We start from the raw sequence: 144179 nt of genomic DNA on the forward strand, positions 1-144179 counted from the left end.
ATTCATGTTTCGCACTCCTGTTGAGGGGAGGAGGGCATGGTGCTAGCTGGGAAAAGGGATCACAGAATCATAGAATAGTTTGGGTTGAAAGAGTCCTTCCAAGGTCATCTGGTCCAACTCCCCTGCCATGAGCAGGGACATCTTCACCCAGATCAGGTTGCTCAGAGCCCCATCCAGCCTGGCCTGGGATGTCTCCAGGGATGAGGCATCCACCACCTCTCTGGGCAACCTGGGCCAGGGTCTCGCCACCCTCAGTGTAAAAAATTTTTTCCTCATGTCTGGCCTGAATCTTCCCTCTTTTAGTTTAAAACCATCACCCCTTGTCCTATTGCAACCAGCCCTACTTAAAAGTCTGTCCCTATCTTTCTTATCAGCCCCTTTTAAGAAAAGAAGCTGGACAGGTGACCCCACCTCACATATGGAAAGAGGAACAGGGCGAGAGTTACAGTGTGGCCAACAAATGCATTTGTTGGCACTGTCCCTCTCTAGTTGTAAGAACCTGTAGAAATTATTAATCCTTTAGACATTGCTGCGCTGCCCCAGGAGCTGCTACATTGCAGTGCGTGTCTCCTGCAAGGTTTGGGAAGAAACATGGTGGGATTGTCTGTGGTGGATTCAGTTTGCAGGCTGCCAGTTCAACAAGGGTGGTTTACATTCTGTGTTGTGAACTGCCTGGGGCAGGGAATGTCTTAATGAGTTTCATTTACACAATGGGGATTGCTTCTTTGTGGTTTTAAGGAAACATTCACAGTGTTTAGACACTGAATAGCAGGATGGAGATTAGGAGGCAAATTAAAACATGAGTGATAAAAGGGACGAGCCACAGCCAAAAGGCAGGTGAGGATGAAGAGAGAGAGAGAGTATGTTAACCACGGGAGCACATTGGGAACAGGTTTTTTAGCAGTGCCTGTTAGGATAGGACAGGGGTTAATGGTTTTAAACTAAAGGAGGGGAGATTCAGGCCAGACATGAGGGAGAAATTTTTTACAGTGAGGGTGGTAAACCTGCCATGAGCAGGGACTTCTTCACCCAGATCAGGTTGCCCAGAGAGGTGGTGGATGCCTCATCCCTGGAGACATCCCAGGCCAGGCTGGACGGGGCTCTGAGCAACCTGATCTGGGTGAAGATGTCCCTGCTTATGGCAGGTGTTGAACTGGGTGAGCTTTGAAGCACTCTTCCAATCCAAACTATTCTATGATTCTGTGATCCCTTTTCCCAGCTAGCGCCATGCCCTCCTCCCCTCCACAGGACTGCTAAACACGAATTATCAAGGACAAAGAGTAACAGATGACCCGAGGGAGAGATACCTGAGGGTAGAGTTATCATAAAATATGGCAGGGTAACAATGACCAAATTTCCTTCTTCTCCTTTTCTGGTGCTTGGTTGAAGGAAACATTCATCACATATTCCTGTGCTTAAATGAACATTGGTTTGGGATTTGAGTGGGAGGAATGACTAAGAACTAAGAATTATTTGCTTGATTCATTTTCTAAGCATTCTTTATAAGTGTTAGAAAAGGTATTATTATCCATTACTGCTGAAAGATCATTATTTTAATTATTCTTTGGTGGGAACAGAAAACGAAGGAATTGGTTACTCAGTGTGGCCCTTTAGTAGTGTGTTAAGAAAAAAGCAGGATCCCATGGAGCTTTTCCCAAGAGATGAAGTTTATTAGGTTATAAAACCTCCTCCCACAGAGGCCTTTGAATCCCTGTCACTCAATTGATAGGTTACTGAGACCAAGAGGCTGTAAGGCTTTCCCCAATTAGTTGCTGTTTAGACTAGAGCGAAACTTTAAAACAATTGATTTGAAGATTCCCAGTGACTGTAAGCATCTCAGACCCTTGCAAAATTGTCAAAGAAACTGGGTTTGTTTCTGTTCTGAGTGTTTGGATTCAACATCTAGCTATTGGCCATTACTGGATCAATCTTTTACTCTTAAGGTTGAAGAAACCTTTTAAAATTTTTATTCTCTCTTTAGCTCCTAAGTCTGTGATTTTCTCTTTGACTACTAAGTCTGTGATTAAGAAATCACTTAGCCTTTTGTTTGTAAAATTAAAGTGGTAATTGTTCTGTGTCTTTCTTCAGAATGAAATTTCCCAATTCTTCATTAATTCTTGTGGCTTTTACCTGAATTCTTTCCCATTTCTTAGTATCTACAGGCTCTGAAATAGGCTCTGAATATCTGCAGCAGTTGCACCAGTGACAGATTGGGATGATGGATAATTTCTTTGCTTATTTGACTTCATATTACTTCTCTAGTACATTCATTACCTTACTGAAGATGTCAGTCTGGTAGTTCATATTAAATGAATTAGATTCTATAACTTGTTAGGCTTTTTCCAGTTTGCTTCTGACCTCCTTTCTCTTGTCTGAGAAGCAAGATCTTCACTGTTTAATCTTACAATCAGGACTTTGCATACATCTGTGTTGAAATTCCTATAGTTGGCTTGTGTGCAGTTTACTGGGTTGCTCTCTGGATTGCTTTGCTTTATTGTCCTCTTCATTCCATTCCACTTCCCAAAATTTCTCAGCCTTACTAAGTAATAATTGAACTTTTTTTTCCCATGTCAGCAGTGAAAATATTAACTAGCAGCTAGAAAGGCAGGATCACTCACAGAGTGAGCAGTTGCAGTTTACTGTTTCACTTGGAGAGATATCAGCTAGCTGGTCTCCAATTAATCTACACTGTACTATGTTGATTTTAAACCAGTTGAATTTATTACTCAATAACTCAATTCTGGTGCTTTTCAGAAGCCCATTACATCAAACCTATTACTTTTATCAACCTCATTTGTAGGCTCATCAAATGTGAGACTGGATTAATTTAACAGGGTTCCTTTTCCATTACTCATTTTTGATGAAGATTATTTATTTGTTGAGTCCCATCACAGCTGTTCTGTGTTTTTGCCTGGCACTGATGTGCAGCAGACAAGCCCATGACAATAGGCCCATGTAGATAGGCCCATGTACACCTTTGTAATCTATGTGGTGTATGGAGACCATCAACTTTTTTACCACCTTCTAAAATCTTCCAGGCGTTACACAAAACATTGTGTTGCAGTGAGCTGGTGGCATACATACAAGCAGCTGCTGGATTTCACTAAGGGCTTTTAATTTTTAATATTATTCTAAATGTGATCTTTTTTTCTTTTTAATGATTGTATTATACTCCCTTCTGAGTAGCAGTCTGTGAACAGAATCTCTTGGGTTTTGTGCTTCTTCAGCAAATGGGTAGGAAGAATCTTTGGGAAGATCACCTCACCTGGCCTGAACTGAACTATTCTATTTTCTGTTCTATTTCTACACTCATCAGAAAAACACTTGAACATCTTCCAGTAGTGCATTAGGCAAAATGATTGTACCTCTTTCAACTATTGTTTTCACAGCCTCCCCTCTGGGGAGGAGTGTTTGCAGTGCAGCACATTATTTTGAAAAGATTTTAAGGTGGTTTGATTTCTGTGAAATACATATCCTCTTAAGTATTTTATTTCTTGCAGGAGATGCTAAAGAATTTCACTACATACTTGTAGTGAAAGAGGATGGGATTTGAAGTAGTCTGCAGTTCCTAAAGGAATTCATTTCACCATTTTGATGAGACTTTTTTTCTCTTTCCATTGAGCCAGAGGATCATGGTTTCTTACCATTTTCTTCTTCTGGACCTTTACTGTGTCTTAGAGATGTCCTGGGCTCAGATGACAAAGATCAGAGCACAGGAGTCATTTCAGAATTCTTTGGGAAGGTGGGCTAGATGGTAGAAGACAGGATTGATGTGCAGTGATGTTCTCACCTGTCTGAGTCTCTTGTGTCACAATATCTCCATGTCCATATCTGTCCCATAGTTGTATTCATCTAGCCAGCCCATCCTGAAGTGTGTTATTCAAATACAGCAGCGTACGGGAACTTATCATCGGGATTAATTGTCAGCTGCGTGACTGCATGTTGGAAAGAAATGTTCCTTCTCTGAGGCACTGGGGATTTCGGATTGAAGTGTTACCGTGGCACAGGTCAGGAAGAAGGGATATTTGATTCAGGAATCTTAGCTCAGAGTCCAGAACATGTTGGCAAGACTTACTTCTGGGTATACAGATGGGCCAGTGGTTAATGGCTAAAAACCAAAGCGAGCTGTGTTATAAATAGCCGATATTTCTCACAGAGCATGACTATGCTTCTTTGCAATGACTAGTTTTGATGTATGCTGAAGTTACTGAGATGGGTTTGCCATCTGATAACAAGTTGGGGCAGAATTTATAAGCTTCAGGGAGGTCCAGTAAGTTTTATTTGTCCTGTTTTTTTCTGGCAACTTGCTTGTGTGTTACAACTCTTGCTCAAATTCATCAGCCTCCCAAGTGTAGAAATGCAACACTGAGATTTTATACAGTCAATTAACCCTTAACAAGACATGACTACGAGCATTTAAGCAAAACCCTTAAGAGCAGCAGTTGCCAAAGTTTCCTATGTGTGAAGCCCCTTTTGGTGCCATGGTATAGTTTTCCTGTGCAATTCCAGGACCATGAGCATTTCCAGTTCTGGGCCTGGAACGTCTTGAATGCTTTGGAAACCCCTGTTCCTGCCTTGAGGGCTCCTGACAGAGCAAATGTTCTTCTTGCTTAGTCTCCTGAGTCACAACGTCTGCACTTCCATGGTACTCTGTGTTTCTTTTTCCTCTGTAATCACTGTTAGAAATGAGGAATCATTAGCAGTGCTATGCAAGCAGGATGGAGGCTTTCATGGCTCCTCTGTGTATTATTACATTTTTAATTTTCAAGAACAAGATCCTTGGTTTCCTGTTTTCTTCTCTAATGTGTGAGACATGTGTGTGGATAAGTAGCTACTGAATGGATTTGGATCTGGGAACAGATCTTTGGCCTCAAGAACATGGAGGTTTCCACAGAAGGTCTCCCAGTGAGTTATGTGCCTTAATTTAAATGACTGTTCATTGAAAATTTATGTCACTTTCACCAACTTAGTGCAGCAAAGGTGATGTTGGACTCAGTGGTGCAAGCCGACTGTGAAGCCATTCTGCTATTTACAAATGTGTCCCGCAAACACAGTGGCATTTTACTGCTTTTAAAAAATTGCCTGCTTTTGGCTGTGCTGTGGAAAAATGATGCCTACTGGAGTGTTTCTGCCTCTGACTATCTTCTGTGATGTGACCCGACGTGAACTCATTTATGTAATGCTTCCTAGCAGCAGTGCTGCTGCTAGAGACGTGGCTGCTCCTGTGACCAGAGGTAGCTCCACCTCCCAATTTAAAGGGCTTTCCAGCTATTCAGTTCAACAAATGCCATGCCTGGAAGGAGGGGGTTTCTTCACAATCATCACAATCATCCAGCCTGGCCTGGGGTGTCTCCCAGGGATGGGGCATCTACCACCTCTCTGGGCAAATACTCCCCCTTTTCTCATGTTACAATTCCTTCCCTCATGCAGGTAAGGGGTACTCATTGAGTATTGCAGTGAAGGGACTACTGGTTGATATGTGTGATTTTTTACTGCTGTGTCAAATGCAGAACAACCATGTGGTTTGGGAAGATTTGCATGTCTTAGCTCAGGGGTGGATTTCCAGTTGACTTCACAAGAACATTGCTATGGCAGTCTAAGGCTCTGCAGCCAACACTTTATGGCTGTGGCATCAGCAGCTTTTAAGGAGTCAGTCCCAATGTAATATAGTGAACAATATTGTTTAGTTTCAGGGCAAGAATCTTCATCATCGTCTCTGATATTTGTAGAAATCATGATTTCTTGACCGTAGCACAAATCTTATGAATGCAAGGGTAGACACTTCCAGGTGTGCTTCCAGGCCTGAATCAGAGCTAGAAATCCTTACCATACTTCATTCAAGAGCAATGGAAAGAGGACCTGGATACATCTTTATTTCTTTGAGCTCCCTCCATATTTCAAGAGCAGAGGCTTTGTAGCATGAAAGTATAATTTAAGGTTGTTCCTATGCTGATTGCAAGCACTCAATTCTTTGCATTTTAAGAATTAAGTGCTCTAGGGGTGGAAGTGGTGTGTCTCAGCTGAAGATTATCTTGAGATAGTCTGCTAATCATCACTTGTCTATAGGCAGACATCTGGCAGGAATCATGTGGCAAGAACCATATCTGGAAGTCTTATCTATCCCCCTGAGATGAGTTAGACTGCTCCAGTGGAGTGTGTTACTTGGGACAGTAATTCCAACTCATTTCCACGACACAGATTCATGGATCCATTCACAGCAGACCTCAGACTGCACCTCTGGACAGCAGGTATTCTGCTTTCTTTTTCTCAGATGCTAGAGCTTCCTCTTCTCCACTCTTTCAGTTTCTACATGGGTAAAATTACACATCTCATCTTAGAATTTATGTTATCATGTACTTGTCTTCTGTTCTTGCTCATGATGGTTTAGAAAGCCTGGAGGAAAATACTGTAATTTAATGTCCATTCATGTGTGTTTTCAGTACTTCCCTTTAAACACAGCTAGATATAGAAACCTTGGCAAGAACAGAAATAACAGAAATACCATCCCCACTATTCCATGGAGTACCAAGCAGTCATTACAGGGATAAATGATCCTTATTTTCTATAGGAAAAGACTGTCCCTTTGACTCCTTAATGCATCTGTCTCCCTGTTAGCTGTTGCAACCTGGAATTGGAAGTGTTTGGGTAGGTGGTGCTGGAGAGACCTCAGCTATAGTCCCAGAAAAGGGAGCTCTGAGGACATGAGGAAAAGGTTCTTCACCCAGAGGGTGCTGGACACTGGAACATGCTCCCCAGGGAGGTGTCACAGCCCCAAGCCTGACAGTGTTCAAGAAGAGACTGGACAACGTCCTCAGACACACGGTGTGAACTGTGGGGTTGTCCTGTGCAGGGACAGGAGTTGGACTCCATGATCCTTGTGGGTCCTTCCAACTCAGGACATTCTATGATTCTACCAAGTGCTGTCCTGCAACATGAAGCAGCATTGACTGGTAGGGTACCAGCTTGGAGATCTCCCCATGTTGTGGCAAAACTGGTTAAAACCTACGTGATGAAGCACACAAATTTGTATTACAGTTGAAAGCATCCTCAAAGGCATCCATGGCATGTCTGTCCTTTCTCTCCTAGGTTTTTTGTATGGCTCTGTCTTTCAGTGCTCAAAGGAAATTTTGCCGTATTGGCAAACTGCCGTGTTAATAACCTTCAGTTTTGAACTTGCAGTGTACAAGCATGGATTTGGTTTGCTTTGGATGACCAGGGCTGTCTTCTGCAGCATAAAAAACATGAGTAGAAAGCAGAGAATGGAACTGATTCATCAGTAATAGCACCTTAAATGCATTTATTTACTTCTGAAGTGCTCTGGGAAATGCTTTCCTTGAAAACCGCAAACTGTGATACATGTAGATTGATAGCTGGGTGGTTTTGCTGAATATAGAAACCAACAGCTCTGTGTATAGACTAACTGAAGGTGTAGAGACCTTACTGGCACCTCTGTGACGTAGGATCATTTAAGTGGGATAAGGATATACCAGAAAACATCCTGGAATCTCAAAGCAGAATTTGACAAAGCTTGAAAGGCTGAAAACATCAGTGTTTTGCCTGGATTCTCCTTTTCTGCTTCTAGAACCTACTTCCTCCAAAAGAGGTTAAAAGAAGAAAGCTACTTTTAAGTTCCTCTTTGTAAATGAAATCATAATTGATGGAGAAATAAAGAAACTGATGTAATGTAAACCTCTTGGAGTAACTGGAGAAGGTGTTACAGAGGCTTCCCAGCAGTTATACATCGAGAAACATTCTTAATCTCCTAGATAATGTGGAAGAGGAATGACATTTATTAGCTACAAGTCCTCACAAGCTGAGGATGCAGTTTATAAAACTGTATTTGGCTCCTCCTCCTTTTCCTCCTTTATTGTAGTCCTTCAACATGGATCATTTTACATCCAAACTCACCTTCATCTGTTATCATATGTCAGTGAGTTATTGACATCACAAACTCCTGATTAATAAGGCTGGAAGAACATCCATCAGCAGAACTGAGAGTGTCCGATCATTTCCTCTCAGTCTTTCATTAGCTGTGGCTTTCCTTTTAGGAGTCTTATCTTTGTCTTTCTATTTCTAGACTAAAGCATATGATGTTTAAAAATAATTTCCTACAATTAATCTTTTGTTTCTCTGGGCTTTTAAAAACTTTGGTCAAGATGGAATATGAGCTCTGTATTGTCAGCTGAAATAATTAGAAAACAACTCCAGCTGTCCATGTGCACTCTTAATGAATGAGCAGGGAAGTCAGAATTAATTGATGGCTTAATTCAGCTTCCTTCATCCAAGATGGAGAATACAAAGCTCTACAGCTAATCCTATGATCATATAAAATGGTTATTGGGTAGGTAGGAATTACACTAATGGTGGCTTTTCTAAAAAAAAAAATATATATATATATGTGTGTATATATATGTATATATTCCTTTTTCTTTACATTGCTTGGGTTTTAAATGACATGAGCTGTGGTGAAATGCACCTCTGGTATTTTCAGATTGCTACACCAAGTAAAGTGGGAAAGGTTTTGCTTTAGAGCTTCCATACCTAGTTCTCATTTTAATGAGATGCTCCTAGGTTAAAAATACCTTTTAAAAGTGATTTCCCACGTCTTTTCTACATTAGCGACAGACTGGAGAAGAAAATGTGGAGTACGCCTGAAAGTGATAAGTTGAGGTTAGAGGTCTAGCCAAAGTCAAGTGCTAGGGAGTTTCAGCTGTAGAGAGCTGATGCTTTGAATTATAATCAAGTGATTAATGTTTCTAACATAAGTGGGTTTGGGACTTACAAGGACTTGCAGCAACAGCTTGGATAAGTACGGTGAAACCTTCTTTTACAGATATTTTATTTGCAGCACGTTCATTAGGTCGAACAGAATGGACAACATGTGCTTATGTGGTTAATGATAAATCCATCTGAGGACTAAACTAGTCTGCTGAGTTATGAGAAAGCCATTTGTAGGTCAGATTTTTCTGGAGAGGGATGGGCTTGAGAGAAACAATTCTTATTTGGGAGGGGGAGGTGGGGAAAGGGCAGTGGGGGTGCAGGGAGAGGGGAGAAGCTGAAGCCAACTTTTCTCCTGCTGTAAAATACGTAGGATGTAAATGTTACATATCTTGATTCTTTTTTAAAGGTCACTTGCTTGTGAATTCCATGTAGCTGGCTTCATAAATACCAAAAATAACATGGAAAGTACCAGGTATGTCTGAAAGGTATATTAATATTTTTAATAAAATAGCAGGTAATTTAATGTTAAAGTGTGAAAACTGCAGTGATCTCTATGAAACTGCAAAAGCCAGAAATGGCTTTATCTATATTAGACATTATAGTTTTGCTTCTTGGATTCAGACATTCTAACATGAAGTAAAAGGTATTGAACAAAAAAATCATATGTTCCTTCTGTTTGAATTCACCAGACTTTAATCCTGCTGCTGTGAGGGGATTAAGATAGTCTTTCAAATAGAACTAATCTCCCCTGAATGATAAAACAAGGTGAGAATACAGCTAATAAAAACAGTGTTTTGGCACATTGTTAGTGTTGTGGTTTTAGTTATAGATCTGCTAATAGGATAAAAAAGATTGGTTCCCCTCCTCTAGCCCTACCCAGGGCAGTGCAGGTCATCCATCCACAGATCCAACCGGTTTCCACCACGAACCGTGATGCCATTGTGTTTCAAATGGAACTCTGGCTGGTTCTAATTTTGAAAAAAAACCCCAATCAAGTAAAACAAAGCCCTTATTGATTCACTTTATATAGCACCCAAATGTAAAAGTGTTTAGTTCTCTCCAAAATCTCATTACTTGCTTTTCTGGATAGGGCAGCCAGAACTCATGGACCTAAATAACTGACAGGTGAGTGACTACCAGAAAGGAATTGCAAGTTGCACATCCTCACAAATGAACAGGAAAAGCCTGTATTTTTGAGACACACCTTTTCACTGCTGCTATTTTGCTATTTTTAGGTAAAAATGAAAATGTGATGTTCATTGTCAAGGAAGCCCATTGCAAAATCACTGCTCTCAAAAGTGTTGCCTGAAACTTTTCCAGGTGTTGCTGCAGGTGCTATTTGGAGTGAGCTTAGTTTATCACAAGTTTGAAAGCTGACTGATTATACTAAGTAAGTATTTTTAGGCAGAGAAAATGGCACCTAGCAAAGAGGTATTTAATTATATACATAAATGTACAACAAAACCACATACAGGAAGCTACCGCAGATTAATTCACTTTGAAAACTCATTTATTACTCTCAGGATAATGAACTAATGAAAGACATGGTGGCTTCTCCCCTCTCTTGCCACCTTGCAATCCAGAGTGAATGCCCTGCTGAGAAGATACACTTTAGTGCCACACGGCTCCAGCGGCAACTGCATGAAACCTAATGGCCTAATCAGAGTCTACCTCATTCAGAGGCTACACAAATACTTGTTTCTGACATCAAAAGGCATGATGACACTATTATCATATTTATTTTATAGATATTAAATAATTTGTGTTCTGTTATGCCAGGAAAACATATATCTTGCATTTTGCCCCCACATTACACACTGAAAAATTAGGTGTAGAGATTTGAAGAATTAGTTAGGCTCCCTCCACAGTCTCTGGAGCAGGAGGGGCAGCTTTGGAGGTGATTCTCACTTGTCTTAAACTATGTTTGGATAAGATGAATAATTGTCTACAAGTATTAATCTCTCTCAGCTACAGAGAGACAGCACAGGTATTGAGTGCAGACCTGCCTTTGAAATGGCTAAGTTGAGTAGAGATACACAGCACTCCACTGATTTAAGGAGCTGCACTTGTGCTTTGAACTGCAAGGGCAAAGCTCTAGGGGTAGATCTGGTCTTGCCTTGGACAGCTTATGGACAAAAATCAGTGTACAAAGTGCAAGAAATAAGGATGTTAAAGCTGCATAGAAAATGCTGAGACTCACAGGGCAAACCTGCATTTATCCAAGTCGTTGGGATGCAGGAAAAAATCCTGCTGGGCTTTCAGATAACTTGTCATTCTGAGACTAGCTATATTTTACTTAATTGTTTTAGTTAATTGTTTTAGTTAATTAAATAGCACCAGGGTACTGCCACTGGAAAACTTTTATCTGTGGTGTTAAATTTGATCCTGGTCCCTGTTTGTCCCAGTCTAGAGGCAGCTCTCTGACATGGCTCGAACATTGGCCAGAGCTTGTTCTCAACATGCAATCTGGTAGGGCTGTTCTCTTTCAGAGGTTAAAGGCATTTAGCCTTCAATGTGCCCGTGGCTGGACTGTGTCTGCTGGCCCCAAGGCCAAAGACCAGCCCTGACCCTGTTTAGTTCATGACAAGGTGCACCAACAGTCTCTTGCAGTCTCTTCATCTTCCATTTTTATTATTTTAACTTGTCAGGATCAGAACCATAGGAAAACCGGTATAGTACACTGGGCTTGATATGGCACTATCCTTTGAAATAGTATGGGGCTGTCTAATTCCCTTTCGCTGTTCTCTCTAATCTATAAAGACCGCGCAAATCTGATTTTGGCCTGGATACCCTGATCTGCGTCATGGGTTGTCCCATTCAGCAACTTCAATAGGCCACGCTGGAGCATGTCAGGGTTTGGAGCTGATAGTAGTTTTTTGAGCTGGTTCAACAAACAGATCTGCAAGGCTTCTTCTTGACAGTATACCAGCTCTGATCTGAGACACAGCCTTAGACATCTGTTTTAAGGGCTTAACTACTCTGAGCTTATTTGAACTCAGTACAAGGCTCTGTTTATATTTCTGTGATTAATTGAAAATAACCTCTTGTTAAAGGAGTGTCAACCGATACCTTAAGATTGTGCTCAAGTCATTCACAGGAGCGAAAAAAATACACCAAAGGTTAGGCAGGTCAAAACCCTTGTTTGGATCAAAGCATATGTTGAACACTGTATAAATGCCAAATCTTAAAGTGTTTTGTATTTAAGGTCGAAGTTTGGAGTAAAATGATACTATAACAATAAATCCCTAATTCAGCTTGTTAACATGCTACCATATTCACAAAGATGTTTCTGATGGAGTGACTGGATAATGGTCTAATGTCTTAAAAATTTACAGCATAGGTGAGATCATTATTGTAATACCACATCCACTTCTGGTAGGCACATTTCAAGGAGGACTTTAATGCAGTGGAAGTGGATCTCACCACAATTTGTGGTCTGTCTGTAAAATCTGCCTTACTGTGAGAGACTAAAAAAGCTCAGTAGTGTTATTTATCCAGGACAAGGTTACAAGATAACTTGTCTGTGGTTTTGTAAGGTTGAGCCTACATGGTGAGGGAACAGCAGGCTCCAGTTTCCACTTGGAGCTGGATGGCCTGGGTGCTTTCTGCCAAAATACAGGGGGAACTGCAGCTATTCCTGGGATTGAAATAATCCTGTTGTGCTGAGGGTAAACTGAGGCTGGACTGTGCCTTGGTCAGCTGCAGCCTTCCCTGTCCATGCCTGATCAGTTGCTTGCTGGCACAGATTGATGAGTGGTGACCAGGCTTGAGGGTGGAAAGTGAGGCCAGACAAATACAGATTAAAAAGGCAGCCTTTCTTCTTGACAGCGTGGTAGCCACTGAAATAACTTATCTTGGGTAAATCATCCTTCATGGAAAATCTCTGATTCAGAGTGGGAAGTCTCCTTGAAAGATGTGCCATAATTTGTAGTGGTTCTAGTGCTGGTTTGGGACAATGCTCTGTGGCTTCAGCTATGCGGCAGAACAAGTGATTGAAATGATCAAACACATGATCTCACCTACCCTTAAGATATTCCCATTTCAAGTTTTAATTTTAATAGGAATATTATATTCCTATTAAGCTGATCAGTGAGTAGAGAAGTCACAGTGAGGCCATCTTCGACCTGACCATGCTCAATTTGAAGGAAAAACATCTCCCATCACTTTCATATTTGTGGCTAGAATGACCACGTCAGTATTTTCTTTCCAGGAATCTGAGTTTAGGCCTGGGTTCCAACTCTCCTCATAGCTTACTGAATCTGTTAGGACACCTTTGAGCAGGATGAGGGGTGATTCACCTATTTCCAAGTGGAAAGTTTCCATCTGATGTGCTCCTCCATCTATAGTGAGCCGGCTGTGGCTGCCGTCCATCCCATCCACCCTCCAGTGGTGGTGTGTGTCCCAAATCTGGAAGACAAAATGATTCCTTGGAAAGTCCGACGGGCTCCTACCATAGGCTTTGTGGCACTGCCTATTGCAAAGGTGAGTGGGATTTGCAGAGCCCCTGAAGTCAAGCTGGGTCTAGGCTGCCTGCAAGGCCACATGTATACCAGGTATTAGGTCTAAAGGATGCTCTAAAACCTGTCACCCAGTTCAGTGGACGATGTCCCCCGTTACCAAGCATGTACAGAGGCATTCAGAAGATTTGTCTTGCTGGAAGATATCCATCCAGCTTTGTTCAATTAAAGCAGGATCTTGTACCCAACAAGGCAAAGTTTTGACCACAAGCCCAGTGTGATTTTCTGCTTCTGTGGTTTATGCTATTGTCACGCCTCCCCCATTCTTGGGCTACCGCTTGCCTTGTCCCCGAGGTGTGTAAAGACATTTGCTCCTTTCTGGGTTGGGGACAGGACCCTGGCAGCCCTGGCCTGTCTCCTGCACTGTCCCCACGTGTTGGGGGATGCAGGCAGTGCTGCATTTCGGAGCGGCTGCCTGCAACCCCATGCAGAATTAGCCCGGCTCTCGCAGGCAGCAGCTGACCCGCGGGGTGAAAGGGGGATGTTGCTGCCTGCCTGCTGCCCTCAGGCACAAGCTGGTGCATTTGAAGAGTTTAGAAAAGCCAGAAAGCTGCTGAAAACTGCATTCTGCTCTTGGTGTCTAACATCATCACACTGCCACTGCTCAAAGAAATAAACTCTGATGGTGATGGGAATCACCTCCCCCCAACACCACCTCCTTCTTTCTTTGCTTTAATAAAACTTGTCACAGTGCTGATTTTTATTTATTTTTTTTCCAGTCAGCAGATTTTTAGGCTGGCTAATGAGGGGGAAAAAATTCTCTTCTCGCCTCTTCCCCCCCCTCCCAACCAAATTGCCTCCCTTTTCTTTCATGTCAGGGGCCAAGTTTGGATTGGAGCCTGGTGAAGTTTCTGTGTCATTTCCTGTTGCTGCCCTCCTCGACACTCGCTCCCGCGCTCGCTCTGCTTCTCTCCTCTTCTTTCCTCTCCTCTCCTCCCGCAGACGCACAAGGCGTCCGCCCTCCCGACCCAGCGGCTTTTTGGGGAGGACGTGAGAGGGCAGGGGCATACCTCCCGCTCTCTCCTGTCACTTCGCATTCCTGCTCTCGCCATCCCCACCGGGCTCAGCTCCAACCTCGCTGCCGGCAACGCTGGAGAACCCAACGGTAAAAACAACTTTATTCTCTGTGAGCAGCTCGGCTGCGCTTCCCAGGCTGCCGCGAAAAGCCTCCTTCTCTCTTGCAAACTTCTCTGATGATGGCTGTGGTCCCGTCCGTGCAGGTGGTGGGGAGTGAAGTGGCTGCGGGATGCTAGTGCTGCCTTTTTGGGTGGTGGGTGGGCAAGGGGCTGCGGTGGGGTCCTGTGGCTTACGGGGGGGACGGGGAAGGGAGCTCAAGCATGCTCGCTTCATAGGACAGGACAGCATCTGCCAGGGCTGGCATTGATGCTGTTTTGCAAATGCTGGTGGCTTGATATGACTGATGGTTAAATAAAAAAGCTATTTAAGGGAGGGAGAAACCAGCATGGGGCTGTACAGAAGCTGGGAAGGCAGTGAACGGAGGTGAGGGAAAAGCAGAGAGTGCTCAGCGTTTTCACTTACGTGTTTGTCTTTCAGCTTCAGTCTAGTGTTTACAGGATTTTCCCAAGGCTTGTGTGCTGTCGCGTTCAAGGGGTTTGTGGGTGTGTGCAGTCCCGGTGATTGCTTTTCTGAGTAGAAAGAACTGATTCTTGCGGGAGTCTGTATTACATTCACTTGGAGGAGTGGGCAAAAATCAGCTGGCATTTGCAAAAACCTGCCTGTAATGCCTTTCCTCTGACATTTCCTTATTTGCTCGATAAATGCACATATATTTATTTATTTGGTAGGAAAATGACACAAATGCTTGTGCTTTAAAGTGGAGTGACTGTGACTTCATGTACTATTTCTGTCATTCCTGACTCGTTCGGTCTTGACTGTTTCTTGGACAAACAAGGCGTAACAAGCTGACGGATAAATCCTGAAGCATGTGCCGGAGCCCGTTCCTGGAGCTTTCAGAGTTAAAAGGCTTTCTTGAACTCATTGACATGGGGCAGTAAATTTCAACGTGTCAGTAAGTGAGGGGAAAAAAAACCCCACACTTGCAGAGCGTTATACACCAGCAGATAGAGCCAGCGCTGCACAACCCCAGGGTCTTCACAGGCAGGATTAGTTCCTAACACCTCCAGCTACCCAGCAGCATTTAGAAAGGTCAATTATATGTAAGGTATTTACTGGCTAATTAGAAGAGGAGGGAGGGAGGAAAGCCTTGGAGGTGGCCCTGGGAAAAATGATCCTAAGGCTTTTTGTACAGCGTGTTTACCTGCAAGTCATTGCTTGATGCATGTTGCCCCATCAACTCCCCCTTGTTTTATGTTAGTTTTGCAGTAAAGTCCTCTCTGCTTCCCCATCTCCCATGGGAATGCAGTGGAAGAAGGTACAGGATGGGGAACATAGGAGGGGGGCTTTGGGCACATCCTGAGCACAGGAGTCCTTCACCCCAGCCTCTAGCCAAGGAATGACACCTCCCATGGCTGGGGAAAGTTCAAGCTCCCCAGCCAGCCCCTGGCATCGCTGGTCTTGCTGCCATTAGCAATGGGGGACCCGGGAGACCTTGTTGACAGCTTTGCCTGGAGCTGGTTTCTAGGTAAAAGCTCAAAGTTCATTTCACAGCTCCGATATGAAAGCCCCATTTTTTCAAAAATCAAGTTGAGTAGGAAATGCTTTTTTGGATCTTCTCATCTCCCAGACTCTTTCTGAGTACTGTGCTACTCAGTCCTGATTTTTCAAAAAGTTTTCTTCACTTTCAGCACTCTGCATAGCTAGCTTATACCTGTACTAGTGAGCTGGTCTTTATGGTCTGTGCTATCACACCAATCATAGAATCATAGAATGTCCTGAGTTGGAAGGGATCCACAAGGATTATGGAGTCAACTCCTGTCCCTGCACAGGACAACCCCACAGTTCACTCCATGTGTCTGAGGACATTGTCCAGTCTCTTCTTGAACACTGTCAGGCTTGGGGCCGTGACACCTCCCTGGGGAGCCTGTTCCAGTGCACCAGCACCCTCTGGGTGAAGAACCTTTTCCTCATGTCAAAATTAAACCTGCCCTGGCACATCTTCCTGCCATTCCCCCAGGAGGGAATGTATCGATGATACACATGGATTGAGCTGAGACAACATCTAGGTGTTACTGGAAGTTAGGATGGGCCAGGAGACTCCAGAAAGGCAGTTTGGATGTAGCCACCTTGTCTCAGAGTGTAAGAGAGTTGAATAATATGTAGGCATGAGTCTGTGCCAGTTGGCTTCAGGGCTGAAGAATAGGATCTGGCACAGTTTAGTTTACTAGCAGAGATGTAGCCAAGAGGCTAATGAGCTCATGTAAGAGAAAGAGGAGAGAAGCTGTAGCAGGACTCACTCTCAGCATCTCTAAGGAGCTGAAGAAACAGTATTTACCTGGAATTGTGCTCTGAATTTCTTCATATGAAAGGAAATAGAGTGACAGACTGACATTTTTGCAGGGGTCCAACAGGCAACTCGGTTCTCAGGTGAACTGAATCATTGCTTGTGCAAGGTGACTGAGGGCAATAACAGGCCTTCAGGTGCTGCTTTTGGATGCTTGAAGGACGGATATGACCTGAAATCCTTTAGAAATCTGTCCTTGCATATAGATATTGAGAGATGATGGTCTGTCTCAAATGCAGTTTGGGGTAGTTTGTTTCTAAACTATCAAAAACTTGACATATGGGTGCTCTAGTGGGAGATGAACATAATTTCATCCTTAATTGTTTCAGAACTAAATCTGAAGCCACTTCATTTTAAGCTGACATCGCTCCACTGTGTTTAGTGATGTTGTTCCTGATTTACAACAGTTGAGGGGAGATAAGACTCAGGACCTTCATATCTGTTTTTTTCTGCAACTTGCAAAAGAGAAAACAAGACGAGACAAACCCATTCAGGGTGAGATTGTCATAAGAACTGAAGGGTCTTGAGTACGACCAAGACCTTTTTAGCTTTTTGCCAAAAAATTCTTGCTTCCCCTAAATATCAGCTTTTTGTTCAGTTAATGTTCAGTTCCTATGTAAAAGCAAATGCTGAAGACCAGGGTCCCCATTCCATCTCTCTTCTTGTGCAAGCATGTTCTCCACACCATACTTTCAGTGCTCATGTAGCCTTGACAGATGAGTCAAGGGATGGAGATTCCAGTTCTGCTGCTTACCTTGAGAAAGCGCTCTGGAGCCCAACACACTTTAGTGTCTGGAAATATTTCCTGTTGCACAACATAAATTGTCTGTTTCAGTTTAATCCTGTTGTCTTAAATTACCTCACCAAAGTACTACCTTGAGAAAAGCCTCTCTTTGCAGTGGGAAAACGAGTATTGTAAGGGGCCACAGGGTGTGAAGAATTTCTGCAAGAAGGTGGAGTGAGCATGTACTTCCCTTCCCCCTTTCTCCGTCTTGCACAAGGGCAAGGCGAACAAGCCTTGCTTTGTAACAGCTCAGAGGGGTGGGTCTGTGCTACTTCTAGCACCTCAGCCAGACCCTTTGCTGCTCATGGTGGCCACTGAGATGTCCAGGAGAGATCTTCCATCACCAGTGGCTTCTCATGGCTCTAGTGGTCCTTTTCTCTGAGTAGCTGTTCCGTGCTTCAGTGCTTGAGCTTGGTGTGGTGCTCCCTGTCCTGCCTGAGGTTGCTCCAAGGATGCTCTACTGCTGCCCAGTGGCCTGTTGCGTGCCATCTGCTTCAGCTTCTGCCAGGGTTCACCAGGGGAATAGGAGCACATTTGGGGTAGCCCTGGCCCACTAATGCTTGTGGGTGCTTCCTAGCTCAGCCCCGTCTGTCTCCCCAGGCTGAATCAGACATGCTCTGTTCATCTGCTTTGCTCTCATGTAGCTCTAGCTCCAGTTCTTGTGATATTTAAGTGCTGATGCACAAATTAAGGTAACATTTGTATGCTCTAGTGAGTCTTCAGCTTGTCTGCACAAATCTCTTGTTTTCCTTCTAAGACAGCGCCACTACCTGAGGACAGTCCTTGCCTCCTAGCTCTGGGGGAGATGTTGATCTCTTCTCTGTTTATGGGACATTGCCATAGCAATGAGGATGTGTAGTGGAGATGGTCAGCCAAAAAGGTGCATGCCTCCTTCCCTCTCCAAACAGTGTCCTGTTTGCTTTTTGGCTATTTTTAAACATATTTGCTGCTGGAGACTGAAGATCGCTATCAGTCTGAGCCTTGCCACCATGCAACTCACAGCTGTTTAAAATGGATTAGTGCTGAGGCTGGAAGGACAGTTTTTGTTCTTCTGACCACTGTCTCAGGGCTGCCTGACATGTTGGTGACTGTGGCAGAGTCACTTGCTTCCCAGTGAGTTGGTGAAGGGCAACGAAAGGCTGGAAGCCAGAAGCTTTTCCCCATTTCTCCTGACCTGTTCTGGAGTTGAACTGATGAGAAGGAGGCGAGAGGCCTCTGTATCCCATCAGCAATCCCCTCAGTCATCGTCTCCCTCCCTGGAAGTGTTATTTTTGGTTAACTCATACACGTCTGGGCCTCCTTTGTCTATCCTGTGGGAGGAAGCTCAAGGCTGGAATTTTGTAATAAAAGCCAGATTTTTCTCTGGAGGCAGAGTGGAGGACACTCCTGTTACTTCTTCAGTTCTTGTTAGTTCTTGATCAGCTTAATAATGGTAACTGTGAAACATTTTCTTTCCCCACTGAGAAGAAACTTGGCTTCTGAGGAAGGTTGGTTGGGGTGTTCACCCTGAGATAACTGATTTCTGCAGAGCCACCGGTGGGGATCCCAGCTCAAGCTGCTTGGACTTCATCTTCCTGATGCAAGTTCCCAGTAGTGTACTGGGGACGGGTCTCTCTGAGTGCACCCCAGGATATTTGCAGCATTGCAGAACTGCGCTATTGCTAAAATCGGGTTGTTTTCTTACCCCAAGGAGCACAGAGCAGCCTATTCCCTTCCACACTGGCAGCAGCTGGCTCTCACAGGAGCAAGCACATTTTTGTACCTGCAGTTTGGAGAGTGTTCTCAGAGGTTTTCTGTGGTTATGGATCTAGCCCCCTGATTTCCCCTATGACCACAATATTTCAGCATTCTTGTCCTCCACTGACCATTGGCAACAGAAACCCCACCACTCCTTGCTGTCTCCTCTTTGGCCATCTCACTTTGAAGTGGGAGCTCTTTCTACAGGCACTGGTGCAGTGGAAAGCTGAAAATATCTGAAATGGCCATAATTTAAATATGAAAGTACTCCCTTAACTTAAATGTACACAGAGAGCTTGCTAATAAAATCTGTTTTTGATTCTTGGTCATCGGTCACTGTACCAAGGATGGAGGAAACAACAGCTGAAGCCCATATCTCACCCTCGGTGGTACCTGACACACTACCTGTGAGATCATCTGCTGGAGTTTCCCAATATACTTAATTTAACTAGTTTAATAATATATATCCTGTACTCCTTTTATCTTACTATTCATTGTGATTCCCCTATGACATAGTCTAAAATTATGCAAATTATACTTGGTTTCCTTTTTTTTTTTTTTTTTTCTTCTTTATAAATGCATACATGAACTGTAGAGTCTTTAGAGATTTATTTTTCTTTAATGAAATCAGTCTCCTTTTCCTGGCTAGTGTAGTGCATGAATGTTACATTTAAATATCTGCTTTCAAGTTCAGTCCTTTCCCTCAGACATATTACTTTACACTACATTTGGCTGTGTTAAACTGCAGTGCTGATTTACTACATCAGTGACCACGAAAGACTCAGATTCCTCTGACTCCTGTTTTGATGCTTCTCTCTATTTACTATCTACCATGCTCTGGTTTTTGGAATAGCTGGCAGATTGTAAACTTAAATTTCTTATTTCTTTTCCTCTACTTTATACAATGGATGCAATCAGATTAATATATTTAGTAGACTTGGAACTGATTATGGAGCAAGTACAAAAGATCTCCTGAGAGCAGTGATGGCATCAATGTCAAAGAAGTGTGTAGTACCAGGTGTGCAGAGGAACGAAGAGGTAAATATCTGCCCAAAGCTTCCTCATCCCTATTCCACAAGCAGGAGCTGGAAGCAGGGAGTGACCAGCTGCTGTTGACAGACCTCCTGGTTTCCTTTTTCTTTTCTTGAAGAGGTCTGTAAGTGTTTTCTCTGTTGGAATTCAGGAGTGAGAAGGATGCTGTTCAGCCAGCTCACGAGGCTTGAAGAGCACTGAGCATGAAGGAGGCTTCCTTGTCTCCTCTTAAGTTGTTTGTCCCAAAGACTGTCAGCTTTCTTCTCTGCACAAAATCTGCAGCTGTTGGCATGTATGGAAGCTTTAGGTATAAGATTTAGTCAGCCAGAGTCTAAATAATTTTCAATATTGAGCCTTATTGTTTAAAAAGCAAATTCCAAATTGGGAATTCCCTCCTTTTTGTTTGCGTACTTGAAAAAACCCCTGGTTAGACAAGCCTGCCAGGCATGCTGACTCTTCCTGACCAACTGCTTTAAAACAGGGGATGTACATAGTGACAGCAACAGTGGCTGCAGAAACCGTCCCTAGAGACGAAATAGTTCACCACAGGCACCATGGGAGTAGTGAAGTCCACCTTCATAGTGAAAGGTCTGGAGCACAAGTCTTCTGAGGAGCAGCTGAGGGACCTGGGGCTGTTCAGCCTGGAGAAAAGAGGCTGAGGGGAGACCTTATCACTGTCTACAACTACCTGGAAGGAGGTTGTAGCATGGAGGGTGTTGGTCTGTTCTCCCAAGTAGCAAGTGATAGGACAAGACGAAATGGCCCCAAGTTGCACCAGGGGAGGTTTAGATTGGATATTAGGAAAAATTTCTTCATGGAAAGGGTTGTCGGCATTGGAACAGGCTGCCCAGGGAAGTGGTGGAGTCACCATCCCTGGAGATGTTTAAAAGATGTGTAGATGATGTTCTTGGAGACATGGCTTAGTTAGCTATAACAGTTGGACTTGATGATCTAGAGGGTCTTTTCCAGCCAAAATGATTCTACAATTCCTGTATGGGTCTGCATCACCTCTCCTTCAGGTGGATGCTGAGTCAGGCAGTGTACATCTCATGCACCTCTAGTCAGAACCTCCAGCTGATATTTAGGAGAGGCTTTTCTGCTGTGTCAGCCAGCTTCTGAGAGGACCAAGCCAGGAGGCAGGTTCTTGTTCAAATATATCTACAGGCTTGGTGTTTCCAGCTGGCTGGCCCTCAGCAGTTCCTCACTTGGCACGTGGGAACACCTAATTGCCCTGAACAGACACTGTGTCTCCCTGGACCATACATGTGTGCTTACAGGTTCTGAGTCACTCCTCAGAAATTCAGTGCTGTCCTTTGGGCTGTGCTGAATGCCTGAACACTTAAGATAGGTGCCCTGGGTCACCCTGGTGGGCAGGATGTCCACAGCTTCGTTATTGTGACACCAGGGTGAGGCTTTTATTAACATGGCCTGCAGGCAACTTTCCATAGCTCAGTTTTTGCAGGTGCAAAGGACAGGCTACAATCCAGAGGAGTGTTGTTGGCCTTGATTGATGTTTGCAAAGCAGTATGCAAGGTAGTGCCTGTAGAAATTACGCACATTAGAAAGGGGATCACATGGCTATCACGCCATGCAATCTGACTTTGTTTTCTGACAACACTAAACACTCCTTGATTCTGGCCAGACCTTGCCTGTTCTATAATTTTCTAGAGTTGTCTCTGTAAGACAGGAGCTTGTTTGCAAAAAAAAGAAAAGAGAAAAGTATCCTTCCAGGGCCCTAGTTTGCTCTCTGCACAGCTTTAACTGTGCAGGTCGCTGCCAAGCATCACACAGCAGAGCAGAGCAAGGCAGAGAAGTGCTTGTGAATCACCGTGGAACAACATCAGACGAGCCAAGAGGACCCATGTGATTTTAGGCAGGGCTCAAGAATTCCATTCCTTTAGCTTCAACCCAGGGGGCAAATTTGTTCATTTCCCTGGCATTGCAACAACGTTAAAGACTTTGCACCCATTTGCCCTGAACCGGTTGGGTTTCTGCTCTGAAACGCTTGCTGTTCCTATTGTGTGTCATAATAGCAGTTAAAGGAAAGGTGGAGGTTCACTGGGATCAATTCTCATGTTCACTAAGCTGCTTTTACCCCCTCCTCAGTATATAAAATATCCTTAGACCAAATGTAAATTATGCAGTCAAAGTGGTCTGTGTAGATTACAGAATCAGAGAAATAGGTTCCAAACTCTGAAGTGAGTATATTTTGCAAAAATTTGTTGGGAGATGGATACGGAGCTGTGAGTTGTCCCCTATCTCTCTGAGACAGGAACAACTGCTGATGCCTGATGACCTCACTGGATGATGGAGGAAATTTTAGGATGGTTGAGGCACCTGTGTCTGAGGGTATCGGGTGCTTCAGTGTTCATCTTTCCCAAGCAATTGGTGCATGGGTGTTCCTGAGCCTTATCCTGAGCACCAGTTGGCTTGGACTGAAAGCATATGAGATAGCTGTGTAATAGCATAGATGGTCAAGTTTCAGCACCCATGCTTATGTTCTGAACTGTTGAATTCACCACTATAGAAATAGTGTAAAAGCTTTCTTGACCTTTGATTCTTTCTTCTCATGGTAGAAGTCATGTAGTTTGACTCCGCTCAGAAAAAAAGTAAAAGTGTTCAGCAAACGGCAAGAGACAGCCTGAGCTGGGGAGGAAGGAAGAAAAGTGTTTCCTTGGAAATACAGAAATTCAGGCAAAGATATGAAGAAAACCATGTGCGCGAGAGAAGCAGCCTTGAGAGGTGAACATAAAACTTCATAACTTGTCTTTCCATGCCTCCTCGACAGCCTAAAGTTGTATCACAATAGAAGATACCCTAAATTGTAGCCCTGTTGCAGTGGCTCTCTACGGTCTCTTGTCCCTGCAACCCTCAGGGCCACTATGGATCTAGAGGGGGAGACTAAGTGCAGCTGCAGGATCTAAGAACCCTGTGTTCTCCACCAGTCCAACATTCATGATGATAGGAAGTTCATCTTATTCAACTGCAAAATGGGAGTGCTACCTCAAAGCCACCTGCCAGAGGTTTCATTCCTTCTTGCTTGCAACGTGCTAGAAAAGTGAAACACTCTGTGACTGCTGTGTGCAGTTAATGAGGGAAGGTTGAAAATAATACCCATGACTTTCTGTTGTACATGTTCCTTGAGAAAAGGCACGCTATCCATGGTGAGACATCACAGCATGAATATTCTCAAAGCATATATACAAAAGTTTGAAACTGGAGGTTCTGTTGACCCTGGAAGAAACAGCAGATTACAAACTGGGGCTCAGAAAAAAAAAAATAAATTGCCAGTTTCATCAATATTTGCTCTTGCTTTAGTGCTGAATGGATGCAGCTCGCCTGTGTTGTGGGTTTTGTCCTGTTTATCTTCTGATTTTGCATACACTTTATATCTGGGCAATTATAGTTTCCAGAGATGGCCACAAGGTAGGCAGCTGAAGAGCCACATCATCTCTTCCATCCTCTCTTTCACCGAATTTCCGAGCTTGGGGTCTTGCTTTTGAGCAAAAAAATTGTGATGGGGACAGTAGGGACTAGACTACTACAGGGAAAATGTAAACTTCCATTAGGGTTTGAATTTTGGTGGACAGCAACCAACCTGATATTTCAATCTGCAACATCACTTCGAGCCATAGGGACATCTAGGTTACAAACTCATAGCATAGGACAACTTAACATAGAATCTCTAAGGATTTTAAGGAGATTGGTTCTACCTTCTTCTTTCCATTGAACCATATGACTTAGAGAAGTGTGAAGTAAACCTGCTCAGAAGTCCTCTGGAGGAGACAAGGGCTGCCTGTGGGGTGATTTCCCCCTTGTCCATGGCTGGGTAGTTGATAAAGCTGTTGTGCTGCCTTGGTGCAATATGTATTGACAAGTCTTTCTTATAAAGTTCAAAGGACAAAGAGAAGAAGACAGTGCTAAGGCAGGCTGCAGGGTTTTTTTTGGGGGGGAACATCTGTGATCCCTTGTTCCTTCTTCTAAGTATTTAATCCTTTGTACCACTATGCAGAGTCTGGTAGCGTAGGATGACACCACATTGTTATGTCTGACTCCAGTTCAGCTTTTTTGGCCCTTTCGTTCTGAATGTAGGCTTATTATGGCTGCTGTTTACCAGAAGGCATTGTAAAAAAAATCTGGCATGTGTTTATTTAAATAACATCTGATATATTCTGGAGAATAGGCAGCATGGAGTAGCTATAGTGCTGTTTCCAAAGAGTTTAAATGGCATCCTTGGCAAGAAAATAGAGAGGAAGGAAAGATTTCTTACATGTGCCTGTGTATTTCCCCTAGAATAGGATCAAAGTTAAGAAAAGAAACTGTGGTTTTGTTTCTCCACAGTTGCTGGAGTTCGCAAACTTCCCAGGATCTACATTTCAAGGCTTTCATCAACCAGACTTTGTACATTTACATTCGTTCAAAATAGTTTCCAGGCAGTGGGTGATTAGTGGTTAGAAATGACTTGCAGTTTGGTGATAATTTGATTAAGTGAAATCCTTAGGAAAATGAGCATTCCAGATCTCTCATGTTTCCCTACTTCACCTGTGGACCACAACTCCTTCCCCACCCAGTCTCACAGGGCCATCTTCTTTATCTCAGATGAATGCTAGTCAAGAAATACAAGAGAATGCCTCCAGCCAGAATGACCAGCAGGAAAAGACATTAACTCCAAAAAAGTACTTCTACATTTTTCCAGGAGAACTTAAAATGCAGTAATTATATCCCTCTCCCCAAGAACTCCATGTACTCTGGTTCTTTTGAATTAATTCATGCTAAGGACTGTGCTGGGCTACTAGCAGGGGGCTGAGTAGGTGCACTGCATAGTTATAGTATCTCCAGAGGTGCAAGAAGCACAGGGTTGATGGCATCTTGAGAAGACTCTCACCTCCTTGACATGCCAAGGAGGCCACCCCTCAGTAACATCGTGTGGAGCAGCACTCCTTCATCTGCGGGTCTGAGACAGTCTGAAAACAAATTAGGATGATCCGTACCTGTACACTTCCATGCTGGCCAGTGTGCCAGTGAAGAAAATGAGGAAAATTCAAAAGTCAGAGGTAAACATTCGAAGTTTAACCATTTTAAAAAATTATGTGTAAATTTAAATAATTTTCAGTGTTGTGCAAGCTGGGCGATGTTTTTTTTGTGTGTGTGTTGTTTTTTTTTTTTAATATAAAAAGGTGAAGTGGTGTAAGAGTATAGCTTGATCTGTCAGTCCTTAATAATAGAAGTACCATCTTGCGTCATGCTCCTTCATTCATAAATGGGGAGAGTGGAAGAGAGAGTTAAATAGTTAAGTAGGTACTTTTACACAAATCTTTGCTTTACTGATTTACTTCAGGACATTTTCGTTTGAAATATGGTTTTAAGAAAGGATGATGTCTTTCTGCTGTCCTGTAAGAGCTGCGGGTATACACCTGTCATAGGCACTGACTCATGCATTTCCAGTTGGTGTGAAGGGATTTACAAACGCCCGAACTTACGAAGACTCATGGATTTACAAAGAGTTGCTTGAAGTGGTTTTGCAGATCTCCTTTTGATAATGACACATCCTTTGTGTATCCAAACCATAGGCTTAATACCAATGCAGCGGTGCCTGGGGTGGCAGAAGGAGAGAAACAGTCTCACCTCCTCTGTGTTCTGGACACTTTTCCAGCACTGGTCAAGCCAGCATGGCCCTGCATACAGCAGCCATTGGTGGCCACCATAGAATCATTTTGTTTGGAAAAGACCCTCAAGATCATGGAGTCCAACTGTCAACCTGACTAAACTGTATCCCTAAGTGCCACCACTTCCCTGGGCAGCCTGTTCCAATGGCCAACAATCCTTTCCATGAAGAAATTTTTCCCAATATCCAATCTAAACCTCCCCTGGTGCAACTTGAGGCCATTTCCTCTGCTATCACTTGTTACTTGGGAGGAGAAACCAAACATCCCCTATGCTACAGCCTCCTTTCAGGTAGTTGTAGAGAGAGAGAAGGTCTCCTCTCAGCCTCCTTTTCTCCAGGCTGAACAGCCCCAGTTCCCTCAGCCGCTCCCCATCAGACTTGTGCTCCGTCTCACATCCTTCTGGCCACCATCTCACAAAATAGGCCAACCCACCTGGTGTCATAGGTACCTAAATAAAAGGCAAAAAAGGAACAGTGAGACCATTCAGTTAATCTTCCTCGATAATGGAAACCATAGACTTTCCCTGAATTAACTCCCATGGCAATTACAGCAGGCATCTCACCTTTGTTTTTCAAGTGGTTCCATCCTTGGCAGTGGTAATTCCATGAGTAGATTCTCTCTGGGAGTGCATCCAACTTCATTTACAGGATCCATGTATGAAGAACATGTGAGATCCTTCAGTAAGATTTAAAGTCTAAACCTATTTCAAACTTTATATAGAAAAAGAAAGATCTGGAAGTCCACAGTCAGTAATATAGTATGCATGAGACTCAGTTAATTCACCTTGAAAGAGGCCTTTAAGAGAACTTGCAAATGAATGCTGCGTTAGGTCTAGGACATGGGTGAGTGCACAAAAGCACCACCAAATAAACAGAAAACATTGTCGTAACGTAGCTAGGAGGTCATGGGATCTGCGTAGCTGGAAGCGTTGCTTAGCAGATCAGTTTGTGCTGTGGCCATTTTTTTTTTTCTCACAGATAGGCTAAAAATAAGTTAGATTAAGTATATCCAAGGAAAAAAAAATAGTTTTGCAAAGGCTTGAGCAAGCTGCCAATGTCAGCAAAAGGAGGCAGTAATGTAAGCAAACTTCAGAGGAGGAAAGCTGCAGAGCGTCCTGCTGGAGAGAGCAAAGGGACCGGCTCTGCACACTGGCTGGATGTGGGGTGAGGGGCTGGATGGGCGATTAGGTTGATTTGTGTCTTCTGTGTTTACCAAGGCAGATCCCAATGGAGAGGGAGGTTTTTCTTTCAGCTGATAAATATTCCTGCCTCTAATTTAAAATGTTTTTCCCCCCTTCTGTGGCCCTTTGAGTTAACCTCTGCCATGCCAAGTCATTCAGGTGGATAAGTAGGTGTTGAGGTCCCTACAGAAATTTAGAGGCCCCCGTCACTGCTGTTACTGTCTGTTCTACTTCTCTAGGGTTGGAGAAGCCTGGAGCTGTGATCTACATTTGGCTGTGATCTCACATCCATTTTTCCAGCAGATCCTCAGAAATGGACAATTAAGGCAAGGTGAGGAACTGGATCTTGTATCAGCAGAGCAAGCAGCAATGCCTCTGCTGTCTGTGCTGCAGGATGCTCCCCAGCGACCATGAAGCTGCAGTTAGGATGTACCATGGACCAAAAGCTGATGGTGTATGAGGGCTTTGCAGGGCTCAGACAAGCCATAGCTTCTCAGTGGCTCTGTCGTAACTGATTCTGAGCTTGGTCTCAGGTGGTAGTAGATCATCTATCTTCATTTAGTTGGCTGTAAAAGAAGCTTCCTGTTGATTTCTGCTCTTCCTTTTATTTTGGAGGGTCACTACATCTGGGTCAAGGTTAATGGTGTACTGGGGCTCCATACACTAAGTCTTCAAGGGTGGTGATGCATAGAAAAACCCTCTTATCCATCAATGAGAGGAGGAGACCAAGTCTATAATGGTGCTCCTCTGATTTGGGAGTACTTATTCCACTTTGGGGAGGTGTTAATGGTAAGATGCATGACCAGAGGGAACAAAAGGCAGAGGATATCATCCTCTACCAAGTAGCAGTTATTTGTTGGTCTCTGGAGTAGTTACTTTGGACAGGTTTTTAAATGCACTCAATTCCGACAGAAGTAATATTGGTGAAAGGGGGGCTGGGATCATGTAGGGAATATCGTGGGGATAAACATCTGCTTCTTTTTGGTTAACAACCATATTTGTTACATTAAAACAAATACCACTGTCTGACCCAGAGAGCTTGTGGAAGAGGGCCAGGAAACAAACTGTGTTGCTACTGATGAGATAACAGATCAAAAAAAAAAAAGAAAAAAAAGACTGCAGTGCTATTAAAAAAACCAAACCAAACAAAAAAAAAAAATCAATCAAAAAACTGTTTCTCATTTCTTTTTACATTACCCTGAAAATTAAGACTTGTAGTTATTCAGCTCAGCCTCACTTCGTAGAGTCAGTGGGTTTTACACTTGGCGAAAGAGAATTATAACTTTCCCACGTTGTTTGAGAACTGCATTAGAAATGTGCCTGAATGGCCATGTTCACTCCCCTCCATGCATTAAGGCCAGGGGTTTGATGCGCTTTATTTGAGAAACAGTAACCACGTACAAAAATTGTGTCAAAACTCTTGGATGACTGAGAAGGAGTTGGATTTAGGCGTTCACTTTGGCCCTCTCCTCCATAGACACTGTCTGTCTAGATCTGTGGAAGCGATGCCATTAATGCCAATGCACTGATCCCTTTGTCTGTCTGGCCACATCAGTCTCCCATCTGGATATGATGCAATTTCCTTTACTTCTTTATTGGGAGATTAAAGGAGCTGCCTCTTCTCCCTTCTCCTTGTAGATAATTTATTGTTTCTGGATTTAATAACTTCTAGTATTTGAAGTTTTCTTGCAGATGGATTAGGAGCAAATAAGAACATTGAAACAACAGTATTTTTAAGGCAAGCATCTACAGTATAGGCTACCCATTTCCTTATTCACTCTGTTGTATAGATTGAGATTCACATATATAGCCTAGCTGTCACTTCAAAGGCAGCTTTGGCTAGTAGGTGTTGTTCCATATAGTAAATTTAAAGGGGAAAGTATCTTAAATATCCTTCTGGTAGATGTTGGTAAGTTCAATGGTGACATTAAGAACTGCTTCAGAAAGTTCAGAATTCTCCTCCTGTTGATGTTTGGCCCGTTGGCTGACGTATGAGCTCTTGAAGCAGTGGGACATCACTCCTTATCGCCAAGCTTTACATCTGGAGGTTCTTTCTACCCAGAAGCTTCCTTTGCCTCTCTTGTAAGCTCTTGTTATGGCATCTGCCATAACAAGTCAGTGGCGTCATGTAGGGATTTACTTTAATAAGACGTTGAGCTGGAGATTTGTCTGGAGTTGATAGCACCAGCCCACCTGCTGTAGGAGCCAGATATAATTCCATGAGGCAGAGTGCTGTACTATCTTAGCACATGCCATCCTGTCAGAACTACTGGAGAGAATCCAGTGGCGGGCTACAAAGATGATGAAGGGTCTGGAGCATCTCTCTTATGAGGAAAGACTGAGAGAGCTGGGTCTGTTCAGCCTGGAGAAGAAAAGGCTGAGCAGGGATCTTATCAATGCTTATAAATATCTCAAGATGGGTGTCAAGGGCATGAAACAGACTCTTTTGAGTGGTGCCCAAAGACAGGATGAGGGACAACGGGCATAGACTGAAACACAGGAGGTTCCATCTAAACATGAGGAGAAACTCCTTTAAGGTTGCCAGAGCCCTGGAACAGGCTGCCCAGAGAGGTTGTGGAGTCTCCTTCTCTGGAGACATTCAAACCCACCTGGACACATTCCTGTGCGATCTGCACTGGGTGAACCTGCTTTAGCAGGTGGGTTGGACTGGATGATCTCCAGAGGTCCTTTCCAACCCCAACCATGCTGTGATTCCATCTCCTGGGAGTTGATCCTCCAGCTGTGTGCAGCTGTGATGAGCTGACTGTTCAGAGGTTGGCTCCACTGAAGTAGTTTTTTTACTGCAGCTCTCTGCCCAACAGATAAGCTCTGCTCATGGGACCAAAGGGGACTGATAGCTCTCCAGCCCAAGTGGTGAAGCTGCTGCCCTTACAGGCTCTCTAGGGTCCAGTTTCAGTCCTGACACCTTGGGGGACTTGCCCCATGATGTGGCTGTTCTTTCAGGACATAGCTATTTATTTATTTAGTTAGTTATTTTATTTATTTATTTAATTATTTATTAATAGCTATTTATTTATTTTTATTGTTAAGCACAAGAGTAGCATAAAGACATAGAGATGTCTGTTCAGCTTTGCTACAAGTTGCAGAGAGTACTTCATGGCAATTTTGGGTTGCTTCCATATTTCCAGTTGTCCTGTTTTCTCAGATCTAGAAGACTCCCTTGCATCTGAAACTCTGGTCTTAAGGTTGCCAAGGGCTGCTTCTGCAACAGTTCTGATAGATTGTTTTGTTTTTCTAAGCAAAAGTCCGCATGGGAATGCTCTTTCCAGTTGTACCTCCTTGGTGCTGTCAGCTCTGTTGGCAATACATGTCCAGGTCCCTGGGCTGCCACAGACTGGCAACATACGCGGGGATCTCAGATGAGGTTTTATAAAATGAGACTCAGAGCCATGTCCTGCTTCACCACGAGGTTGTGAAGTGTTTTGTAGACTGTGGGTTGTTTGGGCACTGCAGCATATGGCAACCGCATCCTCAAAACTCACCTTAAACGGGGTCTCATTCTACTTTCAGCAGAGACTCCAAAGAGAAAATTCTTGCGTGTCTGTGAAAAGTCTCTCTTGCCTGGAGCCAAGACACAGAGGGGAAGCAGCTGACACAGCCACTGTTGCTCTCCTTGTCTTGTGTGCTACCACTGAGGGCTGAGCTTTGGCCAAGAGTGTCTTCTGTCTCCTTATAGACACTCTGCTGTGACTCTATCTGGACATGCACTCTGGCTACGAGATGGCAGGTAACAGCTCTGTGACATGGCTGAAGGCTGAAGCCTGCTCGAGGAGGTCTTCTCCTCCTGTATGATGGTGGGAAGCAGGTGCTGAGACTGGCTGACCTGGAGGCCGGAGGAAAAGGAGTCTTTCTCCTTGGCTTCTGGGAAGAAACATCCAGGTTTAGTTATGTTACAGGTGGCTTCAGACTAAGACTTGTCCTGACTGGTTCATTGTAGAAGGTCTAGGAGGACATTCATCTCAGGGTTTGGGGGTTACTAACATGCATGGGCAGTGGATTAGGGCTTGAACCCGTGCTTGTGTCCTCAGCCTAATGTGCTGTGTAGTCTTGTGGCACTCCTGCTTTGCAGCTGAACCAAAGATGGTCAGTCAGAATGCATCTGAGAGCAATGTTTGCAGGTTCAAAGGTCTGTAAAAAAATCTGATGGCTTTGCTTATTCCCTGCAGTGTTGGAGAGGGATCTGGTTATCCGTGGTAGAGGGATAGACTTTCTGTCTCCATCTGCAGGTATTTCCAGTGTTCTGTGGGTCAGTACGTTCCCACTCCATGTTCTGTCTACTATATCTGAATAACTAGTGATTCTCCCTGTGAGAAGATCCAAATCTGTCTGTTTTTCTGACCAACTGGTGAATAACAATAACCAATAAGCAATGAGCAGCTTCTGATGCTGCGGAAACAGGCCTTAGCAGAGGCAACTCAGTGACTGATCATCATCTATTTCAGGAGAAGCTTCGCAGGGAGAGTTCACCACCTCACTACATCTTTGCTTCACTTGGAATAATTTTGGTTGCATATCTTGGTTCAACATGCTATCCAGTCCTTTGAGTTGGTAAGAAGATCCGCAGCTGAAGCCTCCCTATATGGAGCTTGCAAAGCTCTTTTCTTTGAATGCATAGATGCTTCCCCCTGTGGTCGGCCAAAGAGTTTTACGCAGGGTTTAGTACTCACCGTGTGTCCCTGGATGGGATGGGGAAGCACTTGGACCATGTCATACAGAGGGTTTTAGGGCTTCCCTCTGGTAGAAAGGTGGATCCATCCTTAGTGACTGTTCACAGCCCTGCAATGAACACAATATATATCCTTTGTAACGATGCATTTTTGATTCTTCCTCAAATAAAGAGTTGCTTTACTTACCTAGATTTATAAATCCATCAGCCAAACTCTATTAATAAATTACACATTAAAGACATAGTTAATCTCTGCCAAAATATTTTTTTCCCATGTAGTTTAACTGTAATGCTTGGAAGGAGAAATCAAGCAGCAAATAGAGTTCCTGGCACCAGCGTGAGGTACTTTGTTTGTATAGCCATGTCAGGTACATGTTATGATTTTTCACAATTCTCACTGACAAATTATTATTGGCAAAATGTTTCTATAAGTATGAGACAATATCAGTTAACTTCTTCATCCACTGGAGAAGGTCCAGTCCTACTCACCCACCTTTTACCAAAAGCTTAATGGAGAGAGTTGGTGGCACAGTGATGGTTGCAGTAGGGAACAGAAAGAGTTAAATGCCAGGTTTTACTGCAGAGCTTTTCACCATCACAAATGGGGAAAATGGAAACACAGACTGAAAAAATGGGTCTTATGATGCTGGACTATGAGCAGGTTTTCCCAGCACAGCAGCGCTTAGCCCTCAGTCTCCTGAGTTATACAACATTACACAGCTCTCTTAAATGGGCCAGCTATTTCTCTATGCAAGAGTGACTTGGAGAGATTTTCCTGTCTGTTGACTCTGAAATATATATTTCATTTTCTTCAAGAAAGGCCATTTTTATTTGCAATTCAAGTGGAATCAATATTCCAAAGTGGCTTTTCAATAAAATCAAGGTAAACATGGTAATGAGAAGACAAGTGCTGTAAACAGATTTTTCAAATGTCAGACAGCTGATATATATTTTCAAATGTATGACTTGATTTTACAGTGATAAGTATGGGAGACTGCTAGCAGATGAACAAGAACTATGGAAGGAGAGGAATGATGTGAAACTGCCTTTTTTTTCTCCTTAGCTTGTGGCAACATGTAGGCATCTATGGGACTCCCCTGGGCTGAAGAGGGAGGACAGGTATTGTTTTTATGGATGGTCTTGGCTGGAAAAAAGGCAACTTAACAATATACTTAGAGCCTCTAGTGTTACAGCAAGTCAACTTCTGGAGTTCTTGCCTCAACAGCGGGATGCCTAAAGGTTAAAGGAGGAAGAAGACATTAGGGAAGGACTGCAAGAGGTCATTGTATGAATCAATATTTCACTGATGCCCAAGCCCATGGTGCTGGAATCATCATCTCCTCTATTTCTGTGCAAATCCCCCAGCTTTACCTGACCTTTCACAGTCTACACAAATGATTACCTTTCACTCTTCCCAGGAACCCACGGTGTGTTTCTGCTTTGCTAAGTGGTGGCCACGTTCCAAGCAGCAGCGACAGCATTTTTACGCTCTTGTATTGGAAGAGGACTTGCATAGTTTGAATCATCACTTGCAGTCACCCACAGCAGAAATGCTTGTGATTAGAACCTTGTGAGATCATCCCTATAGCTTGCAAAAAAGATTTGGCGTCTTTCTTGGGAGAAAAGCAACTGGAAGACTGAAGAAATTATCTGCCCCCAACTGTGAAAGTCAACACAAAGGTGTGAAGTGTAGAAGTGCCACATTACCCCTAAATGGCTTTGAGATGGTGGATGAATAGCAAACAACTCTATTTATTTTGTATTTTCTTAATTGCAACATCCCTCCCTAAAATGTCACCCTGATTTCCCAAGGATTGTAAGAGTCATAGCTTGTTAGTTTGCAGGTTAGAGAGAGGTAAATGGACCTAACGCACCTACGAATCAAGCTTTCTAAATTAATTACTTTTGTTTTGATGTTGGACATTAAATAAAAGCAGCTTACAAGAAAGCAATTGAAGTAATAATTCGTTTGAGGGGAAAACTCATATATGATTTCAAATTGGTAAAAAAAAGACTAGGGGTGAAGGCTGAGAATTAATATAACCAGCATCTTTCGTCTTTGCAGGGGTGGTGAGTAGGGATGTGACATTTGGTGGATGAAGAGAGCATTGCTTTGGGCCTGGAGTTCTCCATCCCGGTTCATTTTCCAGCCTTGCCACCACCTACACATACATTTTTGAGTGTGAGAAGTTTCCTGTTCGCTGGTGAGCAATTTGTGGGGTTGGTTGCATCTGTGTGATGTCCATGGTGCCCATCAATGGACTGAGCTTTGCTGAGCTGCTGTTTGTCACCTCACTGACTTTATCATGGGTGCTCTGGATTTACAAACAATGGCAATTTTTTTAATTTGGGGAGCTGCTGTTGACATCACCCTAAAATGGGCTTGGGCATTTGATGGGGGAAGCAGATGTGATGCTGCTGCCAGGAATCTAAAGTAAGACACAAACCTCCCAAACTTTCCTGTTGTTTTGTCTTAATCCAGGAAATTAGGCTGGCATTTTTCTTATTCCTGCTTGTTAGAAAGACTTAGAGATTTCATTAGATGCTGGATTTTGATCTTAACTAATAAAAAGCAAAGAAAAATCACGCACACAGCCTGGCAGGGGGATTGAATGTTAGTGCAATACGAAAGGTCCCCTCAGGTGTGGCTGGTGCTGTATGGTTTGTGTAGTGTTCAGCAAGGCCCTGTCAGTGCTGAGGTTTCCTGTTGCTTATAGCATTCCTTTACTATTACTTTTCTTTTTTGTCTTGCTTTGTAGAATTTGATCTCTGCTTTAAATTACATCTCCGGTAACATGTGTGCTCTGATTATTGCAATGTGCTTCGCTGAATAAGGATCTTTCCCTTCCTCAACCTCAATTCGCTTCACCTTGGCTTATAACTTTACTTTCTGGGGAAAGGAATGGTTTGTTTTCCTTTGGGATTGCTGGAGATGATGGTCTTTGATTTCTCTGCCCGTGGCCTGAAATCGTTCTCAAATCCAGACTGTCATATTGAAATGATTTACTTCTTTCATTGTTTGAACCTCCCCGTTATTTCTTGCCAATTCTGTGTGCAAGAACACTCATTCCTGCATTTACCAGGGCTTTCTGCATCTCACTGGACTGGCAGGTTCACATCTGTCTTTCATAAGGAGGATTTTGCAGACAAGAACTCCCTGGAAAGGGATTAAGCATTTTTGTTGTTGTTTTTGTTGGTCCTGAGTTTGTCACTGCTGGGAGGACAATAAATGCTGTGCAGGAGACACACTGGGAGGAATGCACCTCCCTTTGAGGGGATGGATATAATCATCTCTTTGGCCGTCATCACCTACATTACAGTTTACATTAATGAAAAGCCAGCAAGTGCTCATAGTGCAACAACCTGTGCAGTGTAGAGCAGCTTTGAGAACACGGCAGAGGGCTGCTCACTAATGCTGAGGCAGTGTCCAAAATGGATAAAGCAGGACTTTGAGGGTCTGCATATCAGTATTTTCCAATCTTAAGCCTGTTTGTATACTAATTGTATACTAATTCCTATTGATCAGGCACCTCCATTCAATATATATTTGCTAGTGGTTGATAACATGAGAAAAGTTCTGTCTGTGCACTGAACTAGCCTTTCTTATATTTCTGGGTGTCTGCTAAATGTTTTAGATAGACAGATAGAGTATTTAGTATCTACATTTCCCTGCCTGGCACAGCTGAAGTGCCTAAGCCCAGGCCTTCAAGTAGTTACCATCAGTGTTTATGTGGTATCTGCAGGTAAAATTGTATCTGAAGACCTTGAATAGGTTTACTTGGGCAAGTCACTTAACTTCCATGGTGTAGCTTTTGCACTTGTGGAAGGTAAATACTATGCTGGTTTTACAACTTTGATGGTGTTTTTGAGAGTTAATTAGCTGGTGTTTGAGGAACAATAGTTGTATATAGGGGTTATTCATTGAGTTGCCGGTCCCTTTGCTTTGGTGTTAATGGCTGTCTGCTTATGCTGAGATGAGAGTAAAGGTGTATGGAGGTGAGCGTGTGATTAGCAAAGCAAGCCTGGGGTAGAACAGATCTTCCTGGGAAAGAAATTGAGCTGCTTTTGGCCTCTGGCTTTCATTTTTGGCATGTATTCCTGAAAAAGCCTTAGTTCAGGGAACACCCCATGATGACCCCGCACTCATCTTGGGGCTTTCAGGGCTGCTCACTCACTTTCAGAGATGCTCAGAAAAGTAAGGGCAGGAACGATCTGAAATTTCCTCCCCATCCTATCCGTGTGGCCAGGTGGGGAAGTCAGGAACATAATTTCATGCCCCATAAATACTAATAATTCCAGGTACCTGTGAGTCGAGCATGCACGTTAATGTGGTTTGAACTCTCTTCCTTGGCTGGAGTTGGTGTGATCACACTTAGGACCTGTTTGTCTTGGCTGAACTGCCCTTATGAATGAGGTAACTTAGGAAAAGACATTCCTTCACTCATGGAAAACAGCTAAAAATATTTGAACTTCCACAGGCCTAGGGAGGAGAGCGGGAGTAAAGCTCAGAGCATGGACCTCTGGAGATGCAATTCTTATGCTCATTTGCAGAGCTGAGCAGGGGCTGCAGGTCCCTGTCACCCTGTACTCACCTTTGTTGGACTGGGCTTTACCATGGAGTGTGTCTTGTGGCTCAAAATGCTTTGCTTACATTTAGCCACTCGAAGCATACAAGGTACAGCAAATGACCTCTGTTCTTGCTGAAAACCCTGTGTTGCTTCTCAGCGGCTTACATATTGAGTTTACAAGAGAGATGCAAGAGCCTCTGCTCCTCAAATAGCTGTCAGAGCATCTTGGATGATGACCGTTCCTTTGGAACAAAGTGCGCAGCACTCTCATTAACCAGTGATGTGTTGAATATTAATATGCTTTTCTTCTGCCCTTCAAAATGAAAATTAAGTGTCCCTCCTCTTTGACGATGGTTGTAAAGACTTAAAGCTGGGGCTGTTAAACTATTTGGACATGCAGGTGTGGCCTAGTTTGAACTGACCAAGGGCAGATAGTTGCCTTTTGTGCTTGTGTGCCTGTGTTTAAGAGAAGTATTTCAAAATTAAACAAAAAAATGCATCATTTCACAAGCCAAAAGAAGGTAATGAACTGGTACAGTTATGCTTCTCCCCAAAGATCTGGCCCCAAGCCTTTGCAGACAAACAAAAGTTCTTGCTCAGGTAGTGTTTATTATGCAGTGAGAGTTCCTGTTGCTGCTTTTCCCGTGCAGCTGGAACCGCAACCCTGTGTGTTTTCATGTGTGCATGCGTGCACCTTCTTAGAGGCACTTCATAAATCACGTTTGAAAAGTGCATTTTTTTGTTTTGTTTTGGAATTTGGCAATAAACAAGTCAACTAAGAAAAAAGTCAAACTTGGGATTGGTTCAGTCACCAGCTCTGGGGGAAGGAAGGCTCCAGAGATCAACATGTGTGCAGGAGCTGGAATGGGTGTATCAGCTACTTTTTTGGCAAGGCTGAAGGCGCTTGATTATTAAGAATGGTTCTTTATTATTTATGTCACCCATCTGAGGCTGCTGTATCTCTGCAGATGTGCCCTAAAGCAGGGAAGCAAAGCACAGGCAGTGCAGCCAGACTGCTTGTTTTGTTAGAAAGTGCTTCTTTTGGTGTGAGAACAGCTTTTTACAGCCAGCCAGCTCTGTCTGTCCTTGTTTTCCTTCCAGGATTGCAAAGGGTTGGGGAGAATGAGAAGTGAGGAAATGCAACTTTGATTGAAATGCTGGGTGACCATGAAACAGAGCAGAAAGGAAAGCAAGAAAACCATAAAAGCAGTGTAGTGGGGGCCAGCAAATGAATGACACAGTCCTGAAAGCCTGACAGGGCAGTAGGAGCCGTAGCTCCTCTTTTCTCGGGATGCTTTTTGACTCTTGCTATGAAGATTCCTCCAGCTCGTAACCTTCACTAAAAAGGCTGGATTGAGATTTGGTTCTTTTTGAAGTCCAAAGCGACATGAATGTGTTTTTACTCATGTCCACTTGTAGTGCCTGCAATGTAAAAGGCTGTACCAGCCTATGAGATTGATTTATGGGTCTCACTTACTGTCACTCAAAAGCTTTGGTAGCCCATGATGTCCTGAGAGATACTTTTATCCTGCCTGTGTGGAGAACTGAGGCCAGGAAGGTTGCAAAGCATGATCTGCATGAGCACTTAAGTGCTTGTGGGCATCAGCCAGGAACTGGGACCAGACACCAGTTCTCCCAGTCCCAGCTTGAAGGCTGTAGGAGTCAAAGGCCACGCTGCCAGCAATTTTTCTGCCTTCGTGACCAGTGTCCGCTTGAGGCACCTGGTAGATGTTTGCCTTGTGTGGCTGATGACTGGAGCAAAGACATGTTTGTGGTCTTCTTTAGCTAGACAGATGGGTTGGCCGGGCTTTTCTTACTGTTGCTTCTGAGAGAAGAGCATCAGTATGGACCATTAGGGTTGCTGGAAGGGACACAACACTTCCTCACCTGGGCTGCAAAACTCAAATCCACCCACATGGTGGTGAAGCTTCACAGCAAGACTCTGCCTTGTGGCTTTTGGGCTCAATGCTGTCCAGCTGCTGAGCTTCCCCAGGACAGGTACATCCCACCTGGAATACTGCATCCAGCTCTGGAGCCCTCAGCACAGGACAGACATGGACCTGTTGGAGAGGGGTCAGAGGAGCCACAGAAATGATCCGAGGCTGGAACAGCTCTGCTGGGAGGACAGGCCGAGAGAGTTGGGGTTGTTCAGTCTGGAGAAGAGAAGGCTCCAGGGAGACCTTATTGCGGCCTTTCAGTACTTAAAAGGGGGCGATAACAAAGATGGGGACAGACTTTTTAGCAGCGCCTGTTGTGATAGCACAAGCGGTAATGGTTTTAAACTAAAGGAGGGGAGATTCAGGCCAGACATGAGGAAGGAATTATTTACAATGCGGGTAGTGAAACACTGTCCCAGGTTGCCCAGAGAGGTGGTGGATGCCCCATCCCTGGAGACATCCCAGGCCAGGCTGGACAGCGCTCTGAGCAACATGATCTAGTTGAAGATGCTCATGGCAGGGGTTGGACTGGATGTGCTTTGAAGGTCCTTTCAACCCACACTATTCTATGATTTCTAAGAAGGCAGCTCCTCAGTGGGGTGCTCTGGTCCCTATGGGGTGTGGAAATTATGAAGCCCTCCTGAGGCTGAGCTGGGGGTTGGAAGTGCATCTCTTGTTTCTTGAGCTCCACTGACAAGGTTGCATAAGGTGGCCGTTGTGTGCAACTTTTGATGGAGAGTGGCTGTGACTGCTGAGGTTTGCACTGAAGCCGGTGCTGTCAGTGTGGGAAGAGACCGCTGCGGGAGATGGGTCCTTCAGGGGTGCTTAGCTGAGCCAGTGGTGTTCCTGGGCATGCGCAGTGAGTACCAACCTTAGATGTCAAAGTCAGTCTAGGTGTGAGGAAATTTAGTGAGGTGCCTGGGAAAGAAATCAGTATTTTTTTTGTGACTCATTTTGTTAGCATTAAACACTTACCTTCTCCCTGAAGTGAAATCTGTGTGCCTGATTACTGTGCCGGGAATCCTAGCTGAAGTGGTACGTCCAGGTGAGAAATAAAATGAGTGCGAAGAAAAAGCAGGCAGATCCCAAGCTGCTGTTCAAAGGTTTTCCGTCTCCTGCACAGCTGGGACCAACCTTATGGCTTTTTCTCTGACATGTATGATGTGGTAACAGCAGCAAAACCCCTCATGCCAGTGGTCACAACTCTGTTGCTCTCCTCTGTCTCCTGTAGTGACTGCAGAGAAAGGCTACCTGGTCTGTAGCTTTTCTTTTTCTCTTTGCTTTGGCAGGAGGATGCATTTGTTTGGGTTAGGTGTCAAGCAGCATCCACTGCTAGAATGAGAGGACAAGGGGTGCTGGGTTTAAACTGAATGAGGGGAGATTCAGGTTTGACATGACAAATAAATTATTTATGATGGGGGTGGTGAAATACTGTCCCAGGTTGCCCAGAGAGGTGGTGGATGCCCCATCCCTGGAGACATCCCAGGTCAGGCTGGACGGGGCTCTGAGCAACCTGAGCTGGGTGAAGATGTCCCTGCTCATGGCAGGGGTTGGACTGGATGAGCTGTGAACGTCCCTTTCAACCCAAACTATTCTATGATTCTATGATTCGATAAACAGCACTGACTGCCAGAATCAAGTCACTGCTGGTCACTCACCGAATGCTTGGATATTTCAGGCTTGGGCACTCTGCAACACTTAGATGATGATTTACAAATGTCACATTGTGGAAATTCTCATGCAAATCACACTCTGCTTTATAAACTGCACTGGATGGGCTTTGGACAAGGGTGAGACAATGCAGGGTACATCCCTTAGTAAACAAATAGATGAAACAAAAAATCAGGAAAAAGGAAAGGAAATGCAGGTTGAGCAGCTCCAAAGACACAGAGTGAAGATGTGGATTTGGGTGTTGTGGTCATTTCCTCCTGTTACAAAGAAATTATGGCTCGTTGTTCCTAGGCACCTAGAAATACTTTTTTCCTTCAATAATGAAACCTGTCAGACTGCTGACTGGTGGCTTTTATACTGCTTGAAAATAGTAATCAAACACTTAATTGTCTCACAGGGAAGAGATGCTGATGAGAAGTTTTCTGTTTCAAATCAGAATCCTAGCTAATTCATGGAAGAGAGGGGACAGAACCTGTGATAATGCAGAGGTGACTCTTGGGTGCTTTTGCCTTCAGGAGGTGGGTGGTCTGATCCTTCTGAGGTGTGTTTTGGGGCATGGAAAGGCATTTCCTACCATCTTCTACACATGTACAGCCCCAAAACCCCCAGTAATGCTTGGAGAGTGCTTCTGGTCTTTCTCAGTCTTTTTTCTCTGTCATACTGTAGATTTGAAACATCTTCTTTTGCTGGTACTGGTTGGCTGCATGGAGAAATATGAAGGAAATCCATTTGGACTAAATTTCTAGTACACAGTTTCTCATGTGTGTAAGGACTTGAAAACCCAAATTGTTTCCTCTAGTCCTTTGTTTGCTGGATCTTTGGCTTGTGCAGCCAACCTGCGTAGATGATCTAAAGGTTCATATTTTTCATTGGCTCCCTTTGGACAGATAGGAGTTTCCTGGTTCTATGAAGTTTTTCTGCTTCCCTGATCTATATGCTTTTATGCCATCCTTATAAAGTTAAAATGTGTTTTGGTAAGAGCTCCTGGTCAGCTGGAAACAGGGTACCTCAGCGACTTAATATAGACCTTAGCACTGCCACCTTGGAGAACAGAGATGATCAAAGCTGAGTTGTCATATTCAGGTAAGGCGATTTGGTGACCAAGCAAACAAATGGGACTGAATTAGGCTGGATTAAGTCTGGAAGGCTCTGGAGATTTGGGGAAAGCAACTGAGAAACCAAGAATGATTTGTGATACTGTGTCCATGGCTAGCAGGCAATTTAAAGTTCCTAAGACAGGCTGGCATTGTCAAGATCTTCTTGTACACATGGAGACTTAACTGCTTCACTCTTGAGTCATGCAACTGTAAGCTCCTTTCAAGAGCTCATTAGTCCACCCTCCTGTCACTAAGCAGAATGTACACTGACCGTTCCTGACAGGTATTTGGTCAAGGGTGACGCCTGGCAATGCACTTGCATGTTTCCATTCCATTAGAAATGTTTTCCTAGTGACTAACCAAAATTTTCCTGATGCAATTTCTCTAGCCCATTAATTCTCATGTGTCCAAATGCACACAGAAAGTAGATTATTTCTTTCTGCTGTCTAGCAAACTTTATATTTTTGAAGCCTGTTTTCACATCCCCCAGGTTCCTTCTCAATCTTATGGTGACAGTATCAGTATTGCCTAAATTAGTGATTGTTCTTTTTCTTTCATCTGGACTCTCTCCTGGAGGTCCATCTTTCACTCGCAACCAAGAGCCCCAGACCAGTCACAGTTCTCTAGCTGAGATCTTACTACTGTTGAGGAAAAGCAAATGATTTAGATCTTCTCTTCTGAGATCCTTCAGTCACTTGACATCACTGATTGATGTTCACCCTTGTGATCTGCAGGACTGCTATCTGGAAAGCTGATTTTCATCTTGTATTTGCCTAGTAGATTGTTCCTGTCTGACTTTGGTATCTTGGACTTGTCTGTTTCTCCAGCCTCTCAAGAACACATTGAATTCTCTCTCCTTTTAGTGCAGTTCTCCCTAGATTGGTATCATCTGCAAATGCAATAAACATTATCTATATTCCAGCATCTTGGTCATCATCCAGGTACTATCCGTCCAGGAAAAAGAAAATATTTTCATTAGAACTAGATCTAGGACTGACCTCTGCAAAACCGCACTTGATGTATCCTTTCACTGTGAAAAATGAATCATTGATAACTACACACTAAACACTTTTCCAGCTAGTTTGGTTCCTGTCCTAATAGCACACCATGTTTCTGTAGTTTGATTACGAGAAGGTCCTGAGAGACACTGTTCTTTCCAAGACAGTGCTGATGTGGAGCCTCTGAATAGGGCGGGTTCAGATTAACAGCAAATTAATCCTCTGGTGAAGGCAAACCATAAATGAAATGCTAGAATGCACAGTGGTCACTCTGAAGGCTACTACTCATTTTTCTTTCCTCATTTTCAGAGAAGCATCACAGCTCTGTTTCTCAAGACCACACGGCATTGGACTCTAATTCTGCAAGGCAAACAGTGCATCTTTCAGAACATTTCATTTTGACTTTCATGCTAGAAGCACATGAAGTCTTCCCGCTCCCAAGACACCTTTCCCAGGACAGGGGAACACTGTGTAGAATGAGTGTTGGTGTTCCCACTCCTTGCTGAATAGCTGCACAGTAGGAAGCCAGTCTTTCCTGGAAAATAGATTTTATTTGTGGAATTGATAAGTCCTGGTTTATGATGACATTTTTGTAGATTAAAACATAGGAGTCAGATTACTTATCTACAATAATAAGTGAGATCCAGACAGAAAGAATATGTGATAGCACATATAAATAGGTGCTAGTTTTATAGTGTAACTACATTATCTGGGAGGAAGGCAAACATTTATTTTCTTTCTAGGGTGTTTGAGTTGCAGATTCTGAATTTGCTCATCTCTGGTTAAACTCTATTTCTATTAAATATACAGATACATGACTTTTTGTCTGCATCTCTGACTACTCTCACCGGCTGCATCCATACTAGGAGACTGCACAGGTCCAAGGTGAGGGGTGGGCTCAAGCAATGCCCTGCATCCTCCAAACTGTTTAATTGTTGCTCTGCTTATTTTTCCCTGGCTTTGTCACCTGCTAACTAGCCCTTGTCCAGGCATGGTTTGGGAGCCAGAGTGGGCCAGCAACTCTTCCCATCAAGCTGTATGACTGAGGCCACACTGTGTGGGAGGGTGCGAGGGAGAGATTTTGGCCATATGGACACAAGCTGTGCTATGTGTATTGCCCTGAGGGTCAGAGAACAAGCCTTCCTTGGCCTGTCTTATTTATAAGCATAGACGTAGCAACTACAGCACACTTACAATTGTAAGAAAAGGTACAAAATACTTAGATACACATTTTAAATTATTTTGGATGGTCTCCTTCCTTTTGTGCATCCACCAGGGTTGCTTTTAAGCCCAGATGTTAATACTTGCACATAGGTGGCTTTTATTGCTGTTCACGTGTCTGACTATGTTTGGACAAAGGTTTTTCTGTGCTTGAGGCTTAGTGTTTCATGAACCATGGGTTTGTCTTCAAAACAGTCTTTTCAAGAGTGTTATTAATATCTAATTTGTGGTGCGAATGAGGAGAAAGGAAAGGAAAGTTTATTGTTTAGATTTTTTACTCGTTAACTAGTAGCCCTGGGCACAGGGATGCTTGCACATATAATTCATTCCATGACTTGAGCCGAATTATAAGCTCTTTACCACCAAAGCAAGGCAAACCTGGCTGCTTGTTCCTGCTGACTGTTTGATAAGTCAGGTCATTCAATTCACTGAAATGACAAAAAACTAAAATAACAAAAAACGGACTGTTTGGATTTGTAAGTGAAATAACCTCACTTTTGACGGGGCAAGGGGGGAAAGATCAAGTTCAGTAATGTAGGTATGGGGATACATAACAGTGAGGAAAGAACGGGAATCAATGTCAGCAGGAAATAAAAGCAGGGAAGAAGTGAAAGAAACCAAACCCTCCACTTCTTGGTAACAGTAGATTTTGGTTTAGCTGTTCAGTGAAATCTTGCTTTCCTAGGTGATGGAGAGAGGTGAACACCTTCAAAGAATAGGTAAGTCCAAGAATACAGGACATCTATTGTAGAATGGGCTGAATCTCCTGGGGAAGCTGGTTGTCTCTGCTTGTATGCTTAGTCTCTACCAAAGTTTCTCTTCCTTCTGCTATTAGAGCTAATATTTGGTATCTTGGATGTTATAAAAGCAGAAACATTTGTTGATGCCAGAATCCACTGGTCAGCACGTACTCCCACACCAGCCATGTTTGATGTTGTGCCTTGTTTGTGTCAGCACATTTGCAGATGACACCAAGCTGTGTGGTGCAGTTGATACACTTGAGAGAAGAGATTCCATCCAGAGGGACCTTGATAGCCTTTGAGGAGTGGGGCCATGCCAATCTCATTAAGTTCAACAAGGACAAGTGCAAGGTCCTGAACCCGAGCAATCCCCAGTATTAGTACAAACTGGGGAATGAAGGGATTGAGAGCAGCCCTGCAGAGAAGGATTTGGGGGTGCTGGGGGATGAAAGATTGGACATGAGCTGACAATGTGCACTTGCAGCCCGGAAGGTCAGTTGTATCCTGGGCTGCATCACAAGCAGCATGTCCAGCAGGTGGAGGGAGGTGATTCTGCCCCTCTGCTCCACTCTAGTGAGACCCCACCTGCAGTTCTGTGTCCAGCTCTGGAGCCCTCAGCACAGGACACACATGGACCTGTTGGAGAGGGGCCAGAGGAGCCACAGAAATGATCCAAGGCTGGAACAGCTCTGCTGGGAGGACAGGCTGGGAGAGTTGGGGTTGTTCAGCCTGGAGAAGAGAATGGTCCGGGGAGACCTTATTGCAGCCTTTCCATACTTATAGGGAGGTTGTAAGAAACAAGGAGGGAGACTTTTTACCAGGACCTGTAGTGACAAGACATGTGGTAAGTGTTTTAAACCAAAAGAGGGTAGGTTTAGTTTAGATAGAAGGAAGAAATTTTCTGTGATGAGAGTGGTGATGCACTGGAACTGGTTGCCCAGAGAAGTTGTGACTGGCCCTTTCCTGGAAGTGTTTAAGGTCAGGCTGGATGGGCCTTTCAGCAATATGGTCCAGTGAAAGATGTCCCTGCCCATGGCAGGGGGCTTGGACTAGATGATCTTTGAAGATTGCTTCCAACCCAAACCATTCTATGATTCTGTGATTTGGACTCCTGTTTACATGTCTGGAGACCGGTTTTCAGTTTATTTTATATGAAACATCTCTTTGCAATTCCTTTTCACAGATTTAGGACTTGTTGTTCTTAAGCGTCTCTTTTGTGTCAGAAGGGCAGTCTGGGAAAGCAGGCAAATCCAAAAATGTGAAATAAAGAATAACCCACCCTGAGCTACAAAGGATTCCTCAGTGGGAAACATTTCATCAGAAGAGTGGTTTCTGTTTGGAGTTCAGGTGCACTAATGGTAACCTTAGCTACCAGCCTGCTCTTCCCATGCTTTCATTTGTTGTACTAGAGCTCTCAGCATTGTCTGCCAAATGCCTTGAGAGGCCATTTCAGGTCTTCAGACTAGGGCTGATACTGCTTTTCAGCTGACATGGTGTACATAACAGTCCTAAAATGGCCCTATATACCAGGACCTGCTATGTCACACCCGGTGCCTTAATGAGGCACGTAAAATCCCATGGTAATTACATAACAGAACAGAGTAGAAGTGTACAGGGATATTTGCTTTTTGCACGGGATTCTTCTGAAAGCTCACAGGTGGGTCTCTCTGAAGCCCCCACTTTGATCATTGTTTGTAGACGAACCTCTTGAAATGTCCTTAGTAGCTTCAGCAGAAATTGGTCCACTCTCAAAATTTACCACCTCAGCGATGTTTATTAAAGGCTGAATTTTTTCACACTTCTGATTGATCGGGAATTATGGGGTCTACCTGTTACAGGTTTCCAGCATAGAATTGGTTATTATTTTTCTCCATTGATGGTGTTAGGGACCAAGCTCTGAGTCTTTGGCAATTCTCTGAATTGCTCATCGTCATCTTGAATTTAGATTTCATGATAATTAGGATACCTGACCTGGACAGTGAGAGCAGGCAATCTGATCTAACCCTCCATCATGTAAGTTCCTATTGTTCAAGCTATCTGTGTGCTGTGAAAGTCACTGGGAAGCTCCTCAAATTGAAGGGGACAAAAATGAGTTTTCTTTAACAAGCCACTTCTGAGTGGTTTGCAAATCACATTTTGAGCATCAGCAGGACATAGGTGTGTGTGTGTGGACATAGCATTCTAAACAGGAATTAAACAGACTGTATTTTGTAGATGCGTGTTGCTGAAAGTTGCTCCCTGCTTGTTTTTATGGCAAGACTCAAGCCCTATTCCAGCATGGGCTGGTTTGCTGCCTGTATCATTTTTGGTTCTCAGTCCTTTCAGACGCTGTGGGAGAAGGAGAACCTCAAACCAAAATGGGGCACTAGTCACAACCAGATGTTGGGCTGCCTTGTGTGCCAGGAAGTGGAGGGTGATAAATCACAGAGAGGCATGTGTTGGGGTGTCACACCCTGTGCACATGTGATTGCCATTAATGATTTGCTTTGCAAGTGCAAGTGAGTGAATGAAAATAATAAGGCAGTAAACAAAGAGGGGGTCGGCGTCTGTGGGGCTGCACACTGGTTTTCAAAGGCAACAGGGTAAGACACACTGACTTGCATATAGTCTCCATGGGACAAACGCAAGCGCAGAAAGGTTGTAACAAGGCTTCGGGAGTCAGGGACCAGAAGACATGGGCATCAATGTGAAATAAACACATGTAAAATGGCTTTATTTAGGTTAGAAGGTCTTATTAATGAGTCTTAGAGAGGGGATTATATGTAGAAGATTCAATTGCCTGCTTAATGTATGATTTATGGTTAGGTGGATCTGCCTGCCTTTTTTTCTTCTTTACTTTTTTCCCTCCCCCAAGTGTGTGATTGGCAGTGTTAAGAGCGTTAAGATACCCAAAGCCAGACCAGCTAAAATAAACCATGATTCTTTCAAGGGGGCTCCAGGCAGAACTCCATCACAGATGGGCAATGAAATAGGATATTAGGATCATAAGGCATAGAGTAATTCAGGTTGGGAGGGAGCTCTGAAGGGTTCAGTTAACCTGTGTGTTGGTACAAGACCGGTCTGCAATACACTTCCAAGCATTTACAAGATATTTATAGGAAGGCCTTTCTTTCTGCGTGCATGCTGCAAATCTCAGCCTTTAGGTTGGGTCCAATCTAGTTTTAAATTAGGCATTTCTGTTTGAACCATAATTAAAAAGTTTTGAGATAAGTCCCTTTACCATACAGTCATCTTCAGTTAATACTGTGCACATAGACATGGATACAGCACAATGGGTGCCAAGTGCCTCAAATTATCTGTGCTGGTAATGAAGGGTCTGGGATGGGAAGAGAGAGGATTAAAAACTAGGGAAGGGGCATGTCTGCATACTGGGAGAGAGCTGGATCCTGGAGGACTGGCCCAAAGCAAGACAGAGAATTCAAGAAGTGTAGTTTTGGGGCTACCTCAGAGTGGGAGAGCAAGAGGGAGACCGGTTATGGCAAACAGGAGAAGGAAGAGTGTTGGCTGCATGAGTACGTGGGGAAGAGCTGGGAGGGCACCACATAATTTTGGCAGAACAGAAAGGAATCTGATGGTGCTGAGATCACAGAAATTACTACCTTAGTATGCAAATAAATAATAATAGTAATGCAGCAGCTGATAGTATAGGAGTATAGGCCATGTTTGGAAAAACATGAGGTTAAGTGTTCCTAGAAACAGAATGAAGATGCATGCCTTAGCATAATGGAACTCATTACACATACATTTAAATATCTTCTCCAGGGCAGCCAGTGTTTTATAAAGGTCATAAGTTCATTCATAGAGTTTAAAGGCCAGAAGGGAGCAGAGGATCATCCAACATGATCTAATATGTGTTATTACGTCTTATCCAGTTGGTTTTATACTAAGCTCGGTACAATAAACACATCCCACCTGGGGGTTCAGGCCTGATTTGGAAAACCCATAAGAAGGACATGTCACTCATGGCAGTGATAGTAAAGGTTAGTGATCCTGACTGTTAAAGACTTGCACCGCGTCTCTAATCTGGGATGTGTCCAGCTGGTGGTTATTGTTATGACTCCTTCTGCTAGACTGAGGTGTTCACTGGAAGCTGGTGCTTTCTTTCTCTTAATACATCAAATTAAGTCATCTTTCACAGGCTCCATGTTGATACACTAAACACCATGTTCTTTCCATTTTCCAGCATAAAGCCCTTTTTTCAGCTCTTAAATCACACCACTGCCTCATCTCTGCTTCTTCTTTCATCTTTTTTCAAGCTAAACCAAACAGACTGCCTGAATTTTACATGATGTTCCTGTTTCAGTCTCACCCATGCCACGCAGGAGAGGTAACATGCCCGGTCCCTAAGATACTAAAATTCCCTTTTAAGTCTTCAAGTAACATGCCAAAGGGCATTGCACTACGTATTCTGTGTCCACTGTGACCTCTGTGTGTTTTTCCAGTGTTGGTGTTCCCAGTGTACCACAGCTCCTCCATCCCTTAGGTACAATTTGACTTGACTCCTGCCCTGCCGCTGTGCTGGGGGATGGTTTGCTGCCATACGTATGTGGGCACGAACAGACTGAGGTGATAAACCCAAGTAACGAACCGCCCTCAAGCAGATTTCCCAGTTGGAGGATATATCTGAACAATTCAAGATTCATTGCTTTGCCCAGGGTTCTTTCAGGAACAGATTTTTTCATCAAACTGTTTATCTAACTCCATCCTCACATGCAACCTCCTACCTCAACATAAAATCAAATTCTGTATTGTTTACATTTATTTAAAGACGTTCTGTTCCCTGTGGGTTTTTTAGTCCATTAGTATTACCTTTGCATTTTTTACAATATATTTAGGGTCCAATAATTTTCTAATGTTGTCATCCTCTAGACTGGCATAAACCGGCTGATATTCGGTGGCTGTGCTGGAACTGTGCTCGCCTCTGCTGTGTGAGTTATTTTAAATTTGAAATTATGGCAGCACAGGACATGCAAAGTGTTACTAAAGCATAAAATTGCGACAAGCAGGGAATTTGTGTGTGTGCTAATGTCAAAAGGAATGAGTTAAAATGGTGAGTGATTGTTCAGTGGAGCCTGTGGGTGATCAGGAATGCACACAGAAGCTCAGAAGACATTTTTAGAAAATTCCAAATTTGACCACTCAGGCAATTAATAATGGTTCTGTCAGAGGGAAATTTGCATATACAGTAAATTTTATATGCAGAATCCTTTGTTATTTCATTCATTGTTATGTTTTGCCCTGCAAGGCAGGAGGCATCTAAGTGTTTCAAGCAAGTAATGATCATTTTCTCTTAAACTCCTGTAGAAAAAATATGATCTTTGTAGAGTTTTGAAGAAGATCATTAATCATCATCACTTCCCCTACAAGGAAGAATGGTTTTGAGATTAGGGCTTTGGAGGGGGATTTGGAAGATCTGGTTTGTGTTTTTGAGCTCTGTCACAAACATTCATAAACCTTCAGGTTGTTTTTCCAAACAGTTTATTTAGCAGCCCAGTAGAAGCAGAAATGACCACATTTTCGAATGCGATAATTTTGTTAGGTACTAAGCTCTCTGTAAACTCCTTTGCAGCTATGGGAATTATTGAAAAGACTAAACGTGTCTAGTGGTACCAAGTTCTTACCTTTAAAATAGGAATAATATCTTTCTTTGACTGTTTTACTTTCATTTTCCCTTTCTGTGTCTATTATAAGCATTTTGGAGCAGGGAAATTCTTAAATTACAATTGTGTGCTTCCAGGGCGGACCTCAGACTTGTTTTTGCCTTTGGGTACAATTGTAATATGAATCCTACTTTGAAGTCATTTAACCTAAAAAGGAAAGTCTGGGAGGAGAGTAGGTTAGTAGTTTTCAGAGCATAAAAGGCTGTGGCAGGGATGGGAAGGACTGCCTACTCTTAACCACCTTGCTGGAGAGGATAAGAACATAAATTGTAGCAAAGAAAATAAAAAAAAAAAAAGAGTAGTGAAAAGAGGTAAGTGCTGGAAGACTCTGAATGGCAATAATACAGTCTACATCATCTGGGGTCTTTAAAGACAAGCTAGATTGGATCCTGTTACAGGACCAGAGGGTAGATGACCTGCAAAGTCATTTTCAGCCCTATTACTTTGTGACATTAAACTTTGTTTTGCAGTTACCTCAGGTCGATCTGGTTACTTTCCTGAAACCACATAATGTGTTGTTCACAGGGCCAGGATTTGCTGTGCTTCTCCTCTGACTCTTTGCCAGCAGATCTCTCCTTGGGCTTTGCTTCAGCAGTGCCAGAAGCTAACACTGCTCTTTCACTTTGGGATATTTTTTCCTGAAGCACAAAATCTACATTGAAATATGAGTTTTCCAACTGTGAAGGAGGTCGTTTGTTTTCACACAGAACTTGAGGCAGGGCAGGAGAAGGTGTTTGGTTTTTGGTGACGCTACCCACATGTGATCTTTGGCTGTGTACACAGAGCGTGGATTGGAAAACCTTACTTTCCAGCTGGCTTCACTCTCCAGCACAGGACTCGCAGCCAGATTTTTCAGAATGATTTAAGTCCGCTTAGACTCTGGCTTGCTCACTCTTGTGCAAATGGGAAGGTATGGCCATGTGCATTGGGAGCCTTACTCCTTACCAAAACTTCTTGAGTTAGGTGTTAGTGAACGGTGATGAAAGGGCACTGGTCTGAGCAGAGAGACTGCACCTGTGCTGGGAAATAAAACGTGCCAAAGCCTCTCTGGTCTTGGGGGTGAATGATACAGCAGGACTTGTGTCTAGCCAGATGGTTTTCCTTCAAAACAAGGCAGTCACACATATCCCAACTGCCTGAGGGCAATGATCCAGGTTATGGCCAGCCATGACTGGGGAGACCGCTAGCTGGCATGGGCCAAGTTTCTATCGGGGACTATGTGAACATTTGAAGAGTACAAATGATCATTTGCTAGTGCTTGTACCAATGCCCTGCGCCTCCTTAGTTTGGAAGAAGTGTAGCTTGTGGACTCAGAGCAGCGGTGCCAGCAGACCAGGGAGCTCAGTGCTGGGAGAACAACAGAGTTCAGCTCTGTAGGAAGCTCTGGAGTTCAATCCTGGGGGGACAGCACATCACCCAGGTGAAGCCTGTACTGCTGCAGCAATTAGCAACTCACGCTATTAATCTGTAGGTGTTCAAACCTTCTTCTAAACTCATGGCAAAGCTCCTGCAGTGTTCCTGGGGCTTTGACCAGATATCCAGCCACACAGTTTGGAGTACCCAGACGGGTTGGGTGCCAGCTCTAACCCCGTCTACCCTTGTGTTGTGTTTGCTCAGAGAGCTGGTGGTGCTTGTGGTGTGAGCCCAGTGCATCCCCAAGGCCTGGTGGCTGGGCTGAACATACCCATGTACTTAGTGTACTGTGCTGCTTGGGAAACATTTCAGTTGGGTTGATTTTTGAGGAGAAACAGATGGTAATTGTCAGCTGTGGACCAAGGCTGTTTGAAGACTTTATAAGGAAATATTTTCTCCTTGGCCGAGGATTGCTTTCATTCAATCAGACTTGATGATAATGACAGGGGAATATTTGAATCTAATATGCAAATCAAATTTACTTTTGTATAGTCACTGGGTTATATCCTCTGCTATACGCTTCAATTCTGTTGCAGGCAGACACACAGGACTGGCCTCAAAATGGTTTATTGCCTTCAGATTTGGCCTACAAGGGGGGACTGGGTAGTGCAGCTGGCAGCCCTGTAGCCTGGGGTGGATGTGCTCTGGTTATCTGCAGAAATGATGCAGGCTCAGCCGTGTAAGATTCCTGCACACATCACCTGCCTGTCACGAGCTTGTTTTGGAAGGACCGCCTCTGGGTATGAGTGTCAAGCTGTCCCAGGTTAGAGATATCATTCATTATGTCTTTGGCAGGTAAACTGTGACAGCCAACAAGTCTTCCCATTAGTGTTCGTAATTAAGACTTTTCCTACTGGAACAAGGCTAGCACATTCATTTCACATAATTCATCACTCAGGCATCGTCTTCTCCCTTGTCCCTCTTTGACTGACATCCGTGAAGTGCTTGAATCCCAAACTATCTATTGATGTCTGTTATAGCCAGTTGACTGGTTGTGTCCACCCAGGGCAAAAAACAATTCCTGTGTCCAAACATTCCTCCCAAGAGGCCAGGACATGGTCTGGCTCATGCTGTCCTGGCAGTCAGAAACCTCAGCTAACTCCGTTCAAATTCCACAGCGGTTATTTCCACACTATGAATGCAGAAAGGCACAACTGTTTCAAATTTTCTCTATATTTGTACAAAAAAAAAAAGATTGTTAATCAAATAATTATGAGTGCTTTGTTTGATTAAACCCCACATTTATCAGCAGTGTTTTTGCAGCTCTTGGCTGCAATTAGTGTTTAAGCTGGAGCACAAAACAAAGGAGTCAGAAGAAGGCTGGGCTCAGGACTAGTTGCAGAGCCAGCTTTTAATCCCTCTCCTGACAGTCTGTCTTTCATGGTGGCTTGTGCTATCTGTGTGCATGTGCCAGCGCTAGTAGAAGTCAGTGTAAGACCTCCCATTGAGTTCTACATCAAGGTGTCTTGGGGCAAGACTTCCATTAATAATTATTTCTAGGTGGAGTTTGTGCTCTCCAGAGTTTGAGCCGGACCTGGGAGGACAGCTGTGGTAAGCTGGGAAGGGAAATACCTGTTATTTAGGTTGGGTAGGAGGTTTCTATCTCAGGAAAGATGTAGTGCTTGTAAATCTCTGGCTGTTGGTCTCCTTGCTGGAAGGGGGGATATCCAGTTCATCCTTTCTGTGGATGGTAGTCTTGTCTAGGCTGTATCTCTGTCTCCACACACTCAGCTCAGATGTGGACTTATTTCTCTAGGACTGTTTCTTCAGTTGGTTCTCCTGATAGTGCAATCAGGGTCTTCCTTGCTGGAAAAACCCAGATAAATACCAATAGAAGAAGAAGAAAATCAATGCAAAACATGTCTGCAAAAGATGTTCTTTAAACAGTTGGAGATATGGGTCTGAGGGAGCGCCATCAGAAACTGGACTTTTGTTTTTAGTCAGCCAAATTGCATGGGAAAAGGAGTTTTAATATCAGATTATAACACTACCTTTTCTTAAAAATGCAATCATAAGCAACTGTGTACAAGTGTGGCTCTAAAGCCTAGCCTAGATAGGAATGGATGTGGGATGAGATTTTCCACATAGGAAGTTATCTTGTATCTCTGCAGCTGGTTCTAGCACAGCCGTGACTGGAGAAAAGCAGTGATGGGAAGCACTTTTTGGGTAGCTCATTAAATCAAATGGTTGATAGAAGCATGGTTTAAGAATAAGTTCCACTGTAATTTTAGGGAGCGGTTGTAATGGTATTTAATAGAGGAATCTTAGGAACCCAGGAACATGGGGGAGGTTAGCTGTACATCTATCATCTATTTTATTTCTCTGTCATTTGCATCATTTAATTGAAATATGGAAAGATTAAAAGTCAAAGACTTCCCTTTGACATAAAAAGGAGCAACAATTATGTCTTGAATTCGGCCTATGAGACTATTTTATCCCACCATCTCTCCCTTCAACCCTGCTGGTCTCTTTGATGGATGAGGTGCCCAGTATAATATCCTTTTACAATCACGTGAGCCTGCTGGACTCCCTAAAACAACCTTTTTGTTCTTTGTGTTTAAAGGGAAAGGAGGAGCATTAGGGAAAGATATGGTAATATGTTTCCTTCCTGTTTCTGGGCCCTACACTGTGCTAATAAAGTAGTTTGATAAGACACTTTAGCCTGGGCTGGCTGAATTTAGTCTCTTTTCATTCTCAGTGAGGTTAAGCGCTGTTCTCTGTGCAGCTCTGACAAGCCGAGGGGATGTGTGCTGCTCCACGAGGGCAGATGGTGCAGCACAGATGGTCCATCGGAGGCAGGTACTTCTCTATAAATCATTTTTTTTGTGTTACAGGCATGGCTGGAACATGCATGCAAAGGCAGTTCAGGGGAGGCCAGGCGAATTTTTTCAGCCCTCTTCTTTCCCCATGGTGCATTTCAGCATTCAGTGTATTCTAAAAGTCTGTCCATGCATATGACCTACAGCTGATAACATCCCTGAGTTGAATATGTGTCGTGGCCCTGTGTCTGGGTACTGTCCCACAGGGCTATCAGAGCCTCCTTTACTGCAGACAGGCAGCAGATCCAGCTCTTTTCTTGGCCTGACTCATCTCCAGGTCATCGGGTCCCATGTCTATTGTGCTGCTGCAGACCTGTGATTTCATGTCCCAGATGCTTTGAGCCCTGAGGAGCAGTGCTGACCTCCCAAGATAGGACAGCTGCTTGGTCTTCTGCATTTGACCTTTGGACTTAACCGAGTATGTCTGTACTGATGAACAAAATAGTACCAAAGCCCAGGAGCTGCTGACACTAGAACTCAATGGACAATCCTCCTAATTTGAAGAAACAAAAGATATTTGGTGTTGCTTGTTCCTAACGTCGCTTAGAAGTTAACATGGGTGACGTGCTATACCCAGCAGGCATTTTGGATGGAGCCACACTGTTTTGAATGCTAGGAGAGTTTAATGGCATGAAGCTTGTCAGACTGCACCAGGTGAACAGTGTGTTTAATTTCCTTGCATCACAGCAACCACAGTTTACTTCTTCCAGGATGTGTAAGAGTGGAGGCTAATGCTCTTTGTGTCTTCGTAATGTTTCCAAAGATCAGATGATCTTTATTTTATCTATCACAAAATCTTCACAGGTCTAAACAGAGCACTGGAAGGACCACACGCATGTCCCTGCCTGGGTTTCCTCATCCCTTCAGGAACCCTTTGCGTGCAGGTCAGGTTCTGCTGATGAATCTAGAGCCATCCCTCCTACGCTTGGGTGCCTTTCCAAATCACAGCCTCCCTCTTCCTCTATGGCCAGGTGCTTGTTGCTTGCAGATAGCTGTGGATATTGTATATTTAGTCTCCAACCTTTCAGAAAAAGGTGAACAAAACAAAACCTCCTCAGATGACATCAGGCCCCCACTGGGGAAGAAGAATCCTTTCTGCTTTTGAAGATGATCAGCAGAAAGACAAAATCTGGGAGTAGACATCGTGTTCGCGCACAGCAAGCGGCACTGACCACTTCATTGCCTACTTGACCTGCAGGGAAACAGGCAGGCCGGGTCTCAGACTCCAAGGCCAGGAGAACCCAGTCTGATCATTTGCCCCAGCACTGTCCTTTCAGTCCTGTGACAAGCTGCTGAGGACGGGTGCAAGACCCTGCTTTGCCAATTGCTGTGATTCCCCTTGAAAAAGGCTGGGAAGCAGTTTATGGGTGATATTTCAGAGTTAGCACTCTTACATTTCATTAAATGCCTGAGTTTAAATAATGCTGTATCTATTTCATTCCTTTTATCAGCCAATTATATAGAGACTAGACTGATGATAGGTTTTGATTTCCAGCTCTGTGAAACTTGGCTGCAAATCTGTACTTAGATGCCTCCAAAACCTGCATTGCTCTTGGGAATTTGTGCAGGCAGCTCTTTGCACCAGCTGGTGTACAAGCACAAAGTTGGCATTTCTTATACCTACTGCCTTTTTAATTAGAGTGTGCCTCTTTCACAATGTACCTTACTTTGAACTCTATTTGTCTTAGACTTTCCATTACCTGGGACATAACTGGAAGTGAATTATTTGCTCAAGGGTGAAGAAAATTGCTTTCACGCAAGATTTTTTTTTTTAATACAGATTTTCAGATAGGTTTTTTAGTTTTCACAGAGAAAAGTCTGAAGCAACTCAAAGATGGAAAGCTCTGACTAAGCAGAATAGTGAGCCTGTTCTCACCCTGCACTGTAACAATAATTTTAATGGGATGGTAGAGCTGTAAACAAGGTGGGAATGTTACAGATTTCTATATTAGACTTGATGAAGTTCCTGCTGAAATGGGAGAAAGATAAGGACTCTCACCTGAGAGTAAATGAGAGATTAAGCTCCTGCCTTATTCCACTGAAACAGCTAAGGCTTTGATCTTTGTTCAATTATTTATATGTTCTCCCCCTGTGCCTGGGAGTCATGGGCATGAATTGCAGCCCTCTCCTGCCAGGCTGAGGTCAGTTTTAATACTCTAATATCTGATATATCTCCTATCGGCAGTCTGCATCTGGCAGTCAACAAGTTAACAACTATTTTTCTCCTCTAACTGTTATGATCCCATGAAGTCATTAGAGTTAAGGTAATTAAGGTTAGAGTTAAGGTACTTCAGATTTTAAGTAACATGCAAGGCTATTGGAACTGCAATTAATTACATCTTGTCACTATAACCCAAGAAGGTTGTGAGGTAGATTTTATCCTGTGCAGTTATGTTGATAAGGATTAATTTTCCTTTGGAGGACTGATCACTTTTATTTGTGAGCCAAGCAAATTCTGCAGCTTGTGTCTTTCCAGAGATAGACAGTCTTTCCATTGGCATAAACAGGGATCATCCCAGCATGGGACAGAAATACATTGATGGACTGTATTTATGAGTTTCTTTGCTGTTCATAGGGTCTCATAAACCATCCCTCTCTGTACCATCTCCTGGGAATTTGTTTGTTAAAGGTTTGGGTGTTCAAAAGACGTTCACAGCCTCTTTGTGTTGTATTAATCCTTTCATCTGATGATAAGATATCGGAATTGGTGAGCTCAAAATATCTAGTAAGACGGAACAAATACTCTCTATGATACAGAGCATTATATTCCACTTGAAAGAAGTGGCAACTTAAATTGAGTTCATGCCAGATAAAGGGTCTGCACTGGGTTCAAGTTACTAGCAGCAAAGGTATGTGTTAAAGCCTCCTTTTTTTTTTCTTAACAGTCTCAGAAAGCTTAAAAATAGAAGTGCTACAGCATGAAGCAAGTTCCTTGTCTGTAAGTTAGAAATCTGCATTTCCTAGGGAATATGTAATAAGAAACACTTGTAAACCCACGGCAGATTAGGTGCGTCTCCATTTACACTTTTTTACTGATGGAATTAAGCCATTTTGAAAGGTGATGTAGGAGACGGCAGTTGATGGGCCTTGCTACCCAAACAGGCTGAAACTGGACCATGCTTGGCAATGGCCACTAGAAAGAGAATGTTGATGACCTTCTCAGAATGACCGTCCTGGGGCTTGGCTGGGGTGGCAACATGGTGAAGGTTTTCCAGTGAAACAAGTATTATGAATAGCTGGGATGTGTCAGAGACCTGCGAGTCTGTTAGAGAGGTCTCACGGAAGTCCCAGGTAGTCCTGGAATAATTTCTGCGCTAATTGGTGGGGAGGATTTGATTCAGGATCATTTAGCCCAGTTAAAATTACAATAAATGAGATAAGCCTTTTGCTCAGTAGTGTCCTACAGTGAGATATATATATCTATATACATATACAAATATAATTTGCATGGTTGCAGCTAAGTCTTGTAAAGCCTTACTTGCACTAATGCAGGTATTCAACTGAAGTGGTTAACTGAGAGATTAGTCAGCCTATCTGTATAATCGATGGAGGGATGAATTGGTCACCTCTCATCCCAGTGAAGTGCCTTCAATTACGTGGTGGGAATCTAGGTATCATTTGAGATAAGGATATTGATATAAATGAATCTTAATTATATGTGTAAGGTGTGGAAAAGAGAAGACTAGTGTGTGTGTACTTGCTGCACATCTCATGAAGCCTGATAGAAACAAATGTTTAGCTTTAAAAACCTCATGTTCTCTCTCAAAAAAAATCATTATTAAGCACTGGAAAGCTGACGCAAGCATCCAGCACTGTGTATTCCCACAGTTTTTTCCCGTGTTCCCAGACCGTGCTGGTGGAAGTAGCTGCAGGACAAGTTGCATAAGAGCAGTAGAGTAGGTGCTCAGGAAAATCCTCGCTGGGTTAAACAAAACCCTGGCATTGTTTTCCATGGTGTGCATCTGCTTTCATGTGGCGTCAGGAAAGTGACTATCATTTGCTGTTCCACAAAACTGGCAGTTGCTCGCAGTAGCAATTGTAGTAACACTCGAGCTCGCAGTCCTTACTGCTCCCTCAGGATATGTGTGGAAGCAAGACGATGCATGCTACATGTTTTTCTACCAGAAAAAAAAAAAAAACCAACACATAAACCATGCGTAGAACTTTTCACAGTCTACAAGCCAAATAATTTAAGGCTGATGCTGTGTGTTAGAGAGGTTCTGACAGTTAAATATACTTTGAAAAAGCAGGGGAGGTTTAATACTCTCATAATTCAAAAACATCTATAGGGTTTTTTCCTCAAAGTTTCCACTGTGCTCAGGAAGCCTCGGCCCCAAAGGAGGATGCCTCACAGGTTATGACCATGTGAACAGATGGATTTATACTGAAATCAGTTTTGCCACTTTGTTCATAGAACCTTGGATTTGAAGTCAGTGTAGCCTGGCTTCTTGTATAAGCCAAGTCCTGAACAACAGGAACCAATGATCCCTGAATCAAGTTCTGGATCTTGAACTAAATTGTATTTTTGTTCTGTAAATATTTATCTGCATTCATCTGTATACAAATGAATGGCATTTAGCACTGTAGCTACCTTATACAGTTTTGCTCATTCTTAGTCTTTATTCCAATGCTATTCATAACCTTTCCTTGTGCAGGGATTCCTGCTTGAGAATCTCATGGGATCCTGGGAATTGCCACACTAAGTCAAGCTTCTGATAATATTCCTCAACCTCTGTTATCGAGGCACCGCTGTATTTTGGGAAAAAAAATCCAGGCGCCTGTCTAGTTCTTTGCAGTTTGGTTACCAAGAGGAAAAGCTGATGAACTGATAAAGAACTAGTATACACCGTTGGATAAGTAGCACTTAGAAAAAAAGAAAATATTTTTTACAGAGCATAGTTTTACTGCTGTAATTACAAACACTTTTAATTAGACAAGGGGAGCAGATGGAAAGCCTCTCCTGGCTGTGCCTGCCAGCAGACACTGAGACAAAACACATGGGAACATCCAGGGTTATGCTGTTGGTCTTTCTTTGAATTAGTTTCTTTCTGGATCACTTCTCTGATGCCTTACAGGTCACCGGTGGTCTGTGGAGTAGAGGATGGGTGATGTTGCTTCAGAGATGGGTACAGGAAAGATCCCCTAAATGTCCATCTTGGTCAATAGAGGAGAAATTATATTCCTAACTCTTGGAGTACAGTGACTGGATCATGTCAGGTTAGCTGTTGGCTCAGATGTTAAAACATGAAGCTTCTTACTCTTTATTTATGTTTAGGGTGGTGAGACACTGGCCCAGGTTGCCCAGAGAGGTGGTGGATGCCCCCTCCCTGGAGACATCCCAGGCCAGGCTGGACGGGGCTCTGAGCAACCTGATCTGGGTGAAGATGTCCCTGCTCATGGCAGGGGTGGCACTGGATGAGCTTTGAAGGTCCCTTCAACCCAAACTATTCTATGATTCTGTGATTTATTCAAATATTTGGGCAGTGCAGTGCAGCGCAGCTGTGGATGTTCTTACTATCCCTAGTACCTTTTATTCCTGCCTGGGCTCCTGTTTCCCTGCCATCCCTCTCCTGTCCCTATGGAAGTTGGCATTACTTCCTATAAGCTCCAAACTGTTTCAATGTTTATCCCTTTACTCCATCCCCTTCTCCTTATTTTACCTTGGATTTCCTTGCCTTGGCTATAATATAAGTGTCTCATGTGAAACGTAATACTCACCCAGCCACTTGCCTTCAGACACAAAATAGTGAACACCTCCGAGGGCCTCTTTCACTGACAGTGCTTTGTAGCTTTCACTGAGATTTAAGGGAGTGTCTTTTGCCTCAAGTTTTATAGAATCAGTTGCTGTGACTCAGATGATGCCTGGTAACTTGCAGAGCTGCAAACACTTGGCTATGTGTTGGCATCCTGAGCTCAGAGACTCTCCTCCCTTGCTGGCGAATGATTCTTCACATGAGCAACACCCTGGCTCTGGTTCAGCCACACTTGAACACACAATGCCTACTGCTCCGTCAGCATCCTCCTGGGAGCCACATATTGTGTCATATATTTTCCTGAAAAACAGATAAGCTGCACAAAAGACTTTCTGTCAAGCTCTGTAGGCTAAATAAGCCAGCGACAACAGTTCTGTACTGTAAAAGTAATTTAAAATAGTAAAGTCTTGCAGTGTCAAATGCTTGATTGAAATGACTGAACATGAAGAGACAAAATGGGAATTGTGTCAAAATCTGAAATTTAGCATGATTCTGCTTTGATTCAAGGTGGAGTGGAAATACTTAGAGCACTGCATAAAAATACAGTCTGTAATAAAAGTGTCCTCCAAGGAGACCAACAAACTGGTATTCTCTGTAATGCCCAAGAAATCCATACATGAGTGGGCTGGTTTGCAAAGTACCAGTGCAAGTATGTGATAGATACAGTCCAAATCGGGGGAATAGAGAAGACCAGAAGAATGAGTCTGACTTCCATATTAATCTTATTCTCCTTTTTGTGCCATCCTTTGTATCGTGTCTTCCTCTTTGCTGATAAAGGGCCCAAGCCCCAGATTCAGACATCCTTGTGTGCTGCAGAGGAGGAAAACCTAAAAAACCCCAACAAACCAAACCTGAAAAAAAAAAAAGAAAAAAAAGAAAAAAAAAAGAAAGAGGAAACCTAAAATTGACTCTCGGACGCTCCTGCCTTCCTAGTCTGGGAGACTGGGAGCTTCTCCCAGGTTCTGTCAGTCCTTGCTTGGCACTCCAGTAGTTAGCAGGGTTTTTTCTTCTCCCCTCCCTGCCGCCATTTCTGGAATGGAAGCTATATAATTAAAAGGTCAGATTCTGACCACGCTCAGCATGTAAATAAAGGGAAAGCTACTTAATTCAGCAGGGTTGAACTCACTCCATATGTGAGTGCCGAGTCAGATTTCTGTTCCTGCAGTCAACTTGCTGGTAGTAGTTACCCATGCTTCTAGCAGTAGCACCTGAAGGTGACATTACTGGTTTGATCTAGACTCAGCTTAATTCCATAAGATACTCTACTGCTGCTCAGGTGTATAAAGTTACTGTCACAGTCTCTGTGCCTGTTGAAGATTTGATGCAGAGAGGTCCTACAGCTCTGGCTGGCAGAAGATCCCACGAGGGGTGTAGCTGAGCATGCTGGGGTTTAAACAAGCCTCAGCTTGAGTCTCATCCTCCTAAAGATGCATTATCTTGTGAAAATGCAGAACTCCACCGACTTTGGGAGCAGGCAGAAATCTACCAGATGAAAGTAACTCTTCGTATCTGCAGGTATCTCTTACAAGGCTTTCTTCCTTTTGATCCATTTTTCTTTCCAAATAGGACATGTAGGGAGCAGACTGCTGCATGTGATGTTTTCCACTGTGCCCTTTGGAGACAAAAAGCCACATCAAGCAGGAGATTTATGAGTTGCTGGCAAAAGATGCTTCATATTCTGTTATTACATTTAAGATGATGAAAGAACAACAACTAACTTTCATGACTATGAAAGTAGGAGGAGAACTGCCTGTGGATAAATCAAGCACATGCATTAAGAAAGAAATTAAGGTGTTTGAAGCTTCAAATCCTGATTTGAAAAGTTCAAGATAGAAGAAAAATATCTGAGCAAAAGACGTGAAGCAGTTTGTAAGATTTTAACTCAGATACACTCAGGAGAATAAATCCAAAGGTAACAGTATGATTCATTAACTATCCCTAATTAGCCTCCTAAATTTAAGTAGACAGAATCTCGCCTGGAGGCTTTCAAAGGTACCCACCTTTCACTGTTGATGATACAGGGAGCTGAGGAACATAACTTATTTAAGGAGGACTTCTTCATTATTAGCTACCTACAGGGCATGCATGGCTTGAGTGACCAGATTAGGTGAACTGGATCTTTTAACAAGGTTGTTGCTTTTCTGGACAGGCAGCAATAGGAGACAGCAGGGGAAGGTGTTCTGCAGCCCTGTGCAAGAAGGGGAGAGGCTGGGAGGGAGCGCTGCTTGTGTCCATCTCTGCCCTGTGGAGTCTCAGTTGGAGGTGCACCATCTCCTAAATCTCCTTCATCTCCTAAAGCCTCTCACATCACAGGACCATATACCTGTGGGGTATTTCACTAGGAGGAACACTGAGACTGGGCTGATTTGTGTTGCATGGGCTTTGTTTCTGGACTGGAAATGATTTACATTTCTGAAGTCACTTCTCTGCATCTGCGTGAGAAAAGGATGAACATCTCCTTTTCTGTGGAGGCCAAGCAAGATAAAAGGTTGTCTGTGTTATATTTATGTTCTTATTGCACAACCTTGCTGTCATTAGCTGCTGTTAGAAGATGCAATAAAGAGTGAAGCATCTGGGCTGCCTCAGGAGCAGTGTTGCCAGAGTGCTCTGAAAGTTTGTGTGAGTTGTGTCTGTCATCCCAGCTTGTACCGCTTCCCACCAGCCTGAAGATCACCAGCAGAACACATGGATTTCTGCTTCAGGCAGTGTCTGAAGGGAAGAGCAGGGGAGGAGTGCCCGGGCTGTGAGCTCGGGGAGGTGTAGGTGGCTTTGGTTATGACAGGGCTATTTTCCCAGACAGTCTCACTTGATTTCCATGTGGTGCTTGGAAGTGGACATACTGTAATTGGCATGAGTCACTTCCTTGTTATGGGTGGTTAGGAACCACTCTGCACGGAAAACACTCCTGCAGCAGGCTGAGTAACTCCCTCTTGCTCTTGGGTTTTGCATTCGATTTCAGGATTACAGACTATGTTGATGCTGGGTGAAAAAAAATTCCCTTTTTAAAATGAATGAGGGAGATGGAAAGTTGAGGTCTTGACCACTTGTATTCATTAAACCTCTGATTCTTTCTTTTTTTGTGAGAGTGAAGATTTAGCATGGCAGTCTGTTGATCAAACCCCAGCTTTCAAACTTACGTTCTGTTGCACAAAGTCTCACAGAATCACAGAATGTCAGGGATTGGAAGGGACCTCGAAAGATCACCCAGTCCAATCACCCTGCCGGAGCAGGAACACCCAGATGAGGTTACACAGGAAGGTGTCCAGGCAGGTCTTGAATGTCTCCAGAGCAGGAGACTCCACAACCCCCCTGGGCAGCCTGTTCCAGTGTCTGTCACCCTCACTGAGAAGAAGTTTCTTCTCAAATTTAAGTGGAACCTCTTGTGTTCCAGTTTGAACCCATCACCCCTTGTCCTATCATTGGTTGTCACTGAGAAGAGCCTGGCTCCATCCTTGTGACACTCACCCTTTATATATTTATAAACATTAATGAGGTCACCCCTCAGTCTCCTCTTCTCCAAGCTAAAGAGCCCCAGCTCCCTCAGCCTTTCCTCATAAGGGAGATGCTCCACTCCCTTCAGCATCTTTGTTGCCCTGTGCTGGACTCTCTCCAGCAGTTCCCTGTCCTTCTGGAACTGAGGGGCCCAGAACTGGACACAATATTCCAGGTGTGGTCTCACCAGGGCAGAGTAGAGGGGAAGGAGAACCTCTCTTTTTGTCTCCCACTGTCTTCTGGGACACTTGACACTTTTTGTGTAAACTGTACTATACTTTTACTCTAAATATGATACAGGATGCCCAGAGGTATGCTATGGCTGTGTAGACAAGTCACAGAGCTGGTGTTGAGTGCACTCAGTTTTTTACATGGAAATGCCCAGGCCATAGAGTTACTTATGGGGGTGTTTGAGAGCTGTAGGATCTGATGGTCTCCTATCAAATGATTAAACCTCTATCTGACCAAAAATCTCCTGAGTCAGATGAACAGGGGATGCCTGGTGGCAGGGCAGGAACTGAAGGTAGGCTTTGGATGTCTAACAGGGCACACATGGTCATGAGGAGGTGGTGGAGTCACCATCCCTGGAGGTGTTTAAAAGGCATTTAGATGAGGTTCTCAAGGACATGGCACTAAAGTGCCAGAGTTAGGTTATGGTTGGAGTTGATGATTCTGAGGGTGTCTTCCAACCGAAACAATTCTATGATTCTATGAAACCTCTTGTCACATGATATAAATGGTGTTTTAGTCACTTGAAAGGGGCACATCCAACACAGAGCTAGATGGGGGCAAAGACAGCTCCCTGGCAATGCTTGAGACCTTGGGAAAAAGCAAAGGGGGTAGGCTGTGCCTCAGTTTACTTTTCTTACTCAAAGTAACACCTTCCACCCCCACATTTATAGCTGCACAGTATTAGTGTTGTCACCAGGTGTAGAGTCTTATGCATGGGACTTTTCTTTTTTGCTCTGTGATTATACTGTGATATTTTGTGGTCTGATGGAGCCAAATTCCATTATTTTAATAGATACTGCTGACTGCTTAGTAAATTCATAGATTACAACATGTGAAACACTTTAATTCTTCGGTCTGAGGGAGCCATATACTTTATATATGTGCTAAGGAATTGTTTTCTTGTAATAGTTCAGAAACATTAATGATCCCATTTCTGGCTGGATGATCTGCATTTTCAAGTCTCAAATTAAAATCCATCAGAGCTTCTACCTCTAAAAACCTGCAGTAGTTTATATTGGGTGTTTACTCACAGCAGGATTTTTTGTTTTTTTTTTTTTTTTAAAGTATGTTGAGCATCAACAGTTCCTGGCCCCAACCTGCCCAGATAAAAGGCTTGGTTGTAATTTTCAATGGTAAGGGAGTCATGTTTTGTTCAAATTGCACTCTGCTTCAAGCATTCACAGAAGGATTTGCTGAAGGTCCTTCAGATCTGCTTTAATCATACTGAGCTTTCAGAGTAAACCTTACGGGCTGGAAATGCACACGCGACTGTGTAGCAGAGAACTGGAGAATGACAAAGCCCCTGTCTGTATGTTTTTAAGACTGAGCTTTCATTGATCTCCCCTCCAGTTGACTGATCTGTATATACAGTGAAGATGGAGGTCAGGGGATAATTGGGTCCTGGGAGTCTTTAAGCATGTTTAGGACTGAGCAAGCCTCAGGAAACATCAAATGATCAAATTAGCAAAGAGAAGGGATGGTTTGAGTGCGAGGCTGAAATATGGGAAGGCTGAGTTTGTTTTCTTTCTTTGGCACAGACTCCCCCTGTGAGACTGGACAAATCATTTTGATATTTAAACACTTTCAAAACTCTGTCCCTGAGCCAGTTTCCCATCTGTAAAACCAGAGGTGTCTAGCAGTCAAATGTTTTGATTAGGGGAATAATATGTGCACTTAAGCTGAAACACTCAGCAGTATATTGTGAAACAGAATTCCTCAGAAAGAGCAATATTCCTCTGCAAAATAATCTTTTATGGCAATTAGCCAAACCTACAGAAATGGATCACCTAAAACTAGGTAGATTAAAATAATAGAAAACATATAGCAAGTGATCTCGATGAATGAAGAAGCGAGGTATCATCTGGCCTTTTCTATCTCTTAGCACTGTAATTCAGAATTTTGCAGCTTGTAGGCACAGTAACTTTTTCTTTTCGCCAGCCCTCGGTTTTCTGGCCACACAAGAGAGTGCTTGTGTGCAGAGCCCAGCAAAAAGAGCCTCCACCAGGTACAAACAAGGGCTCTGTCAGCAGCACCAGCATGTGCCTTTTCTCACTGTCCTGCTGGTTGCTTGCACTCAGATGTGATGTGTCTGCTCTGCTGGTGAGAGCGACTCCAGCTTTCATCATCCTTTGCCCCTGTTCCTGCAGGGGAGAAGATGGCAGAGAGTTTTTGTTATGGGATTGATGCCACTAATTCACTGCAAATGGGTAATACAGGTCTTGGATTGGGAGCTGGTATAAATTATTGCTAGCATGATGTTGATTCAGACAGATGAGCGGTGGGAGCTGGTAGCCGGGATTGCTTTTAAAATAGACACAGAGAGATTATATAAAGACTTGAAAGCTTGTAAAGGCAGACGAATGAACCTGCTGATCCGAGAGCTCCCTTGCATTTTGTAACCTAGAACAACCTTCTGCAAGTGCCTTCATGGGGTATCACAGCAACAGTGATGCTTCACTCTCCAGATCAAGTCCTGGCTCACATGGAGTCTGTGTGATGATGCCCAAGTTGGACCCTGGGGTAGGTGGCAGAACACGGCTTGCCATCCTGAAAGTTAATCTTCTGCCCTCGCTGCTCAGCTGCCCAGCCCAAGTTACTGGAGAATTTTATCATTTGGATAAATATCCACATCTTAATGCTGACTGCTACCCCTTGAGGTACCAAAGGTCCCCAGAGGTCCCCAGCGCAACTCCTCTCTTCCAGGTGATCCCAGCTCATTTCTCACGTGCATTTTAACGTGCAGGGCTCCTGACTATCAGCCGTGCTAACACTCTGACTGAAGGCCCCTTTTCTTCCCCTCTTGTCCATGTATATCACTTGTTCTGCTGACTGAGCTGCTTTAACTTCTCTGCTTGACTGAATGGAGCAGGCCAAGTGCCAGCCCTTCCCTGCCAGGATTTCTGTGCTTAATGCTGAGATAAGACAAAAATCCCAGGTACTTTTTTCTGGTGGTTTTAATAATAAATAAGTTTACTTGACGCCTTGCTTCAGTTCATGCCGTGCTTTATGTCGGATGCACTCCTCTCCAGAGAATTTAAGGAGGGTATTTCAAAGGAACCAGATGTTTAATTTTCCTTGTGGATTTGGCCGCCACACAGAAACTAACTGGAAATTGTGAGGTGTTTTGCACTTGAGAAAGCCTTTCAGTTTTACTGTCTTTTTAAATCAAGCCATCTAAGCTATGTATTGGTTTAGCATTGTATAAACTAGAAGAAGAACAGACTTGCTGCATGCCATCACTGTTTACTCTTTGCCAAAATAGTCCCTTTCTGGTAAAATGCCCTCAAGATGTTTAGGCAGTTCACAGAGAAAAATGGTCCCTTGAAAAGTCCAAGGTTCATGTGCTGTGGACATCCTGTGTTGCACTAAGTTGCTTCCAGAGTTTTGAAGGGATTTGGTTGCTAAAATGAAGACAAGCAGCACTTGGGATTTTTGAAAGTACCAAAGTGCATGTTAATCACAGACGCTGAGCACGTGCCAGCTTTTGGGAACCTTTCTTCATGGCCAACTGTGTTTTTAGGCACCAAACGCCTGCTTGGTTGTCACCTTTCTTCCTCAGCCATGCCAAAGGGGTAACAGCACAACCCAACCTCATTGAGGTCCTGTGAAAATAAATAGTCCCTATGACTGCTTCCCTGTGAATACTGCTCTATCTCCTCTCCCTTGGGATGCTGTTAACTGATTGCTGACTGATTCAGTGATGTTTTGCTTCACCCTGACTCTTCTCTTGGTCCTGTACATAGTGTTCATAGCAGTGGTGGCACAGAAGCCAAGGCAGAAAAGCCATAGATCAGTTCCCTGGATTTGCTTAGGAAAAGATCGTGTTTCTTTCCCCCATCTCAAATGTTTAAGTGGCTGGTGTTGTCACCTTTTCAAAGAAAGATGCATGTTTACCCAGCCTTTGTTCTGCCTCAAAGGTGGCCATGAATACTGGGAGGTGAAAGGAGATGTTTATGAAGAAGAGCCAGTCTGAAACATGAAAGACTTGCCCAAATCTTCTAAAAATTGCTTATGTGCCACTTTTGCTTCATTTTCTTCATCGGAGACATATCAAGAGGCTACCTGGGATGCACTTTGGATGAAAAGTGTGTATGACTCACATCTTTTAGATGCCTTTCAAGTGTTCAGCCTGAGATGCAACAAATAGGGTCTTTATTTGTTGAGGGTGCTGAGCCCTGTGCCCTCTGAATATCGTACCTCTTCAGGTGCCTCGAATTAGGCACTCAGAATTGTGATTCTCCCTGACTGTGTGCTTTGCAAGATAATGTCTGTTCTACCCACCTCCACCACAGACTTTCTGATATTTCTTTAGCACAGGCATCACCTCTGTTTCTGCCTAGTTCCTAACATAGGTTGTGTTTCTTTTGCTGCCTTCTCATCAGAGGACAGTTGCCAATTCAGGTTTCACTAGAAAGTGCCGTGCCAGCTCTTTGATATTCAGAAGCGGTGGGGTTTTTCTGTCTGTTTCCTGACCCAGCATGACTCTACTAATAATGCAATAACTTCAGTGCTGATACCTTGGCAGTCTAATATAGGAGGTCAGTCAGTAAATATAGTTACAATTTTCTTTGCCTCAGCAAAGACAGTAAGTCAAACACAATGTAAACAAGGTGGTTGGATCACTTCCCTCACCATTAATATTTGTAGTTATGCAGGCAAATTTAATGGGCGTGATTAAATATCATACTCCAGCTTGGCAGCTGGTTAGCTGCAGGGGGCAGGCAGGAATTTCCTTTCTGTTCCAGGACTGCTCACTTTCCAAGTCCTCCTTCATGCTTGTGCCAAGGATCTCAAAGTGCTTTGCATTTTTAATTACGTTCCTTCACATCCCTGCGAAGAGTGGAGATAAGTGATAGCAGGACTGGCAGTGGAGCAGTGGGGAAACTGAGGCACTAGGAGGTGGCGGCCTGTTTGGGACAAGAAAAGCAGTTGCTGTTAGACTTGGACAAAGGGAAGCTGAGCATCCCAGAAATCTTCTCTTGGGGTTTCTGTGTGTCTAATGAACTTGTGCCTAGTTCTCAACAGTCTGTCTTTAACACAGTGAAGTCTTGTTTGTCTCCAGGAACAAAATGCTGCTTTTCTGTATATATTACTATAAAGTCACTGACAGGGAAAATATATCTTTCTCTTCTGGAAATTGTAATTTCTGTATTTTTGCCTTTCATCACTCTGTTCCTCTAATTTCTGAGCGGAATGCCCTGTATCTGTGTTTCTTCTCTTTGTATGGAAAAGCACTTTGCTCTGCAATAGCCTCAGGTGTTGGCTGTGGCTGAGGCAGAGAACTGGTTCAGCTCTGTAAATGACGTGGCTTTGTCCCTACAGGGCAAATTAGTGAATTTACTGTGTGGATTCACCTTTGGTGGGTGTACACAGAAGTAGCTATGCTGACTTTGATTTCTTTACCTGGATGTACAGCTGAAGAGCTGCCCTTGCAACTTCAAGGAGGAGGAAATACTCTTCTTACTAAGGCATGCTTTGGTCCAAAGAAGGGACTATAGATGTCTTGACAAAACTGTCACATATTACCCTGTCTCACCTGCGTATTGCTAATGCTGTGGCTGACAAAACAAGGAGACGAGTAGGGATTAGCTGAGTCTTCACCTCCCTTCTCAGGATGGTGGGAATGGAGAATGGGCCTTTCTCAGCTTAGTTAAAACCTGAAGCCCAACAGGGAGCAGTGTATTTTGAACCTCACAGGGTGGAGAAGGTTCCATAAAGGTGGGGTTGCTTCTTTGATGGATGATTCAAGCTTTATGGTTTCACGTGAACAGCATCCTCCAGAAGCTGGTTCTGTGAATCCAGAGTAGACAGAAACTTCTGACGTGCAGTGCTGAGCCAGCAACTTAATGGCTGGAGAGAGGCAGCGATTCATACGCTGTAGTTCCCATTGATACGGGGCATCCTGCCCAGCCCGCTGTCATGTGGGAACAGAGCTGCCGTACTCTGCGGAACAGGGCTGAGGCTGAAGCCTGGCTTACTAGGAATTTCAGTTTCTAAGATGGTGTCTAAATTCAGCTGTCTGAATCTGACCCTTAGTCTAGTCTCCAAGCTTAACTGTAAATAAACAATATCTTAATCACTTTATAGTTTCCAGTGTTGTCTCGTAGAATGTCTCTGTGCTGGCATTTGGAGAACATTCATCATAGTGCCAAATGAGTGTCTGTTTGGTCTGCACATGGTATAATTAAGTATCAGCTGAGCCTGTAGCATAATGTGATAATTCTTGTTCTGACCAGCTGAAATAACTCACGCTAAAAACTGTGCTCTTCTTACTTCTCTCTTTCAGTTCCCAAGAAGCTTCTGCATGAAACTCAGCCAAGACCAACCAATTACCAAGGATTTCAGAAGCCACATTTCCCACTGCGGCCAAGAGTGTTTGATCCCAATGTTATAGGGGACGGTGTATTCCTTTCTGATGTCTCTCCTTCCAACATAGGACGTTCTCTCCCAGGTAGTTATGACTATTGCAACGTTGGTCCAAACCTAACTATGTTGTGGTAACTGTTCCCATCCATCTTCCCTTACAGACAGTACAAAGCTTACCTGGGTTTCTGTATTGTTCTCAAACCCCATTCATGTCACAGCCAGAAAGAGAGGCTTCAAGGCATGACCATCGATGGACTAAAGTGAACTGTGAAACTCTCACCAGCTTTCTTAAAATAGCAGTCACAGCCATGCATGTCAAAACTTATCACAGAAGTACTCCGCACACCCATCTAATACAGTGGCAAAGAACAAAGCAGGGCAGGGACAGCAGATCTGCCTCACAGGGACAGAGAAGTATTCAACTAAGCTTTGAAATATGATACTATTTTCATAAAATGTAAAGTTGAGAGATATGAATAAAGTAATATCTTAGCTATCTATAGGGATAGGTGAGTAGGAGGAAGGAATGGCATATGAATAAAGGAAGAGCACAGGTGAGCATGTACTGGTTTAGTCAGTGGTTTTGTGTTGTGTTTCCCAACACATGGGAGATGGTGCATGACATTGTTCCTGAAATTCCCAACCCGCACTCCCAGAGATGCAGCTCTCAAGTGGGTATGGACATTGTGGGTATTGTCCTTGTCTACACTTCTGGTGAAGTTAATCCACACCCTGGATAATCAATCCACACAATCCACAGACAAACCAGAGTCATAATAACATACTTATCACTTTCGAGGCCTTACTGAAAAATTATCAAGGAAAAGAATTTTGAGTCAGCCTGAAATAAATTTTGTGATCTTGGTGATTCTTTTAAGCAAGAAAAAGATCCTGAACTCATTTTCATTCATCTAAACATTTCACTTCTACAAGTGACACCTTTTGTTTAGTTCTCACACTGTTTATTCATTCATTTTTAAAATATGCACCACTTTCAAACAAAGATGTCATTTTAAAATTAAGAGCTAAAAGAATGTTTCAAAAATCGCAAGAGGAAATATTTGGACAGTTCTGTAAACTCCCTTCCCATTTTATTTATTTCATTAAAACTATTTGTTAAAGTCAGCCTGGTATCATGAGTAACCTCTTCTATGCCTGAACTGTGTTGTTGGGCGAATCTACTGCTAGCTGAAATAATTTTCCTCAACTTTGTTGTCAAGTCAGAGGGAAACAGCTTCAGTGACTGGGTATAGACAAAGTCTTCCAAGCTAGCAAGGAGGAAAGGAAAATCTTTTAGTATGATCCTGGAATGAATGGCAGAGCAGGGAACCACATAGTGCAGCAACACATGGCCCTTGGAAATTGTGTTTGTTTGTTTTTTCCCTCCTGCGTAACCCCAGTCATTTTCTGTGCTCCCTGTCTGTGCTTGTACAATCCTGCAGATGACAAAACCAGTTCTGTGGTTTTGTGGTGCTCTTTGCCGGGGTATAGTGTATGCAGACAAGTATTCATTTAGAAACTTGTTTGAATGCATCTGTTCTTTGTATAAGTCAGAAGAAAAAAACATTCTTACATCTCACATGAGAGGAATTATGCCTTACTAAATCTCTACTAAAAGACACTATTATTGCACAACATGGTTCACAAGGGCTGTCCAAAACCCAGCAGCGGTATCCATCTGATGTAGCACATGTGCACAGCGAAGTCCTGACTGGGAGTATAATTTAAACCTTAGTTCTAGTGAGATCCAGGGAATGTATGGATAGTGAGGGGCAGGTGGGTTGTCACAAACCCAGAACTGGACATGTGATAGAACATGGCGCAGAGCTCCCAGGTTTGTGTCCTACCAGCTCCGTGAAGCTGCAGTCCAGCCACATTAACTGCACTTCAATGCAGAGTTGTAGAAAACTCTCAAAGACCTAGCAGGAGCCTGGAGCCACCTAACTCAGTGGTCCTCTTTATGATGAGATATATGGTTAAGAAATATATATGGGATTATATCCTGGTGGTGCCCTTCATTGCGATTAATTATAAAGGGATTTAAGATTAACTAGTTTAGAGCCAGACCTCATTATGTAGACATCTCAAGCAGGATTCAGTTACCCCCACATAAATGTGTCATTTGAGATGACCTGGGGTGTTCACCTGGCTTCTAGATGCTGCCCTAGAAGGGCGAAAGTTTTCCCTATGCCCCTTCTCATACCTGCCATCTCTGCGTAGATGTCCTCCTGCCCATGGGGTGTCTTAGATGTCTGTGTATGAGCAAATACATCAAGCTTTAAGTGTCTGCTATGGAGAGAGCTGAATGACTCTCTAGGATCTGTCAACTAATGGCAGGATTCCGTTGCCTCAGTTTAGATGCACAGTGCTACCTGAGATACTCTGAAGTGTCCAGTTTTTAGGTTCAGTTTATAGAAATTAAAAATTGACCCTGCTTCCATGGATTTATTTACAAGAATGGTGGTAGAGAAAAATCCAACCACTTGTATAGGCATAGATTTACCACGCAGGGAGAATAAAGGAAAGATTAGAGGGCACGTTGGTGCCTATATCTAAATGAAAACATTTTCTAAAACTTTGCTGTTGATTTCCTGCTGAATGTGCCCCACTGTCTCCATTGATACAACTGATTTTCTGTGATCTCTGTTCTCCTAAAGCAAGAGGTTCTTGTGACATTTTTCCCTTTTGTATCAGCCACTCAGGCACCCATGTTTAAAAACTTTGCTTCGGGGCCAGTCATTAACACCTTGTCATTAACGTGGCTTTCCCAAGGCCACACAGCTATTGGGTGGCAGAGATAAAACCACATTCCTTGGGGCTGATCCCTTGCAGCAACACCTGGATATCCATCCCATTTGCTTCTCCTCCCAGGTGGATTAGGAGCTGGCATCACTGCATGCAGATTCATGCTCTCAGTCCCTCTCCATCCAGTATTACCTGTTCTCTTGACACCCCTCGATTTCTGTTACTGCTTCCCTGGGCTGAGCCGCTTACTGACGCTCACAGCGGGAAGCTGAACATGGTGTCTCACGCTGCCAGGATTGCAGGGAAAGGAGGTGGATCAGGCGGCAAGTGAACACAGACCATCTCCTGTTGGGGCTGCTGTCAGAGTGGCTTTGCTTGCATTGGCATTATCGGAGAAGGACCTGACAGCTTCCTGTATTTAATACCTACAGATAAATGGAAGCCGAGTGCATGTCTGTGGTTTTATAGTGTGCTGCTTGCTTCTGGCCAGAAACAGATACCCACGGAAAGGAGCCTGAAAACCTGTAATAGCTACAGTTAAACAATCACATGGGTGATGGAGCTGGATCCTGTGCACCGACTTTCTCATGTGTTTAAAACAATTAGTGTTTTGTGACTAGCGGGGGTGTCTGCCTTCGGATCAAGGTGTGGGGAGCACTCAGCAGCGAGCTGATAAGGGCTGAAAGGGTCTCTTTGAGCCTCCTGGAATTAGCTGCCTCCTTAGCTTCAACAAATAAAATCAAATCATTAACCCATGTTCACTCACCTCTCCAAAGGGGAAATGGTGTCTGGGTGAAACACAATACGAGCAGGCTTCTGAAGGAAGTCATAAACTCAGGTTTGCCCTTCCCCTCAAAGGCTGTAGAGAAAGCACGTCTGTTTGCCAGGTGTGGATGGATCACTACAGCATGACACCAGCAGAGGGTTGCCGGCTCTGCCTGTGTTTTCCAGTCCTTGTTACAAGCTTAGCTGAACCCACTGTTGATAAAGGCTCCTTTGATTTAAATAAGAGAAGAGAAACCTGACTATGTATTTGCTGTAGCGTAGGTGGGTGTGTCTAAGTGGTGACATGAAAGAACAGGAGACGGGGGAGAGAAGATGCTGCCTGGATGCAAACAGGGTATGTGCTCAGCTGAAGCTACCTGAGAAGGTTCAGTTACCCCTAAAAAAAGAGGAAAACTTGGGTGGCTTGCTGTTGAGCACCTCCAGATTTCTGAGAGCTGACGCTGACCTGGCGGGGTTAGGGCAGGGTAGGGCTGGGGCATGTGTCTCATTCCTCATTCCCTTTCTGTTTCAAAGCAGAGAAGAAGAAAGGGAGATCAGCCACCTTCTACCCTCTAGACAACACTCCTTTACTGCACCCCGTGGATGAGACACAACTGCCGGTGCTCAACAACAGCATGGAGCCCGTGGGCGTCAGCACGGAGATGGCCCTGCTCAGCAACATCCTAGCAGCCTATGCCTTCATCACAGGTAGGTCCTTGTAGACCCTCAACTGAGCCTCCGTTTCACAGCCACCTTAGGGCTAAATCTGCCTCTTTGAGCTGTTTCTATTTTTCATTCATCTCTCAGCAAATTCCCCCTTGAAAGCCCTGACCAGGGCAGCTCTAGCAGACAGTATATAACAGGGTTTATTGTGCTCTGCTTTCCACTGGATTTACTCTCGTCTGAAGTTAAATACAATGTAATCTTATATGTGGTATTATTCCTAATGCTCCATTTTCCTGGAGATCAAAGCCTGGCTCATTAGGGAGGCAAGCATGTTGTCCTGTAATTTGGAAAATAAGCAGCACTCAGATCATTACCCTGCTTAAGAGAATTTGGCTTATCTTCAGTAGAAGTGTGAAGATGAAGTAACTTGAGAGTCTGCTTAATTGTATATTTAAATCTAGTTTAGAGTAAGATTTCCTTGGATCACAGTTTATTTTTCACCCACGTGTGCCTTTTAACTAGCAGAGGAACAGTCTTCTAATAAGATTCACTTTAAAAGTTGAAATACAGATTATGTGCCCTACTGAGTGCTTGGGGTCAATACCATTGATAGCAAAAAGTACAGTAGAGACAGGTGACGTAGTGCAAATATTTCCCATCCCATAATTACCTGAGGTACCTTGTCAGCAGTAGGGATCGAGTTGGAGGACCTAATAAAAAATAGGAAGGGTGCTGGCTGAATGCATCAGATATACAAATTCAGCATATTTTAGGCCAATCTTTGCTGCTTTCCCCAGAATGAGGCCCTTGGTTTCTGTGTAACTACCCCCGCCCCCCAGCCCTGAGGCAGGACGAGCTGTTTGTGGTCAGTTTTTCTTATGGGATTGCAGAGTGTTTGACATTTGTTTATGAAAAGTTTGTATGCTTATTACCTTGCAATGCTTGTTGCCAAGTAATATTACCTTGCTAGCAACATTAATGTGTTGCTCTTTTACTACATGCTGTTAATAATTCTGTGTACTGCGGCCAGTCTGCTAGCACCACTGTAGAGCAATTATGGTATTCTGGAGCACTGAGGTCTATATAACTAAAACTCCAATATTTGTGAGGTAATTTTTCATGTCTGTGTGCCACTCAATCTGCTAATTCATTAAACACTAATGTATGCTTGGTGCTGTGCTCTTGCTGAAATACCACCGTGCTGCTACAGACAAGTATTTGAACTTGAAACAACTAACTTGGGCTTTGCACCTTGGAATTACTGAGTAGATTAGTAAGAGTGTTTCTGCACATTTAGTGGATGGTCCTTCTAAAAGGACCATGAATGGTGAATCCAAATTTCTACCCTTCTACACATCCAATGGTGACATCAGGATCCATCTTTTCTTGACCTCTTTAAGAAGCAGGTAGCTTGAGTGCAATTAGTAGTGTTCTTCACAAAAGATAGCTGAGCAAGATGTATTTTTTTCTTGCATACGCTTCTCTAAGAAAAGATTAGAAAAAGCAAACTTTAAAGGAGTTTTCTGTCTATCATACTTATGCCGCCCTCTTACCTATATATGCCATTTGTTGACATGAAAATACCTGCTTTCCCATCCTGACTATATAATAAAATGTTGTTAATATTATTTTCCCCATCTGAACAGTAACAGCTAGCAGAAGATTTTGGGATTTCTAGTCAGGGACAGCTGGGACTGTGATTCAGGGCTGATGATGATACCCCATGGACTGTTTCTATTTACCACAGCAGAACTCTTTGACCCTGCATTCATTTTCTAGGGCACAAGGCCTCAATTCATCCCCTTCACAAGGTGTCAGTCTTGGCAGGAGCCTCTAGATTTTACTATAGCACAAATCATAAATAAGGATAGCTTTAACTGTTCTTGTCGTTGTGGGATTTGCTTGCCCTCTCATGGTGTGGTCTCCATGTGATTGTAGAATCATAGAACTGTAGAATAGTTTGGGTTGAAAAGGACCTTAAAGATGATATAGTTCCAACCCCCTGCCATGGGCAGGGACACCTTCTAGACCAGGTTGCTTGAAGTCCCCTCAACCTGGTCTTGAATACTTCCAGGGATGGGGCATCCACAGCTGCTCTGGGCAACCTGTTCAGTAGTTCATGACCCTCACAGTGAAGAAGATGTGTTCACATTTACTGGATGTCAAATAATCAATAGAACTCAGACCTGATGACTTCCCAGTTTCCAGGTTTCCAGTGATGAGGTCAGGAGCTTGTTTCTCATGTTTTCACATAACCACGGCTGTTAGATGGGTTTTAGTCTCAATAATATATATGTTCAGTTTGTTATTTATTACAAAATACTTGATGCCTGTCCCATGGATTGAAACAACAGATGCTGTAAACCATCTTTATCTGCTGCTTTTAGCAGAGGGGATGGATTTGGCATGATTTATTTTGGTGTATGTGAATATGGAGAGGTTTTAGATTATAAGTTCAAAGACAAGCTGTATCACAGGGCACAAATATCATCTGCACAAAACTAGAGCACTGTAAAGCCATCCCCCTTCTTACTGCACATTTTGAGCAACAGAACAGTTGGAAATTTTTGTGCTTGCTTGAGTTTGGGGCCCTGGAGGTGGCTTAAGCCACAGCAGCTGTTGGTGTCCATAGAGGAGCCATTATAGTGGCTCAGGAGAGGCAGGATATCGGGTGGCCAGGAAGGGCCGGTTCTGGTTCACACATCTTCCCACCACTCCTGACCACAGCCTTGGTGCCAAAGGGAAACATTAGTGCAAGAACCGCTCTGTTTCATAACACTAAAAATGTCCCTTGGGTAAACTCTGCAGACTGAAGGTGCTGTATTCAGGGCTTCCCTGTGCTGATGAGTTGGCTTCAAAACAGGACTTTGCAGGAAAAAAAATGTAAATAGGCTGGGGCAACATATAAAGATGCTTTTGTGTTGGGGCAAAGCGTGGTGTATACCCTCAGACCCACCCCAGGGAAAAGGAGATACGGGCACTTGGTATTTCATGGGCAAAGCACATGCTTGAAAGGATGATCCACTTCTACTATTAGTACTTTTTCTGCTTTCTGGAAGTGGGTGTCTTGTAGTCTTGGGAGAGCATCCATGAATCAGTGGTATCCCCTTTCTGCTCAGTGGTGTTCACATTTTCTGCACAAAATGGCAGGTTTGGGTCACTAGCACTGTTGACACGTGGGGAGTCTTGCAGTGCACAGAGCCAATATTAGTGAAAGCCTCTGTGATCATTTCCACCGTCTTTTTTGACTAATGTTCCCATACAAAAGTTGGGAACGTTCCCATTGAGGAGTGAAGTTTCACAGCACAGCCCGAAGCAAAACCTCTTTGCAGGAGTGTTGGTTTTCACCATCAAAAGTGTATGCAGCAATCATCAGGGTTAGGAGTATCCAAGCCAGTTAGGTGTTAGTCTTATCCCAGCTTCCAGAACCTTGAAAACAACATTTCTTCAGAAACAGGGAGAAAGAGTGAACAATGTCAATGAGGAGTGAATTTATCAGCTGATCAGACAATAAATATTTAGAGCTCAGTCCTGCGAAACACTCGGGGATGCCCTTAATTTTAAAGCTGATTTTCTTAGTAGAATTAGGTTTTTAATTATATGCAATCTCTGCCTGAAAAACATCAGATCTGTTATTTGTCATGGACCTGTTCCAAAACCTGTCTGAGCCTTTGGAAAGACTTCACCAGTCTCAGTGACAGCTGGAACTGTCTTTGCAGTCACGGTCCACCAGCAAGACCAGAACCATCCCTTGTGGTTATATAAATATTAAACATGGTATCAGAGCACTTCCAGTGCCTCTCTTTGGACAGGGGACTTATTCCCATTTTGTTGTTGCTTTCAGGCTGAAGTAACTGGAAGGAAACATCCACAAATCCCTGTTTTATTCTTCTTCCACAAGCAAGGCTTTGCTGCCAAGTTATTAACATGGGGCTTTTAAAAAACAAGCCAGGGGAGATCATTCCAACTTTTAGAATGCTTGGCCTGAGCCTTATTAATAAGGGCTCCTGGGGAGCTTCCTCTGTTCTACCAGGGGATTTCGGCAGCCTGTGGGGCTAACTGTAAATTCCCTAGAAGATATTGCTCCTACTGTTTGTCTGGCCATGCTTAATGCTGAACCTTTTACTGGGGCCCTCTGCAATTTTCTTCCCCACCAAGGTTTCTGAATACATGAAGCCATCACAGGAAACCAGCAGTGTTAATGCCTAGATTGGTTTTTATTTATTGAAACAATTTATTATAATAGCAATAAGAACCTTGGCCTGGGGCATTTCCTGAGGAATTAATGGCAGTCTGGGCTGATGCTCCCAGCAGATTGTTAGCCCTCAGGAAACAGGCTCCGTAATTGCTGCTGGCTTGGTTGGAAAAACAAAATAAAATGTGTTTCTAATTTTTGGCCAGTTTGAGCACCTAGAAAATGGTGGCTTTTGTATAGAGGGTTATAAAGAGCATATATCTTTTGTCTGCATGGATTAAATTCCAGCTTGAATCAGTGACATTTTCATCAATGCTTTTAGTCATGAAAGAAATACCAGGAAGGGGAAAGGTAACCCCAGCTAAAGAAACCGACAGCAACTGGGTCCTGCCAGAAGTTTAGGAGAAAAACTTAGCTCTGAGCTGTCATACACAGCAGTGGAAGGAAAAGCTACAGTGGTCAAAATCCATGTGTTAATGGGTGTACTCACACACACATGAATGCATATGAAAATTATGTTAACTCATGTTACTGATGTCCATACACATTCAAACAGCTTTTTTTAGTTTTTTCCAAATATAATGAGTGTTTTGATGGGCCTCGGTGTCAGTACGATGATCAAATCTAGGCTATTGCTGACTTGGCTACTTCAACTGAGAAAGAGCAGAGCCCGTGGCTTTTAGCTTAAGTTGCTCTTTCTGCTGTGAAAAAGAGAAGATGTTGCTGTGCAAGTGGATTGTGTGTATGATAAATGCCAAAACTGCAGTTGAATGTAGGGTTACAGCTCAGTGAGGAAGTCCAGACAGTGTCTCAAATGTTGACAGATCATCCGTAGGAGCTCATAAATGCCACCAGAGCCCAAAGATTCAATTACAAGCTATCGCACTGCATGAAGGGCTGTACATACAAGCACAAGCAGGGGATGAAAAATGGTTGCTTAAGTAGCAATCGAGGTGCAGCTTGCTCACGAGCTGCATACAGTAGCCTGGAAAATAGAACGTGGGGGAGAAAGGAAAAGCAGGACATGGACAAAAATGGGGGAAGAGAAACAGTGTGTCTGTCTCAGGTTCCAGTCTATGTGTTTGCTGGTTTGTTTGTTTTGTTTTGTTTTGTTTTTTATGAGTTGCTTTAGAAGAGTGAGCAGTGGAACTAATGCAACCAAATCAAGCCTATGTATGCACAGGAACATGATGCTCAGGGAAGTGTGGCTGGCATCAGAGCAAGTATCTTCCAGGACAAACAGATCAGTCCAACTCATTTGTCCTTCCCACACTCCATGTGTCCTCCTTAGGCCCACTTGCAGAGAAAGTTTTGCAATTATTGTCCTGAGTTATATTGCGTACGGAGGTAAAAGCAATATCGGGTGGTGATTTTACTTTTCCTGAGGTTTCCAAATCTCTGGGTTTACACCACTTTACTGTTCACACAGTACCAGATGGGCAGCAGCTTTGCTACTGTACAAGCAGGGCTGCTGTTCTAATTTGAGTTCTGCCCCTTGAGCTCAGAATTACCACTAACTTCATGGGAGCCAGGACTTCACTCAGCCATGCTGCTACAAGAGCCGATGGCACATCTTTCATGTGTGCTCTGGTATCTTCTCTTTTACCTTCGGATTTTTTTCTGTCTCACTTTTGTCAAAGCTTAAAACTTCTGGCTTTGGTGTCACTTGAGCTTCCAATTACTGCTGCATTTCTCTCATCTTTATTTTTCTGGACTTGTTGAATGCATCTCTTCCCTCTTTTTCTTCTTCCCCCTCTGCTCCCCTGCTATCCACACTTACTACTCTAGCAACAGTCTTGTGTTTTATTAGCCAGATTTCAGGCTATCATGGCATCTTTTCTCCACCTTGACCTGTCGGTCACCTTTTGAGAGTTGTTTGGTAGGAGAAAAGCGAGGAGCACAAAGGTGTTTCATCCATCTAACTGTTCCATGAACACCTCCAGGCATTCAGCCTTGAACCTTGAACCACACATAAATCAGTGCTCTGGCTCTGACCACAGAATTAGAGAATAATTTAGGCTGGAAGGGACCTCCATGGGTGACTTGGTCCAACCCCCCACTCAGAACATGTCCAACTTCAAATTTAGAGCCAAGTTTTGAAGTTAGAGCAGGGTCTTGTCCTGTCGAGTTTTGAATATCTCCAAATGGCTTCCAGTTCATCTTCTGCAAACTTTTCTTTAAGGAAATAAGCTGGAGAGGGCAGTTTCTAAAAGCACAGTGTGGTGAAGTGGAGGTAGAGTGGAGCCTCTTAGTTACAAAGATATCCCAGGACCAAATGTCAGACTGGTGGGAACAGTTACAGCTCCATCAGTGAGTTCAAGGGAATAGGACTCATCTGAGGAACTGACTCCATCCTTGAACTCAGGACTTCCAGCAGACACAGTGGAGTAGACCTGGCCTTGACACTTCTGCTTGGTTCCTCTTCAGCCATTCATTACACACATAAACTGAGATGATTCAGCCCAGGGAAACTGCAGTAACAACATTTGTCATAATTATGTTTCTAAGCAGTCCCATGAAACAGAAAAAAAAAAGTAGTAAATAAACAAGATGACCTAGTTTAAAAGGTATTGTGGATCCTTTGGGGTCTTCTTATAAGACCTCTGAAATGTGGCTTTGCAGGATTCACCCTGTCAGACTTCAGCTATGCTTGAGTAGCACAGATACACATTTTGGTGGCCTGGGTGGAAAGCCAGCACACTTGCCTTAGATAAGCAAATGAAACCTATGAATAAATAATATGCATTTTTCCATGCTGCAAGGCTTCCCATTTCAGCTGGGTCACAGCACAGAGAGCGTATAAAGCTTTGTAATCATCTTTACTCCTCATATGATGATAATGGATGTGACAGAGAGATGCACTCAGCTGCTGCTGGCTGTGCAGCACCCCAGTGTCAACCCTGCTCACACAGCCACAAGAATTAGCATTTAATTCTGAGGGCTGCTCTTTCCCCTTCCAGACAACTCCAAGACATGACTGCAGCAAACCCACATTCTGCATGTGGGCAAGTGCCTTGGCAGCAAATCCACCACTTAAATTCCACTCCCTGATTTCCCTGGGGCGGGAGGCAAAGGGGAGTGTGGAAGTAAAGCAACCGTTAGAAACTCTGCTCCACTAGAGACCAAGGCTGGTGTGTGCACGGAGGAGCTGTGTGTGTTTTGTTCTTTTAACCTAGAATCACAGAATCATTTTGGTTGGAAGAGACCCTCGAGATTGAGTCCAACCACTAACCTAACACTGGCACTAAAACATGTTCCTAAGAACCTCATCTATGTGTCCTTTCAACCCCTCCAGGGATGGTGACTCCACCACCTCCCTGGTCAGCCTGTTCCAATGCCCGACAACCCTTTCCGTGAAGAAATTTTTCCTAATATCCAATCTAAACCTCCAATCTTTAAGATTTGTTCTTGACAATAATTTCCTTTCTCCTCTCAGAAAACCCTGAGCGAGCTGCTCTGTATTTTGTCTCCGGAGTGTGCATTGGACTTGTCTTGACCCTGCTGGCCCTGGTGCTAAGGGTGTCCTGCCGAACGGACTGCAAACGCTCCTCCGCCAAAAAACCTCCTCGGGAGCGGGAGAGTGACAGTGACAGCAGTGACAGCGATGACGATTCGGACACCACGTCGGACCTGTCGGCCCGCAGGCACCGCAGGTTTGAGAGGACTTTGAACATGAACGTCTTCACTTCGGCGGAGGAGCTGGAGCGAGCCCAGCGGCTGGAGGAGCGGGAGCGCATCATCCGCGAGATCTGGATGAACGGCCAGCCCGACATCCCAGGGACCAGGAGCCTCAACCGTTACTACTAAGCGATGGGAAATCCAACCATCCAGCCCTGCAACCTAGGGCTCCTCCACTTGTGATAGAAAAGAGGGAGGGAAGGAATATTACATGGGAGTCTCCTCTTTTCAGGCATGGAGCAGCGTGGATGGACAGCAATAAAGCTTCCCCCCATCTCCCTGACATATTGCTATCACTCCTCTTCACGGACACTTTCCGGTTACAACAGAGGTGGTTGCCAACTTCATTACTTAGTAGCAGGCAAGAAGGTGACAATTATAGTCCTCCCGTGTGGGACATGGGATTTGGCATGCTGTGGTACGAGTGCTCCTCTCTGGCTGGGGAGAGAGGTTGTCCAGGTTTTGGTGTTAATTTGAGACATTTTAATTGCCCTTTCCTGAGGACTGTGGGAGAATTGTGAACCAAACGACAAATCTGGAAAGATGATTTGGGAAGGGAGGGGGAAGTGCATCCTGACCGATTGTCTTGTGACTTCAGAAGCCATGAGATTAACCTAATTAAAACCCAACGGCAAATATGACTTGTTAAGAACTGAGGGATGAGGGAGGGAGATTCTTCCATCATGATATCATCTCGGTGCTTGGATGTTTGCCATAGTGTATTCAGTTATTTATGGCTGTCTTTTTATCTTCCTTTTCAATGGGAACTTTTTTTTTGTTTGTTTGTTTTTACTGACACCTCAGGGATAAAATCCTATTATTTTTTTGAGTCTGTTCTCCCTGCTGGCCCTGTCAAACACAACCCAACCCACCTCCAACAGTGAAATTATGGTAATATAAGAGATGTGTCAGTGACTAGTGAGAAGTTAACAACCTCAAAGAGGTTGAAAAGGGTTTTCTTTTTGTTCTGTTTTAAATATATATATATATATATATTTGAAGATGCTGCACAGGAATGTGCCTTATTCTTTTTTTGTTTTTGTTGTTGTTAAACTACAGTTTTCCTATGGATAGCAATGCACAATGTTTTATATATTTTATTAAAAAAAAAATTAAAAAAGAAAAGGTCTATGTTTACCAGAGGAAAACGGAGGCAGAAGAAGCCACATATGACAACAGAATGGATAATAAATGCTAAATAAACTCTGGTTTGCTTCAATACATTTGAATTTGAAGCCTCACTTTTGGCATAGGTGTTGCTCAAGGGAGATGCTTTGGAAGAGTAGCACACCTCTGCAGGCAATCAGGGCTGACATCTTCTGCATGCGGGAACCTGGAGGCACTTTTCCCTTTGGCTGCAGCCCGTCAGTCTGCTTCTGTGGTGCACATGGGCAAGAGCAGCTGAGCAATGTGTTGGTTCTCAAGGGGCCACCCCAAAGCCTACCTGCACCAAAGGAAAGAGTCCCAGTCCTTTCAAGATACTTTGAGTCTGTCCCCCAAACCCAAATCATACCTGAAGCAGAAAAAAAAGTTAAATAAACCAAAACACAAAAAAATTTTAAAAAAAGGGAAAAAAGGTGAAATATATTTTATTGCTGCTTCAGTTGCCCCATGGAGTGTTCAATGGGATATCATCACCCTACTCACTATCTACATGCTTTTTAGTCACTCCCAAGCACCAGTTCACATCCGTCATAAAACCTGATGTTTTTTCAAGTTTGCACAAGCCTGCATGACTTTGGGCTGTTCTCCTCGGTCATTTGGGCATGCTTATGTCTTAAGAGTTCACAAAATTCTGGCAAAGCAAATAAGGACCAAAAGCTCTGAATGCCCAGAGTTTTCACATAGCTTCAAGGAGAGATGATGATGGGTGGAACAGCCTATAAGATGACTGGGATGTTAGAGAGTGATTGCAAAGGTTCTCATTGTGTTCCAAACATCTATATGGTGGGGACAGACCCCTGACACAAAGGGCCTTCTTGGCACTCTTTGGGGTCACTGTGGGGCTCCTTCTCTGGCTGAGGAAAGCTGCACTTGAAGTGCCCACAACTACTTCTCCTGACTCTTGCAGAGTGAGAGCAAAGTTGAGCAACTGCAACCGGTGGTACTGGTAATGTCAGAGATAAGGCTGACTGGTGAGAGGTGGCTTCACCTGGGAGGGAAATACTAGGACTGCAGAGCGATTCCTGGTCCTGGACCCATGAAGGTTCAAATAGAAAGACTCAGTATTGACTTGAGATGTAATTTTGTATTAAAAATTTGTCATGTTTAGAAATAAAGCAGGAGGCAGGTTCCCAAACGCTGTCTGTGTCACCAGATGCTGTCCTTTAGCCAGAATGTTGAAGATGCTCTGCTGAGGGTGTCAAGGAGAAAAACAACAGGATGAGGTCAGTGAGATCAGTTTTATTGGCTGTGCGTTTCCCCCTATAACAAGATGCAGCCCCTCAACCTTAGTGATTAAGGGACAGCAAATTTTCAGATTTGGAGTGCTGTGTCCTGGGAGAAACCTTGCAAAACTGATTTAAGAAAATGCTATAAATGAATGGATTTATGGATATGATTTTCCCAAATGACTTTTTTTTACTAGAGGAAAGAGCAAGTGCAGTAAGTCTAAGTGTACCTCATATGCAACTGAGGGATTAAAATACCTCCTTCAAATGTAAATCACAGCTGAACCCCAGCTACAAATGGATGAACAATCCTCCCTTAGCGTTGCTAGTGCTGCTGTAAATCTTCCTGTCAAAGCTTGCAAAACAAAGAAGCAGGTTGCACGTGTTGCTTTTTAGAGTTGAGCGGACAAGCCCAGCTCAGCCTTGCCTTAGGTAAAAAGATGTAAAAGAAGTAAACTCACCATCTTCACAGCAAGTGCAACACCTTTTCTTACCTTTTAGCTCCTTTTGTCTCAGGGCCATGCATTTCTAAAAAGGCTTCGACTAAAGAAGAAAGAAATACAATCCTTGGAGCTACTGTAAGTAAAAGACTTGAAGTCATTCTGTAACTATTTCTGGTTTTGTTCCAAAAATGATGAATAGTTTGTCTGGGGAAAAAAAACCCACAATCGAGATTCGTGGGGCGAGAGTTGGTGGTTTGCCTTGAACTCTGTAAACCAACGGAGCAAAAATATTCACCTGGAGTATAGAAGATCTGGATTCACTGTGGGAGTGGGTCAGATACATATTTCTCACCCCATAAAAGAGTATCTTAAGCACCCAGAGCTTTGGAATCGTCTGGTTTCAATCTTTTGTGTTGTACTCACTGTGTCATATGGAACATTTAAACACTCGTAGAACCAGAGAGCAGAGAATACATACTTTTCTACCAAGCTAATGTGAAACCCTCTTGTAGGAGGTTATGAATAGCTCTGCTCTCTTACTTCCATGCTCATTTAATTTTTTACATTAAAGTGAGATATAGTTTCCAAAATAACACTCTTCGTATTCCCCAAGACAGATAAAGGAGTTGAAATCAGCTTTCCCTGTATCATGAACAAATTTCCTAATCCATGACCTTTTGGATAAGATGATGCTGAGGTCCTTTTCCATGTTAGTCTATTCTTTATGCCTCAGATTGCTTTTATAATTATATAATGCAGAATAGCAGAGCAATCATGGACTCTGAGTTGCTTGGCCAGTTGGTAATAAGGGGAACCACATTATATTATGTGTAAAGGACATAGCATTGCTGTTGCTGTCTACTGTCCGCTGGGCTGCAGGCTCATGGCAGGTGAGCCTTGGGAAGTGCCTGTGCTATACACCTGGACACTTTCATGCTTCTACAAATTACAGGATATGTGGAATAGTAACCACGGAGTCACTCAATTATGGTTTGATAACTTGTCACATGTTAGCTTTGTAAATAAATATGATGGTTTGGAAAATTGAGGATACTTCTCCTGGGACAAGCTGAACATGTGGAGATGATGGGTCAGACTTTTGAGAGTCAACTGCACATTTGTTGTCCACTTGTCTGGTGGGTCAGATGGAGCTGGTTACAGAAGTTATGGTTATGTACGGAGAAGCCACAGAGACATAGTTTGTTCCAGTTAGGTACCTGCTGTGTTCTCCTGCTCATTCCCCATTGCCCTTGACTCCTCAGGGTTGTTTTCACCTCCCGCTATCATCCTGTCTATCAAGACTGACGTCTTTTGCAGACCTGTGTTCAATGTACCCTGAAAATCTCAGTAATATGGAGTTTGCTGCCGTTCCCATGTCCACCTTGGTGTTCATATCATGATGAATTCCAGCCAGTTAATGAGGCATGCCTTTCCCTTCCAGAAACCACAGTGCCACTACTTAACCCCTTGCCTGCCATCTTTCCTGGCACCCCAGGGGCTACACAAATAAAGCGAGCTCACTTAGCTGTTGTACTGCTGGGATTTAAAGCATAGGCTCGTGGTGCTCTGGGGACACTGAATTTCCTTTTGTGCTGCCTTTAGCTCCCTTGAGCTTCTGGAGGCGTCACAAAAAATTAATTACCTCAAACTGGCCCACAAATCCTTCTCCTCACAAGATCTCTATCGTAGTGAAGTTTTAATAATTGAATCTGAGATTCTAGTGTCCTTAGATACTCCCCCAAAAGATTTCTCAGTATTGCTGTCCGTTCATTAGCATATTTGTAGCTTCACATAATATCCCGCCTTTTTGTCTATTAGTCTGCTTCTGTGGTTGTCTCAAGGGCTGCCACAGTTAAGCATAATTCACCAAAAAAGCAGTAATGGCTTTAATTCATTACACCACAGCTCATCCTTATGTGCATTTACTACACCCCTGGTCTGAAAGTGCTTGCTGCCTTTCAGTGGATTTGGTGGTTTAGTAGAATTTAAACCAATCAGTTGCTTTGGGGGTTTTTAATTACCCACCACTGAAGAGACCTATTCCAGCAACAGTGGTGTAATCGTCCCCATGTGGAGTATTGCCTCAGGGAGCCCTGGGCCACTGGTGGATGGTGTTGGATGAACCATGGCCACCTGAAAGCTGCTCAGAGGTACATGTGCAAGGGATACTCTCAGAAGTGCACTCTGGTGGACAATTGCTCACATCATGAAAGCCTTGCAGTTCCCATGTGGGCTTCTCTGGATGGATAATCAGACTTGGTTTTGTCCTCAAGGATAGAAGAGTGCAACTGGCCCATGATTTCCCTTGAGAGGTGTCTGCTTGCTGAGGGGAGATACAAGATACCTTCCTCGATCAAAGTCCTGGAAATGTGGCCAGCACTGCTCTGGAGGCAGGTTTGGTGGATGTCAGCACTGATTATCTTCTCCTTCTGTCTGCACACCAGTGGGCAGCTCAGGAAAGTCCCCAGAAGGAGAAGAGGTAATGGACCAACATGTTCCATAATCATCCTCTGATCACAGCCCTTAGGAGGTTGGGAATGGGGACAGGGACCGTCTACTGCCACACCTGTCCTCACCAAACAAAGTTTCCTGGTGCTGCATTTTCAACAACAACCAGCGGAACAAAGCAACATCCTTCTGGCCAGAGTCTATTGACATAATACTGGGGCACTGTGATCATGACCATGGGCATGGCCAAGCATTGTGACCTCCATCACTGTTACTACAACCAGTCAAATACAGCAAGATGTGCTCGCCTGTTCATTTGGGGCCAGTCTCTGAGGGGCAATCTGATTTTTCATTGCTGGAGGTATCACTGATTGGGATGTGGGAATGAACTGGTGCTAAGTTGCCCATCTATGTGTATGTGTCAGTGATGGATTCACAGTCCATTTGTACGCTTACACATGGTTCCTTCCCAGACCACTCAGGGTGGTTCGAGTTAGGGTCAGAATCATACAGAAAATATTTCAAAAAATGGAGGTATTTTTCATTTAAGAAAATCACTATCTGATTTTACGTTTGGTTTAATATACTTTCTTTTTTTCTCTTCCATCCCAATGACAAAATGAATTGGGAAAATGAAAGCCTCACCATCACCCCCCCAAGACTAGGCAAACCCAAGCACATTTTATTTTCTCCATGCTACAGTAAGAGAGTCTAATCTAAAGTGCTTTGCAAAAATATTCAATTTGAGATTTTTTTTGTTTCAATTTAAAGAACTTAATTTTAAAAGTGAGTTCTCCAAGGAGTACATGATAGTTTCTCATGACCCATCCTTCTAGAGGAACTTGTAATGAATGGAGGGGTTATGACATTGTGTTAATGCCTAATCCATTATTTGGAAGCATTTTTCTTTGAGATGTCCCTCCTACATCCCTCGCTTGCTGAGTAACATACATTCCTCCTCCTGTTTCCCATATACATTGCCCAACTATGGCCAGGACAGTAAATTGTGGCAGACCACATTCCTGTGGCTGATGTCTCCTCTTTCTCTGTTTCTCTTAGCTGACTGGGGACCTGTGCTACCTGTTTTTGACTAACCGCTGGGGCAACCCCACATTTTTCATGCCACTGGAATGGATTTTTGGATCTACCATTTTGCTGTTGAACAACACACGGATTGGGGAGTGGAAGGGAAAAATCCAAACCTGTTTGGGGATTTTTTTCCTGTTGAAGGATATTGTTCTGAGCAAAGCTGAGTGACTCTAAAGGAAAGCAAATCCTTATGTTAAGGCTGAGCTTGAACAGGGCAAATGCAGTCTTAAGAGGGACCTATTTCTGCCAAGACTTTGCACCCTCTGCCAAATCCGAACATTACCACTTTGGCACCTCCTGAGAACTTTAACAATTTCTCCTGTATAATAAGCTTATGTTTTTGGAGCAACTGCTTTCTGAGGACAAAGAGTGACAGCAGATGGGAACAAAGTCAAATTTCTTTCTTTGAGCTATGAGAAAACACCTTTCCCTTTCTATTATGACTTCATGAAGAAATATAAACTATAACGATGTGATGGAAAGTGGCATTTAAAAACCCTGAAATGGGACATCTAAGTGAAAGGTATATTTCTTTACAATTTCTGGCAGAGCACTGTCTTGGCTTGTTTATTTTCTGGTTGTGTTTGGCGTTTGATACTATTCTGTATTGTGAGTGAAATACAAACTCCCTGCAGCACTTTTCTGAGGATGCAGGGCCATGCTGGAAAAACATCCTTTGGCTTTTAAAGAGGCAGCAATTTGTACATTCCATTTCTTGCAAAGGTCTTTAAAATCCCTTTTTATGTGGAATGGTCCTCACCTCAGTCTCAGCATAGGGGGACTTTTGTTTAAATTAATGAATTGCTTAGAAAGGACAAAAGTAGTTCTCCTTCCTCCAGCTCCTGCGTTTTTGGAGTCTCTAGACCACCCAGAAACAACAGAGCTCAGAGACATCTGATGCTTATTCTAAAATGTCCTTCATGTGAATTTTCATTTCTGGAACTCACGCTGCACTGCCCCAAAGTAACAGACCCAGAAGTATCTGTCAGTGTTGCTGTTTCAGGCCTTAGCTGCCGTAGGTGTTCAAGTTCCTAATGTGGTTACAGTACCAGTAAAGCACCTGTGTATTTCTGGCATTTTTCAAAAGGGTAATTTAAGAGAAAAAGTTCAAGAGGGCTCAAGCAAACCAATGTGAATCAGAAACAGTGACTTTGTGTGCAAAACCAACGCAGGAATTTTCTCCTGCAGCTGGAAGTGATCTGGCAATGACAAGTTTGCTTCTGAGAACTGACTAGAAAACAAGAGAAAGTGATTGTTAATGATGGAGCCTGAAGACTAAAGATCTCACCAGACAGCACTTCCAGAGGATGCTTTGCCTAGGAGGAAAGGTTGAATGCTGTCTGGCAAGACACTGGAAGTGCCACCTACAACCTTGGTGTGTTTTCGAGACTCCCCTGACGCTTCTTGCACTATAGCAACATCTCAGTAGGCTTGCCTGGCTGGATCTATGTCAGGGTTTACAGTTCCATCCATGCCGGATCTCTTAGCAGGTTGCCTTGTGGACCAGGGGAAGACAAACACCACCAGCACAAGAAGGGATGAGGCAGGTGAAGCTTAGCCTCTTCCGAGCCAACTTGCTTAGGGCTGGTGTCCACCAGGGAATCAGCTACTTGCTCCTTGGTGACTCCCTCCTGACCCAAACATATCTGTCTACACACCCTATGTCCTTCTATACCAAATATGTGGGGGGCAACCCAGAGCGCAAACCTCCTGCTCCCTCCAAGATTGTTTCCCCACTTCCAGCTCTGCTTCCTCCCTGGTGGCAGCATCATGGCTTTCCCTGCATGGAGGGATCTGCACAGGAGGAAAAGGGGTGACTGCAGTGATGGGACAGGCAGCAGCATAGGAAGGCTGGGGGCATGTAGATGTGGTTGTCACCTGGGATTCCTGGTAGATAAAAGAGCAGAAGTTGTGAAGAACAAGAAGTTTTGGAAAAGAGGGAGTCCCTTGATTACAAGCACCCCACTCCCCAACCTCAATGCCTTCCAAAATCCCTCCCAGCTATAGTCCTTCTCAAGGCTGGAGAACATTGGTCACCACACAGTCTCAAGTAGGCTAGACAGTCCTTTTAGAAGAAAGCCCAAGCCTTCAGAGTTTTATTTACCGAACATGATCCTCTTTCATCAGTGAAGACTTTTTCTGGTGCAGAATAAGTTTTCTTTAAAAAAAGAAATATCTCATTTCTTCTTGCAAATGGCTTAGTAGGGCTGGAGCTGTATGGCCAATTCAGTTCACTGGTGTGAAGTAATTTACCACAGGCACATTTATACACTGGCTATAAAATATACTCATTTTTCAAGGATGGAAAAATGCCATTTGAATGTGAACTAATTATATTTACTTCCTTGTTGTAAACTGCCCTTCAAAAGCAAAAGCAACACTGATAGCCGTTAATGTTTATGCCTTATACACTCACACAGACCTCTTGCAGTGAAAAGATGGTGTAAATAATTTCTGAATGTGTCATTTTTATTTGGACCATTTCCAGTTTATATCAAGTTATTAAAGTCCCAGAAAACAAAACATAACAAAACATAGTTATTGACTGGTAATCTGGAATGTTTCAATTAAAAATTGCCTAGCAGGAAGGAGTTGAGAAATCCCATCACAACTAACCCTTTTCCACAAATCTGCTTGCTTTATTTATTTAGTCATTTATTTGTTTGTTTATTTATTTTTAAACAAATAAATGTTTTGCTGAAAACTTCTTGGCTAATTCTACTGACCAAAATACAATGAAGCTGAAGCTAAAGTCAGGCTGTACATAAAACTGACTTTTTCAACACGAGCAATGATTTGAGATTGGAAGAAATTAGCACATGATGGCTTCTGTGTGACTGGGGAATTTTGTAATCAGAGTAGGGGGTTTCTGGATCACATATTTCATTCTGGATCAGATGGAAATTCAGAGACGGCCTTGACATATGTGGTACAGAAGTGATATTAGATGGTCTGAAAAGCTCCTACCAGTCATATAATGTATGGCACTGAGACCCTCTCCCTCAGACAATACATTGGCTTCAGCTAAATGCAAGAGTGTGCTATGGCCCACAGTAAGAGTAGAGCAATCCAGCAACAGCATAGAGCTATTCAACACCCTCTTCTAGCTGGTGGTCCTGCCCATGGTGTGAGACTTCTGTTCCTGAGCAGTAGCTGGCCCCATTAAGGGAAACTGGCTTGTTATACAAGTAGTCACTGGAGATTTTCCTTTTACTTATGTGACTGAGGAGCTGAAAGTCCTGGTTTCACTTTCCTAGCATCATGCTGATGTGCTCATCGGAGGCTCCTGATGGGACCTGGGTTCTCTCAGTCTGGCAAGTGCTTGCCAGGGTTTGCAGCGAGCATTCATGTAGTTCTGAGGGGAAAAAAAGACAGTTTGCATTCAAAGATTGTCTTGGGGCTGAGAGAGGAGTTTGGGAGTAAAAGAGGGAGGGGAAGAATTTGATGTGTGTGTGGCACTTTCTCAGTCATCACTCAGAGGCTAAGACTTCTCCAGCCCTCCTTCTCATGTGAAGATTCATGGTGTGGCAGAAGTAAGTTGTTACTGATGATGCATCAATGATTCCACCAATCTCTGCAAAAGCCCTCCAGGCTGTTGGCATTGGACACTCAAAAATTTAAAAAAAAGCCATACTGAGGGGTGACAGCCACCTTCAAGTCCCTCAGTGAGTGGTATCATCATTAATGACATGGTTCCATGTTCTCGTTTCCTGAGTGCAATGGGTAATAGTGAGGTATTTCTTTGCAGATATCACTCCCTTAGGTTTAATTTCCTGGAGCCATGTGCCAACTGCCTGTAGAACTCTATCATGGTTTGCAATGGCTTCTCCTCCTGTTTTGCAGGGTCATGAGAGTGTTGGGGTGTTTTGCAAAGAGTACATTCATAGCATGTCTTTGAGGAAAAAAGCGAGTTGTTCTGATTAGCATGTTCATCTCAGAGATGGGACTAAAAATCAGGGAATAATCAAGATCAAAAATATCTCTCTACCTTAGTTTGGGCATGGTACCACGCAACGGTATTGTGTCTAGTGCTCGACCATCATTCGAAGAGGTTTGTATGGTATCACAATACTCCTTTAGATGTCCAGGGTACAAGGATGTACGGAGACAATAGATACTTAAAGTCAGTGGAGTGGAGTAACCATGAAGCTTAAGATAGGTCTCTTTTGAGTCATCTAAGCATGGTCTTATATTTAATCAGAGATGTTTTTACCAATTTTGGTTAGATGGGAAAGCATTGTCTAGTGCTCAGATAGGAAGAAATCTGGAGAGATTTCAAGAAGTCTCTTACTCCTTGTGATGAGTATGAACTATTGCTTGGACATATCAATGATGTGAAAGAATGACTGTTGCTGACCTTATGAGAAAAACAGAACCACAGGTGCACTCCCGTATATAATAAAAATACCTAGAGCAAAACAGCTTAAAAAGCTGGTAGAGCTTCCATTTTAATGTATGAAATACTGATGAGCTCAAGGTCTGGGGAAGAAACTTGCATTTATTAGCTCAATGCAGGGCACTAAATATTGCTTTAGTCACTTGTCTCAGAATCAACTATCTCTCAGAAGAGAGAAACCTTTGCAATGTGATTTATATTTGCAAACCTCTGAAGGCAAGGTTGCCTTGGTTGTGAATTTTTTTCATCTTTCAGCCTCAATTCCATATGCCATGTGGTTCTAGCATCATATTTTATCTTTGCTTTTATTCATAGAATGGCCATACCAATAAAAATAATTTCCTTGCTGACCTTCTATCAGTGTATTTATCCTGTTTCAAAGGGCATGTTGTCCTTCATTGCTTTATAACTGCAGAGGCAAAATAACTTAGTGGTGATGTGTATTTCGAGCCATCATGAGCCCGTAGCAAAGATGCTTTATAAACAAGACACTGTGCACAGTGCAACTACACACTGTGCCTTGAAACTGAGTGTCCACGTTTTTGCAACATACAAATTATTTTGTGACTTATGTTAGAAAGATCTCCCTGAGCATTAAGGAAATTTTTGGTGTCTTTCATCTCCAAAGTCCTCACCATGATCACGTCTATAGAAGTTACTCCTTCTGTGTTTTTGCATATGAATGTTACTAGCACTGAAGAGCTCCTGATCTCAAATGCAGGCCAGACTTTGCTGGTGTCCACAGTCTGGTGTTTGCTCTTCTTTTTCTGAGTGAGAACTGATGTGATAAGTTAATAACGAATTTGTAGGGGTCTGAAGAACACAACCCAGCTCTTGCCATAACGGCTTGAGCTTTTCATTCACAAAACTAAGAAACGTTTTCAAGATCTTGGGTTTTGGCCCAGAGAGTTCTTTGTTATCCCATGCAGAAAGGAAAACTTCAGCTGGAAAACTGGAAGCACATCAAGATGTATGTATACGTATAGATACGCACACACAAGCACCTACAAATGAAGATGCTCAGACCTTTATCTGAGTGATTAGGCATTCCTTTGGAAAATGGGCACTGTGCATTTAATGACAATAATATATTAATTTTACTTTATGGGGATCCACCTCAAAGAGTCTTATAGATTTTTTATGTTTTTATGTACACTTAAAGATTTTGCATCCAGCACTGGAAAGCTGCAAAGTTTAGCAAGAAAGAGTTTAGCACCAAAACTCAAGTGCAATACTTACCTCGGGTAGGACAGTTCTAGTGGAACAGGACCGCCTGTCTCATCATCCTTTGTGGCAGCAGCAAACAACAACTGTCTTCTCACAAAGACTGTTGAGGGTTGTATGGAGCAGTTTCTGGCCCCTTAAAGCTGCAGCTTTTGAGAATGTGACCCTGCATGTATCTGAATCAGGGCTTGACTGCTGGTCTCTGTGGGCCGTCTGCCCCCATGTTGAACATTTCAGTCTTCCCAATGATGTTTTTGTCATTGTTCATTCAACTGTTCTTGTCATTTGCTCATGAATTTCAGACTTAACCCTCCCAGCATGTTCACTGATATATGCAAATGATTCTTCATTCAGGTAAAACAGATATAATGCAGTAGATCTTTCATTTGAATAAAGACCCACCAGGAGAACAGATGGCAAAGGGTCTGATTTTCACTTTATGCTGCTTGTTTACATCACATTATTTTTAGTGGTTGATGTTTCCTTTTTTTTTGTTTTTTGTAAATAAGAGGTGAAGAAGGTCCTTGCAACTGACTTGTTAGTTAAAAACAAATGAACTACAGAGAAGCTTCTACATTGGCGTATTATAGGATGCAACAGCACTGACTTCAGGAGAATTATGCTGATTTAGGTTGTATGAGAAAGAAAGTAACGAATAAATGCATCAATGATGTTAGCTAAAACTCCATCACAATCAACAAATCTGTACAAGTAAAAAGTATAATGTTCTACTTTTGCTAAAGAGAAACTCAACTTATGTCCAAAGCAAACCTAGTTTTCTCAGATACCTCACGTACAGAACAACAATATGTGTCTCTGTGCCTACTTAGTTGAAATTGAGATAATTTTCCATTTAGTTAGAATCTTTTCTGCTTAGTTGCTAGAACAGTCTTTTGTTCTGGATTTAGTGTGATAATAATGAGATAGAACCCTGGGATAGAGTTAATGTTTTCTTCCAGTAACTTTCTAGTGTTTGGGATTTCATATGAAAAGAATCTAAGAACTCACAGATATCTTGGTTGTTGCCAAGGGGATGAAAGACTTTTTCTACTGTCCAGTTGCAGATGCAAGGTAGCAGCTGAGAGGAAAAATAATGGGAGAGCATGTAGTTTGACATCCAGGTTGATCAATGAGATATTTCCTACCATTAGTGTCATGCTTGGTATAAAGTTGGAGCCGGCACTTCCTGCTAGTTAGTTCAGGTTTTCCAGTTCTTTGGTTCAGTTAGTTCTATTCCACATGGAGTTTGGTGTTAGTTCATCCAACTGCCATTTTGCAGTTGGCCTTTGGGCCTTTCTGCCTTTTGCCTTTTTGCTCTCTCACTGGGATCAGCTGTTTGGGACCAGGGCACTCTTCTCTCCAGGACTGGTTGTTCAGCATGACTGGAATTTCATGAAGGATTGCTCTGAATATAGTTTATTTTATATATATATATATATATATATATATATATAAAATTATTGTTGTTGTTATTAGTAGCATATTATTATTATTTTATTGTCTTATTAAACTGTTTTTATCTCAACCCACAATTTTCTTCCTTGCTTTTCAGTTCTCTCCCCTATCCCATTCGAAGGTCGGGGGTACTAAGCAAGCAGCTATTGTGGTCTTAGTTGTGGGCTGGGATTAAACCACAATAGTCTGTTGGACTCACTTGTGGCTTTGCAAACAGGAGGCAAGAAGTAGGGATGCGACTAGCACCCCATCAGTGCATGCAAACAGGAGGACCGTGGTCTCTGACTGTAACAACTATTGAGTAACTGGAGATAACAACCATTTATTTTGATACCTTTGTTCTGCACTGTTTCAATGATGTAAAATTTGGATTTGGACCAAGCTTCTCATGGTATTTCCTAGGACATGATTCTGATCAGGCCTTTCTACTGGTGTTAAGTGAGAGAACCACTGCTAAACAGGAGACTCTTTAGTGGAACATTTCAGGGTTGGTATCCAGTGCTTGAAATAACAGTTATGCTCTATGTTCTCTTTCCTGGTGTCCCATTAGAGCTGCAAGGCTAGGATATACATTATTCAAGAGCCAGCAGCTGTGATTTTGGGATTGATTCTTTTGGGAACTGATTACTTGTTTATGGAAGTAGATAGGCTCTGACTGAAACACGTCCTCCAAGTCTTACTCATGAACAGCAAGCTGATCTCCAGATGTCATCGGTACATTCCTGCAGCTCTGTACCACATCTGGGCTCTGTCTGCCCATGGCTGCTGTCAGCTCAGTATCACTGGCTTCTCACAATGAAGCTTGAAGCTGGGCAGGCTGCATTCCAGTAATGGACTGCTGAAAAATTAATCCACTCTGACAAATTAACAAAAAGGAGCTTTGGATCCTTCCCAGATCTGTGCTGAAAACACCATTTGAGCTAAGAGATGTCAGCTCTTCAGTGTTAATCATAACCAGAAAAACATGGCATGGCCATCATTAGGTGGGCTGGTTTCCTGAGAGTTTTCTCATCAACTCTGTTCTGACTTTTCCAAAGGCAAACCCATGTACACAACTTGGTGTTCATTTCCTTGTGCACAGCAAGCAATTTATAATGTTCATCTTGAGTTCTGGGAGTGAAAAAATATCTTTTAAAGGCAAAAGCATAAAACCAGAACTAATGAATCATGGGCATTAGTAAAAAGATCAGTACTTTTGTTTAGGCTGGAAGAAGTGAAGTGTTCTGAATAATAACCCTGAAATTGAGCTGGTACAGGGAAAATAATTTACCACAGAGTTGTTCTCACTCTATAACTGTTCAATCAGAGTGCATCAGGATTAAGCTTTGGCTTTGAGCAGAATTTTCTAAAGTTTTTGTTGTTTTTCCCACTCCACTCTTGTGAAGGCTCTAGAAGATGTGCCCTTAATGTTCTTCGGGCTTTGCAACGCCCAGCTCCTAGCTAAGTCATGTCACCTAGGTGAATTCACAGCTCTGAGTAGAAGTTTAGGTCTCTCATACAATATCCATCCTCACCTCTTACTCTCTCCAGGCCTTGATGTTCAAAACACAGTTTATATATTCTGAGAATTGACCTGCCTCATGGTTAATGTGAGTCAGACTGTGGCACCACTTGGCAGGGCCTCAGACTCAAAAGAAGTTAGTTGCTGTGTTTCTTTCTTTCCCTGCTGCATGACGCGATGTGCACTTTGTGTGCCAACTATGTAAGAGCAAACACAAAGCACTACTAGACACAGCCCACTGTCATGAGATCGCTGTATGAGGTGGCCTGAGAGATATGTACAACTGAGATGACACCAGTCCCAAGCAAGCAGAACGTGGCTTTGAAATAAACTACCATCTTGTGGATAGGTATGCAGGTACCAGGCAAAAATAGCTAGTACCACAGGCTGGATTTTATAGAAGGCCTAATGTAGTAAAAAGAAAACAAAACAAAATACACTGACTCAGGTCCCACTGATACAATGGTTAAAGCTGTTGTTGAATTTGAGGCAAGAGCTAGGGCTCTGGGCATCTTGTCAGTGTCAGGACAAAGGTGGTGATACATGTGCATTTCTGGAAAACCATAGGCACTATGGTCTTTGGACATTTAATCCAAGGAGTTCTGCAAAGTGTTGTGAAGGACATACCTAACTGTTCAACATGGCGTACCTAAGGGTAAGACACATCTGCCGTAAAATAGGCCAACAATAATATGTTTAAGCGTGAGTCAGTCTTTGCTGACTCTGTCAAAACCTCTGGAAAGTGATTCAGTTCATCCTGAGGTAGATACCTAAGGCAGAACAGATTGACTGTTCTCTGGGGGCTTTTCTGGGAACCACCAAGATCCTCTGCTCATTTGCCACACAGTGTCATAGAGTGTTATAGAATGCAAGTTACCTAAACCCTGATGCGGCCCATAACTACATCCTAATGCCTGCAGCAATAAGGCCATTGGCCATCAGGGCTGATCTTGTAGTCAGGTTCTGTAAACGGACATATGTAGCTTTGGCTCAAGTCCAGCCAAGAAAACATTAGTAGTTTAAGTATTCATCCTCAATATAGGAACATTTTTCCAGTTCTCACTTGGCTTGGTTGTGAGTCTGTCCACACAGAAAGGAGATCCTGGCTACTCTTTAAGATAAGTGTCTTTAGGTCTTCTCCATGTGAGGTCTTCTGCCCATATATCCACACTTATGGTCTCACAGCTCTGATAATCACTCCTCTACCCCCACAGCCCTCAGTACAGGAAAGACCTGTTGGAGAGAATCCAGACAAGGGCCATCAAGATGACCAGAGGGATGGAACACCTCTCCTATAAGGACAGACTGAGAAAGCTGGGGTTGTTCAACCTGGAGAAGAGAAGGCTCTGGGGAGATCTTATTGCAGTCTTTCAGTACTTAAAAGGAGCCTATAAGAAGGATGGGGACAGACTATTTAGAAGGATTTGTTATGACAGGACAAGGGGAAACCATTTTAAACTAGAAGAGGGGATATTCAGGTTAGGCATGAGGAAGAATTTTTTTACAACAAGGGTGGTGAAGCACTGTCCCAGGTTGCCCAGACAAGTGGTAGATGCCCCATCCCTGGAGACATCCCAGACCAGGCTGGATGGGGCTCTGAGCAACCTGATCTGGGTGAAGATGTCCCTGCTCATGGCAGGGGTTGGACTTCCAACCCAAACTATTCTATGATTCTATAATTCTAGGATTCTGTCCCAGGCACATGTACTAAACTAGTGGGGTGTAATATTCTTCTCTTCTTGTTCTTTGTTCAGAAAACGAGCATTCAGTATAGCAGGAACAGTGGCACAACATAGCTGAGACAAGAACATGGATAGTACCAGCTATCAGGGGACAACTGTCCTTTTCCCATCGTTGTAGTCTGGTACTTTGTCCCCTCTGGCCTGAGGGGTCTGGAGCAATGTGTTTCCTGTGTGCTTCATGGTGACACCAAAAATAAGGAGGGGAACATCTCACTTGGACCTATGGGCTTCAGAGATGTCAAGGTCTGTTTTGCTCCTGATCCAAGTACTGGAATGTGATGGTTTTGCTTAGAGCTAGTGGGGAAAATCTGAGGCTCTGAAGAAATTTGAATGGAGGTGATTCAGAGACAGCCTGGTGGATCCTGAGGACTGCAACACAGTTAGATATTCAGAGTAGGAACCTACTTCTTTCTGTAGCTCTAGACCCCCTTGACATCGCATTTTGTAGTATGTTACCCCAGAGGACAGTGAATCCAATGCTTTTGACAAATACTGCATTTACGTTAATATTTTAGCAAATAAAAGAGAAAGGAACTGTCATAGTTGTTGCACTGAATCACCAGGCTGCTGTAGCAACATGGAGTTTCTACATAAGTGACATGGTTCATTTTGAGCAAATGAAGCTACATTTCTGATTAGATTTGGTTTTCTCATCTAGCCAGGGATTTTGGAGAAAGGCTTTGACATTTAGTACTAAGGGCAGCTTAATCTTGCAGGAGAGGCTCAGACTGTGCTCTCTTCACAAGAGTTTGTTTTGATTCATATTTTATGCATTGGATTTTATTTTATTTTATTTTATTTTATTTTATTTTATTTTATTTTATTTTATTTTATTTTATTTTATTTTATTTTATGAAATGAAATGAAATGAAAAGCTGTTAAAAAAAGGAGCAGTAAATAATAATAATAAAAAAATGAAATAAAGCACAAGTGTTCGGATAAGAATGCACAGCCTGCGAGTCTACACTGAGAATCAGTTTAAAGTTAGACATCTGCCTTGTAATAGGCTGTGTCTGGACACAAAATGCCAGTTTTCACCAGTAAGCCTCAAGAAATGCAGAGTCAAAGGATATTTTTTTTAAGTTCTAGTATAAATCGTGTGTTTTATTTCCAGGTGTTTCTAGTCCTGAAAACAGATCTTCCCTCTCCTTTGGGAAAGAAAGAAAACAAGGCAAAACAAACTCCAGAACATTCCTGTGGAGATTAAAAACTCATAATCTTTTATGGGGAAAAGAAAAAAAAAAAGTTATTGTAAAAACTGGCTATGTCTGATGAGCTCTGGCACTGGTATTTCCTAGTTCATTTTATCTAATGGACATAAAATATTTTACCTTTGGAGGACTTCTCAGCTCTCGGTGTTAGTTTCTTTGGAGTTACCTGTGAATAAGTCACCTAGTTCCCTATCTAAAAACAGGCATTCACTGCAGCCTATGGTGTAAACAAATTTTTGGAGGCAGATCCTTTCTGTGTGGTGAACAAAGAGGTGAACCTCCTCTCCCCAGCTTCCCAGCGGTGCTGACTGCCCCTCAGCAACACCTCTGTCCTCTCATCAGGATCTCTATTGCCTTGAGGACTCCTGAAAAAAAATGGGTGAGGAGTCACCGTTGGCTCTGAGGCCAATTTGTGCAATTTTTGCTTGTATTAATCCCTCAAATCCCCAAACCAGGCTGGCTGTATCCAAATTGCCTACTGGGCTTTGTGCTAACCTGTGAGCCGTGCCCGTGCACTGCAAGTTGGCCCGGGTCTGACCAGTGCCACGGGGCATGCAAATACTGTGACAATGTGGATGGCTGCATGACACTTTTTGGGCCCATGTCCCCATTTCATTTAGTTTAGTGGTGTAAGCATAGACAATGAGACTTGACAGGTTTAGAGGCAAGAACAAAACAGTAGAACTGCTCTGGATCTTCTTATATAATTCAAGACTAATTCTTATTACCAGGTCATCTCTAAGCAGAGAGGTGGACTCAGTCCCTTCTTCTCCTTGAAGGGCTTTGATGTCAGCCCAAGGCAGGAGGTGTATGGCTGACTTGCCATTGTTGGGCTTCTTCAGTGACCTGGCAAATCGAGTGTGACTTGGATCATCTTTTTTACCACCAGACACTATCTCAACCAGATAGGAATGGATGGGGAGAAATTCCCACATCTTGATTTCTCCAGCCCCTTACAGTGAAAGGAAAGAAAAAGGTGATATCATGAGGAGTCATCTGCAGAGTGAGCAGACATGGAGGAGAAGGGCAGGAGAACCCCCAGATAAGGTTCAGCTTAATCCCCAAAGGGTAAAGCTCCCACAAATTGGGGCATTTGGAACACATTTAGCTGTGAAAGTGTTTAAATGAATTAATCGTGGTTAAGATGCTTGTTTAGGATTCCAAATCTTTTCACTAAAAAGCAGATCAAGTTAATCCAAATCAATTTCTCAAATCCAGTTTTATACAGATTATCAAACTTTAGGGCACATTAACCATTCTCTAGCACATATGTGCTGGCTACATGGCAGCTCTCCCCTTGTTAAATCTTTTAAGCATCTGGATTGAGGGATAAAGCAGTGTTTGGATTAACTGGATATTTATCTCTCCTTCCACAATCCCTCTTTTTTGGGGGTTGATTTTATGTGCAGTTATGAGGATGGCCCTGGCACTGGATCTTTTGGGTGATGTTTTTTGGCAGAGGTGGGATCAATCACCTATGCTTAAAGAAGCTGTGGATTCATATCCTACTTCAAGCTCCATTTTTACAATCAGAGCAAATCCTACAAGGCGTGTAATCCTGTTGAGCTGACTCTAGCCCAGACTATTTTAGATATTATTCTGGTTGACCATCTTCTGGAACAGATAACATTTGAAAGAGCTTAACGTCATGACAAAATGTGTTGCATAGTTGGAAGAACTATCTGATTTATTGGTTTTTTTTTTTGAGGTAAATTTCATATTAGTGAAAAGTACTGGTTTGGCTTGACACACAAGTCCTGTAGACTAGAGGAGAAGGACTAAAAATTGTTTTAATACCTAATAGGCTTTAACCAACTTATTTAAAAGCCAATGTTCAGATGTGCTAAAAAAATGCAATGTGTTTGTCCAAAGCTCCTGCTTCAAGGGCATACATGAATAAGTAATACATATGCAAATAAAATGGACAAGAATTTCTAAGTTTGTTTTAAACTGAATTAAGTGATTGCTAAGAAGTTAACAAACATAGTTGTCAGTTTTCATTTGGGAACTGAATTATTCCTAGGCACCAAACAAAGTGAATAGCAAACATGCATGTCCTGGAAGAAACATCTGCAAAATGTCTACATTAGTGTTATGGGTTTAACCTGAAGAGACTTTCAAGCCACCCCAGAAGGGACCACTAGATTATTCACTTGACTATCTGCATAAAACAGGATGAGCAATTATGCTGAATGATTCCTGTCTTGAATCTTCAGGTCCTGGCTGAGCCAAAGTGAAGGGAGGAGAAAAAGGAAAGAGAAATATTTGCAATGGCTTGGATGAGAATAGAGAGAGGAAAATTTGAACTGTGAGAGAGATGAAATGTGAGGCTCCAGAGCAGCATCCGAAGGTCAGTCACCATATGTTTGTTTAAGGTCTAAGGTGTAGCAACTGACCTGCAAAACAGCATGGAAAGTATTTCTGTCCATGGCCATCAGTCATGCTGTTCAGGCAACTGTCTCTTTCCATCTTTGACTTACAGCTATGGAGCCAATTTCTTCCCCATGAGCCATCAAATGGAAGCAATAAATCTGAATTGCTTCTGGGATCAATTGACAACCACATGCTGGGCAAGGGAAATCCTCTTAATTTCCCTTTTGCTAGAGTTACGTAGTCTGGAGAACTAAAGTTAAAATTAAGGATGAGACTACACCAGAAAGTTCAGAGTAGGAACTGAGTTTCTCCAAAAAATTGGATTGTTTGGAAGCAGGTTGAGCCAGAGATATAAGATGTAAACATATCAGGAAGAATATTCTGGATGTCTACTTTGAAAAAATTTTCATTGGCACTGCAAAGTGCAAGAATGGACAAATCCTGCCAGTTTCCAAGAATGCCCCAGCAAATGAATCTCAGAAATGCTCTATCAGCTTTTCCTTTTTTAGGGAGTTTGTCTCCTACTCTGTTCCTCCCTGAAAGTCTTCACAGATGGCTGTGAATGGATGGGAAATTTTTGTGTAGTAGATACCAGTCTGAGACCCCAAGGTCAAACCATTAAACTAAATTATCCAGCACCAGACCTCTCCTCTTCATCACTCATCTTACTTGAGTATGCTTGTTTTGTTGAAAACCACAAATAAAAATGGACATTAAAACAAAAAAAAAAGAGGCAGAAAATGTACTTTTTGCAGAGGCAGTAATTAGGGACATCTGTTGATACGTTTCTTCTGACTGTTTTTTTTTATTTTTTTGAAAATAAGTGGACAGTTTCCCTGTCCTTGCAATGTGTAGGTGATCCAAATGAGATCCAGCTGCTATTGGTGCCAGACTGGTATCCTGATTATTTCTCTCCCTGTCTGGGCAAAGACGGGGGCTGTCACCTGTGGGGGTGTCTGACACGATACTCCTGGGTCCTCAGTTTATCCTACTACTGCGTGGTCTGAATAGGACTCGGTAGTGGGAAACAATCTCCAGCCAGTTACACCAGCAACCTAAATAGCCAAGGCAGGCAGGAGAACTAGGGGACTGTTATTCCTGTCCTGTAGATGGGGAAGGGAGAACCACAAGATGAATACAAAAGATGCAAATGACTGGGAGGACTTAGAAAACTGGACACCCAACACTTGATTCCTCACTGGCACGTGTGGAAATTCAATGTCTAGGTGTTATACAAAAGAATGTGCTGAAATACACCCTGACCTGAGCTAGCCTACAAAGTCCTGGCCCAGTGCCCTAATCACAGTGTCACTGTCTGCCCTTTGGTTAAGACCCACTTCTCTGTGTACACAAACTTACTGCCACAGATGTTCAGACACAGGCATGCTGATACGCAGGTGCATATCAGCTTAAACCTTTCACTCCCTACGTGGCTTCAGCCTCTTATAATACTAAACCTCCTTAAGATCCTTTTTTACCTGTAAGAAAATTCTGTTCAGTGTTTCATCCTCTGGAGCTGCCCTCCTCCAGCACTGATTCTGTTTAGTTTCAAAGGCCAGCTATGAAATATCTCCCTGGTGTCCTGTTTAAGCCTATGATAATTTATTAAGTTATGCTTCAAACATTTCTGATCACAGTTGGCCTGCGAGGCATTACACAAAATAGGAGTTTTTGCTCGCTGAGTGCACAAGATGTTTCCTTGCTTTCAGGTTTTTTTGTGATGTTTGGTGTGTCTCTTGTTTGGTTTATACTGATGGGCAAATATCCTGGTTCTTTTATTTTGATGTATAATATTTCCTTGACCAATCCCATATTTTAACTCCATAATGGGAGAGTAAGTGGAAGCAGCAAAACTGATGAAACCTCCTTTTGCTGCTGTTGTATTTCTGGCATGTTTTCTTCAGCTTAAGGCTGTTTTGTTTTGTTTTTTGTTTTTAATATTATGGCTAGGAATCCAGGTTTAGTGCTGAAGGCAAACAGCCCCACCATCTGATATTGAAGAAACCCTGGCTGGGGGCCGGTTTGATTAGAGACAGAAGGTTTTCCTGAAGTTCATGTGTATGTCCAGTGTTTTGGGACCATTTGTTTGTATGAATACACCAGAACAGCAGGGAACTCACGACTCTGTGTACAAATTATCTGTCTCCAGGTTTGTGTTGGGATTTGTAGGATTCTTCCCTGAGAGCTGGACAGCTTGTGCTGGGATGGCTGCAGAGGATTTGTCCCACCTTGTGTTGAACCTTCTTTGCAAAGACATATTGGCCACACATCTGGCAGTGCCTGAACATCCCTGGGATCACAAAATCCTGGCTTTTGGGGTAAAACAGCAGGAAATGCAGCTTACTTTGAACAACAGGCTGTGATGGTGCAGAGGTAGCTTGTCTGTGCAAGAAGACAGGGCAGATAGCATGGGGTGGCAGACTTGTCAGCTGGCCTCGATCACACTGCTTTGACATGGGTTGCTCCAAGCAAACTGCAGGGTAGAAGCCAAAACACCTACATCAAATGTTGATGCACCACATGCTTGCCAATATCTGCCTTGGACGCAGGCAACATGCATCCCCCAAATCTTGCATTGTCCACCCAAGCTCAGAGAATCATGTCCAAATGTCCTTGTCATGTGGGAGGAAGGAGAACAGTGCACACTGTCTCCAGACCTGGTGGCCTTTCCACAGGCTGCTTTTTCGGAGCCGGTGAGGTTCACAGAGTTCTTCTGGGGGGAAGCAAAAGGGAGGGTGAGACAAGTAAGGCTGCCATATGGGGAAGTATAATCTTAAACATGTGCATTGATTCTTCTAGTTATTTGCTGGAGAGCAGAAATGTCATGCTCCTTGTGAGCTGGGGCAGGAGGGGCCCCACATTTAAACTGGAAGCAGAGCCAGGGACCATAATGGAGTCCAGAAGACGAACTTCCGTGAATCAAAGGCACGCATGTTTATTTACAGTACAGTCAGCAGTGGGGAAGCTGCCCCAACAAGCTCATAAACATATTTACAAGGATTTCACAGCAAGGTTTGTAAGAAACAATAAAGCAATCACTCAGCACCTCCGCTTAGGAGCTCTTTATAGCATGGAGTCTTACCCAGAATTGCTAGACACTGGCTGAGTCACTCTTTAAAAGGCCTCCAACTCATCTTGCTTTATTGAGGTTTACTGCTTTTCTCTCCCAGTTTTCCTAATTCCGTCTGCTCCTGTAAGGACCTGATCTGTTCTTTAACCCACCTAGGACCAGGCTAGCTTGCTGCCCTTCCTTCTCCAAGGGGTGGACAAGTAGGTCTCCCCCATTCACCATCTTTGATACCCCACATTTTCACAGACGTGTGGGCACCATGTCCAGTTTGTGTTTCAGCACTCCTGTAACCAGCTGCTTGGGAAACATCAGCACCCACTGAGGATGCCTGAGAAAACCCCAGCTGTCCTCCCAAAGCCTATAAATTCAATCCCTTGGTGTTTGAATTGGTGCTTTACCAACCATGTTACACCCACAGCATGTTACCTCCACTCTGAACCCAACAAAGGAGCCAGCTTTGACTATTCAAGTCAGGATTTTCAGTTCAGGGGATGCTCTCTCTCCATTAATTACTTTTCTGTCTCTGGGAACAGCTCTTGAGGGAGAAGAGTTGCCAGATGCAGCCATAGTGAAGGAAGCAGACAGGCGTCAGGAGGGGGAACACTTACCCACCCCCCGACATGACAGCGAGTCTGCGCTGGGTAGATGATGCTCCTTCTTCCCACTAGCACAGGCTGGCAGTGAAACACCCCGCAAAGAGGCTCAGTATTTCTTGACTGAGCTGTGTGGTTCACATCTAACCTGTAGACTGTCTGGAGCATCTTTTGAAACTTTGACTTTTCCCAGCCCATATATTGGAAACCTCATCATCTTCAGGCTCTTACAGAGTACTTCAGGCCTGATGAGAAGAGTGGCTGAATGAGGAGAGGGAGAGAAGAGGAGAGGAGAGGAGAGGAGAGGAGAGGAGAGGAGAGGAGAGGAGAGGAGGAGACATCATTGACCCCTTTCAAGTAATCACAGATTTGTAAATTTGCAAGGAAATCTCTCCCATTACAGAAGCTGTGGTTGTCACTCCATGTCCTCCTTTGAACTACTGTGAAAAAAAAAAAAACAGAGGACTTGGCATCATGGTTACAAATAGGTCCAGGAGGAGTGGATCAAAGCACTTCAGTAGCGTGAGAGAAGGGAAGAAGAACAAAGAGGAAGAACTGCCTTTCTCCTTCATCCATCCCTGAGCTGCTGGCCATCAAAGTACATTCTGTGCTGTCCTCTGAGGCTGGTGCATGGTGCTCCTCCATCTGGCACAGCACATGAGCTGAAAGGGACTGCAGTATTTTTAGCAAAGAATACAAGTGTGTATGGGAAGGGTCATGACATGACTCGGGCTGTGAAACAACAGCTGTTTCTCAAGACATCGTGTAGGAGGGCTGCTGGTCTGCAGGAGAAACGCTGCCAGGCTCTGGCGTGGACTAATCCCCTGGGGAAAGGCTGATCTCTGGTGTCTTTGAGGACAAGTGTTTGGGATAAAAAAAACCTGAAGGTTTGGAGTTGTCCCAAGCAACAGGCAAACTGGAATCTCCTCCTTTACTGAAAAAAATTCAGTGCCTCTTTTTATTTCATTTGTTTTCTAAGGTGTCCAACTAGTAGCATTGTCTCCTTAGACCTTTAAAAATGGTGTTTGGGTGTGAAGATGGAGGAAAATATTTTGACTAAACTTGTTATTCTGACTGCAAGTTCAGATAGAAATTGAGTATTCATTGAGGCTTGTTGGGTGAGTGCCTGGTTTCCCATGCTGGGTATTGCTGCTCTTCCCTTTTTGGAGAAGAACAAGATGGTGGCGATGCTTGCATGTAAAGCAGGGAACAAGGCAGAGAAAAAGTGGTTAAGTGCAGCATGGAAGCTCCAGGTGGTGTCTCAGACAAGGCTAGTTCTGGCTTTGGAAACCATTGCCCTGCTCGGGGTTTGGGTTCAAGCTCAGGATAGTCTCCTCCAGAGCCTGTGTTTCTCTGCAGAGTCACCATATGCCATACTTGAGCCTGAACGTGAGCCATCTCATGGGCAGCAAGACCAATGGAGAAGTCAGTGACTCAGGATAATCTGGAGTCCTCCTTTGTATAGAGACAACTCAACATGTCAGAGGTCAATATCAGTGTATCTGCTGTCTTGTTAATTTGGTGACCTGTTGTTTCCACCTGCCTAGAGGTCAATTAAAACACTCAAGCTCCTGATCCACAGCCTCTGAAGTTTTAAAGTGACTTGGTAGCAAGCTGTGGATGGACAGGGTTTGGGGTCCTATGACTGTGCAACATATCATATGGATGTGCGCTCTTCAGGAAGGTGATTTCCTATTAAATCCTCCTGACAATATCTGAAGAATTACCAGCATTAAGAAATGGTACAATCACGTTTGGAAAAATGACCTGAAATCTAGCTCGTTTTTTAACATGTTGCCTTTAATTTGAATTATTACTGATACGTTTGATTTGGGGGTTTTGCTTCCATTTTCCTGCTAGTGTTTTCCTGCATGATTTTTCATTGGTTAGGTGCCAGTAAAATGAGGAGTAAAGAAAAAAACCAAACATATCAAATGCTTCTGTATTACTGATGTGAAGTATATCAGGGAGTATTAGCTTCAAAGCTGTTCACAGGGAAACAACTTGGGTAATTTCTATTTCATTATGAAATTTAGAGCACTGAATTTTCAGCCCAGAAGGGACTGAAAAAGAAAAAAAAAAAGAAGTTGTAAGAGATTTTGCTAGAGAAAAATGTCTTGTCAACTACTCCATCTTCCCCTAAGGTTTCAGATCACTTCTGAAGGAGGAAGCATCTTCTGTTGAATGTCCCCAGTTAAGGATTTCCTTGGAGGCTGCCCATGTCTCCTTTAGTGTCCGAGAGCTGCTAAGACAATTCTGTGGATACTGTTGAATTGACTGTTCACATATTGCAATAATTTTTTAAAAGTCCCTTTCCTCATTCTGAGAACACTTTCAAATATTTTAGGAGCAAGAAGACTTTCAGCCAAGCACCTGAAAACACATGGCTTCGTGGAGGCTGTGACCCCTCAGGTAGCAGCTCATTTACTCCAGGGTTGTATGAACTGTGATTTAAATGAAAAAATAACAGCTTGCTTTCCGAGGTCTGCTGAGGCACCAATACGTGCTCTCTCCTCCCTTGGAATGAGTACGCAAGCCAGACAAACGTGAGAAAATATAGTCCCTCCTTGTGTGGCTCTTCTGCAGAGGAAAAGAATAATTGTTGCCTGAATTCGGTTTAATCTGCATGCCGTCCCTTGGTCCCAGACTTTGCTCTATATCAGCCAACTGTGAAACCCTAAAGAGCAGGGAAATAAATTATTTTTGGCTTTTGAATTGCATAATCTTTTAGGTGAGGCATTTTGCAGATGATGGTTGAATAAGGCAAAGCGGTGGAGCTGGCTGAGTGTCTCGTTGCCGCTGTGGAGGTGAAGGCGATGAGGTCTGGCAAGGAGTGGCGTTAATGGGCTGTAGCACATGGGAAGTGAGCAGGGTGAGTGATAAGGTCTGGATCTGGGGTTTGACGATTCCCTGAGGTGCCTGAAAGATCCAGCATTTCTGCCTGAGCTGTTAAAGGGTCTGCTGCAGAAGACAAACTGCACGATGAATAAGACCATCTGGTTTTCTCTCTTGCCACAGCAAATCCAATATTAAGGAGCCACAGGGTTTCCAGCTGGGTCCAAAACATCCTGTTTGCTAATGTATACCACATGCGGTAGCCGTATCTAACCAGGCTCCCTCTGGCAGGCTGTTGGTGGCTTTGGGGACATACCAGACAAAGAGGTCTGTAACGCACTCCACCAGTGTGTGAAAGGCTACCAAACAGGACCAGTGTTCTGTACAAGCCCTGAAAAGCTATGGCCTTGTGCAAACTCACTGATTTCTTTGGGTAATGCAGTTAATGGCTGGAGGTCTTCTTGCTTGTTTCCATCACAAGAGGGAGCCCTTGGCACGTTGCTTGCTCATGGCCAAGGAGAAAAATGTACTACCTGGGAAATCCATTTCCACTTTTGACTATAAGGGCTAGAAGGATGGGAAGGGACCAGGACTCTGTTTGCTGGTCTGCCATGTCAAGCTGATTACAAGAGGTTGTATTTTGCTTCCTTTATTTAAAAAAATAAAGCAAAAAGAGGAAATGTCTGATTTTTGGCTGCAGGAAGCAGCACATCTGATAGTGTGGCTTTGACCGTGCATGGATATGGTTCTTTCCACTCTATGCTGACCTCAGCCAGACCATGTTGGGGGCACATTCAGGGCCTGTGCAATCTCCAAGAGCTTTTCCAAATTTCATGTTTGTGTAACTGCTGTGTAACATAACTCTGTGTTGCTGCCTTTGCCATCCTTCTCCAGCAGTTACCCTGGCAGGCACATCTAAACAGAAAATCCTCCAGCACTGCTACTCAGGGAAATGCACCGTGACCCATGTGATAGATGGCTTCTGGCCAGCCTGCTGAATAGCAGCCGCTTGAGAGAAAAGCTTGCTCCCAGATACATAAATGTGGATTATCAGCAGCCCAGGAGGAGTAAAAAGCCATGGTTCTACGTTGTGCGTCACAATTACATCCCCCAGAACCCATCCTGGACACACAGAGGTCCAAGCAGGGAAACCACTGCTGAAGTGAAATGGTGTCAAGCAGATTAGAAAATATTAGAAAATACCAAAATCCAGTGCTTAAAGGCAGTCAGTGAGACATATGCAGGGTCTAAATGTGATTTGTCAGTGAAAGGTATTGAGCATTCAAAGTGGCTGTGAAAGATGAGGATATAAAACTGATGTGCAGATTCACACAGAGCCATGTACCTACTTGATTGTGCTCTTATCTGCTAAATCACAGCTTCTGTTACAAGATAATTGTTGTCCCTACACTTAATGCTTAATGCATGTTAATCAACACAGCAAATTACTCAATTCCCCCAGGTCTTTTTAAGAGCTAACAGCAATTTTCAGCAAGTTACCAGATTGAAAAGGCTGTGACTTTGATAAAACTTGTGAGAAAAAAATTTCCTGTCTTATATAGAGTAATATCTACAAATTAAATTGTTAAATTGTATCTGCTGAATTAGCTTGTTTAGTTCACTAGTTTAACAGTAAATAAATTCCCCTGTTTGGTGATCCAGGCTGGGCACTGAGAAGTGGGAGAGATGAAAAATATGTGAGCTTTAGTTAAACGTGAGCATCCTCTAGCCTGTCCTGGGCTTTTCACTAACTTACTGTTTCAAGAAAGTCAGTCGTTCATGGTGAGTTTTAGATTCAACAAGAATTACTAACTGCACTTCTAAAGCAATCCATTTAAAAAAAAATCTTTAGGGACAGGTAATGGCCCTGTGAGCTCTCATTTTCCCAGAAAATGGGATTTTCCCACTCCACCTTTTTTCTGCCCAGATGCTTTGAATTAAAACCAACTTATCCATGGCCCATTTTTCTCTCACTTTTACCAGCGTAAATCAAAAGCTAATCATGTTAATGTCGTTGGTGTAAAATTGGAGGAAAAGAGAGAAGAATTAGCCTAGGTAAAATCTAATTTGCTTTTTGTTCCATCTTTTCAAGTTGCAATCTAGATTAAAAATATGGAGCAACATATACAAAAGGGAAATTGACACAGCGTGCCATCTGTCCAGGACAGAAAAATTTAGGATTTCTTTCCTGAACTCCCAGTAAAGCAAACAAAAATGGACAAGGCCCTTCACCAGTTTTACGCTAAGAAAACACAACAAGAAAGCTACACATTAGCTACTGATTGCAATTCAAGGTACCTGGTATAAGCCAGGCCTTGGAGTTCATCTGAAACCCTGGCCACGTAGTGTTAATATGTGTTTATACAGGCACCACAAGCTGCCATTTCAGTTCTCTTGCATCCATATTTGCCATGACCCACACAAACAATAGAGCTCTTTTCAGAGATGACATAACCTAGTGTTTTGCAAAAAAACGGGGTGAAAGTTTTCTTTTCATCCTGCCGATGGGAAATGCGTCTTATGTGCTTCAGCAAATTACTGCCTTGAGGCAGAAAAAGCTCTTTGTAACACTTTGGTGCTAAAACAGGTACCTAGCCATCTATCCAGAAGTGTCTAACATAGCTGTATCCCCTGGAGAGTGCTGGATGCCTTTGAACTTGCTTTCCCGGCAGTGCCGCTGCATCGAGGTACGCTTTCAGATGCCATTCGTCTCTCAGGAGCTCTGTTCCAGCTGCAGTACACATTTTATGGGGTCTGCAGAAAGAAATGGTCCCTCAGAAAATACAGTAGCTACATTCAGGTGAGTATTTTGCTAGCCCATATGTTCTTCTGACAGCCACTGAGAAACACGAATGCATTGGTTATAACGCGGCATACTCGGTGAATCTTTCCCCTTTTAAAAACATAGGGGAGCTTGGCTGCAATAAGTCACATTTTCAGAGAGAGTTTTGGGCAAGCTGGAGTGGGAGGATGGCCAACATAAAGAGTTTAGTGCCTTCTATGAGATTAAAAGCAGGAGATACTTGATGTGGGATACATATATCTAACACCACGTCTATGTGAGATGAAGCCATGCACAAGTGGCAGTCATCCTAGTGAATGAAAATGCACTGGGAAAAATGAGGTTGGACCCAGGCACTTCCAAACCCTGAGTCACCCAAGGTGTTTAGGATGTGCCTGCTTCACAAAAACATGAATGACCTGCAAAGCAGATATTCAGCTATCTTCTTTTGGCATAGCTCTGGGATGTTCCTGCCTTCGGTTTCTAGCTTGTCCTTGCACCGTGCATGGTGGATACAGCCAGAAGGGATGAAATGGCCTTGCCAGAGCAAAATCAAGTTGTGTATGTTAAGGAGTTCATATCACAATGAGATTTGTGTAAATAAATACCCAACTTGGAAGAAAAAACAGACTGAATGAAGTGGAAGTGGCCTAAGTGGCCTTTGAAGTCTCCAAGGGTAGAGCTGTTTTAACCATCATGATCTAAGGACAAAACTGAGTCAGAGTTTGTGGACAGAGATATTTTGAAGCTGATCAGGTGTTACAGCTGGTAAAAAGAAACAAGCCCTGTGTTTAGCCTTGGAGAAGTGACTCTCTGCCTGAACATCCAACTATTTTTTCCAGCTATACTTGTTGATCTAATGAAAGATCTTAACTGTCTCCACGAGCCTTGTCTCACTCAAAAATCACACCACTTAACATTCCTGTCAGTAAAACAACCTTGCTCTCTCATTACTGGGTCACAATATGGGAAGGAAAATCCTTTCATCTTGTTATGGCTAAACTTGATTTTCTGAGTTTCCAGTGGATTACTGAAGCAACCAGTTGTGCTGGTTTAATGATTTCCACCAACCTTCCCTCTGTGCAATGCCATGTAAATGACGATTGACTTGCCACTGAGGATAGTTACTGGATAACTTGAGTTTCACTTTGTCTCACTGTGTCCTACAGCAGACTGTATTTTTCGGGGATGAACAACTGGGTGTTTGCTTTTCCTTTGATACTGCAATTTCTTTACCCAGTCTAGATTCGAGAGTGCAGGCTATTTAAAGCCAGGAATGAACTCAAGCTCAGCTAATCTGATCTCTGCTGTGCCCAGTCTTTACATTTCTCTCTGCGAGGACGTCAGTGAGCCCAGAGCACATCTCTGACTTGTGTTTGGCCGAGGCTCAAGACTCCCAAGTGCTGCTCTGAAGATCTGCAGTGCTGGATGCTCAAGCTCCTCCTGTTATCTTGCACAGTGGTTAAGCACGTTCACTCTTAGCAGACGTGCCAGCTTCTCATTTATAATTCTTCAGCTTTAGTTTCCACATCCTGGTTCTTATTATGACTTTCTTAATGGCTCCAAAACCCCATGACTGTTTTCTGCTATTTTCTCGTAAATGTTTTCGTACTCTCAAATGCTCTCCAACACTTAACACAGAATAAATTCTTAAAGGCTTCCAAGTGTAAGGTGTTCTTCCCAGGCCTTGAATATGTGGCTCTTCTCTGTGCTTATTGCCATTGCTTTTTCAACATGATTTTAAAAACAACCTGTGTCAGGACTGTACGCAGTGCTGTTAGCAGTCTCTGATATCTCTGCTTTAATACTTGCCCATCAGATGAAGACACCTCCACTCTGTCATGCAGAGCTCTCTCGAGTTCTACAGGACCATCTAATTAAATATCACAAAACTTCTATGAAAGCAATTCAGGTTACAAGCCTCGTTTTCACGTGAGTAAAACAAATTGTTGGTGAGTAAATGGTCTGGCCCAGGCAGAGACTAGACTGGTGCCTAGTGGTCCCCTTCTGTATGGGTTAGAAAGTGGCTTTGCCAACATAACCTTTTGCTTTGAAGTCCAGTCAAGTGACTTTTGTTCAGTTCAGAAACGATCGATTTTATTGCTTTCCCATGTAAATAAAAGCTGCATAATGCCACTGAGTGACAAGCAATTTCCTTCCACTCCCCCGTAGAGGAGAAACATTACAGATGATATTGCTTTAGAATGACAAAGAAAACAGCAATTCATGCATTTTCCAGGAAAAAGACCAGAGTAAACTGTGCCTCCCTACTAAAACTGCAGCTGCAGGCTGCCAATGCAATGCTACACTTACAGATCTTTTCTTGGAAAGGTGTATTCATTTTTGTTGCACCATGACACCTATAGAAGGAAAGGAGAGGAAAAAACATCGTGGCAAAGTGCATCCTTCAGTGGGAGTTGTTGTGATCTCCATCCCAGGCATCCCTGGAGCTCAGGACAGTCTTCTCATGCTCTGCCCTCACAACCGTGCTCCCTCTTGATTAATGTGACACTCAGACTCAGAAAAGCTGCAAACCTCAGGCCTGATTCTCTGTCATCTTCTCCGTATGTGATAACAAGTCAAAGCAGAACAAGTCTACTCAGCAACAAGTGTGAAGCCTGTTGGTGTCACTGGAGTGACTCTTCAGTCCAGCAAAGAAAGATTCAACCACTGAAACTGGACTCTGATCCACAGCTGAACCATCTCCAGGTCAGGATTAGTTTGGCTCAGAAATAATATTTTTGTTACTAAAATGAACCTACCACTCCTGTGGGCTGGGATTACAATGTTCTTCAAGGTTTACCACAATGAAATGATGCTATTTGTGTCTGTCTATATTTTGCCTGTTTTGTCCCTAGTACTCAGAACAAATCAATGCCGTTTAGATTTTAGATGCTTTGGAACTTTTAGACATTATTCATCTCACCTATCTTTAGATGTCAACCATGAAGACCCATACCTGAACCACTTGACTGGGGCTCCTTTTCCAGTCCCTGGAGAGAAACAGGGCTTTTCTGGTGGTGGCAGCACCACCATATTTCAGATACTTATTTTAGGTCAGGAGAAACCACCTCTATTTCTTTCCTTTGACTACAAAAAGTCTTCAGTTGGTTTGAATGGCATCATCTACAGATAAGTCCTTCTCTCTGGGTCTCAAAAGTCAGTTTAATGCTCTCATATAACTTGTTTCATATTCCACCAAGAGGGGCCACTGTGGGTAATAAAGAAAGGATGGTGAGAAAGTGGAATCCAATAAAAAAAGAGGGAAAAGATCAAAGATCTTAAAACACAGAAATGCAGCCAGTTGTCCTAGACTGCACTCACTTAAAAAAAAAAAAAGAAACAAAAGAAAAAGAAAATTGAAAAGGTTAAACCTTCTATTATGTTTCTTTCCACATACTGTCTGTTGACCATAGGGCACCACAGCCCCTGCCAGAGCAGCCTCTGAGATCTACCTGCAGGTGGGTATATCTTGCTCCTCCAATACCTTGATTTTAGGTGGTCCTATGTAGCCCAGAGAAAGCCCATGGCACCATCTAGAGGGAAGAAATATTGTAGCTTCTGGGTTGTGATGTTTCCTCTCCTGTGAGGAGTGCTGTCACCTGAAGGGATCAGCTGGACATGGAGACTGACTCTGGAGAAAAATCAGAGGAGAGGCATTTTGAGGTGGAAGAAAGGGAGAGGGGACTGTGAGAGGAATAAGATAGACCCAATTACTTTCTCGGTGGCTGCCTGTGATCAATAGCGCTGCGGTTCAAGGATTAGATTTAAAACAGTCTGTCTGGAGATGATGGAAATGTCTCAGGCAAGAAAGTATTCATAAAAGTCAGACTGTAAAGATGTGTCAACTTCTTGCAGAGTCTGGAAAGTCTCTCTGTTTTGTTCAGCTTTTTCACCTCCAAAAACTTACTCAGAGACAAATTATTTCCTCCAGCAATCCTTCCCACCTCCCCTTTGATGGCATCCATATCCCATTGTGGCCCTTTCCCTGCCACCTATGCTCTCCAGGGTATGAAGCACATTTTCACATTTCTAAGAAGCTCTGAAGAAGTATTACAATTGAATACCATTGACAAAATACAAAATTAGATGCTGGGAAGTCTGTAGTAACTCAGTAACATTATCAACATCAGATGATCTCTTGTAATCGTGTCTAGTTTCCAAATGAGTAATAGTCCTCTGAGCTCAGCTGTTTCTCAGACTCCATGCATCTCAAGATAAAGGTTGTTACCGACTTATCCTTCTGATAATATGCTGTGACATCAGTCATCCTCATAGCCCCGCTTTGCATGGCTATTGCACTTGAAATTGCTGTGGAGTGGTGTGCAGGTTCTGTGTGCAGCCCTTTCCCCAGGGCAATGACCCTGCTATGCCATGACCTTTTGGGAAGGACCCAACATGGGCACCAGTTAGCCAGGAGAAGCACAGATCAGGTAGGGTGGAGCCATGTGTGGGTAAGTTCAAGGTACTGCAGCCGCCATCTATAGTCAAACCAAACCTTCACCTGGCAAAATTCTCGTTGTCAAGACCTTCTCCACAGAACTGTATTGGTGAAGCTGGTGTCTCTCAACTCCATGATGTCCAAGAGACATCACAAAATGCTGATGCAGAGGGTAGAGTGCTGAGCCCCTGCCCAGCTCCATCTCCATGCAACAGCCAGCTAAAATGCAGGTGGATATGAGAAAACTAACCTGTCAATAGACCTGTGCTCCCTAATGCTCACTAGCCTCATGACATGGAGAAACCAACCTCATCATGAGAGGGTGAGGAGACTGATAAAGCTCAGAGAGGATGGTAGTCGTTCTGGGAGGCTTCCCTGCTTCAAAAGGGACAAAGTCACATCTTCACAGTGTCACTCCAGCTTTCAGCCTTTGTATGGTCTTTTTGCCAGTGGTGGCCTCCAAAAGCTCCGGCCAAGTGGAGCAATACTAGACACATGAAAAAGCTAGAGGCGTCCTCCAGTGAATTAGAAGGAGCAGGGAAATTGGTGGGATCTGGAGAAGCTTCTCTCACTGTACTGTTGTCTTCATGTACATCTATATGGTGATGAAAAACTTAACTGCTGTGGTGAAGCTGTACCACCACACGATGGCATGCTCCCTCTTCAGCAGATGTTGGTGGCTGTATGTTGCAGCACAGGCACTGGACATTTCCTTCCCCTGATCCAGGAGCCCAGAGCATTTATTTGTCTCTTGAAAAGCAAGGATGAACTTCAGAGACACATAGAGTCTGCTATTCCAATCAGAACTGCAGCTCCATTTACACAGGACATCACAGCATTACAGAGACACCAGTGTGAGCGGGAAGAAAATACTGGAGACCACAGAAATACTGCTGAAGTGATATGAAATGTTCTGGTGTGCGTGTACAGTCCAGTCTTTCTATTATAGCACCTGCTAGTCGATGATGTGTTAAACATTAGGAAAATTATGAATACACTAATTACAATCCTGCATTCATTTGTTTTCGTTTCATTCTCCTGTAGTCCTGCAGATGCAGGCAAAAGCATTTCTTTGCATGTTTGTTATATAGTGCTTTGCACAAAGGGTTTTTGGCTAGTTTGGTCCTGCTGCATTGCATGTGTGAAATGAAAAGACAGAGATGCTGAAGCACAAGCTGCTAAAGGATGTTGTAAAAGTTTTAATGCTGGAAATACTGCTCATCTTTCACATCTGTCTGCTGGGTGGGAAGATGATTTACAGATAATCATATATATCATTTTCTTTTGAGCTGCTGCAAAACCTCAACTCCATGTGCTCAGGACTAGGCCTGGCATTTTTTAATGAGAAAATGCAGTTTCATCAATATGAAAACTTCCCATAGGAACATGCCAATTCAATAACGTTATATTCAGAAAAAGCATACCAAGGCCAGTGTTCTTGATTCCAGCTATTACTGGCAATGTTCTTGGGATAGAACCCTGTGATTTTTTTCTATTCTCAAATGATTGGTTTCCAAATAGATTTCATTTAATAGTTAAGTTATAAATTGGACAATAGCTTCTATGTGCCTTTCTATAGGTAGAGTGGAATGAAAAAAAAAGTTATTTTTAAATGTTCAATTCCCAAGTAAAAAGGAGAGGGAAATAGATTTTTTCTTTTGCAGGAGAGGAAAATCTGTGTTTCTGAAGGCAGTTTTCATTCTGAAACCAAAACTGCATTGAGAAGTGTTTGCTGGAGATCGGATCTGTATTACAGGGTCTGATAGAACAAATCACTCTGCTATCCTGAGCTCAACAGCAGCAGAATGAAACACAGCAGGTTTCAAGGCTCTGACCATGCAGCACTTCTTGCTGTAAAGGCAGCCTCAGCAGATCTGGAAGGCTGAAACAGTCTTGTTTTTCCGACTATGGAACCACAAGGGATGTTTAACCAGAGTTGCTCTTAGTTTTATTAGGAAGTATCAGATTCTTTTATAATTTCACTTTGCATTAGCCATGATTTTGAAGCCAAGTCCATCAAGCCATCATCACCTCCCTCCTTGCACTCTTTCAAAGTTTCATCACATGAAAAATGTTATAAAAATTCACGCATTTGCTGACTCTCCAGAGAACATGACTTGGAAGAAAATGCCAAAGGTGAGTACACTGAAAGAAGCATTAAAAGGCAGTTCAGCAACACTGCAGAATAACTTTTAAGTGTAATTATTTTTGGGTAAAAAGCCTATGATGAATGGATTGCAGAAATGTCATCTGATTATACTACTGTGTAATAATGACAGGTTAGAGAGTCATCTGTGGAGTAGTTTAGGTGATGCTGATCTTGCCTTGGAACAAGTATAAAGTATGTAACACATAAAACTCCATTTCATCCACATTTTTCATGATTCTGTGGACTTGTACAAGTGTAAAGTGTAAGAATAACCATTCTGGCCAAGACAAATACCTACTGGCCATAAATATATCTAGTAAATTAAGCGGGGACTGTTCTTTTGCACTCATAGGGCTAATGCTTCTAACTCCCTGCTTTCCAAAAGCAGTGACCACGTTGAAACTTTCCAACGCCAAGAATGGTCCCTGGTCTTCCCAATCCATGCACAATACAAGCATATCTTGTCTCTAGTAGGGATACATGCTTAGGAAGGGCAAATAAAAAGAGAAGAAATATGGAGGGTGTTTACCCTGTTGAAGTCTGGTAATCTGTGGTTTACGGATTTAAGGAAGAGGGATGTTGTGTCTACTTCATGTTTATGAGTTCTAAACAGACCTACAGCCACTGAAAATAGTATAATGAAATGCTGAGTATTTATTACAAACTTTTTGTCATAATAAAAAGACTATTATTTTCCCATTCAGTGAGACCTATCAGCTAGGTGTTGTTTTTGCCACTCTTCCTTCTATAACTTCTGGCCACATCTGTATTTTATATAATCCAGATGTTTTCCTTGGCAGAACTGCTGTCCAGACTGTCATCATAGCTTGCCAAGATTACTATGCCATGTTTGTTCAGGAAGTTCTAATCCAACTGCACCGTTCAGTTCTACTGAATGAGTTGCTGCAAACTCATTTTTTTTCCCAGATTATGATTTCTATTACAACACTTGTCTTCTCTTCGAGTTCCTCTTCTAAATCTAGGCCCTTCCTCCTGTAACGTAGTATGCTCATGGGACAAATAAGGGAAAATGTGATATTTATTGGCAAAGAGATAAAAGCCAAATACAGAAAGGGAAATGGAGGCACTGACTCTAAAGGCCTACTGCCACCCTCTTTACAAGCCCCAGTTCCCAGTACAGTGGAAGGCAATGTGCAGATGCTTCACACTAGTAAGTTGATGTAAAAGACATTTAGCAGGAAATATTGATGAGAGTATTGTTTTTAATGTCCTCCTTCTGTCTTAGTTGTAGGTACCCACCTAAGTTAGATTCAGACACCTGAGTTCCACTTTTGGAGACAGACAGGTCGTTCATTTTCCATTTGAACAGAAAGTAGACAGACAGGAGACTGCCTTTTCTATAAAAACTGTGATGATAACTGTTTTCAACAAGGATGGAGGACATCTGAGGTCCTCAGCCTGAAGTTCTTCAGTCTCAGCAACTCCTTTTTCTGGGAGGAATGGCCAAACCAGATAGCTATTAACTAAATACATATACAAGACCACCCTGCTTCCTTCCATTTGAGACTGTGCAGATAAAGCCCAAACTTTATGGGAACAGCAAGAGAACAAGCAACAGGAAATTTAGTTCTTTAGCAAAGTCATGAGGCAGGATTGGGGAATCCCAGGTCCTGCCCTCTGCTCCCAGGCTGTTTAATTAACAAGCCCTGAATAAAACCCATACATCTCCTTAAGGTTCATGAGCATAGCTGAGGCAGCTGCCAGCAAATGCTGTAGCCTGTGCAGCAGGCTGTGTGTTCTGCTTTGGGAGCTTCTGGATCTTGTGGGCACAACAGCCAGGATCATTGGGAACCCTCTGAGAAACTTGAGTGTTCCTGCTGCTGCCAGGTAAGGACAAGGTAAGGGGAACCACAAGGACCTGGGACTGAAGAAGCTCTAGCAGCTTCTAACAAATGTGGTCAACTGCCCCTCACCCCAGAGTGCCTGGAGGCTTTGTTTCAGCTGCCCCAGAACAGGAAGGGTCAAGCAGCCTTTGAGCTGCCGTTTTCTCTAGGTTGTACATTATTACGTGCATTTGGATCCACATATAGAAACGTTCTTCCATAAGAAGCACCAGGTTGGGAGCCAGAAACCACAGGCTGTGCAAGTCCTAATCATGCAATAAATCCTAGTTGTCTTGTCCTTTCTCATAATCAGCTTCTGACTCTTGCAGAACTGTGAACACAACCAATTAGACATACACCCCTATTTGCACTGCAACTGTTCAAATTTTAACCTTTCTTTTAATATCTTCTTATAACACAAGTGCTGTTCTTTATTTACCCTATTTATTTCTAGCTGACCATCAAATGCTCAAATACTCTGCTCTTCAGTGAGAAGGAACATTATGAATGACTACAAAACAATATTGTTGACTTTAGCAGATGTACACATTTTGTAGTTGGTCCAGAGATGGCATCTCTTATATTCAGGAGAACTCGGTTCATATAATGAATTAGTGATGCTTTATATTTTACATAATTAAACGTGACGATGCCATTTGATATGGACAATTAAGCTCATATTTGTGAGCGAAGTATAATTAACACTATAGACACTGTGGCTTTTTGGAATTTGCTTTCAGTAAGTCTAATAACATCACATAGCTAAAACACAATTAAAAGTTTATCTTTAATTTAGTTCTATCCTTTGCAATTAAACTTTTAAAGACAGTCAGATTAGAAGCAGGGTGTTCAAACATGATGACTTCAATTAGACTGCATACCCGAAAACTCCCAGGTTTTTTACTATTTTAATAACAGATTTTGTAAGGAAATTATTCTGGCAGAAAATGTATGTTATGTCTTTATAGATAAGAATTTTTCTTTGGAAGATCCTGGGGAAATGAACTTCCTGATACAAATTCTATGCCCCTGACTTCTTCTCTGTACAACCAAATGTTTAATTGAAATTACTGAAAGATTTGGCTCAAAGTGTACACCAAGACTTGCCCTCATAACAACAAAAATAAAATGAAAGTGACACAGATCTTGTCACTTTTTTCCTAACAAATCAGGAATATTTTCTACAGCTGCAAAGATAATTCATGCAGGAAACTTCGGTCTATTTTACAGCTATACCTAGACTGCTGATTTAAACAATCCCAGGGTGTGAACATTGGAGCTTGATTGTCCAATACTTTTAATGATGACCCCTAACATTTTCCCATGGGATTCCTGTGTATGCTGAGGAGTTGGCATCTATCATAGACTATCCCTAATATACAGTTTGGGTGTATTCACCCATTTTTTGTTGTTGTTGTTTTTTATTTGTTTGTTTTGTTTTTTGTGGTTTTTGTTTTGTTTTGTTTTTTTAATTAAATGAGAATTTAATAAGGTGACTGTGGTCATGCTAGGCTGGTTAACACAATGTTACTAATTATTTCAGTAGTACAGATGTCAGCTGCCTCTCGAAACAGTGAACATCATTATATAGTCAGCTGTTGCCATAGGATTTGATATAGGTTGAAATACCACTCCAAGCCACGAAATATACAGCCACTGAATCAGCTCTGCCTCTACTTTTAGTCTCAATATTTCTAACTTAGGGCATAAGTGGGTATGTCATTTAAAAAATAATTAACTGTTTCTTTTACCTTCACATAATATTATTGATATATACAGACTAGTGTCTTTTATATTACATTGGCCCTAAACAGAGGATCAGACAGAATATTACCTCTCCATCCTCTGCTCCAGACAATGCCTATAAGAGTCCACTAATCAAATTAATACATTTTCAATTTAAAAGTCTACATCTGAGCTGATTTTTTAGTCTTTTTTTTATAGACAATGGAGAAAAGCAAGTGCTTTTAAACTCCTTCCTTCTAACCTAGATGTTCAAGACAGCTCAGATGAGTCACAGGCCATTAAGTGCTTATTTATGAGGAAAAAAACCCAGGAAAATTAGCTGAGAAAAAATTAGGCTTGAGTTGATGTCTGGATGTCATCTAGAGCAATCCTCTGTCTAAAGCAAGACTGACTGCAATGTTAGATCTGGCTGCCAAGGGGCTCTCTATGTACTGTTTTTCTCTGGCCTAGAAAAGGAAGTGATTAGTTCAGACGTGGATGCTTGTACTGCATGTGTTTGCATATAGGTAGATGAACTCTTTCCCCTCTAGCTTGTTTGTCTGAATGTTTGCTGAGTGTTTAGATGGCGAATTCTTCTGACAGCTGTTAGGAACATCTGGGACAAAATTTCAGCAACTAAAAGTAAAAGAAAAACTACACTGCTTAAAAAAGGAAAACTATGTATTAGACCACCAGAAACATGGACAAAGTTGAGCTAGTTTGTTTCAGAAACTGTGGCCAGCAAGTTTAGGGAAGTGATCATTGCCTGTACTGAGCACTGATTGGGCCGCACCTTGAATCTTGTGTCCAGCTTTGGTCCCCTCACTACAAGAAGAACATTGAGGTTCTGGAAATAGTAGAGAAGGGAAATGAAGCTGGTGGGGGGCCTGGAGAACGAGTCTGATGGGGAGTGGCTGAGGGAACTGGGGCTGTTCAGCCTGGAGAACAGGAGGCTGAGGGGAGACCTTATCACTGTCTACAACTGCCTGAAAGGAGGTTGTAGCATGGAGGGGGTTGGTCTCTTCTCCCAAGTAGCAAGTGATAGGATGAGTGGAAATGGCCCCAAGTTGCACCAGGGGAGGTTTAGATTGGATATTAGGAAAAAATTCTTCACTGGAAGGGTTATCAAGCTGTCCAGGGTTATCAGGCTACCCAGGGAAGTGCCTGAGTCACCATCCCTGGAGGTGTTTAAAATACATGTAGGTGTGGCACTTAGGCATATGGTTTAGTGGTGGACTTGGCAGTCTTAGGTTAATGGTTGGACTCAATAATATCAAAGGCTTTTTCCAACCGAAATACTTCTATTATTCTAGTTCCATGATCAGTGCCAAAGAAACACCTTTCTCTAGAGAAGTCACATTTAGACCTTTTGTAAATGCAATTGGCATGCCAAATGGTTAGTATAAGAGGTTGTATCTTCACTAGATCTGAGATACAAGTACAGAGGGGCAGCTCACATTGATCCTATGGTTGTGATTCAGTTAGAAATTTAAACTGGTTCTAAACAATCTGAAGTTTAACACCTGAATTTAGTTACTTATGTAGAGGCATATATGGGCTCTCAGTATCTTAGCTGTGCTGTAGTCAGTGAAGAGTTAATGCAGTTAGCAGAGCCTGGAGAGATTTAGGCAACTAGTGACTGGGGCTGTGGTACAGATCTCTAAACATACGTGTCCTGTGTCACTTAGTATGCCCTAAGGTATTCTACTTGTCCCCACCTGTTATTCAAAAAGGAGAAGTCTTTCCTGTGGGTCTTGTGGCATGTGTGCCACCTATATATTGGTTGATGTCTTGCCTGTCTTTCCATGACTCTAGGTGCCTTTGAAGGCCATATAGCTTATCTTAATGTTGAATTACATATATTTCCACCAACCTGTGAGGTTTTTTTTAGGTAGCATCTCTCAGAAGTTCTGTCCTTTCTCTGAAAAATTGTAATTGCTGCTGAAAATTGCTCCTTCTGAATTATCCACAGTCCTCATACAAGTTTCAGGAAAGTGCAGAGAACACAAAAGCTTCTCTCCTGAGACCAACACAGCTAAGCAGGGCTGTCATAATAACACAGCTGAAATCCTTAGGGGCCATCCCCTATTCCCTGGGATTTAGAAAAAATGAAAGGCTTACTGAAAGTGCCTGCAATACAATATAACACAACTTGGTGCAATTGCTGACTTTTGTCACAGACCTACTAGTTAATGTGGGTCCAATTACTTTATTGCTTTGTGTCTTCATTTGCTTGTAAATCAAACTGAGATGATACAATTTCTAAAGGCTTTGAGATTCTTGAATGGTATTGATGCATAAGAGCTGAGCAAAATTATTTAATGTTTAAAATAATGAATAAAATTTTGATTTAAATTGCTGCTGGATCTTTTGAGCCCCTGAGAAAGAAATGCTGGGGAAGCAAAAGAAAATTATTCTAAAAAGTCTTAGGAAAAATAATTAGAAAATCATCAAATAAGCAGGAAAGCAGAGTCAGTTATATTACTCCAAGTTAATTCATGCAGTTAAGTAAAAAAACCCAAACACCCTAGCTCTTAATTTTGCTCAAAATTTTGCTTGTCTGACAAAGAAATGATGTTTTGTTTTATGTATTACATACAAATTGATATACATGGATTGCAGAAATGGCATTCCAATGTTAAGTTTTTGTGACAACAGTTATGTATAGACAGAATACAGATTGAATTTTCACATATTTGGATCAACAAGACCAGCTTTGAATTTTGTTCGATAAGCTCATAGTGTAGAGATGATACTTGACTCCTCCCTGACCACAGGGCTCTCAGGTAGGATGGGATAATTAAACAATTATAAAGAATCCGAGATTTCATATAATAAAATGTAATGAATATAAGAGTCAAGACAAGATAGACTAGCAAAATGTTTCAATGTTTTTTGATATAAAGGCCTATAGCAGACTCAAATATTCAAAGTAACTATTATAGTTAGCTTTGAAAATGTGATTATTCATTGTGAAATTCAGGAGTAATTTCACTGATGTTAATGGAATGAGATGATATTCCATTCACACCAGTTGAGCTATGGGACCACTTCTTTATACACAAAACTTTCCCAGTTTCTTCACTCTCATAATTTCATCTGCCAAACAGACTAAGATACTAATAGAAAAGATACTGATGTACCAAGTGAATGAGAACAGACAGGAAGCTGTATTGAAAACTGTCTGAATGTCTGGGCTCAGAGGGTGGTGATCAGAGGAAGAAAGTCTACATGGAGGCCACTAACTAGTGGTGCACCCCAGGGGTCAATACTGGGTTCAGTCCTGTTTAACTTCTTCATCATCAATGATCTGTCAAGGTCAAGAGGGTCATTAGGGGCAGTCAACATGGCTTCACCAAGGGGAAGTTGTGCTTGACCAACCTCATAGCCTTTTATGAAGACATAACGAGGTGGATAGATGATGGCAGAGTGGTGGATGTGGTCTATCTTGACTTCAGTAAAGCATTTCACACAGTCTCCCACATCATCCTCACTGCTAAACTGAGGAAGTGTGGTCTGGATGATCAGGTAGTGAGGCGGACTGCGAACTGAGAGAGTTGTGGTCAATGAGGCAGAGTCTAGTTGGAGGCCTGTATCTAGTGGAGTGACTCAAGAAATGGCAGGCATGCTTTCTCAAGTAGGATGGTACCAGGTTTTTATAATGTAACAAAGATTATGAACAGCAGGCTGGAGATAAACTGATTTGAAGTGTGAGCTGACATGAAACACGGCCTATGGTAAAACATGAAATTATGGACCATGGGTAAAAGAATACTGGTGATGAAGATTTGGTCCTATTTTCCACAAAATGTTTCAGCACATACATAATTTTAAATACACAAGGAATCCTACTGAAATCAGTGAATATTCTTAGTATTTAAAATAATACACGTTTAAGTGTTTTGGATGAAAGAGCATTTCCAGATTATGGATAGATAAAGCTCAGCTGCACAAGGAGACACTTGGACAGGAAATGGAAAAAATGGCTAATGAATTTATTGTAGAACAGCATTTAAAGGAATATCTGAATTGGGAAAGCAGATTTCATGACTGCCACAGAATTTTAGTCTACTTATGAAATTCTAAAATAGAGTGCATTTGAAACGCAGTAATTTTCTTTTTTTTAACTGAATACCAGGAAGTGAATTTGCTGAAAATGAGCCAGCTATTGCCATGATTCTTCAGCAACCTATGACAGCTTTACAACTTAATTTTCTTTTACAGGACAACATCTAAAAAGAGAGCAAATACATTTATTCACCTCCAGTACTTTCCACAGACTCCAGGGTAATTGTCTGCTTTTGAGTAGGGGACAAAGCTATGAGCGTGTGGGACTGGTGTGGATCACAGGTGGGACTCAAAGACATATCTCCACCAGAATATTAAAAGGTTTCAGGGCCAAATCCTGTGAAATGGAGCATGATGATCTGTATTGCTGAATAGTTCAAATTGTCCCTGATATAGTTCTAACCTGGGCCAAAAAAAGTACCCTCCAAAATTAACAATAGATGCATATTGGGAACTGGACCAATCTGGATCTCAGTCTAAATAGACGGCTTGGAGATGAGCACCTAACTTTGGAAATAAGACAATTTCGTAGTGCTGTGTTATTGAATAGTATAGGTTAATGACATGGAGAGAATGTGCCCATTGCCATCATAAATGGAGTAGAGGACAGGCTCTGCTTGGTTTATCAGGGCTTGAGTGAATATCAAGGAAAGTGACTGGCAAAAAATTGAACTAACACCTGGTCTGTTGAGGATGGCTCATGTCATTGAGGCCTAGAAGAGGGAACCAACTCACTTAAATGGATAGTTTGAGAGCTAGACACCTAAGGCTTGGTTACCTTAGTTACATGGCATCTAGTACTAGTTGAAATGCCCTAGTTCAGCTGCTGGCCCAGAAGGACTTGGGTCTGCCATAGATCCTGTCGCACCTGTGTAGACATTTCGTTTCTGTAGTCAGTGAAAAGACGCACCTCCAGAAGGCAGTTCATCTCCTCCTCAGGTACACAGGGCGACCTGCCTTCTGAAGAGAAAAGGCCCTAAACTTTTGATTGCTGAAGTCTGGATGGATTAATAGACACAAACTATTGGTGCCCACATATGAGTGCCTGCTGCTGTGCTAGAGACTTGTCTCAACTCTCCACACACCAGTACTGAGAGCAAGGGCAAGATCTCCAGATGGGCTTCAGTCTCCTGTGTGTCCTCTCACATATCTGGCAGACTCGTGGGGATGTCTTGGGTACTCACACGTCTCAAATGGTGCTAGACCTCTGTGTTTAAGCAACAGAGTTGAGATCTGTACTGATAAAAGTTGCTTAAACACTTCCCGTGACAATAAACACCTGTCAATAAAAACCTTCATAGAAGTGTCTTTACTTCAACCAGTCTATCTTAAGCTTTTTCCTTCATCTGCAAATTCTCCAAAATGAACATCTGCCTTGAGCTTTCTAGTGAAAGAAGGAGTTCTTGGACTTAGTTGTATTATTTCCATAAATATTCAAGGAGATTCCCCAAGTCCCTATATTTAAATCCTCGTATCAGCTAATCCATTTCATTAATGGATTTTTCTAAAGCAGTGGGGTTTTTTTTTTAGAGCACCTCTGATATTCAGGAGCAGACTTTCGGTTGCTGCAAGTCTCTAGAAAGCTTGAACTGTCCAGAGTTATGTAGCTTTTCCAGTTGCTCATCCTTTCTGGGGACTAGAAACTTTAAAGTTATATGGCAGTGTTTCTAAGGAACCTTTCAGGTTACTGGGCTAATGTTTCACTCCCCCATTTCAGGTACTTGTATCAATCACCTGCCTCTTATCATGTTTATCTGATACTGCTTCTTATAATACCTGTGTTCAGTTGCTTATTTGAAATAAGATTAAGTTTTCTATGCTGATTCCTGCTTTAGAATTACAGCATTACATCCTGTAAATGGAACTAGGTCACGGAGCTTGTCAATATTTTAAGCATGTTAAAACACCAAGGGCCTAAAGAATGAAATAAAAGCCTTACAAACAAGAACACAATGAATTATAATAAACCTACACTAAAATATAATTTGCTTAAAAATAATTTTCTTAACCTATAAAAAGCATGTAGCTTTCAAGAGAAACATTATTTTTTCTAAAAGGAATCCCAGTGAATTGAAAAAGGAATCATTTACCTGAAAGCCTCCACCAAACATGCATTAAATACGGACATATGTGGTGAGGCTCTCAGTTTGTGAAAAAAACGCAATGCCATTTGCATTTCTTGGGGGATGAAGTCTTGGAAAGATATGCTTTTGTAACAGGTGAACTTCATGGTTAACTTGCTGGGTTTTGTTATATCCTTGCTGTGCCTTTTCATATGGAAGAGAAACAGAAAGAATTAGCAGAAAACAAGGGTGATATGAAGATAAAGCCAAACCCCAAATTAGCCAACCCGTGATGCAGTGAACTGAGCAAAACTTTGTTTCTCTACAGGTGAGCTCATGAAGCCACCTCTGCCTTGAAGGCCTCTGTTGCAGTCTAACATCTCCCTGGTGCAAGGAGAAGATGTTCCAGGAGGAAAAAACTTCTCTAAGCCTGAAGCAAAACTGTGCTTAAAGCTCTTGTAGAATCTTTTAGAACTGTCTGTAGAATCTTTTAGATTTGTCAGGAGAAGGTGCTCTGCTAATCCAGCTCATGTTACAGAAAAAATGCAAAACAAAGGACTTTTATTTCCCAAATCTCAACATTAGTTTGAACATAAGAGTAAGAATATCCTCTGTCCTGCAGCGTATTAATTGGTGATTCATAAAAGAAGGGGAGGAAAATAACTATGCATCTTAAGTCAACTATTCTCTGAGGAAAAATGCTTCTCCCTCCTGCAAACAACAGGCTAAGGCCCAGAAATATTGTATTTTAGTATGCTCAGAACACCATGGAGCAGCCTGAATATTGAGATATAAAGGGCAATTTTATTCTCCTCAGGACATGCTGAGAAAGTAGATGACTGACCATAGATACACCTCTCCAGGAAGGACTACAGTCATCTGACCTTCTTTCTGCTCCCCCCCACCCCGAAACACATATTTTTATCAGAAACTCATTAAATTATCTTTTTGTTTGAGAGAGAATTACAGTTTTGCTGCATGAGAACAGTGTTGGTATCGGATTGTCCCAGCCTCAGACCTCCAAATTGGCTGGTTGCCTCCATGATCTCAGATCTGGACTCTCTTTACAGTCAGTGAAGAGCACTTTTAGAGTACGGCTCATGCTGCTTCAAGTATGCAGTGCTCTCTAGAAGTACCTCTATGTCCCACACAGAGCTGAGGACACCTGCTTCTCTGTGATGTGTCTTATTTCAACACCTGAAGTGAGATGGGATGAAACCAGACTGGTAAAGCCGTCAGCTTTTCTGGTGATGTAATCCAATGTCTAAGCACTGTCAAGGATGGGAAAAGGCATCTTATTGCAAGGTGAAACTTCTCTAGTTTCATGTTTAAGTCTCTTGAGATTTCTCTCTTTCCCCTCCTCGCCCAGCAAAAATGCAGAACTTCTGTTGTACCAGCTGTGTAACTTCTCCAGGTATGTTTACACCAAATACCCAAGTCACCTTCTAAATTCATCAACAAAGTTAATAAGTTACTTGTTTGGACGTGATTAGAGCCTCACATTCTCTGAGCTCAGTAGCTTTTATTTCAGAACTGGCAAATAGCTCTGGCTTACTTTTCAGAGCAATTGGGAGATCTATCAGAACGGTCCCCATCCTGCTTCAACAGAACACAGCAAGACCTTTGTCATTGATTTCAAGTACAGCAAATTTAGACTGTGCTGTTTAAACACTTTCAAAATGAAGAATGTTGCTTTGAAGCTCAGCATCTATTCTCCCTTTGGATCATTTACTATAGGAACAGTTCATGGTCTTTCTGAAGCCAACATCCCATCTCCAACAACTGCTCATAGTGAATTCTGAAATAAGCAAGTTTGGTGATAATAATCTTTGTTTTGTATTCTTAACTCCTAGAACAGAGATACTGAAGCATGATCTTTAGTATCCCATATGTTTTGCATCACAGTAGGTGAATTCTAGTCACCTCCAGCCTCACCAGCCTGTGGACTGAGAGAGCTGACTGGTGCACAGGCTGATGGCTTGATCAAGAAAGCCCTCTTTTATTTTCTTTTATAAATCCCAGGACTATTCATTACCTCATCAAGATTTTAAACACTGTCCTTGAGGAAAACTGCTAAATAACAGATGATAACGTTTCATTCATCTTTTTCCTTGTCTGCACATGTGACAATTGCTATTTCACCTAGAGCGGTATCTTTTGTCTGTTTCTAAATGTGGATGAACCCATGATCAATCCCTCTTATTTCTATGTCTCTCTTATAGAAAATATTACCCTTTGTTAATGATGGAGATCATCCAAGCTAAGTTTTGCTGTCTAAAAGCAGGCATCTAGTCGAGACAAGACAAATAAGCTTTTAAAAATCTGAGAGAGATGGGCACCTCCAGGAAGTGTCATCTCCCATATTGAGCTAGACAGCAAGAACCTCTGTTTGAACATTCCTCATAAGTTGCCTCCTTCTCCTTATAATTAATCTGCAATTTACTCTTGTCACTCTCAGGAAGTTCAGTCCTGACCTGTGTGCACTAATATTTTTACTGTTCAAAGTCATACGCTACAATTCCCAACGTGATTGGATTCATCACTGATTAAAAACATCCCACTCCTGCATGTTAATGTTAAAAGCCTTGTGATTTTTGGTGAACTGAGACATCGTGCAGCACAGGAAATGCTGGAAATCTCCAAAGTGATTTTCGTAAACATGCAAGAGAAATGTATTCTAGACAGTGTGTTTCTATTATTTTCAGAAACTAAGATAGAAAGATGTTGCTTGTATAGGCAGTGTTTGAGGAATTCAAGGCAAATTAAAGAAGAGATATTAGAATTAAGTGTGCAGTTCTCAGAGGCAACAGGATTGATTTAAGATTTAGGCAAAAAGTAAAAGCCTTTAAATAAAAGGCCCATGAATTCCGTTTTTGTGAATAAGAAGGCATCAAGCCAAGTAGGATAGGAGCATTTATCTGCATTTCTTAAAATGACTTTGCAGAATTGCTAAAGCAATAAATACACAGGCCAATACACAGACCGTCCAGTCCTTATCCTCTGATCTAGGAAGTCAAATGTCTTTCCCTGTATTTCTGAAACAGAATGTGAGCCAAGTTCAGACAGAAGTATGAAACCTGTGCTGCTAAGACGTACCTTAGGATATTGAGATAGTAAGTAAAGACATCACTGACCAGAAAGCTCCCAAATAAGGTAGCTATTTTGATCCCATATCTATCAATTATATCTAATAATAACAATTCAGTGCAGTTTTGTGTCCATGGAAGTCTCCAACATAATCTAACATGATAGCAGTGTTTATTTTCATATAAATTAGAATTTGTTTTCTGATCTAGAAGTGAATTAAATATTGTTGAGCAGGGCCAAACTGAAGATATGAAGACAGTAATCTGTTGTTGAGCTCAATGTCTTATGCACTAAAAGCTGTGATAGAAGAAGTGTCCTTCTCTATTCCTTGTGCATGACCCTTAAACGTGCATTGAAGCACTTTTGTTGTACAAGCAGCTCCTTAGATCTGCCAACTGGCAAAGATAATGAGGATACAATTCTGTTCTAAATAAACCTATCATTTATGGTGCCATAGAAATGGATTGTATTGTCCCGCTGTTATCTCAAATAACACGTAGCCAAGATTAATGTATATGTATTGTCACGAAATATTACACGGAGGCACCCCGAGGTTAATTTAAGGGACAACAGAGTCCACAACAACTTTTATTAAACCAGTGAGAAGCAGGGTTCTTGCACTCCACAAGTGACTTAAATACAGGTTCGGATATCAGTTGAGGAAATAATTTGAAGGGGCAGCAACTAATACAACAGGCGGTCCACAGTGTGCATGCACGTGGCTGCACCAAAACAATGCCGGAGACGGCCTCGGGGTCCCGGGGAAGCACACACTTGCCAAACACGGTGCAGGATTATTTTTTAAAAGAGATGCACGTACTCGTAGTGAGTACGGGAAGTGTGCACTCGCGATTCCGCGAGGGTAATACACTCGCAATTGTGCGAGGAAATAATTTACTTACACGTGCCAGTGTGCACGGAATCCTACACGTGCTTATGTGGAAGCACGGGAGGAAAATACACTCGCAGTTGTGCGAGGGGCTCTCAGCGGCCACTCGCGACTGTACGAGGATTAATTTAAAGTACCCGTGCAAATGTGCACGGGAAATACATGTGCAAATGTGCACGGAAAGTATAAATATGCTCCCAATCCTGCGAGAAGTTTTACTTACACACGTGGTGGCGAGGCAAGTGGAGTCTCCATCCCGGGGAGCGGGGGGGGCCCGTGGCTCCCGGCGGCAGTGGCCAAGCTCGTGCTCCGAGGGACCCGCACAATGGGCGGAGTCACCAACGAGAGTCCCATTTTTATAGGCTGATCAGATCTGACCTGTAGGCATTCTAGAAGCTTCTCTGCACCCCCACACTGTTTGTGGGATGCCCCTGAAGCCTCCAAAACATCCCCCACACTGGCTGCAGGCACCCAGCGGCTCAGTGGCACCTCGGCACTCCCTTCTCCTAATGGCCCTGGCCAGGGTGCTCTGGGGCCAAACAAAAGAAGCTGTTAGCCTCAAGTAGCAGAGAAAGAGGGAGATGCGCCCACTCCTTCCAAACTGAAGGGGGGGAAGGGGAAAGAGGGGGGTTGCATTCCTCCACATGTATATATATATTAAAGTTGCATGAAGGGCTTAGCTAGGGAAGAAGAAGGTGCAGAATTTGTGGACAAAACGCTCACTCAGACACATAGAATAATAGAATCATTTTTGGTTTGAAAATACTTTTAAGATCATCGAGTCCAATTGTTAACCCAGCACTGTCAAGTCCACCTCTAAACCATGTCCCTAAGAACCTCATCTACACATCCTTTAAACCCCTCCAGGGATGGTGGCTCCACTGCTTCCCTGAGCAGCCTGTTACAATGCCTGACAACCCTTTCTGTGAAGAAATTTTTCCTAATCTCCAATCTAAACCTTCCCTGGTGCAACTTGAGGTCATTTCCTCTTCTCGTATCGCTTGTTATTTGGGAGAAAAGACCAACACTCTCCATGCTACAACCTCCTTTCTATAAACACTGGTGCTTTCTATAAACACTATAAGTGCTTTTGAAGCATCCAGAGGGGAATTTCATCTTCCTGAATTACCGGCTTTAACTTAGTCAGACAGATGACTGCTATGGAGATGTCAAAGTCAGATAAACTTTCTATCATCACTTTGGGTATGTCATTTCTCAATGGCTTGTGGCTCTTTGCAGTTCAGAGAGTTTCATACTCTCTGTACTGCAGCACACCATGCACACCCTGTCTCTGCTCAGGACTTTTGGCACTTCTCTAATGCAAAGGATAAGGACAGAACTTGTTGGCAGATTCCACTGAGGTCAAATAACTCAGCTCATGTGTAGTAGACTTGGAAAGTAGAATTTATCCTGAGTATTTCTACTTGTGTTTTAACATAGTTGTTTGATATATTTATCAAGTCAGCCTATTGCTGAATTTTTAGTTCGAGCAATGACAATATTAACACATAAATACTATTTTAAAACTCATCCTATAATACCTAATTTTCTTGAGACTCGCTTCTTTGGAGAACATATATTAACATCTTAAAAAATACATTCCACAAGTGAAGAGGAAACATTTTCATTGCTCATACACGTGTTATTCTTAATTTAAGTAGTCTCTCACTTTTCTGCAGAAAACTCACCTGTTTCTGCTGATCTGTTCCAGCAAAGCTGTCAGCAAATGCCAATAAATTGTGAAATGGAAACTGTGCGTATTGTGAAAAGACCCTAAAATAAAGAGAGTGGGAGATTCCAAGCCCAGTCACTCAGGACATCCTTCTTTTCTATTTCAGTTTTGCTCCATGGGTGGCCAGCCTCACAATCTGGCTCCTGGCATCTATTTTTGATAGCACATCGCAAGGTGAACAGCCAGGTCCCGTACTAAACTGTCTTAGAAGCAATACCAGAGAGGTATTTCCAATAAGCCATTCTTGAATGGAATTAATCCTTTTGAAACAACAAAAATAATTGACTTAAATGTTTAAAAGATTAAAACATATACTGACAAATTATAGATTTGATCTGTCATTACTTGGTGTAAATGATAATATTTTTCCCTCCTGTACATGCTGAATCGGATTTGTAAATTGCAGTTGTGAAATAATTTCTTCTTCAACAAAAAACAATAAAAGGAGTGAATGGTAGTTTCTATGTGAAAAAATCAATAAATTGGAAAAAGTTAAAAATTATATGATTTCTAATGAGAACTTTTTTGTTTGATTTGCTGTGGATATTTCATCTGCACGTAGCATTATTTTGAACTGTATTGGTTTGGAAATATCTGAAAGAAATTTAAAATGATTAAAAAGTGGAAATGTGTCAAATTAGAAAAATGATTTAAATGTCTTGACTTTCTCAGACAACATCCTTTCACCCTAAGTGATTCAGAGAAACCAGTGAGGGCTCAGTCCTTATCAGCCACCAGAGAATCCCGGTGGTGGTGACACTTGTGTTTCATGGCTCATGGGGTGGGATGTCCAGCCTGGGCAGTGGTGCAAAACCCACAATGCAGCAGAGTTGTTCTTGAGGTCACCCTGTCCCTGGGGCCAAATCCTCATTGCAGACCTCAGCAGAGCAACAGTTTGGGAAGGATGTTGTGCTGTGCTCTCTCAAGGCAGAACAGGAGCCTGTGAACCCACCTTGGTGTGGACAGTTGGATGTGACCAAAACAGGGTCTTGACAGTGACAACATGAGCATTTTCCCAGTCTATGGCAGCAACTAATTTTTGTGCTTTTTAAAAATTATTATCCTGCAAACACACTAATAGTGATGCCATAAAATGCACCATTTTCAGGCCTGATTTGGAGCAACAGGCTGTTGAGACACTGGAACATGTGGACAGCCAGCAGCTGTGGTGCTTGTCCAGCTGTATCCTTCTTCATCGCTTGCAGGACCGTTTAGGACGGTGGCATATTGGTCGGATAAATACCAATCTTGCTACCCAGAGGTATCAGATATCTTCTCCTTCCAAATAACTTATTTTGTTGCTCTCCAGACTCGTGTCTTGGGTCAGATACTGAAGCAAGAGATGGGGACCAGGCTGTGGTTTGAGACTGTCAGGCTGGGAGAAGGTTACCCTGGTGCCTGCAAGCATGAAGGAACTTCTAATGTCTCTTTCCAGTTCGATGGGGACCTATCAGTGCAACGCTTCCACTCAAATTCATTCTCCTCTTGACTATTACTTACCTTACTTGACTATTACTTACCTTATTTATTAACGTCATCAGGCAAAAGCTAAAAGCGTTCCATGGGAAACCTTTCAGAACCTACAATTTCTGTTGTGGGAGAATTTATAGCTCAATAAGACAGTGCTTTAAAAATTGACTACTTAGAGAACCACACAGGCACCAGTTAATATATATTCATAATGCCCTTCATGAATCTGTGCACAGCTATCACAAACAAGGGAGATCATTTAAAAAGTGTGGTTTATATGCACAATATCTTGGAATTAACATAGAACCAGCAGGAAGGTGAAATCAATGGAAAGAAATATATGTGACATGTGCCATGTTAAACACCATTTCTGGCAGAAGTCTGTGATAAAAGCACCTTATAATAATCTTTCTCTGCTATGATATCTCCTTGCAATTCTCTGTTCCAAAATCCTAAAGCAATACTGAAATGAGAACTCTCTGCTATCATTAAATCAATATGTTGCTTAATGGTTCATATTAACATCTCCATCAGGAAGTAATGGACCTGTAGTATTTCCTATAATTGCTATATAGATATTTTCTATATGAAGTATTGTAAGTTCCCCCATTAGCCTAGAAACATTCCCTGCTTACAAAAATAAGACTACAGATCTTAAATGCAAACTCTGCATAAAATCTACCAGTTCAAACTCAGACGAATAACAGATATCAAAAGCCATTTTCATTCAGGCAAGCTTTGAATTGCCATTTTTCAGAGGAGAAAATGCTTGTGTGATTTTTCATTTATTTCAGGCTGAATCCTTTGATCCAACATCTCCTTTGAACCTGCTGCCTTATGAAGGTTGAGAGCACTTTTACCCAGAGATGCCTGAGCAGAGTTTGGCCTCTGGATTGTGATTGCTTTACGGCAGCCCAGACAGTGACCTCCGGGGCCACCCTGTGAGCCCTGCAAAAGTCCAGCTCCTGCTGCTCCTCCAGAAAACATCTGCTAACGGACAGCAGGAAAGCGTCTGGCATTTATTTTGTGCAAACAGAATTGCTGGAGAGACCTTTTTTCTAGAAGTGTGGTGGTTTATGTGCCCTTTGGAAGTCATCCATCGAAGTGTTGATGTCAGTGCCGAATTGCAGAGAGGAGAATCATATTAGACTTTTCTTGAGGCACAGAGTGAATTGACATAAATATGAGTTATCTGTTAATATCGTTATTATCACTGCCTGACCTAATGACTATGATTCCTATTTCCAACACTGGCCAAAATATTCAATCAAGGGAACTATGTTTTACCCCTTTGGACAATAAAATATTTTGCTTTTTTTTTTTTTTTTTAGCCAGTTGATTAGTTTTTAATACCATTTTTGTTTTCTTTGTGCTGATATTTCTGAAGCACTTAATTGACTCTGGAAAAATTAGCTATTTGAAATTAATATATTTCATTTTTTGTAATGAAGAACATGTTGTATCTCCAATTTCAAAATGAATTGGTAAAAGTCAGGAGTGTCTCTGTTTAAGTTAGAATTGTTCTTCATGGCTATTTGCAAAAAGAGTAAAAATCTCTCAAATACATTTTAGTAGAATTAATTCATAGTTTTATTTTAAAAATCCATCATCATTACAAATGCTTTGCATTCTTTCTTTCTTTCCTGCTGTAGAATGAGATCCAGAGTTTTTAGTATTCTTACAGGACAGCCACTGTTTTGGGAGTATATAATTGTTTTCAAAGGATTGCACAGTTTTCCATTATTAATGCTTAAAAAAAGGATCAGAAAAAGAAAGTGCTTCTTTAAATATACTTCCTTAATTTTTTTCATTTATTCTGTTTTTCAGTTCAATATAGAAACTGAGTTTGCTTCAATGAATTTTTCTATACTAGAGCTATGGCTGTACATCCTAAAACTGATCTTATTTCTTGTTTCTGGTTTCCCATGATTTTTTTTGGTATTACTGTCAACTGCGAGCTGCCTGTTGAGACCATAATCCTACATTGCTAGATGCTGTATGGATGCTTGAAGTAAGGCAACCGTCATCCTGAAAATCCTCTAATCTAAATCACCTAGGCAAACAAAACATGAGAAACAAGAGATTTTATCCTCAGGTGCTGATATATGTTGGAGATTAATGGCAAAGTTCATATTGGTAGGAAGGTGATTACCTCCTTAGTTGTATATCCACCCCTTTACAGTGAACAACCTGTCCTGTTGTGTTTGGGGAGTCTCATGCTGTGATTGTCCCCTGAACTGCACAGCAGGAGTTAATCCAGGGCAAAAACCTGTGGATTTTGGGTAGAGAAAATACTGCATTGAATTAGCGCAGAAGCACGCTTCCAGACACAGCTTATTGCATCAGAGGATGTTTGTTGTTCATCCTTCGTCTGCCTGCAATGATGGTTACTGACCTGGGATAATCAGCTTCCTTCAAGGCTTCATCCCATTCTTCGCTTCCTCATCATCAGCTCTCCCACTATAGGCTCATGGCTCTGAAGATACATTTTTATTTTAGTCCTGGTTTAAACAAGGACTTCAGACCTGCTACAGGTTTGCCTGGCATTTGGGTGTTTAGGAAAGAGATAACGCTATTCAAAAGCCACCACGTAATTCAGGGCAGTGCTGCTGTCTCCCTGAGGTCCCTGGACTTCACTCACTCTCTCCTGACCTCTGTCCTGGTTTTGTTAAAAACAAGTTTCTCTTTTAGTGAACCTGCCTGTCAGCTAAAGCCTTCGTATTAGCTGCATTTTCCTGGAGAACCAGATACATGTTTTGGTAAACATAGCAGTGGAATGCAAAGTTATTGATAAGCACGGATGGACATCTCGCGAGAGGGACAATGAGAAAACAGGTGACCAAGAAACTGACCAACTGAGTATAACATCCCATTCACGTGATACTTCATATAAAAATGGGAGATCACGAGGATTTCGTCCCTTTTTCCTTATGGCCGACATTAGGAGAGGACTTTGCGAGTTGTCCCTGCAAACTGAGGCCAGTGACAGACTGAATCCAGCTCCGGTTGGCTGCAGAGCCCAATCCAGGACTTCAGGTGCCAGCTCTGCAGTTGCTGAGACTTTCAAGATTGGTTTTGTATATTTTGTATTATTTTCTCTATTTTTATTAGTAGCATCAGTAAAATATTTTTAATTTTTCCAACTCTCTTCTCTCTGTCCTTTTTTCCCTCCTGATCGCCTGTCCTTAGTGGGAAGGGGGAGGAGTCTTTATTGTCACCCTGCAATCAAAACCCTCAACAACCTCTTACTCCAGGTTTCATCCCTCTAGGATGAGGCTCACTTCTCCTCTGTGCAGGAGTGATTGCTGGTGAGGTCCCAGGAGGGTCTCCTCCTGTGCTGGTGGGCGAGCAGGACAGGGCTATTCTCATGGTTGCAAGGCTTGCAGGGCTTGCTCTGAAGGCCAGGTTAGCCCTGGATAAGCAGGTATGAGAAGGTTCCTCTGCTTGTCTCTGTTATTACGATAGTCTGAAACATAGCAGTGAGGAAGAAAACAGTAATCTCTGTGATAAGCATTTGCATCATTAGGATAGTCTGAAACATGGCAGTGAGGAAGAAAATAGAATTGCCTGTACTAAGTGTTTGCATCATCACATACATTATGTATTTCACTCACATCAGAGTGTATTAAAACAAATTTACTACTGCTTTAAATTATGACATTCATATGCTACATGGTAACATATTAGGATTACATAATGATCTCCTAAATTCTCAGAAAACATTGTTATATTTCTGTCTCTGTTTCCTCCCCATTCCAAGAAAGGATGCTCATGGACTAATACTTCCCTCTGTCAAAATGTTTTTTCCAAAGCAAAGCTGGGTGACCACTGCAAGCAACTTCCCTCCAAACACTTGCTGGGAAGTTAAAAACAAGACTACTGTTGTTTTTTTTTTTTTTTTTTTTTTTTTTAGAGGGGATTATTTTCTGAATACAGATGTAACATGGCCCTATGAAGTAGAAACCATAAGCATTCCTGCTGCCCATCTCTGAGATGAGGTTAGGTGCAGCTGTCAACACTACAGCCATGCTGACTCCTTTCAGTGTAAGGAAAGTGCAGTATTTGCTTGATTAGGCCAGATAAAATGCTGAGGAGTAAAGCTCCTATGACCGAGAAAGCTATTAACCCTCCAGGATCAGAGACAGGTGGTAGCAGCTATTATTTTCCATGATATACATGAATATAGTTGTCTATGCTTGCAGTGAAGAAGTCCCTAGCACAGCTTTTGATGAACTCTCTTGGGGGGGGCAGCAATCCAGCTGTGGCATCCCGGAGCTCACTGGGGCTAATTTACTCTTGTTCTCAGCACGCTAAAATAAAACCAGTCAAGCTCTGTATGGCTAAACCTCATTTTGTGTTTTGAGCATCTCTAATTTATTTTGCAGCCTTTACATGTCTCAAATTGCATGATTTAATTTGTTTTGGATATCCACCAGGCATGTGAAATCCACCTGTGCTTATCAAATCAGTGCATTTAATGCCTTTGTTTGTGAGAGAGGGATCATATAAAGATGCCTTTGTTTTCCATTAGGTGGAATATCTGATTTTCTGTTATTCTTGCTTTCTTCATGATTATTCTCCTTTGAGAGCAAATATTTCAGTAATGCCCACAACAATTCCTGTATATTACCTGACATTGGTTGAGGCTGAAAGTTTGAACTCATGTGGCTTTGTATGGGATAGCCAGATATTTCTGCATGGAGCTTACAGCTTTGATAGAATCTAGGTTTCCTCCTTTTTAATCCCTTTGGGTGCATGAGTGTAAGATTTGCTGAGCAGGAAGGAAAGAAGGTAATCTATCTAACACCTTATATATTTGCTGCTTTTCCCTTTGTAATGAGTACTTACGTAGTACAGCTGAGAACAGAAGGGAGATTGAAGCTCGTGGTTGTTTTGGAAGCAAAGGGTTTTATTCCTGACCTGCAAATTAGTGATGGTGTTTTCCTTGAGGCCTTAATATTCTCATGATCTTGCAAGAAGACAGTAACCTATTTAATGGGTTCAGGATTTAACTTGCAGACCAGGCAATTCAGATGACTGTGTAGGCAATAAATTTGTAATGATGGCTGGAGCCACTGCTGGAGTGTACCCTCTGGAGCTTCTGGGGCTCAGAGTAGCTGTCTTGAAAAAGGCTTTCTCAGGCATGTTCAGACAAGCACGCTGGTGTACAAGCTGGTTCTGAGATATCCATATGTACTGAAAAGGGCGGAAGATGGAGCGAGACTGGATATGGTACCTCTTTTGCCCATTCTTGCTCTGAAAACTTAATCCTGGAGGTGGAGAGACATTGCTGTTGTTGCAAATTGTAACTGGGTACCTACCAGGCAAGTTACACAAGTGAGTCCAATAATTACATCTAGAAGGGAATATAATTTCATACTGCTGTTACAAAGTCCTGCACTTCTAAAATCTTAGCAGTTTCACCCTCTAGGATTTTAGTCTTAGGAATAATATTCTACCCCTTTGTAATGTTGATGGGCTTTAATTGTTTAAACCAGGGGTTTCAACTCTCCTTCCCAGCTTGTTTTGAACCTCTGGTTCCAGTGATATGCATATGGGGACTGGCGCTCTTGAGATTATTGCTCCAGGATAACTTGACCCTGACATTTAGGATGAAATAGTAAAGCAGCTGATTCAGCTCTTAAAAATAGCGTGGAAGTTCACTTTCCTAACAGGTATTGCTGATCCAGTGATATTATGGATGTCTCATTGACTTCCAGAGGAGCAGAGCAGAAGGTTGCACCATTAAATTAAGCATTAAAAAAATGCAAAGATGCCTGTTTCAGAGGTACAGAGCAGCTGGCTGTATTTCTCCTTGTCAGCGAGCTCTGCACACAAGCTTTACCTGGGCTAGCAGTGTCAGTCCCATGGAAACCTTCTGGTATTCAAACCCTGGAGAGTCTCTGTGCAATATTTCTTGTACTTGCCTCCAAATGCATGGGAGAAACACAAACAAATGAGGCAACACAGTAAAGAAAGAGGCTCTTCTGGAGCTTTTTCACTGCTTGATGAGGGTGATCATGCACAGATGTGTCAGCTCCAGCAGAGAAATGGGAGAACCTGCTGCTCTTCAGATCTACTCTCAGCTCAGATTTAGGGAAAGCCTCTGACTGGGGGTTTGTGGGGTTCAAATTCAGTTTTAAAGACAAGTCGTTTGCTGAGCTGACACAGAAGCCCTCTCCTATGACTGTCAGAAAAGCTGGAAGGGGAGATGATTTTGTCATGATGTCTTGAGCTCTAAATGCATACAGTTTAGGGAGACCAGAGTGGGGCAGAGGGGAGCCTTTGGGCACCAAGCTCTGCATTTTAAAAGGTATTTTTGTACACTTAGCTGTCAGCTGGAGGTCTTGAAAGTCTTAGGGCATATTCTTTTCAAGTTTTGGAGGTGGGATTTTTTTTTTTTTTTTGCATATTTATAGATATCACTGTCTGACCAAATGCCCAGACCCTGTTAATGATGACAAGAGAGAAAGTAGTGCTTTTAGAGGAAGATTTGTCTGATTGAAAAATAGGTGAAATGAGAAACATATCATTCAGTAATGATGCCCACTTCTCACTACAGACTATGAAGAGAGTTTTCATGACTAAATGATGTTTAGAGACTTCTAACGCAGGTTTCTAATGCTGACTTCTAAACTTCAGAGATCAGGCTCTTGGTGAGCTGAGGCTGCCCTTTGACTTTCTCCGAAACAACTGGCAAGTTACTGAGAAAGAAAACGGGCAGATAGTCCAGCCTGGATAAATAAATAAAGAAATGTGATTAATGAAGGACAGTGTCTTTGCTTCTACAGCTTCTATTCATAAATACTCTCAATGTACTTTCTGGACCCCAGTGAGTGAGTTTTGACAAGTCCCACCTGCATCTGGTGTCTGCCAAGGCTCCCAACCCTGCTGGGGCACTGAGAGGGACAGCAACTGCATTTCCATAACATCCAGGACAGGAGATTATCCCCCAGTCCTCCTAAGAGCACCCTGGATGACTTCTGATGAGGTCACACAGAACTGTATGATTTTAAAAATATGGATGAACTTTGGAGAGAGGGAATTAACATCAGACCCCCTCAGGTCCCTCTACCATTGCTTTCTGTATGAAAAATGGGAATAGTTTCACTCCTGATAGCCTTTAACGTTTTGCTCATGCAGATCATAAATTCTTAAGAATGGATATTGTCTTTTGCTACTTGTCTGTACAATAAGGGTTTAATCTCAGCAGGAGCCTCTGGGTTTTTGAGTAATTCAAATGGTGTGGTATGTGATTTACTTACTTATAAGGAAGCAGTTCATCTGATTCTGTTCTAGAATTTAAAAAGACCATGTACTCTGTACTCTGCCCACTACAATAATGACAATAAAAATTCCCAAATGTACCATATAAAATGGCTAGATTTATGAAAGTCTCTGTTTCCTTTTGGACTCGGTTCTCACATACGTTCTGACAATAATTCAACCCCACTGTTCCTCCACCCCTGCCAAACCTCATTGTGTTGGAGTTGCAAACAATTTATTAGGTATATAACCCTAAAATAACTATTCCAGGCAGTATACTTATTAACTTTTTTTTTTTTTTAATTAAAGACATAAACTCAGAATTTCAGTATTGCTAGCTTGTAGCCAAAGAGCATGGATCTTTTAAAGGGGTAGAATATGCAATATTAATTTCAGAGACACGGAGTCTCTGCATATGGAGTTCAGGATATGCAAAAGGTTCAAAAGAAGTTAATAAAAATCAAAAGTTAAACAAAAAATTAATCAATTTACAGGGAGACATATACAAATGCAGATAGAGAAGATGATATTAGAATGAAACAATAATTCCTTAAAATGGGACTAAAACTTTGTGCCTTAACAGAGTGTCAGAAAACCACTTTAGAAGCGATGAAGAAGCAGCCTCGGGTGCCAAGTGTTGCAGAGGCTCGGTGTCATGGGTGATGTTGTGTTTGGTTATCAGTAGAAAGTGACTGTAGTTCTCCTTCGGTCCTCTCACCCTCTGGGGTTTGATTTACACCTGGTCCCCTGGGAGATGCTTCTCACCTCCTTTGGTCCAGAGGCTGGGAGCTGCTGCCAGTGAGGAGATGGTGGGGAGCAGCCCTGGTCTGGCACCAAAGCCTGGCTTAAAGCTTTGCCTAGAATGTCAGCATGTGCAAAGCCTCACAGGATTTACTGTCAGAGCTATACTTTTTTCCTCGATGGTGTCTGGCTTGGTGGCCATCTGTAAACTTCATTTTACACCTCTGTGCCTGCCAGAAGGTAGAAATAAGCCATAAAATGGTTGCAAATGGATATTGGAATTCTTCCCTAACCCTGACTACATGCTCTGCTTTCGTTGCTCCCCTCCTTGAGGAAAGGGTTGTATTAGGAATGAAATGCTGCAGATGTACCTGCAATAGGGCAAAGCACAGCTCCATCACTCAGACAAGGGGCTGCAGCATGGGAGAGATGCAGGAGCACTCAGTCCTGATGCAATGGATGCAATTCTGGGTACAATTTCAGTGGCATGCAGAAGTATCAAAGTGATGGAATTTGGATGCACGCAGCAAGGCAGGGCTGTGTGTATTTTTCAAGGCTGCACGTTTGTGCTATTGACACTGCTTTCAGTCCCACTTCGCTCACAGCCTTTGCAGACCTGCTTTTTGCTAATGACATAGTCCTGCATCTTCTCTTTTGCTAGAAGTTTGTCTGACGCCACTGGACTGCCTCAGCTCACAGCTTCCCAGTTGCAAAAGTTAGCTTGGATTTAAGCAAAATATACCGCAGCTTAGCACAGCAACAACAATGACCTTACAGAACTGGAAGGCACAGTTAGGAGGTAGCAAGACCCAAGAGGAACTTGGGGGCTGAAGTACCTTTGCAAAATGAGTTGAGAATTGGGTGGATCAGCAGGAGATGTTTTGTTTTTGTGTCAACAGTTACCACATCATCTAACTATAAATCTTACCCTCTCAATTCATAAACACACAGTACACAGCAGAACTCACTCAATTTTCTCATTTGATTACCTGTCTCTACATAATAATAACTATGAAATTCCACAAAGTAACACAAATACATTAAAAAACCAATTAGCTGGAACTAGTACACTTGAAAAAAAGGTAGGTTGCCATATGCACATGGCATCAAATAACTACTTTGGTTTCTATTATGGTGATAGCTTTGTATTAGCAATAGTTGCAGATTGGCAGACAAATAAGGAAGGATTGCAAATGCGGCTTTAATTGATGAAATAGTTAATCTGGAAATTAGGATTCTGTCTCTCTGCAATTTTCAGTCACACATGGTAAGTTTCCAGCTCTTGAAGTACATTTTGCAGATTTTCTGCTGTGCATAATTTAATACGGTTCTCTAAGCACCTGCCTCACAGCCTTGTCTGCCCCACAATGACTGACAAATTCTGAATCGAAG

The 144179-nt window shown here is 42.7% G+C and overlaps 1 protein-coding gene across 3 annotated transcripts; it reads left to right on the top strand.

The window, feature by feature from the left end:
* The first annotated feature begins 14124 nt into the window (after nucleotides 1-14124).
* Nucleotides 14125-82968, top strand: EVA1A (eva-1 homolog A, regulator of programmed cell death). Of its 3 annotated transcripts, none has more exons than XM_082048449.1 (4): nucleotides 14125-14343; nucleotides 69632-69796; nucleotides 73756-73929; nucleotides 81519-82968. In XM_082048449.1, the coding sequence occupies exons 3-4, from the start codon at nucleotides 73857-73859 to the stop codon at nucleotides 81887-81889; spliced, it is 444 nt and encodes a 147-aa protein (XP_081904575.1). In that variant the 5' UTR covers nucleotides 14125-14343; nucleotides 69632-69796; nucleotides 73756-73856; the 3' UTR covers nucleotides 81890-82968. The 3 variants fall into 3 exon arrangements, with proteins under 3 accessions (XP_081904575.1, XP_081904576.1, XP_081904577.1); XM_082048450.1 differs by having other exon boundaries at nucleotides 73759-73929; XM_082048451.1 differs by lacking the exon at nucleotides 14125-14343 and adding an exon at nucleotides 27306-27389.
* The last annotated feature ends 61211 nt before the right edge of the window (nucleotides 82969-144179 follow it).

This window comes from Streptopelia decaocto (assembly GCF_964273445.1).
Source record: "Streptopelia decaocto genome assembly, chromosome: 3".
NCBI lineage: Eukaryota > Metazoa > Chordata > Aves > Columbiformes > Columbidae > Streptopelia > Streptopelia decaocto.

Coding starts and splice junctions, on each gene's coding strand:
- EVA1A (XM_082048449.1), top strand. CDS start 73,857: ATGGAGCCCGTGGGCGTCAGCACGGAGATGGCCCTGCTCAGCAACATC. Junction 73,930..81,518: donor AGCCTATGCCTTCATCACAG/GTAGGTCCTTGT, acceptor TTCTCCTCTCAG/AAAACCCTGAGCGAGCTGCT.